Source organism: Prunus persica, chromosome G1, assembly GCF_000346465.2.
Source record: "Prunus persica cultivar Lovell chromosome G1, Prunus_persica_NCBIv2, whole genome shotgun sequence".
Taxonomy (NCBI): Eukaryota; Viridiplantae; Streptophyta; class Magnoliopsida; order Rosales; family Rosaceae; genus Prunus; species Prunus persica.
This window is the reverse complement of record NC_034009.1, coordinates 33587936-33724444: the sequence shown is the minus strand read 5'-3', so window position 1 is coordinate 33724444 and position 136509 is coordinate 33587936. Positions and strand designations below refer to the sequence as shown.

Below are 136509 nucleotides of genomic sequence, written 5' to 3'. Positions count from 1 at the left end.
ATCAGTGGTTTCTGTCATAATGGCTGTGGAAATGTTCTTTGAGACAACTTATTAGTGTTGTTACTTGTTCCTGATAAATCTTCCCAAACATTTTTCATGTTTCAGGAGAAGGAAAATTTGGTAGCCAAATCAAATATGACATACACTTCAATTGAAAAGCTACTTAGCAATAGGTTTGCTCGCCAGGTATACTAGACAACTTTCTGTCCTGTGTTCTGTAACTGCAGTGCAGTTTAATTTATCTTTCATTCGTATATCTGAACTAAACTGATCTTTTTTGAAATTAAAGTTGTTGGAATCATCACCGAAGACCAAACCTATTCATGTCAAGTGCGATTCTTCTAAGCCTGATTCTTCTTGGAAATGGCTGGAGAGGTGGTCGTCAGTCTCATCAGTTGATACTCCAGAGTCAAAAAAAGTAGTGCCAGAAATAGAGCAACAGGAAAGAGAAAAGGAAGAAAATTCTGAGTCCCCTCTGGAATCTAAAATTCAAGATGATGTTCTTTGTGAGATATCAGACTCAAAGGCTAGCATCAACGAATCGATTTTGCCCTCCGAAAGTGAAGAGAATCTGATTATCTACGATGCCGACAACTTCAACTTTCAGGCAAGCCATTCTACCTCTTATTCTGTTCGAGGTAATATTGAGCAGCCTCAGGTGGAGAACACCAGTACATCTGATGTGAAAGAGATCTCAGCAGAGATAAGTTTTCTCCCAAATCAAAGTATACAACCAGATGCAGATTCTCAAATGGAGCTCAAGTCTTTATCTGGGAAGCCTGGAATGGAATTTGAACAACCTAAACGTTCTATGAAAAGATTAGCCTCAGAACAACTAGAAACTGAAGGGAAGAAATCTGTATTTGGATCCAGGAAGGTGAGTAATCCTGCATTTGTTGCTGCTCAGTCGAAATTTGAAGTGCTGAGTACAACAACCAATCCAGGTAGATCGATCAGTCCATCCCATCAAGATGATGCTGCAGTTGAATTACAGAGGGACATATTCTCAGCTGGGGTGGATACTGAAGTCAGGGCAAAGGAACTCAGCGTGGCAGAAAATCCAGTCGTCCATGGATCAAAGGTTCAAGTTGGTGGATCTGAGTGTGGCACTGAAATCTCTATTTCTTCCACTCTTGATTCACCTGATAGATCCGATGTTGGAGCTATGGAGCATGAACATGAAGCCAAAGTTTCAGTTGATGGGATTTGCAATCCTAACACTGATGTAGATGTCCAAGCCAGAGATGTGTCCACAATCCCATTCTCCAACTTATCTGACCCAGCCTTGGATCAGCCAGAAAAACTTGATGTTGTTAATGGTGAGCCCATAGATTCTGTGGTTGCTATGGAGTCCCCAAAAATAGAGTCTGAGCCAGAGAGAACGTCTGATCTGCAGAGAGAACAGGACACTGATGCTGGTATTCAAACATATGGGACATCCCCAGAAGCTTCTCCAAGAAGTCATTTAACTGTCCCAGAGTCCCAAGGGACACCTTCTAGTCTGATATCAGTGAAAGCTAAAAGGAGTAAAGCTGATAAGAGTGGCTCCAACCAAAAACGTAGGTCTGGGTCTGCAGGAAAGAAATCTCCCTCTAATCCAAATCATGATTCTGGATCAAGTAAAGATCAGAAAAATGGGAAGAGACGGAATTCATTTGGTTCAGCACAACCTGCGGAACACGGTGATCAAGAACCAAGAGATAGCAGCAGTAATAGTTCTATCCCACATTTCATGCAAGCGACAGAATCTGCTAGAGCAAAGCTTCAAGCAAATACCTCCCCTAGATCAAGTCCAGATGTGCAAGACAGAGACATTTACATCAAGAAACGACATTCCTTACCTGGTGCAAATGGAAGGCAGGGGTCTCCGCGCATCCAGCGGTCAATGTCTCAAGCACAGCAGGGTGCAAAGGGAAATGGTATGCATGCTTTTCCTATGATAACAATTTGTGCATCCTTAGCATGCCTATTTTCTGTCAACAAAGTTGTCTGTAACATATAGAATTACTTTTGTCAGAGTAGTTGGCAATAATTCCATATTAGGTAGAGTCGTTTGCACTCTATCATGATTTCTTACCTTGAGTTCTGTTTCTTTCAGAGAGAAAATGGAACAGGTGAAGAGTTGAAGTAATCAGACATCTCAAAGACAACGGTGGCAGACGACCAGTTCTTAACAGGAAATTTGGAGTCTGTTGATTACATGACTGGTAGCTACTTAAGATTGTAACTAGCTTTTTTCCACTTCGATAGCAGCTTAGTTAACCCACTCTAGTTATTGGGTATTTTTTCCTTTCTATAAATATAAGAAAGTGAGTGACTTTTTCATGTACATTTTTTTTTTGCTGGTATAATTGTTTTCTGTAACTTGTTCCAAATGGTATAATCTGCGTGTGATATTATTTGGGTCTAGTACAGGGATGCTTTGGCTTGGTTATCCAAAGTTTGAGGCAAGTATAAGGTAAAAGCTTTTGAAAGCTTTTTGCCAGGTGTGGTGTTATTGTAATAAAACTGAATTTTCTTTATTTCTTTGTTTGCATTATTTCGTAATATTATTACGAGAAATATTTCTACAGAATTTCCATAGGCATATCCTAGGTGGAATTGAGAGAAATATTGTTAACGTCATGAAACCGTTAACTCAATAACAGTCTATCAAACTCATTGTAGATATTTTTCAAAATTAATCGCTTAAATCTATTAAATTGAGGTTACAAAAGTCAATAAGATTTTGTGAACTACGTAAGAACACAAAGCTTTACCAAGACCTATGAATTTCCTCATCCCACCCGATTTAATTGTTCTCCCAGAAATTTAATTTTACCCCCTAATTGCTGCTGCTGGCTGGTCGACCATTATGAAATTTATATTTGTTGGGGACCTGAGGATTGCATTTGCTTGAGAGAGCACAACTGTAAAGAAGCACTTGATGATATGATAGGGGTAGCTCCACTCGCCATCATCATTTTGCAGAGAGTAATCCAATGCGATTGAATTCTACTTTATAATCCAATCCAATTTAATTTTCAGTAAGAGAACACAAAGATTGATGAGAGTTAGAAGAATTTGCAATCATTCACCACCTAGTATATGCCTGCCTATATAAACAAACACATGTGCAAATTCTTCTAACTCTCATCAATCTCCGTGTGATGAAATTTGGATTGGGACCGTTTTGGGCCGAGCTAGCTTCCCTTGTTTCTTTTAGTTTCTGTCGTGCGGGGCGGGCTGTGCTTCTCCTTGTCGTACGAGTACAACACAAACACTGCAACTGCAAAGCATCATTCTCGTACTCAAAAGGCTGTGGTCAAAAAATCTTAGCCCACCCGAAACCTAGTTTAAAAGAAGATATAAAAAACCCCACTTCGCATTATCAGCGCGTTAGAGGCATGTTCCCAACAGACAGAAATATCCGTAACTCCACGCGCTCATTTAAATAACAAAAACCGAAAGGTGGTAAAATAACCCAAAAAAATAAAAATAAAATTAGGATAATAAAAGGAGAGATATATAGAAAAACGGCGAAGCCCAAAACCAGAGGGATTATAGGGTTTCATTTTGATTACTTTGTGGCATCGTAGAGATTGCAATCAGCGTTCGCGAACACAGAGTCGCTGCAATTGGGATCTCGTCGTAAAACCTGCAAATTAGGTTAGGTTAGGTTAGGGTTAAGTCATAAAAGGGCTTTGAGGCTGTGAACCACACAGTAAGACTAGGGTTTCGAATCTGAGAGCAGTAAGGGTTTACCTTTTGATCGGACCCAAATTGGTTGCTCAATTTGAACCCGTAACTAATACTGGGAATCGAAGCAGGAAAAGAAGGTTTCTTGGTATTTTATTTAATATGCGGGGATCGCACAAACTCAAAAGGGTTTCTTGGGCTTCAGATGTTAATCTTTGTCAGGTAAAAATTGCATTCAGTGACCAAATCTAATAATCCATTCAGTAGTTTGTGTTTGCTAAATGGAAAATGAACCCAACAAATCATCTATGTGAACTGAACTTCTAAAAATCGTGCCTTTTTGTTTAATATGTATTTATATTAATTGGTTTGCTATGATGTATTCTTCCCTTTTCCCCACTTTGGTTTATCATGTTACTCTGAAGCATAGATTTGAATTTATGATATGGGTCTGGCCTCTGATTTGAGGCTTTTCTGGAACACATTGCATCATTTCAAATGGTCCAGTCTATACTTTCATTCATTTGAAATTGTTCAGTCTATACTCTCAATGTCATATGACAAAGAAATATGAAAAAGGAAAGCCTTTTCTGAAATACTAGAACTGGAACTGGTAATGATATGCAGACTACAAATTTTAAATGAATTGTTCTAGTGGTCTTTTTTCCTTGAAGCAATTATTTTTGTGTTCAGTAGCCAATCAATATGAAGCAAAATAGATTAATGTTCGAATATGTAGCCTCTGTAACTCATTTAGTCCCATGTATCATTAAGAGTTAGTATATGCTTATTTTTTAAGCTTATAAATATATTCATAAAAAGGAGAACTTGAGGTGATGAAACAAGGTTAGCTCTTTTCACTTAATCTCCTTTCCATCCTTCCATAAAGCTTATTGTCTTAAATTTGGGGTTGTGCCGATGAATTAATCAATTGGCACAGTGCTAAAACGAATTGGATCACTTAACATATCTTTAGAGGAAGAATGAACATTGATCTCAGTCGCTAGATTATTGCAGCTATCAATCATTCTTTGAGAAAAAAGTGACTTAAAGGTTTGAAATTTTAGCAACTCTTGAAGAAGAATCTAACTATACGTGAGGTTGGATACAAATGCATTCTTATCTGCAAAATAACAGCAGTGGAACTATTTCTGAAGACTTCTTGAAGATAGTGGCCCTTTCTCCAATATAAAAAGAAGTGAATATGAAATGAGGATTAAAATCAATATACATGAATGCAAAAATCATACCATATAATAGCATATGATTTGTAGTTTCATAATGTTGGAGCTTAATGGCATGAAGGTTATCGTAAACCTGGTCATGGTGTGTACTTTTTTGCTGTACTTTGTTTTTTAACAGCCTTATTGATTCTATGGTTTAGTTTTTATTGGAAGTGGCATTAACCTGATTTTCTTGTGGGTATCCCGATGTCATACTTTTTGTCAAGCTCTTTGTGATTGGAATGCATTAGAATACTGTGAATTTCTCTTTCTGAATTATTTGCCTTGGTAGTCTGTGCTGTAGTCGTGTCCGTTAATGGATAATAGTCTTGGTTTACTTTTTATTCTGTGTTTTCTAGTTAGTTTTTATTTTTTTTATTTTACCGTTGCTGTTAAAATGCTTGTGAGTGTCATAATTTAGAAAAGGATCTTGTGTTTGGGAAAGGTTGAATCATTAGGTTATTTATGTTTAAAGTTTCTTTGGTTCTATTCTTACAAAAGTTTAATGTGCCTTTGCATCAGCATGGAGTTAAGCAACTCAGAATTGCGTGCTTTGTTATCTTTTTCCTTCTAAAGTTGCTCCATTTCTTTTTGTTTGAAGAGGAGAATAAGCCCAACACTTGAGCCACTTCCAACGTGGGAGGGCCAAATCATAAGGATTACTTCCACATTCTCTGCTGGGACAAGCAAAATTTCCAAAGCAAAACGTCGTTGGGGTCTTGGTTGGCCATCCATTTAGTATGAATATCACCTCCTAGAGTGTGTGATATGTATGCATCTGTAACCTTGAGAGGATACAAGTTTTTGTGTACAGCCCTTAGTTATGTGATGTTGTAATTGAGAGGTGCAGGGTCTGGCTTGAGACTTAAAAATAAATAGCTTGGACATAGGATATAATCTTCAGCATTGCCAATATGCAAAAAAGAGTCTCAAAAACCTGGTTTGAAAAGTGTCAATCCTCTCTCAGCATGTCCATTTCTCTTTTTCCTTAACTGGATCACCATCTAATATTTACCTGGTGGAAGAGACCTTTAGCTCATCTACTATTGTATTTATATCATGGAGGGGAGGTTTTCAAAAGTAGTCTGGTGTGAGCCCTATGCTTGGCCATGGAAGATCTGCATTATGTTGGCAAGGAACTGGGCATGCACTTCTTTGTTTTTGGATTCTGTTCAAAAAGACTAAATGTCATGAGAGAAATCAAGATGCAATGAACTGTCTTCTTTAGAAATGATGGCGATCTAAACCAATTGTCTAGAGATTGGGACGAAAAGATTGCTTGTTGCTCCTTTTCCTTTTTTTCCTTTTTGTCTTTTTTGGTAGTTGGGGTTGGGGTTCAACCTTCAAGTAAATGATTTAGTCAAACATCACTCACGAACCATCAAACTACATTCAGAGAGGATCCCTATCTCTTTGACACAGCATGAACAGTTTCTATTTGAAACTATCTAGATGGTTACTTTGACCTGTTCACCAGAGGGGCTTACGGCAATGTGTCTTCCACTTCTTTACTGTTAAGTTGTTGTTTGATTGTTTGGTAAACTTTCTTATATTAGAGTGCGTCAAAATTTGTTGCCCTTCTCTTATTTCCTAAATCTGAAATGGAGTGCGTATATCATTGGCCTAATATTAGTTTTGCAAAATTTTCCATCCTAAATCTGTGTTTGTTGAAATATATAAGATGGGAATGGGAGTAAGGAATGCACTGATCTGCACTCATGTTATTAGTCGATTTTCTCTGATATTTAAGATTTCAGTGCTATTATAAATTTAAAATAAATGAGACATTAGGCAAAAGATTTCTGAAGTTTCCCTGTGTATATATGCTCAGTATTCGGAAGGAGTTTGTAAAAAATGATGATCAAGCATGATGATATGTCACTATCAGCGTAAATGGTTATTGTACTGATGCTTCTCTGTTAAACAGGTTAAGCTGTTTCTGTTGGAGGAATCTCCTTCACAAGTTGGGTTGAGTGCTCAGGATCACCTCCAAGCAAAGGCATCGTGGTTGTCACATTCATCTGGCACAGGCTCGGATGACATTCTGCCCCCTGGATTTGAGGGAGCGTATTCGGCAAATCAGCTGCAGATTAACGTGTCTCAAATTCCCCTAATCAAATGGAGATGCCCCCCTAGGGTAAATTAATCTATTGGTTTAGATTTTAATCTTGACTAATTTACGTTGGGCTGAACTAATGGCATTGAAGATTCAGTTTGAAATTGTGGTGCATAAAATTTTGTTTTCAATAATACTAAATTTTCACAGGTTGTGCTGAACTTCACTTGGCAAGTGGTTTGTGGGGAAGAAAGCAAAGAGGTGGAGATTCAAAATCAGAGAGAGATAAGAGTACTGGAAGCAGTTTATCCACGCCCATCTGCCATTCCTCTAAAGTTCGACACTTACTTTGCTTTCTACAACTTTGCTCTTGGGTTTCACCCACTCCTGAACTGAACAATTTTACTTTTTTCTCCATACAGCCCCTCTGTTTTGGCAGATGTTGAAGACTCTGGTCATAATGACGTGCAACCTCCTGTGATACCTATCACTTCCATTGAAGATGAAGATGTAGGAGTCGACACATCATCTGCATCCATGGCACCGTTTAACATTCACACAAGCACACAGTCCTTTCTATCGGTTCAGGGAATTGCAGCTCCATCTCAGAGCGTTGTACCTAACAATAGAAACCACCCTACTTCAAATAAGCCAGTAGCTGGAATTCCTGTTGGTGTAGAACCGGATGTTGTAGCTGCTGCCTCTGCCGCCTTTGGTGCAATTGTGAATAGCAATGAGCATGGAAATATGATTGACCATGAATTGCTCATTAAGATTCTGAGCAACCCAAAAATGATTGAGAAATTGGTTAAAGATCCACAGCCAATGACAAGGCCACCTCAAATGTCCATAGCAGATCCACCTCCTGTTCACATTAACCGGACAGAGAGCAGCAGCACACCTTCATCGACTGCTCTATCAAGCGGACATTTCTACCCTCAACCAAATGTTGCTGGAATGGGACGTTTTCCTGATGCACGACCACCTCCCCATGCAGCAATTTCAGTTCCTTCTCCACCTGCTGTTGGACCTCCACCAGCAAAGGACATCAACTATTATAAAAGCTTGATTCAGCAACATGGAGGAGATAGGCATGACAGCTTTCCACCATTTGGTAACCGTCATAGCGACCATTCAGCTATAAACCAGGAATCCAATAATGGCTACAAATCCAGAGATTCAAAACCTAAGATAATGAAGCCATGCATATACTTCAATAGTTCAAGGGGATGCCGCCATGGAGCGAATTGTGCATACCAGCATGATGCGTCGTTCCAGCCTCGGGGTAGTAGTAGTGCGCCGGAGGTGCACAGTACAAAGAGAATGAAAATGGATAGGGAGATTAGCAGTTAACGTAGCTCCTTCCTGTATGTACATTTTTCAAATGGAGAGCCCCTTCTGTGTGGCTCAAAATTCTCTCTGAGCTTGGTTTTGTCAAAATTTGTTTAATTTTATTGTTATATTTACTCACCCTGATCTTGGAGCATAAAGAGTTTCTTCTGAGTGGAAGCCTACATCATGTCATAATCAATTGCGGCAACTTCTTTCTTCATATTGCGTTCCTATATCGAAATGGTTATATTTTTACGCCTGCCTTTTGATTTCGTTTTATAATAATATTTATATTCTTCTCTCTTCTTTGTTTTTGGCCCACTTTATCTATAAGTCTATATAAGTAAGTTTACCATATTTTTATACCGGAAAATGCTAGGTTTAATAAAATTTTATATCACATTCTCTAATAGAGGTGAATTCTATTGTATTGGTGGACTTCACCTCTCTAATAAAGGTAATACACAATGTGATAAGTCTATCATTTTCCATATATGTAAAGCACCACAAACGAATTCTATTTGTTATGATATGTTGAACAATACTTTGATTCGAGTCTCGGCTAACCTCGCTTGACTCGGACGAGTCAACCACGTGATGGATAATCTCTTTGGGTTGGGGGCACCCCAAAATTGAGCCAAACGGATCTATTTATTTATGGTCCGCCCAAATTACTAATACTGAGCCCAGACTCTTCTAGCTCAAGGCTTTAAGCCTCAAAATTACAGCATCAGACCCTAACTCGTCTTCAACCCCAGTATCGTCGAAACCTGTACTGAGTTAAGAGTGTCAGTATAAAAAACAAACACAATGTTGAAGTTCCTGTCGAGAGTGAGGATCGAGTTTAATGCCTTGGACCCGCGTACGGCGTCGTGTCTGGAGTTCTTGGCACAGTGCAACGCCCGCAAGGCCAAGGAGTCCAACCCCTCCTGCGCCGTCCAAGTCAAGCGCCGAACCGACGACGAGCCGCCCAAGATCACCGTCACCTTCGTCAACGGCGTCGAGGAGGTCTTCGACGCCACCGCCACTCCCGCCCAGGACATCAGGAACATGATCCTTGAAAAGGGTCAGAGCCTCGAGACCGAGCAGATGTTCCGCGACGCCGGCGAGCCCTGGCCCGTCATTATCCCCGCAGAGGAGCTCCACCAACCGGCCCCTGGTACCAAGGTGCGTAAAGGTTTTACATTTCTGTGATCTTTTTTGCCTTCGCTGGGTTTTTTTGGGGTGAATCGTCAGCGCGGCATTTCGTCGAGCATCTAACATGCAATGAATAAAAGGTGGTTGGATCCGATTTTATTGTTTTTCAGTACTTACTGGCACTGTTGAAACTTTCAGTCATACAATTTGTTATTGGTGTAATCACCCTTGTTGCGGTTGCTATATATTCATATCGATTTGTTCTAATCGAAATCCCCATGTCTGTCAAAATTTATGGCCATAGAATGTTTTGAAGATATCTTCAATTGTTTTGTTCATATCCTCTTGCTCTTTCTGGTTGAGGCCTAGAAGGATTTATTTGTTATATATTGTTTTTCTCACGTTGCCAATGTGTCGTTTCTTTCAGCCGAGGAAAGCAGACGAGAAAAAGCAGTAACCTGTCGTCGTTTGATCAAACATATTACTGGGGAGCGCTGCTTATATATTCATTCAGGTCTGTTAGACTTCCATTCGGTGTTTCATTTGGAAAAAAAGAGAATTCTTGTATTGGAGTTGCAATTTAGACAACTCTGTCTTGTTGTGTTTTTGCTTCACTGTAGAAGCTTTTGATATGAATGATTAGTTGATGTTGAATACTCGGAGTATGAATTGTGATGGAAGCTCTGATTGGTTCTTGCAGTCGTTATAACATCAACCAAAATAATTTCTTGTTTAATCTATCCAGCTCATGCATACAACCATAGACTGGATGGAATAAACTGGGATAGAAGCAGCAACCATACGTAAAGTAAATTTATTTTTCGATAAAACAGCATTAACCAAATGTATATCAAGGCGAATTTATGTAGCTCTCTTTTACATCATCGCCTACATGCAAATCAACATATATCCCCACTGATGACTGAGATGAACCTATTTCAAGTCTCGGTCAGATGATTCTTTATGAGTTTATTTACACCCATCATTTAGAAATACAGAGATATAGACGACATTTCTCCACAACTGACTTCTTTCTTCTAAATACAATCACAAGTTGACCAGCCAGGAAGCAAAATACAAAATTACAGCATAACATATGCAGTCTATTCAGCGATCTTCCCGTCGAACTGCATTAGGGTCTGAGACCATGTCCATCATCATCTTCTCTGGTGAATCCTCCCAATTTGCAAATGTTTTCAAGTCAACCTATGAGGACAAGGGCCCAAAAAAAAAAAAAAAATGCATTATTAACTTCAAAATGCAAATATTGCCCTTGTCTGATGTAAGATAGATTACCTTTCGTCTTTGATCAGTGAAAAGTTGTTCCCTCTTCTTATATGAATCTTGCACATCCTTGGCGCTTCTCCCACCAAGCCCCCAAACTTCAACTTCTGAAATCAAAGCTTCAACAGGTAGGAAGCCCTGATTGCACCAATTTAAGCTCAATTATTATTACATTAAATTAACCCAGCATACCCTATAAGTTATAATTTTCAGTCACAGTTGCTTAAAATTGAAAAAAATAAAAATTTGTATCGGAAGATTTAGATACTTAAGTTAAGTCCATACTTTTTCTTTTTCTTTTATAAAAATCGCAGTTAATAACTTTCAACTGCTTGCAACATAACTTTTATACCTGATCAGGAAAGAGGGAGCCAGGTTGATACGTTTTGTCAGCTGCATGGTGGCGGATAGTAACTTTGGAAAAATCTTCATCAATAAAAATTCTTTCATTTCCCAAACTTCCGCCAAATCCTATCCCCACAGGCTTTGGTTTCGGCTCATATGTCCTACCAGTGGGATGCAGATGGCTGTACACAAAGTTCTTTTCCTTTCCTGTCAATGATCATAGTTCATATACGGTTAGTTTCAGAGACATCTAGTCAGCAATTTTGAGAACGGAAAATATTCTGAGTATCTCTCCTTCCATTTTTCCTCTACGTTACATACCAGTAGGTGGATACACATGAAAGACTGGACTTATAGCATATAGATTTCCCGAACTTCCATAAAAGAGATCCTTATTTTCAAAACCCTGATTTGTGAGTGCACCTACAGTCCATTTTCTCTCGTTGGCTCTACCATCACTGGCATCTCCTGAAGTTGCAGAAAACAGCATAAGCAGTGGCCCTTGGTAACCTTCAATGTTAGACCAGAATCTATTCAACCCTCTGCCATGAAGAGATGACCTGCAAATTAGTATGCAATGAAACACATCAGACAAATAATAAAGAACTGCTGACAAAATTTAAGCCTCGATCCTACTGGAATTTGTCATCAAATAACAGTAAGGATGCAATGGAAGAAAAACTAGGTATGCGGGAAAGATTAATGTAAAACATTTCCATAAACATAACACGTCAACTAACTACCTTATCATCATTTACTGGACTCCGAGACCGTGAAAACAATAAAATAAATATTTCAGGATATTATGGTTGTATATATTGGTACTGAGGTTATATTCATGAAAGTACTAAAATTTAATAATACCAGAACAGAGACGAGCGACATGGAATGCGATTGCGCAGGAAAGAATTCAAACAACACGAGATCAAGGGGATAAAATGACACACCTGTAAAGTAGGTTCTTGTCTATTCCATCAGTCTCGCTGGGGAAGCATACTTTTGATATCTCTTCACTTATTGTGCCTCTCAATGCAAGGGAAATCGCCCATGCCATTCCACTAGACAAAAGATGAGAACTGTATGCCATGGTTGAAGCATTCTCTACCACTGATGAAGTTGAGCATTCTAGTCCATCCTGCCATCAAAATCCGTTTCATTCTGGTAATATAAATTTCCAAGTTCAAAAATAACTTGAGTGATCTAAAAAAGCAACTCGTTCTATAAGCAAGTGCCTCAATACATAAAAGGTTCTGACTGAGTGCACTTCCCATTATGTCTTAACGAGTCCTTAACCCATAAGCTCAAATACATGATATCGTATTGGCAAGGCAACAAGATAATGAAATATAAGAGAAATGGAAACATGAAGGCTTATGATTTTGTTCAATTGAAAAGATGTTAGATACCTTGTGAGAAACACAGTTTTTGAGAATTGCATACACAAACTGTGAAAAGCAATCTGGGAGACTAGGCACTGTTCTCACAACCCAAGAAAGAAACTTCCCCACAGGAAGTTCAACTTCCAAACCCGAGAGCTGGCAATCCCACACATTCAAGCCACTGCCAACGTCAGCGCATGAAACAATAGCCGACAAAACAATCTGATTAATATCCGGCAGAGGTAAATCTGTTTTCTCTTTGGAAATTTTCGAAGTCCTAGAATTCCAGGAAATGGCCCAACACATCCAAAGAAGCATAAGCACGTCCACGGGCTTAAGCGACCCGGTTATCTTACACTCAACATCATCAGATTCAAATTCCAAGTTCGAAGGCGAACCCGCCTTTTGAAGTGTCACAGCAAACACTCTGAGCAATATATTAAGCGACATAGACGCAGACATTCTTGCACAGCACTTATTATAGCCTCTAACGAACTCAACCCAGCTCACTCCGCCTTTCTCCGAGATGAAAATCAGGTCCAAAATTGACGAACCAAGATGATCCAACAGCATCGGAAAAGAATCAGGCACTGTAAGAGCTTCACATACTGGGTTCTTGTGAGTTAAAGAGAAGCATTGCTGAAAATTTGAAACGCAAAAGCTTCAATTTCTGGTTTATAGAGGCATAGTATGAAAATTGAATTCGAGGAGTTGAGTTGGCATTTTGAATCTACCTGAAGAGAGTTGAGGGGAATTGCATTAGAATCAGGATGGGCGAGGCTGGAGAAAGATTTCTGAAGCATAGAAAGAGCTCCAGTGGAGGCTGCTAGGGCTTCCGCCTCTCGTTGCTCGATCGAAACTTTCTGCTCCGTCGAAGTTGATGCACCCATTTTCGCTGGATTTTCTCCGCAACCGGTTCTTTTCTTTTCTCAAGATATTGCGCCAACTTACCGACCTATCTGCTGCGTTTCTTTAGTTAGAACGATCTCACAATACGGTGTCGTTTTAGGCCACGTGGCAGGAGCGATGCTTAAATCATGCCACGTTTCGGGTAACGGTTATTGACTGGATGTTAAGCGCATTTCCGAATCCAGCAACCCGACCTTTTTTCAGTTCGGATCCAAGATACAGATACATTATACATAGAAGAAACTAGTGGAGCGGAGTGGAGAGCAGACTGAACCACCGCTCAAGCTCAGGGGTTGCAATCTGATTAGGGTTTTGCTGCAAGCACTCGACGAGTTAAGCTGAGATTTTCATCACCGAATCCAATGGCACCACCTCCAGGCCCTTACTCTGGCACCAGCACCCTCGCATTGGTACACTGCTTTCCTTTCCCGCTCATCTCTTCTGCGGAGGAATGTGATCGTAAAGTTTCTTTCTTTAAATTTTGAATGTTTGATAGGTTGCTCGTGCATCGGCCTTCACTTTCGGTCTGGTTTATGGAAGCGTGAAGCTCAGGGTTCTCAAGGTGCTTCCTGATCTCCTTCGATTTGACTTCTTCTTATTTCATATTTATATTTGCTAAAAATTACGGATGTATAAGTATAGTTCGAACTGATTGGCGATCCTGTTTGCGCGTCTGCTTATTCATTCTTCTTAGCAATACAATGCTATGGGATTTAAAAATGATTCAACTTTTGTATACAGATTTGCATACAGAGCATTTTGTCCCAAACCCATGTTTTCTTGTTGAAAGCAATCTTTGTTCCCTTAGTCATTTCAACTTGTCTATTGTTTCTGTGGTTCTGTTACTGATATATATTATAATATATATGTGGTGTGGTTATTCTTACTGATTACATGCCATGTGATTATAACCAAGTCCCTCATTCGCAGATTTAATTTTATATGCTTCAGTTTGGTTGTTCTTGTTTGATTTTTAGGCCTTTTCATGTGAGTAGATTTCTAGGCAGCACTGCATTTGATCTTATGGCCCTTTAATTGCTTTTGCAAAGTAAAATAAGCTGGTGGTTGAGAACTGGCAATTGCTAATATGCCTCTGTTGCATAAATCAGTCTGTTTCATAGTAGTTAGGTCCCAAGGCCTGAGTGGGGTCTTTGAAACTACTTTCAGGATTTCAAATGTGCTTTTGATTTCGACTCCAAAATTTGTAGATTCCAAGATGCCAATTCAATTCCGAAGTTGCAGATTTTTCTGAAATCTAGGATTTTTAGTTTTGAAGAAGTGTTTTGGAATTTTCAGATGCTTTTGAAAGGAGAATTGTTGAACTTTTCCTCTCCTTCATTTGCTTTGCCTTGTGAAAAAATTAAGAAAGAGAACCTTAACTTGCTTTTGTACATCATACATATTTTTCGTGCATTGTATAGATGTTTATTTACTTTGTTCTTTTGATTATTAGATGAAGGCCAAGTCACATAAGAAAGCTGAAGCCAAGGCTAAACATTGACGGGCTGAAGTCGTTAGCAGGGCAAGATCATTAGAAATTTTTGCCAGAAGAACGTTTATTTTATGATTAGTTAGTAATATTACATTGACCAACTCCTACCCTTTAGAAGCTTCAACCATAGGCTGAGTGCCAGCCTTTTCGGATTGTTGTTTTGTAGTTGCATAACTAGTATCCTTGAAGAAGCTATGTGTAAGAGTGGTCTTTGCTCCTGTTTCACTCTTTTATTTTTAGTTCAATCGTTGGCATTTTTTGTGTAGTCTTGATTCTTGAAAGCAAATTTTTTATGTTTTATTACTTTTGTACCATAATCTCTTCTCATCTTTCAGCTCCAACGGGTATCGAAACAGAAAATTTGGGATTTATAATATTGGTGGTAGAGCATTTACCTTCGCAACTACAGCACAAAACGTAAAGTTTTGTTTACACTACATTATGCAACTGTAACACGACTTCTTTTACGACAGCAAAAAGGACAGGTTATAAGCAGTTGAGCTTTTATGTTCGATTTTGTTAAATCATTGGCCAATATTTTTTTTATAGGAAACGATATTCTACTTTAATCTAATCTAAACTACGGGGAGGGGGACTCGAACTCATATGCAGAGTGGAGAGCTTTATCAAGAAGAGGGAGTCAAGGACATCAAGAAGGAAATTGAGTTGGAGACCAAGGAAAAGTGAAACGGAAGAGAATAACAACACAAAGAGCAAGAAGAAGACAGGCGTAGAGTTAGGGATAGATATAGGGAAGGAGATAGAGATAGAGATAGACACAGAGGAGGTATAGATAGAGATGGGAGGGAGAGGCGAAGGGAAAGGTATGATAGAGATGAGAGGCGTAGAGATACACATTATAATGATGATGGTGATGACAGGGGAAGGCATACAGATCGATACAATAAGCATAAGAGAGATGGGTATGAAGACGATGGAGATGTTAAGGAAGATGGTGATGATAGGAGAGGTAATAGGGATCGGCAGAATGGCCAGAGCCATTCGGATGAACCCAAATTGTATCAGGTTTATAAGGGCAGGGTTTCCAGAGTGATGGACACCGGTTGCTTCGTTCAGTTGAATGATTTAAGAGGGAATGAGAGTCTGGTTCACGTTTCATAGATGGCAACTCGGCGAATTAGTAATGCTAAGGATGTGGTGAAGAGGGATCAGGAAGTTTATGTGAAGGTGATTTCAATTTCAGGTCAGAAGTTGAGCCTTTCGATTTGGGATGTTGATCAATATACAGGGAAGGATTTGCTACCCTTGAAGAAGAGCTCAGAGGATGATGCTCTCAGGACGAACCCATCTTTTTCAAAGGATGGACCTATGACTAGGACTGGTCTTTCCGGGATTAGGATTGTGGAAGAGGATGAGGTTGGCCCATCACGCCGGCCATTGAAGAGAATGAGTTCGCCAGAGAAGTGGGAAGCCAAACGGTTGATTGCCTCAGGTGTTTTGGGTGTTACAGAGTATCCTATGTATGATGAGTAAACATGTGGGATGCTTTATCAAGAAGAGGGAGCTGAGGACGAGCTTGAGATTGAGCTCACTGAGGACGAGCCAGCCTTTTTAAATGGACAGAGCAGGTATTCTGTTGATATGTCACCTGTGAAAATCTTTAAGAATCCAGAACTGTCACTGGGTCGTGCAGCTGCACTTCAGTCCACACTCATTAAGGAGCGTAGAGAAGTGCGTGAGCAGCAGCAAAGAACCATGTTGGATTCTATCCCAAAGGATCTAAATCGTCCCTCGGAAGATCCAATGCCAGAGACTGGTGAGAGGCATCTTGCACAAGAATTTAGAGGTGTTGGTTTGTCGGCATATGATATGCCTGAGTGGAAGAAGGATGCTTTTGGGAAAACCATCAGTTTTGGGCAGAAGCCAAAACTCTCAATCCAGGAACAGAGGCAGAGCTTGCCTATCTACAAGCTGAAGAAAGAATTGATTGTGGCGGTGCATGAGAACCAAGTGCTCGTCGTCATTGGTGAGACTGGTTCAGGTAAGACAACACAGGTAACGCAGTATCTTGCAGAAGTGGGTTACACGACAATGGGTAAGATTGGTTGTACACAACCACGTATGGTGGCTGCCATGTCTGTGGCCAAGAGGGTTGCTGAAGAGTTTGGTTGTCGTTTAGGAGAGGAAGTCGGCTATGCAATTTGATTTGAGGATTGCACTGGTCCAGATACTGTCATCAAGTACATGACTGATGGTATGCTTCTTAGGGAGATTTTGATTGACGAGAACCGTTCTCAATATTCTGTGGTCATGCTTGATGAAGCTCATGAGAGGACAATCCACACAGATGTTCTTTTTGGACTGCTGAAGAAGCTTGTGAAGCGGAGACCAGACCTTCGTTTGATTGTCACATCTGCTACTTTGGATGCTGAGAAGTTCTCTGGTTATTTTTTCAACTGTAACATCTTTACTATCCCTGGGAGAACTTTTCCTGTAGAGATACTCTACACTAAACAGCCCGAAAGTGACTACCTTGATGCATCTCTAATAACTGTTCTACAAATACATTTAACAGAACCTGAAGGTGACATCCTTCTTTTCTTGACTGGACAAGAAGAGATTGATTTTGCATGCCATTCTCTTTATGAGAGGATGAAAGGTCTTGGTAAAAATGTTCCTGAGTTGATTATCCTACCAGTGTATAGTGCCCTTCCTAGTGAAATGCAGTCAAGGATATTTGATCCTGCCCCACCAGGTAAGAGGAAAGTAGTTGTGGCTACTAATATTGCTGCATCACTGACCATTGATGGGATATTTTATGTCATTGATCCTGGTTTTGCAAAGCAAAATTTTTATAACCCAAAGCAGGGGCTAGATTCACTGGTCATAACTCCAATGTCCCAAGCATCAGCGAAGCAACGAGCTGGGCATGCTGGGCGTACAGGCCCCGGGAAATGTTACCGCCTCTACACTGAGAGTGCATACTGCAATGAGATGTCCCCTACTTCAATTCCAGAAATCCAGAGGATAAATCTTGGGACTACTACACTTACGATGAAAGCTATGGGGATAAATGATCTCTTGTCTTTTGATTTTATGTATCCTCCTTCACCCCAAGCACTCATTTCTGCCACGGAGCAATTGTACAGTTTAGGAGCACTGGATGAGGAGGGGCTGCTCACCAAATTGGGTATGCAAATGGCTGAGTTTCCTCTGGATCCACCCTTATCTAAGATGCTATTGGCCAGTGCGGACCTTGGATGCAGTGATGAGATCTTGACCATCATTGCAATGATTCAGACAGGCAATATTTTTTACAGGCCTAGGGAGATCAGAAGAGAGCCAAGTTTTTCCAGCCAGAGGGAGATCATCTGACTTTACTTGCAGTCTATGAGGCTTGGAAAGTTAAGAATTTTTCAGGGCCATGGTGATTTGAGAACTTTGTTCAGTCTCAATCCTTGAGGAGGGCACAGGATGTCAGAAAACAGCTTCTCAGCATCATGGACAAGTATGTTCTTCTAATTTATCTTGATGTGTATTCGTGGTTGCATGGATCTTTTTTTCTGGTTTCACATGTGCATGAACGGTTTTAAAAGATGTAGATTAATGTTCTAGGTTTGCTCATGTGTTGGTACATTGTATTTTTGCAGTAGTCGTGAATTAGGCATGTTTTTTTGCTGTCTGTACTTGACAGAAATGCTGAAATGTTGTTCAGGCCTAGTTTGTATTTTAAAATCTAGATATTTGGTACCTGAGCAGCGAATAGATCATTACAAATTGTCATGTTGATGTTACCTCATACACTGTTTTCAGAGCATTATAGCAGAAGTGCTTTTTTCCACCATTTTTTCAGGGGTTAAGTATAGTATCTTTATAACTACCCTTTTGTGTATAGCTAAATTGCCAGTTTATGCTCTTTAAATGTGCTCTCTTGTGTAGACATGTTAGTCATTTTGATACTGGAATTGTTTTTCTTGGTAAAGCGGTGTTTGTTCAAAAATATTGCAAAACTGTTTTAAAAGTTGATATGGAAATTCAGATGGCATATTAAACATCCTACCATTGCCATTAACAGATTTCATTGATTGACATAGCATTGTCATGTAAGCTCCAGGATAGATTATTAGAAAGATTGTGTATAAAAACCTAGCATAAGTTTGTCATGCCAATGTCTCTACTAGCACCCCCTTGGTTTAGTTTATAACAGTGGTCAACGATTTCTAAGTTGAGTATTCTGATTTGAAGATGAAATTGCATTCTGACTATAGATTGTGAATTTCAGGTATAAACTGGATGTTGTCAGTGCTGGAAAGAATTTTCCAAAGATCAGGAAGGCAATTACAGCAGGGTTTTTCTTCCACGTGCTAGAAAGGACCCGCAGGAGGGTTATAGAACCCTAGTGAAGAACCAACCAGTTTATATACACCCAAGCAGCGCCCTCTTCCAGAGACAACCAGATTGGGTGATCTACCATGAACTGGTTATGACTACAAAGGAGTACATGCGTGAGGTGACGGTCGTCGACCCCAAATGGCTCGTGGAACTGGCACCCAGGTTCTTCAAGGTGGCAGATCCCACCAAGATGAGCAAGCACAAGCGTCAAGAACGTATTGAACCGCTATATGATAGGTACCATGAACCTAACTCTTGGCGTCTTAGTAAGCGATGTGCTTGATATGAGTGTCATCTGGTGCTATCAGCATGAACTCGTCTTGGTCTTGTATTGGTTTTTCTGTCTTAATGTAATGTGAATATCTTGTAATTCCTTAAGCTAATTTTTTGACATTGAGGGCGGGAGATCCTGTATGGACTATGGAGAAACTTTTGCCAACAATTTTTGCTCAATGGTCGTTAGCTTTTCAAACTTTTGTCAAAGTCGTAAGACTCAAGTTGATTTTGGACTTTTTTGGAGTGATGGGTAATGATATTGGCCTTATGATATCCGCATCCTTTACCAAGGATCAAATGCAGACTTTTATTATGGTTTAACTCGCTAGGTCCATGATTCATAAAGTGTTTTCCACGACCGCCACCCCCAAATCTCTCCAAAACAAAAGAAAAGTGTCTCTAAGAATGCCATGCTATAATAATTAGGAAAGACATTAGATTTTATGGTTAAATCTGATCTCAAACTACTTCTCCTTGTACAATTCAATTAAAATTTCTCCCTTTTTTCCTGAAAAACTAAATTAAGTTGAACAAATCCGGAGATTTTGTTGAACTTGAACCACATATCATTCCCCTTTTCACTCTCTTTACACGTTACAATCGCAGCCGACAACAATGTCCTGACCCTTGACGAAGTTACGGTGTCTTAAATTCACAAATCACTCCAATCTTTTACTTAACAATTGTTTAATCATTTCTCGACCACTACACTCAACTTGTTCAGTGAAGTTGGTACACAATCTCACTCACTCAGAGAAGTCCCTCGTTTGGAGAAGAAGCAGAACCAAGATGGGCTCTGTTTCTCTGAAGATTGGTGATGGAACAGCCAGATTCAAAAGAGCAACGCTATGTTCATCAGCCGTCAATCTTCTCATGCTCTTCTCTGTCATCACGACTAATCTCTTCGCTCTCTACGCCTTCACATCCTCGCCAAAAGACCAACAAACCTACCATCTCCTTCACCACACCCAGAAGAACATCTCCCTCATCTCAGAGCAGGTCTCTCTGATCCTCAGAGAGATCGATTCCTCACAAAAAAAACTAGCTCAGATGGAAAAGGAGCTCCTTGGCTACGAAAGCATCGATCTTTCGAGATCCAACGTTGCACACGAGCTCAAACTCTTCCTTCAGCATCACCAGCTCCCTCTAGGCAAAGATTCGAGAACTGGGATCACTGAAATGGTGGCTTCCGTGGGTCATTCCTGCGAGAAATCTGCGGACTTGTTGTCTCAGTACATGAATTACAAGGTCTCCGGGCCTTGCCCTGACGATTGGAGTCTTGCCCAGAAGCTGATTTTGCGTGGATGTGAGCCTTTGCCCAGAAGGAGGTGCTTTGCCAAGACTCTTCCCAAGGTGGGTCTAAACCCTTTTCCCATTTCACTTTGGAAACCTGTTAGTGATAAGATCGTTACTTGGAGTGGTCTTGGGTGTAAGAGTTTTGAGTGCTTGAATAGTAAGAAATTGAGTAGAGACTGTGTTGGCTGCTTTGATTTGGTTAATGGGTTTGAGAATCAGAGATTTGTTAAGGCTAGAGGCAAGAATGATTTCCTTATTGATGATGTTTTAGCTCTGGGAAGTGGAGGAATCAGAATAGGGTTTGATATTGGAGGTGGGTCTGGTACCTTTGCTGCTAGAATGGCAGAGAGGAACATGACTGTGATCACTAACACTTTGAACATTGATGCCCCATTTAGCGAATTCATAGCTGCAAGGGGGCTTTTCCCTCTCTTTTTGAGTTTGGATCATAGATTTCCTTTCTACGATAATGTGTTCGATTTGGTTCATGCGGCCAGTGGATTGGATGTTGGTGGCAAACCCGAAAAATTCGAGTTCGTAATGTTTGACATAGACCGAATTTTGAGGCCTGGAGGTTTGTTTTGGTTAGACAACTTTTATTGCTCCAATGAGGAAAAGAAAAGGGATTTAACCAGGTTGATCGAGCGGTTTGGATATAAAAAGCTGAAATGGGTTGTTGGGGATAAGGTAGATGCAGCAGCGTCAGGAAAGTCTGAAGTTTATTTGTCTGCCGTTCTGCAAAAACCAGTTAGAGTATGATGATCGGGTACTTGATGCTCTATCTAGCTTCTTCTGCACAAAATTTGTTTGGGTTCATTGCTTTTTAACATCCTCGTGAAATTTCTTCCACGTCGCAATAAGGGCAGCATCAATTGCTAATTTTCCTTACTGCAAGCTGGGGGTAGAATCTGTTCTGTAATTTGAAAGCAATTTTATTTCTTGATTTGTACTTTAGGGGATATTAGTTGTTCTGTTCTCTGGACAATGAATTGTTAGGGAATGAAAGAATCATAGTGTATTCGTGAATGTATTTAGGGTTTAGTTAGCATTCAAATATGCATGCCCTTCTCTGATCCTAGTTAGTTAGCATGGTCTGGGTTTTCCCCCAAGAACCTGAAGAATCAGTTATTTAATATCTTTGTACTGGTAATTTCAATTCTGTGGTTTCAGGCTTTAACCCAAGAAAAGTACGATAAATTAACCATTTAGTTTTATAACCTCTTTCAGAGACCAGAGGTATCTATATCTTATGTCAATATTCTGCTTCAACTATATTAATGCTTCAATATATAAGTTTCAACTATGCCGTGTTTAGTAGATATAAAAAGCTACATCAAGCACAAATGTTCCAAGTACACTAGTACAGTTTCCTCATCTAGTTTCACTTCCTGCTAACTAATGTCAGCTATTAATGCATCAAATCCACCTAAAGCACAAAAGCTAAAGTACACTAGTAGCCACATCAACTGACCTAGCTTGAGTTTTCTGAATGCATAGTAAGATCAAATACATCAGGCACAATCAAGCTGGAAACAACTCAACAATGCACCCTAGTTGCAAACCTATCGTGCAATCTGGCACGGTCAGAGACAGCCATCTTAAGTACGGCCACCTTCGGACATGGTGCCATTAATCCCTTGCATTGCAGCACTATTCAGAAGCTTCATTCCCTCCTCGCTCATCTGCTGAACTTCTGTAGGTGAAAGGATCCTGATACAGCGAACACAACCAACGAATTCCCTGCAAAAATATCCACAAGTGAAAACCATCAAAATTCAGAATCTGGCAGTATAATCTAAATTAATAGCAGCAAGTTGGTTTACTTACTCCCAAGGATCATCCCCAACAAGTAGAACGTCATTCTCATAATCCACATAAACCAATTTCCACCCTGAACCTCTTGGGTCATTTAGCAGCCCTTCCAGTCCAAACATGCATTCAATTGCAGAACATAGTTCTTCATAGTTTTTGAAACTAGTAACATCAATTGACCTTCCAACAGATCCCGTCTTTTGTACCTGTCAGCCAAAACCAAATCCATTAAACTCCGTTGAAACAACAGATAACCTCAACAAAATCATAAATTTAAGGAATCGAAAAAATGCATACTTTTGTATAGGTTCGCACAGGTGGAACCACTTGATGCCATGAACCGTTGTTCTGCAGTAGACTGCTCTCATCAAGATCTATATTGCTTGAGGATGTACCGCCTGAGTTGTCTGCCAGGTCTTGCCTGGAGAAAGCCTGGGAGTCTCCTAGGCTTGCAGAGGTAATCTGAGACTGAAGATCCTGGCTCGAGCTCAAGTTACCAAGCAAGCAATCTGAGGGGTTGTGGAAATCTGCATTCTTTAATGTAGAAAACTCATCCAGTATGGTGCTTGAAACAGAAGGGTCAATAACAGCGCTTACACCACTACCAACATCAACGTTTGGACAACCATAAATCCCACTTTGATTGTTGCTCTCATCTGACAAATCTCTGAGACTGCTTGAGTTAGAAATACAATTAAGGCTACCAGGACCTTGATGGGATGAAGTGAGCTGATCCACTTGGGGTAAAAGCCTACAATTATTCAGGCTATTATCCCACATTTCCTGACCAATTGAAGTTAGGGAGGAATTATTTGCTTCAGTTAAAACAGCTGAAGAATCTTGCAAACCAAACACAGACAAAGGCCCCTGTGATCTAAGTGTCCCGGCAAAGGGTTGATAAGACTGGTAAAATATGCATTCATCATTGTCTAGGAATGGAAGCGAACCATTTGTGCTATTGAAATCTGAATTAGGCATATCAGTTTGTTGGGAGTGGTAAAGTAATGATTCCAAAGGCGGCTGCATAGGCCGTGGGCTAGTTTGTAGTTGCGCTGCACTTTGGTTTTGGTTGGCAAATGTCAGCTGGTTCACAAGGTTATAGGGACTAACAAACCCTGCAGCCAATTTATCTTCAATTCCCAGTCCTGTAGAATTCAACTGGCTTAACTGATCGGCAGAAAAATCAGTTTCTAATTTTGTCTTGTCAGTGCTATTTCCAACTGGTGCTTGACTTCCAAACTTTGTTAGGTTGTTCAGCTTTCCTGGTAGAATTGCATGAGATGTTGTATTCACGTCTATTGTAGCAGATTGATCCAGAGATGATTGGGGAGGGTTTTGACTCTGTAGAGATGTACCTTCTGAAAAGACACCCGGATTCTTTTGGATGAGTTTTGCCTGCATGGCCTTCATATCTGCTATTAGATCTCCATTAGCAGGTGATTGCTGTTGTAGAGCAGCTAAAGTTCCAGCATGATTAACAAGTTGAGGTTTCAGTAGCATATTGACTAGCTGTTCCGAACATAGATTTGAAATCGAGTACGGAAATGAGTTCCCATTTCCAATCTCAGGAACACGGATAAATGGTCTTTTAATCAAATTTCCCCACTCAGTTTCTGCTCCTGGTAGCACAAAAAACAGTCATAAAAAAACATCTAAGAGACTTTCTTGCATGAAAACAGAAAAAAAAAAACTTACCCAAGAATCCAGTGTGTGATGGCCGTTTAAGACTCGAAGTCAGAGAAGGAAATATGAAAATATTTTCAGGAGTCTCAATTTCCCATGAACTAACCCTGTTCTGTTTATCACAACACCCTGGCTCATCCCACTCTACCTGTTAATGAAGTGAATGTAGAAGAATCAACAGTTGAACATTCAAAGAAAACAGAAAAACACTTCATTATAATATTGATTAGGGAACATAAAAGCAAGATCACTTAGTAAAAGCTCAAAGTAGCTTAAGCCACCTGAAGATTCCGCCACTTTGAACCAGGCCATCTCAGTGGATCTAAATCACTAGTACTGACTATTGTACCCATATACCTGCAGAGAACATGCAAAAATGTTAACCTCTGGCCACGCATTAAAGCAATGAACATAACATTATCACATTGATAATGATGATGTTAATGTATCATGCAGAAAATATTGAAACCTGCTGCATTCTATCATCATTGAAAAGATTAAGAAAGACCAGACAGATATCTGGAACCATTAAAAGGGTTTACTACACCAATCACTGCTGTTTATTTCATCATGACATGTTGTGGCACATAATTAATATACAAAGCAATTCGGCCATTACCTGCGCTTACCCGACTCTTCTGTCTCGAACATCATTCCAAACCTCATTCCAACTGAGAGCTGGGTCCCATATATGGCCTTTTGGTATGTAGCCAAAGGTATGACAAATTCTGAAGGGCATGCCCTACGGGAGAGTAGAAATAGTAGCACAGTCAAGGAAAACTTCGCAAAATACACATATAGAGTAGAGTCCATATATATGTGCGAAATACAAATCAGTAAAAGAACACGCATTCATGCAAACCTTGGATTGTAGAATATAGTGAATGGACTTCGATTGGCTGCAGCATGAGCTGCAGCAGCAAGGACACCAATGTGCATGCTATCAGCAGATAGAACTGATGACGGCAATGTTGTTTGCTGACGATTTGCTCGTCTCACACCAATCATTAGCTGTGACTTCTCATCCCTTGTGATAGTGACGCAAATATAGAATCAGACAACAGTCAGTGGTAACTGACAACGTAATTCCAATATATGTGTGTGTGTTGTTTAACAGGCCTAACACAAAAATAGTAGAGATTTTAAACAAATTGGAAAACATTGTATCTGAAATTATTCGGTGAGCATAGCACCAAAGTTAATGGTTACTCATATTTGGAACTTTACAGCATGAAAACCTGGAACTCATTTCAACATCAATGTAGGCAACAATGTTTACCATAAGGACTGCGAGAAGTACAAGCAGGTAATTACTTTGTACCTGATAAACAGCACCGAATCACCCGCTCTAAGCCTCTTTGCACCAACAAACAAACTCCATCCAGTTGTGAGAAGGTGCCGCTTCGGCTGCCCTACATGGAAGGACAAAAATAGGATATACTCAACAAATATTTCAACAAGAAAAAATAGTATTTATGGGGAAAATATATCAAACAAGAATTTATCTTCTACAACCATAACCAACAAGTCGACTTCACATCACTTAACACAACATAGGATAGAAGCAACTACTTAAACACTCTCACCGCGATAAATATGGCGAAATGTCCAGCTATTATCATGCAAGTCTCGGACAACAAGTTCTTGGCTTGGTGGTTGCATTGTGAAATCCTGCAAGACATGACAAGAACAATGTGAATCCACATCATCCTGTTCCAATATAGCATGAAGAGGTTTCCCAAACACCAAAGAGACAGGAAATCAAGAAAGCCTCACTAGTGGAGGGAAGAGCTTTTCTGCTGCTCTGCGCGGCACAGAGAAGCCCCCATGTGTGCTTGTATCACTTGCAGTTAAAGTTTTGCAGAAAAATTCACTTGGATGTTTGCTAGGCTTTAGTCCAAAGTCTGGTACCGGGAAGACATCCTTTTCCTGATACAACAATAAATTATTTACCATAATTCACAACTTTACTGCTAAGAATAAATAAAAATTTGATAAATTTAAGGCATATGTAAATAGTAACTAAGCTTACAGAGTTCACTGGTTTAAGACTCATCTGTGCGTAGATTTCATCGGTTTCTTTGTCTGCCTATTAAAAACATAATACAAGAGTGAAAAAAACATAGACATTCTTGCAGAACTTTTTGATAGTATGTTCATATGTGAAGGGAACAAGTAATAGTCAGCCAAAACACATACATGCAGTGTAACATTTTGAACTTGACATAGCAACTGAGATGGGAGATTCGGATAGTTGGGAATCTGTGAGGTTGCCGTTCTTTTCGTGGAAACCGCCACCTACATTTACATAGGAAATGTTCATCAGCTGTCACATAGCGTTGGTATAAACAGAAACAGATCAACTTTGAAGCTGTGACATATCTTAAAATGTAGCATATTTATTTTATAAGCTTCTTAAAGCGAATGGTAAAACAGCCTAATCCCCTAATCCCCTACCCAGCAAATATCTTACTATAAAGCTGTCTGATATGTAAAGATGCTGGACTTATGAGTGAATCTTACTAAAGAGGGTGAGAAACTAATCCAAACCTGTTCGCTGTGTCCTTGAGGGAAGTAATATGAAAGACTTCCCACCTGAGGCAAACAAACAAGTGGGCCGGCGCAGGCATGCCATAACTCTGAATTTATAGCCTTCCGGGACCCTGAACGCAATTATCCCAGGAGCAAATGTAATAAGACACAACTTTTAATAGTTTCGCATAACAATTAACAAAGAGGACATTTAATTAAGAAGTATAAAAAGGGGTTATTAAGTGTGCTCAACGTGCTCCATTCTCAGCCCAGACGTTAAAGATTCAAACTTCTAAAATGAAATCAAAGAAGGCAGAGTTTTTATGAAGGGAACAAACCAGAATGATCCTGAAGCTCTTTCAATAGCTTCATCTCATCAAGTATGCTTGATTGTGCACCACTAAGCAAGCCCCCTGCTTTAATCTTCTCCTCAACTGAGCCCATTATCATGAGTTGCTGCGAGTCCCTCTCTATCTCAGCCAAAAGAAGCAAACTTTATCTTTAATACAAAACCGGGAACCGCAATACAAAAAGCCGTTACATCCCAGCAAGAAATCTCTCATTTTTTCATCTAAAAATCCAAGAATTGCTCTGTAGATGACCCAGCAGATCCGTTTGTCGCATATGATCTGTTCAAATTAAGAGTGACCCATTTCTGAGAATCCCATATTCTGAGAGAAAACAAACAATCCAATCCAATCCAATCCAATGTTTGGGCACAAAAGCAGAAGGCCCACACAAAACCTTTCAGAGTAGAACCAAAATCAAGGAACAAAAACTGAACAAAGGCACTGCAGTGATCTTTTTTAAGAAGTAGTGGGGCTTTAATTTGGAACAAACCAAGACCCATCAGTTTTCATCGAAGCACGCGGACCAAAGCATGAGTCTTGAGTACCCTCTCTCTCTGTCTCTCTCTGTCTCTCTCTTAATCGAGTGCTTGTTTTTACCCTCCAAAAGAAACCGACCTTTCGATGAGCCCACTTATCCTACTGATTGTATCTCTCTTTCACAATAAACAAAGGGAACAGAGGATCTCTATCACTATATCTTAGTAAAGTTTCTCTCTTTCCTTTGGTTTGCTTTGTTTTGCTTTGAAACTGGAAAGAGTGTGTGTGCATGGTCCAATCCTACGCACACACTTTCTGTATAGGGGTGATTCCGTTGCAGCTTTAAACTGTTGAGCAGAATGATAATATAATATATTTATTGTTATAATAGTAATGTTTTTAAGAGTTCTCTTCTTCTACAGCATTTGCGTCCAAGTGTGATAATAAAGAAAAGAGCAAAAAAAGCAGAGCAAGACTAGCTGAACACGAAAATAGTACAGTACTGATTCAGTACAGTAACCTCCTCTCTCTCACTCTAAGAGAGGGGGAGAGAGAGAGAGAGAGAGAGATTTTCGAAAAAGGAGGGACTAGGGAGAGCTATTTCAATGTGAAAAAAAAAACAAAGAATGTCAATATAGCGTATTTTAGCACGTGGATTACGAGGATTTGCAGGGTCCTATTCTCTGTCAGCTTTTGCATATATAGCTAAAGATACTACCCACTTTTCACTACTCTCTTGTAAGACTTGTATTCTATTTATTTATTTGTATATGAAGCTGTTCATATATAGATAAATAATTAATAATTAGGGTTTGTTTTTTCTTTCTTTTTTGTTGGTTTTGGAAAGAGGAAGAGAAGAAAAAAGAAATAAAAGAAAAGCTGCTTTCTGACTCGGCTCTTCTTCTTGCGTCTGGTGTTTTGACTGAACTGATGAACATCACGCGTGCCGTTCACGACAAAAAACAATCAACAGGGCGAGGCGCACGTTAATGTAGGTGCCACGTGTCAGATTCCTGTCTGATCCGTCGCGGCGCCGTTTCTGCGTTTCACACGTCTCGTTTGCACTTGACGTCTTTTCTTTCTTCTTTTAAATTCCGATCCGTGTCTCCCCGATTTTAATACACACCACTCCACTAGCTTACGTTCTCAATTCTCACACACTTTTACCATGATTAAATTATTAATAATAATAAATGCTGCTTCTTCTTTTTTTTTCATGTCCTATTTCTTTTTCTTTTTTAAGAATAGTTTTGTTGTGTTTTAGCAAAAGAAATCGTCAACTTACTTAAGATAGGAAAATATAATCTGGAACAGGCCATTGTTTAGTTGTGATTTGGTCCGAATGTCATATTTGATGATATTAATATTGATAGAGACTAGAGTTTGAATATTTATATCGATAAATAAGTCGGTGCGCATCATTTTAACTTGTGATTTATATTTAACGATGTGATCATGTGGGTCTCCAAAATGGGAAATTGGCAACCTTCTTCTTTTTCTTTTTTTTTTTTGGGTGGTAGGGAAAAGCTGCTGTCACGTTTCCACATTAACATGGCTCCATATTACGGTTTACATGATTACAAAATCATCCACTGCAGCACTGCCTATTGTTGCATTCCATGGTACCAGCATAAGCATGGGCAAAATCGTCACCCTATGCAATATTATAATTAACTAAATATTTCATAGGGAGTTGATTTTCTGACTTCTTTTTAGCCCATTTATACTCTTTTATTGACAATTATATACTCTCACTCACTCATTTTTTATCCATTTATATTTATTTTTTTGTTATAATAAAAAGTATGAGTGTAATGAGCCAAAAAGGGCAGGGGAAAATTAACCCCTATTTTATATTATTTTTCATGATTAAAAAAAAAACGTAAGCTTTTGAATATTTTGACCATGCAATATATCCAATCCTTTGGAATTGCGATACAGAGGCCCACCTCCGTTATTAATTTAAAACATTAAAAACAATTTGATTTAGAGTTGGTCGGTTGGTGGGATTGGATCGCGAATTCTACAATACGACATCGTATTCTCAAGATTGGTTGGGTTGTGGACTTGTGATCTATTCGGTGATTTTTTATCATGAAAATAGTCGACATCGGACGTTCTATCTTTGACGCTGAAATCGAGTGTGTGATAGTAGCTACTTTCTCTCTTGCACTCTGTTCAACAGCGCTTTGGAACTTAAACAAGCCGAATTCTGAGATAATCCAGCACTTAATTTCTAGTTTAACTTTGAAACGCTCAATAATTTATATATTCCAAACACCGCTCGATATGTGACGCGTGTCACACATGCATAAACCTTGCTTAACGACCTTCCTTTCTTCATTCATGAGACGAGATGATGAGATGAGATGAGGAAAAGAAATAATAATTCCCATCTCACTTACTAATTATATAAAGATTACTGTCATCGCGCCACCACCACCGCGGAGTCTTGATGGTCCTCCTACCCACTTGTTTCTTTTGGTCGAATCTCCTACGTACCCACTTCAGTCTCAACTCATCAAGCCATACAAGACAAGTTAATTAAGCTGTAAATAATAATAATAATAATAATAATATTATGCTGCTAATACAATTTACAAAGCCTGCACAACATATTCTCAATGGGAGTAAGAATGGTGTGTGGAACCCACTACGACTCTGAGCAATCATCCGATGGAATTGTTGACTGGCCGTGATGAGAGCTACTAATTAGAGGCTACGACCATTTTCATACCTACAACATAATGCAATAGCTCCCACTTAGAAAACCAGCTTCCCTATTTTCGTTTATTACTCTATATTCACTCTATTTTTCTTTTTATGTCACTTATCATAAGAATAGAGAAATCGAAAAATAAACAATAAAACGGACATGAAGATAACCAGTATCAAGAAATCTATCGTGGAAACATTGTATAACATAAGTACATGATATATATCTCACCCCCAACATTTTATAAGGTTGATTTTGCAAAACTAAAGATGGAGAAAGAATAATTATTTAAAAGAAATGATGATTTAAACACAGCACTTATGGCGCACATTAATGCAGTTGAGAGGGGGGATTAAGAGTGTCATCCAATGGGAATAGTATAAGTAAAAGATTGTAAGACGGGTCGGGAGAGTGCGTGAACTTTAGAGAACAAGCAAATGATTGAGATTGTAATTGAACATTATAATTAAGCCTTCCATTATGATTATGAGTTACGACCGAAACAAAAGCAAAATAAAAAGGGGATAGGATCAAAATCATAAATTTAATAAAGAGAATAAGACCAAATATATGATGTGGTGGGGGTGTGGGGTCCACACTCGAGTACAGTGATAATTGAGAGTGAAAGAAGCTAAAAAAATGAGGCGTGGTATGAGGGGAACATGGAAACAGTGTAGGTGTAGGGATGCAAGGAGACACTGGGTCTGAAATATTATCATGAGAGAGAGCTCCGTTTTGTCTTTACACTTATTTACAGTCTAGCCTCTCTTTTTCTCTTTTCTCTACCCTAATTTTAATTTTGTACCAATGTTCATTCATTCCTGTTCATCTCATTATCCTCTCCTCCTCTCTTTGGTGCTACTTTTGGGTATGTGGGCCGAGATTCTAGCCAGCTTTGAGGGCTTTTCTCTGAACCAAACCAGAAAAGGCCCTTTATATTGCTATAGGTCATCACTCTACTCTACTGATTGCTCTCCCTTTTTTCGGTCCTATTGCAAATGACCCACTATTGTAGTGGCTCAGAAAAGGTCCTCGGTTAGAGTCATAATATTCGTATAGAGTGTGTAAATTTAGTATGCTATTATTACCTCTCTCAATAAAAAAATACATTAAAAAAACATCAAATTGACATCTCTTACATAGAAAAAATTTAACAATCAAGTTACATTGTTTGATTTGTATTTAATTTAAAATATGGAAATATCAATTCACAGTAATTGTTGATGAGGTTTTTCAATATATAAAATTCCTTTTCTCAATGACATGAAGAATCTGTATGGACCACATTGCTGTTGTTTTTCTTTGGGGACATTATTATGGAAATCATTTCAGTAATACTACACATGGAGGCCGTATATAAATTTCATTCAATTTTTACCAACAATATTAAAAGAGCCGCGAGAAAAAGTGCAATGCATTCATGTTTTGGTAGAAGAGTTAATGTGACACTACAAATGCAATGCATCGGTACCCAGTTGCCAATATTGTGCTTTTGTTTTTATCAAAAATCGAATTTAGGGCTGGAAGGGATGTGAAGCCCGTCCTCAAAAATTTACAAAACATATAAAGCGTCGAAGCCCATGTACGTGATCCATTGGGACCGAAAGCCCATTATCTTCTCAAGCTGTTTTCCAGAAACAAGCAAGGGAAAAGGGAATGAGGGACAAACTTGTCAAGGCCATAGGTTGCGGAGCTTCAATTTCGTTTTCAACTCAAATATATGGAATTATTCGTTGCAAAGTGCCAATTGGGTTTGGGTGGAAGGATGATTATACTTGCATATAATTAATAAATAAATGTGTAAAGTTCAAATAGTTGTGTTTCTTATTTTAAAATTTTCAATTTTTATTTATTATATATTATATTATATGAATAGAAAGGGGTGGGAGAAAGATGGGGGCTTCCAGGTAGGTGAATGATTCTCAACTCCCCATGTGCGCCGTCGTTTTTGTAAATGAGAAAAATACACAAAGGGTCGTGACAAAGTCTTCCACATAATCCGGCATTGTAACATGCTTCCCCCAAAACCTCTAATTTATATCTTTGCTTCTCCACGGGCTTTACTTTACAGTACGCTTACAAGTTACACCATTCATGTGAAACCAAAAATAAACACATACATATATAAACTTGTTTTAATTAGAATCTTTGTTTTTCTCTACCTTTTATTATCTCACTGACCCATATTACATTCTCCGCACTCTTTTTATCATCTTTCATTCCATATTAAAACTGGATTATGTACAAATGCTTTTTCTACATCCGGATATATATATATGAAAAAAATATTTGTGTATCATCCGTTTTTAAGTTCTTAACATAAGAAATTATGTCTTGTAATAAGCTCTTAACGTAAGAAATTATGCCTTATAGAAAGCTCTTAACATAAAAAAATTAGGTGTTGTACAAGATTTAGAGAAAATAAAAATAAAAAGTGCAACCAGTGGGGCAGTGACAAAGTCCTGTACCTAGATAGAGATAGATTATGAACTCAAAATCAATATTAATTCTAGATAACAACTAACATGATCTCATTGATTGATTCGATTGCTAGATAACAACTAACCCCCGTAAACCTCTAACCACCAAATCCTATTGCTAAACAAGCCAATCATTTCCAATCATTTGTTGTAATTTCAAAGGATAAAATAAATAAACAGCTGAGGAAGATTATTGATTAGGGGTTTGAGTAATTATGTGCCAACCTCTCTCTCTCTCTCCCTCTCTCTCTCTCTCTCTCACCCACCACAATTTGCCCCTCACCACTACACACTACATTACATCCTAATATATATCTTATATAGTATAGTGGACTAATGAGGCCCTAATCTGTTGCTAGCTACAAGTGTGTACTTAATTCGTAATCTACGAGTCTACGTCTAAGACCATCCTCTCTAGAAAGGGAGAATATATATATATGTGTGTGTATTTTAAGGCAGTTAGAAGAATCAACGTCCGAAGACAGCTAGGACTTAATTGATGCTTTTAATATTATATATAGAAAAGTTATTCGACCTCTTTTAGTGAAGTAATGTATTATTATAGCTACATGTTAAATAAATGTCTGCGAAATACGAGATATAAATTTATCCCTGCTATTATATATGATCCAAGTTAAGACGGAATGAGTTCGTGATTGGAAGGCAAGAGTGCGGCGGTTAATGCATGAGAACTTGGAGGGATACGGCCTATCTTTTCGACAATGGATTTTCTCGGGAATGATCATTGTATATATGCACATGCATTATCCATATAAGTCTATAGATATAGATATAGATATAGAAATAAATAGCTGGCCATTTGCTTATTTGATTGGCGTTACGTTAAGTAGAGCCATGTCAAGAGTGAAGACATGTGGGTGTGTGGCATCACGGCATGTGAGGATCAGATTCAGATGGATAGAATTGAAGATTGCTCGTAATCTCTCTGGGTACGTAGAGGACTTGAGAATGATCGAGAAGAGAGAATCCATTTCGTACCAATGAGTGATGAGATGACAAACAACAATTGCAATGAGGGAGAGGGAGGGAGGAATAATATTAATTAATATTATCGATTGAAATTTGAAATGAATTGAGCCCAGGGTTAATTGATGAAGAATCTATGGCTCTCCATTCATTCCATATATCAGATTCTTTTCTTGTGTGTTCACCGTCCAAGAGATGGCGTGATCTGAAAAGCTGGAGCAACAAGAGAAGCTTTTTTTTGGTTTGGTTTGGAGCGTGGAGGTGGAGCGTGCGTTTGCATAATAATTATAGAAGAAGCTCCTCCTTTTAATGTTGTTACGTCGTAAGATGAGAATATGATAGATGGGCATGGGCGCATGGGGCACATAATATATTGCACGTACGCGCACCGCTGTTACGCTTTAGGTAGGGTGAGTGCACTTCTATCTGTACTGTCTTCTCCTTTCGGTTGCACAGTTGCACAGTTGCACAGTTGCACAGTTGCACTTTGCACAGAACCCAAATCACTCATCATCCCATCTTCTGCCTGACCATCTCTTATCTCAAAAAGTTGGGCTTCCCACCTGTATCCGCACTCTGCTGACTGGCGGCTGCAAACTTTTTTATTCTTTCTTTTGGGTCAATTGGGTCCTCAAGTCAAGCCCCATAACATGATGCAGGTTGAATATCGCAAGGTCAGGTCATAATTTACAGTATTTGTTATATGGTCCAAAATCAATTCCGGGTCAAACATCCAGAGAGAGAGAGAGAGAGAGAGAGAGAGAGGTGCTAAAATCCAGCTGGTTAGACTTCGATTGCCACATACTCCGCCATATGATATCAAATGTATTTGGAGAGAGATGAGTGTGTGAAAAATGTTAGTCACACACAAACACACGTCAATAAAAACAAAAGTATCTGACTTCTCTTATATATTTAACAGGACAGGAGATCAACATGAACCCCGTTTATGCATCACGCGGCGCCTATACAAATTACAATACAACTGTACATTCAGTGTACCTTTCAACCCTCCAGAATCCCAGATGCCATGCCACATTGTTTTCAAAATTAGCATTTTTCTTCATTTCATTTTTCAAAATTGCTGGAAACGTTTTTGTTGGTGATATATTTAAACTAAATGTACAACCAAGCTTGAGATGTTGACTTAGTTCCCCCTATATTCCGTTTTCATGTTTCATTGGTTAATATAAGATATATGATAACTTGCGTCAACAACAATCACATGAGCTGTTTATATATATATATATATATATATATATATCCTCACTGTATTTTTATATATACATCAAATAGACGATTCCTCTTTGTTCTCTTCTTTTTCTTTTTTTAATAAATGCGCCACTCAAATAGCCTTATGAAGGTGTTCTTGAATTGAAGAGATTTATATAATGCAAACTAGGAAACGCTGTTTTGAAAATGACGTTGTCAAACACCTGTTCGTGCTTCAAACTAATATCATGGATAACGACATTCTAATTCTAATCTAATACTTAATTAAAAAACTTCAAGACACCTTCGTAATGGGGGGAATTAGCAGCGGTGGGTGAAGTATATTTGATTTGACACACTGGTGATGACATGAGGTGAGTTAATTAATCACTTCAATTAGCATTACTTACAAGATAGACAACTGTCTGATTGGTATTTCTTTAATTAATCACAAACTGTGTTATTATGATTCATATATTCACGCTTTAATCACAACACTAAGTATACTATAATATATTATCCAATAACTTCAACATACTAGTCTATAAGAGGTTGACGATGGCTAAAACGTATCCCCCTAATTCATTTGAAAATGGTGAGATTATGAGAAATAAGTTTTAGTCATCGACTTCTTATAAATAGTTTTCTTTTATTTTCTAAGTTAGACGACAATATATATTCTTGTTTTATTTTAATTGCATATAAAATATAAGCACTTTACTAGCCTAGTCCTCATTAACAAACGAGGCATGTGCTTTTTGTCAACTAATTATATCCAAATCGGATGGATTGAAAAGTAAAGCATGGTGGTGGTGGTGCAGTGTTCTGACATTGGACGGTATAGCATGTCTTAATTAGTAAATGCTAATGAAGCGGTGACAAATGAAACTTCTATTCACTAATCACTATCTGTTGCATTGCGTGCCAGTCTCTGGACCATGTAAGAAGTTGCTTGCAGCTTGTTTCCAGTACGAGGCACACTATGTTGCAAAATCCTCCCTGATGTTTTGTATTAATCTGAATTACCTTTAATTAAACAAATAAGAAAACGACAAATTAATATCAAACAATTAAGCAAAACGTAACATCAAATTAAGATCCATTACGTGGCAGCCTATGACAACTGTACTGACTGTACCCTCACAAGAAAAAATAAACTTTACTGCGTACGTAGACCGAAAGTGGGTACAGTATAAATCCAAAGCATTTGAAAGATATAAAAAAGCATAAACCTAAAGCACAAGTCGACCAATTAAAGAGAGACTGCTAATTAACAATTAGTGATTACTAAGTACGTCACTAAACTAGCTTACATTTGTCACCCATCGTCCGACTCAATTGCCATGAAAAAAGCTTAGTTAAAAAAAAAAGACATTCCCCCCTAAACAAACTGTAATCTTCCCCCCTTCCAAATGCAAATACCAACAAAAGTTGTCAGTTTTGATCAGTTAAACAAACTTAACTGCGTGCATACTACAAAAGTGCCCGCGTCCGCATTCCACCGTCCTAAAGCTAGCCAGCTATTACTTTATTTTTCTTTTCTTTTCTTTTCTTTTTTGCATTTCTTGATGAGATGAGATGCCTAAAAATTATTACAAGCTTAATTTGTAGTTTCTGTTGCTAGGTGCTTTTTTAAACCTATTTTATACTTTATGTTATCAACAATGTCGCTCGGACTGGTGTCATGGTTTGCAATTTACAATTAGTTGCGTAAAGTGATTTTATGCGATTTTCATTTCACTTTTTATTTTAAAATTGTGACAGCCCGTACGAGAAGGAGAGGACAGGCTCTCTCTCTCTCTCTCTCTCTCTCTCTCTCGTATGTGAGGAGAGAAACTTCCGTATAATAGGAATAATACTTTTTACTATTCTCATTAATAATATAATGACACATAAAATAACTTTTTTGCATATCATCATGTTATTGACAGAGATAACAAATATGTAAGTTTTTTTAGTCCGTGAGGCCGGTAACAGAGTTGAGTGTACAGCTAAGCTAAGCTAAGCTTCCGAACCTGGACGCCCTTTTGAAAAGTACCACTAAGCCTTCCTCTCCAACTCCGACTTGCCTTGTCATTGGCTAATTTGGGAGGCAGAGGAGGTCCCACCACAAGGCTGGGTCCCATCCAATTGGTGGATCAAGGGGCCCGTTGTCATGCGTTCCAAAACTAGTGGCTGTGCCATGTCATCCCCTGACATTTACGTGGGATAACGATATTCATAGAGAACCGCGCACTCGGATATGGAACTTCGCCACGTCATCAGTTTATGGGACCCGAGACCGTCTCCCTTGATGGTAGTAATCGACATCATTTTAGCAGTCGTCCAATTCCAGTCCCAGTAGATAATTGACCCCATTTATTTTTAAAATAAAAAATAGAATATGTTGAAAAAAAAACCACAGCTGGTGGGTCTAATTTCAGAGTTACCCCTTTCCTTAAATCCTGCATATATTCCCCCAAATCTTTCTGAAATTGTGTCGTAATGAAAACAAAAGAGAGGGAGATATTAAAAAACAGAAAGAAAACAAACTTGGGGAAAATTATAAATGTGCAGCAAATATTATAGCACTAGTGTATGTTGACAGGATTTGATTGAAGATGTGTTTGTTAAAAACAACGAAAAATGATTTCAAAAGAAAGCCAAGCCATGATCCTCAAATCCTTACAAGCTAGCTAGTAGTGAGTGTGTGTGAGGGTACCAAGTACTAGCCATGCAAATGCAAATTAATGTGACGTTTTGGGGGGGATGCACCCTACCTCCCATAACATGCACGTGGACCCATTGGATCTCCATGGGCGCATATTAATTGACCCTATTTTTTTTGTTAGTGCATAGTTTAATAATGTCTTTTAGGCCTTTTAAATCTTTAGGGTGAGGTAATGGAAAATGATTGATGTTGATGATCACTTAAGTGCCAGATGTCGCGATCTCGCGCTCCTAATTAGAAAAATAAAACTGAAATTTTGTTTAGGTCGGATGCTCAAATATGGGCAAATAAGTGATTAGGAGGGGAACATTTTGGCTCTTTGTTTTTGGGGCTATAAAACAAAGGGAAAGATGGGGCATCCTTGCACATGGGGCAAGGTCAGATTTGGAGAATACAAAATCGTTGCCTTTAAGAAGAGGTTGCAGCAGAAATAATTTTATAAGTTTGGAGCAGCCAAAGGGCATCTTCCTGCGTAGGTAATCAATGAATGTTATGGTAATACTAATAGCTAGGTCCAAGTTCAACCAGTACCTCTTGAGTAGAAAAAAACAACTTTCTTCTTTCTTTTTTCTTCACAAGTATTATCAAGTATGCATGTGGTGGTGGGTTCTGAGTTTCAGTTGTCTTCAACTTCGATTTCGATCGTGTGCAAAAAGCATAATGCACGGACATCATCACAATTTCACAAAGACTCTTAAACGTTTCCTATTTTTATTATTTTCTTCTTTGGCCTCGGCGGCATTAAGATTGAAATAGTCAAAGTTGTACTATAACAACTTAGGAGGTATGTTGCTACTCATTAGACTAATGAAAATAATTGATCATTCCAAAGGACTAGGTAATGCAATTGTACAAACAAACCATGATTATATTCCCGTACTTTTATCTTTTACATTACTATTATATTTTATAGAAAATAAGTGAGAGAGTGGATACGATATTTACCATAAAGAGTAAGTGGAGTCCAATATACCTATTCATTTTGAAATAGGAAACATTATCTTATTGGAGGAAATATGTATATTTGAATACTTGGATGCCTACTCTATTGGAGGAAGAAAATGCTAACATGGCTACTCCTTGACATACTCTCTTGGAGATGCTCTTAGATATTATTTATGAACAATTTACTAGTTGTTTTACGCACAAAGAATTAAGATGCTTCCATGGTTTGCAAATCTATACATGACTTGTACTCTTCCGTATTGACCCCTCTTCTTCTACCTTGTGTTTTCATTGTTGGTGTTATATTTTTATTTTTCGCTTACTTGGGCTATACAATAGTTCATACTACAATCAACTTTTAACTTTCACATCTCCAAAGAAAGGTTAACTACCTTCCTTGTAGTTTCAATAGCAAATATCATATTTATTTACGCATTCAAATTATGAATGAGATATCAATATCTTATCAACTTATTATAATGTAATTTTCGGGTTAATAACCTTTATCCCTTATCATGAACCTATTAGGCAGCTTTGAAATCAAATCCCTATAACATAATGAGGTAGGGATGAAAATGCTACATATTGAGCCTTAACTAAGTTAACTTTCATATAGCGCGTAAATAAATGAAAATCCCGTAGGTTTTCATCGAAAGATGACATGACATCATGGTAATCTTGGTAAGAAATAAGAATTTAATCTGAATTACGCGTCAACTTTTGGACATTGTTATGGTACAATATCTGTATCCATCACTCAACAACAACGGCCTAAAAGCTACTTACAATCAACAAGTCACTGCCTTAAACAATTGTGCGAAAACAGCACACAGCAAGTACTGTGTTGTAATTATCTCAAAAAATAAGGGCATTTCCTAAACCGCGTCTCTATAAGATTCTCCTCCCTCCCAAAAGCACAAACCCCCAAATTTCCCACTCACCTCATATTTGCAGCAAACAGAACCCAAAAACCCAAAGCCGACCGAGTTCGCATTTTCCATCGCTTTCCAGCAAAATGTCAGCCGGACTGGGAAAATGTAGCAAGATCCGCCACATTGTGAGGCTCCGCCAACTGCTGCGGCGGTGGCGCAGCAAGGCCCGCATGTCAGCCAATCGCATACCGTCGGATGTTCCCGCAGGACACGTGGCCGTCAGCGTGGGCAGCAGTTGCACCCGATTTGTGGTGCGCGCGTCGTACCTGAACCACCCCGTCTTCAAGAAGCTCCTTGTAGAAGCCGAGGAGGAGTACGGCTTCTCCAACCAAGGCCCGCTCGCGATACCCTGCGACGAGTCACTCTTCGAAGAGGTGCTCCGATTCATTTCTCGGTCCGAGTCCGGTGGGTCGACCCGGTTCGTCAATCTAGACGACTTCCAAAGATACTGCCACGCGGGCATCCGGAGTAACCTCGATTTCTGGGCCGATTCTCGACCGTTGCTTCGTGGATTTTCAGATAAAACAATTTGGTAAGCAAAGCGGAAAACCAAGTGCGTTTAGTTGGTAATTTTATTTTGGTTTCTGAAAATAAAGGAGGATATATACAAAAACACGCTTCGGTTCTCTCACCCGGGTGGAGTCAGTCCGAGTTATATCGCTCTCCATGGCTAGCAGCCAGCCATCAGTTGATTGAAGAGAGTAAACTGTTAATGATATGACACAAAGAGTTCGAGCCTAAAATGGGGCTCGGATGGATTAACCCAGTTGGGTGTACTTAGTGATTGACGATGGGGCCTTTTTGTTTTTGTTTTTTTTCCTTGAAAGTTATATGATTATTGGGCACTGAGTAAGAGTGCATGAAACTCCGAAGAATGCTATGGAGATGGCAAATGGGTGGGGGAGTGATCCACCGCGTCGTCCCGGGTTTGAATCGGAGTGGAGGCAGAGAAGCGAGCTGCTCCTGCTGCTGCTGAGGAGAAAGATGAACAAACAAAACAAAATTACTGAATATTATTGGGTCTCGATTTTCCTTGTAAATTCTGTGATTTATTGATTAATTAAAGATAAATTGTAGAGAAATTTTATTATGATTGTTCACTATGGCTACATATAATATTGACAACTAACCGTTTGTTGGTTGTGTAGCTTTTGTTATGCCTTTTAGTTTTATATGAATTTCAATCATGGGAGTGGGAGACGAGGCGTTGTGGAAATTATAGTGGCGCCAATCCACGTGAAACCAAAGCCAGAGTGTCTCTGTTTCCTTCGCTTCACCTCCTGATTCAATCTTGTCTTTTTTTTTTTTAACCAACAAATTATTGTGTGTGTTATATACTTTTGCTGTAATTACCATGGGTATGGGTTCGTATTATAAACCAAATTATATGGTTAATTTAACGCTAATGATAGTATATCATACAAGTCATCAGTGGTCAAGAAACGTTGGCAGCCATCGCTGTCCTGTGAAGCCATGAAATAAAGCGCAAGGCTAAATTCTGTGCAGTGTAGACTTGTTCATGCGGTCATAGTTGAGCAAGCGTAGAGTTGCAGAGAGAGAGAGAGAGAGAGAGAGAGTTATTTTCGAATTAAGACATTGAGAATAATTAAGCTGGTAGGAAAGGCAACAACTTTTTGATGGGCCACAGAAGAAGGGAAGTCCTAGAGGGATCAACCACCTAATCATAGAGAATAATGAACCTTTGACTAATTATTATGAAGCCTGTGCATGCATAATTGCGTTCCATACTGTCCAAAGCTTTTAGACTCAGAAATTAGTAGGTTCATTCATTCACTCATGTTAATTCAGATTATAAATAAACAAACACTCAAGTCAAGACCCAGCAACAGATGCAAGCCACTACAATTGCCTTCTGATGCTGACTTTTGACCTCCTCTCCCTCTGCCACCAATGTGAATGAATGGGCCTGCCATAGCTCTAAACCAATTCTTTTGCATCCCCTTCCAAATGGGCAAAACCCAACATTCATTTTTTTTGGGTCTCCTTTTTTTTTTCCCCCCTAAAAATAAAGAGAAAAATAAAAGAAAGTAGCTAGTGTATGTGTATATCTGTCCGTCATCACCAGTACCTAGGATAGTTTGCTTGACTTTTGGGGGATGGTTGAAACTTGAAACCTCTCTAATTAATCTTTTCTTTATTGTCCGTCATCAGTGCCTAGGTCAAAGAAGTGTCCAGTTTTGAAGAGCAAGTCAATGTTTGACATGTTTGAGAACTGAGAGAATTATTTGTTATTGAAGCTGCATATGTGGTCATGCATATGAGTAACATCTTAGAAATTCCGAATTAGCGCATGTGAAATGTACAGTAGCCGTGCCACCAGGTACAATCTCATAATATGTATGTGTTGGAAAATGACATGATATGAGACGGTACAGCAAAGAATAAAGCACTGCTTCAACACAACAGCAGCATGTGAAACTGCTTTGGGAAATGGGTGTCTTAATCAGTAACCAGTCCATGCTTTAAAAGCCCCTATCTCAATCCTCAAGCTTTTTTGAGTCCAAGCAAGTACTAAATTCAAAACCACAGAATGGGGTGGGTGGTTCATACTGAACTGAAAGCACTAGAGCCAGTGGTAGTTGCCAACATCACTTTCTCTTGGGAGCCTTTAAAAACACAAACATAAACCCCAAAAACAAAAAATCATGTGAATTTTTAAAATTGAAGTCAATTCATGGGGTTGCAAAAAGAGGGTTGATTTTTGGTTTTGAATCCATTTTGGTGAATGAATGGAAATACAGATTCCAACTTATGGGGAATGAATAAAGGGCCAAATCTAGTCGGGGGTGGCCTCGCTTTCATTTGGATTCGAAAATATTTGGACGGTTGGATAAGGGTAGGGGATGTGTCTTGACTCTCTTTAGAGTCATCCTCCCACTAACACAAAAGCAATTGGTTCCACCTAACCTAAAGGGCTTTCTGGAAGCTATTTTGGTTGCCTTTTGGTTGCCTAATTAAGCCTGGGGTATGTTCACGATATAAATACCTACTTTGGTTTGGTTCATCAAGCAGAAAAAAAGTGTTGTTCTTTTCCTTTTTCAAATTATGTACGTCTTTGCAAGGCGTAGATATACGTCTTTTCAAGGCGTAGATAATATTTTGGTGGTGTATGAGATATTACATTCTTTGAAACAAAAGAGAGGGGTGAGTTTTGTGAGATGGCGCTGAAGCTTGACATGGCAAAAGCCTATGATAGAGTGGAGTGGTGTTTTGTAGGTGATATGTTACACACCCTTGGCTTTGCTGAGAATTTCTGTCATTGGATAATGGAATGTATCTCCACAATCACGTACAGTATAATGATCAATAGGGAGGCTACGAATAACATTGTGCCGTTGAGAGGGCTCCGTCAAGGATGTAGAACTGTAAGTAATGAGCATAAGTATAAGCCTAAAACTATAATAGTGAATGCACTTAGTCTCTTAGAATGGCAGGTGTAAGGCTCCAAAATGTAAGGCTCATTTAAGCCACGTGTAGAGATCTTAGAATAGCTGAATGCATGGCTGAGATACAATATGATGCTTGTGTGTATCCAGCTAAGGGAAACTATCATGTAGTACTCGCTGTGTGTGTTTATGTCAAGATAAGAATAATATACTTTCTCTCTCTGGATTCTCAACGAGAGAGAAACAGAGCATTTCTTCAATCTGCATTTTTTCTCATTTCTTCTATTCTTCTCATTTCGTCTTCAGCATTTCATAACCCAGCAAGAATACAAAAACACTAACATGGTATCAGAGCCAGGTTCGTTCTATTGAGTGGCGTTCTAAATCTGTGCAATCGAGCTACATCAGATGGTAACCATATTCAAGTCATATGGGTTGTGGAATCTAGTTGAAAAGGGAATTCCAATCCCTAATTCGAAGAAGAAGAAGACAACTGAGGAAGCTTCAGAAGATGACGATGATAGAAAAATGGCAGCCATCTTCATGAAGGATGCGAAGGCTCTGGGCATCATTCAAAATGCTGTTTCTGACCAAATCTTCCCCCGTATTGCTAATGCTGACTCTGCTAAGATGGCATGGGAGCTGCTGTATGGAGAATATCACGGCGGTGACCACGTGAGATCGGTAAAACTCCAAAACCTCATACGTGAATTTGAATACACTAGAATGCGTGACAATAAATCCTTATATGTTTATCTTACTCGGTTGAATGAGCTGATTAACCAGATGCAAACCTTTGGTGAGACTCTCTCTAATGAGAGGCTTGTCCAAAAGGTTCTGATCAGTCTGAGTAAGGTTTATGATCCTATCTGTCTGGTGATTGAGAATACAAAAAGTCTAGAAACTGTAGAACTGCAGGAGGTTATTGTAATATTGAAGAGTCAAGAACAACGTTTTGAGCTGCATAATGTTGATACAGATGAGAAGGCATTTGCCTCAAAGAACAACGTCTTACGATCTAATTATGTAATAACCTCAAAAATAATACTTGGTTTTATTATTTTTGTGAAAAATCTTATAAGTTGTATGACTTTATTGGGTGTTTTATGAATTTAGTTTGATGTGAAAATATTGGAATTAAGTGAGTTTAATCTCAAATTTGGATTGAAATGCCCTTATGATTAAGTTTATGATTTTTTTTAAATGAAGTAGGGCCCGTTTAGGCCCGACCCGATAGGCTTTCTTAAGCCCAGCTCATGGGTCGGGCTTGGGCTTTGAATTTTCTAAAAAAATCCGACCCGATCAGACCCGATATTTTCTCTCTCATCTTTAAAGCCCGGCCCGACCCAGCCCAAACCCATTAAATTTGGTTGACGAGCCCTAAATGCAACTGCTCATCTGGTCGCATCACATATATCTCGTGTGGGTGGGAAGTTTAAATGGAATCAACTTTGGCCTGAGTGGTTGTTTGACACTCTTGCTGCTGACGTAAACATTACAGTTCGGCTTTAATAAATTTCTTCCATCGTTTGACCCCAAAAAAAAGAAAAAAAAAAGGAAAAAAAAAAAGAAAAAGGCTTAGATTAGATAGATAAAGAAAAGAAGACGAGAAAAAGATGGAAATTGTTGGTCAGATGAGATTCAGATGAGATGGCCTGTGTTTAAGTAATAAAAACAGGCAGCTAGGCCTGTGTCCGTGGTCTAAATCGGCTTCTAAGCCCACACAGTATCTTGAGCCTCAATAGCTGGACCCATAACAAGTTTGCTGGTGATGAGCTATTTGGGCTTCAAACTAGGCCACACATTTCTGTTTAAAAATATATATAGTTGGGCTTTTATTTAATTTGTAGGGGGTTATTATAGGGAAAACATGTTGAGGAGATGATGAATGAGATTGGCGGTTGTTGGAGGCCTAAAATATCTACAAGTTTAGTACGGCAAACCAAACACTGCTCCCTCACCGGCACTGCTTAGTTAATGAGGAATTCGATAATTCATATGTTAGCTGTCAGCCCTTTAATACAGACACTTTGGTCGGCCAAAATGTCCCACTCTAGCTCTAGACTCTGCTCTATATATAGCCTATAGGAGGTGCATGCACAAAATCACTACCTAATAAAACTCTCCGTTTCTTTCTCAGTGCATGCCTGCCTGCCTCATGTGACAGAGAGAGAGAGAGAGAGAGAGAGAGAGAGACTTTGAAATTGAATGTGGACCGGGCGCATGTGAACCACAAACGTGCAATTACAGTAGCTATCAAGCCAAGATTACAAGGCTCATGTCTGACTCCATCATGATTCATGCCCATTTATCATCTCTTCAGACTCAGACTGAGGGCCATCCTCCAAAACGCAAAATAACAAGTGATGAGAGAGAAGCTGACAATTTATGAGGTTGAGAACATTGTGAATGAATGGGACGAGCTTTGGATCTCCACATCTAATAAATTGGACCACTTAGCTCTTTATTTTCATGCTTGCTTCTACTTTATAAATTGGACCACATTTGTTTATTTTTTTTAGTAAAGAAATAGTTCACACGCACAATAAGGACAATATTAGGGTTTTTACTTTTTACAGTCATCATCATCATCACAGCATTAGGCGTGGCAACAAACAAACAAACAACAAAACAGTAGTAGTGGAAAACAAGAATGAATTGAATACGTATAGAAGAAGAATATCAGTTTAACTTGTGTGTTTCCAAAACAGGAAGTTTAACGAACTCTGTAAGAATTCCCTCATGCTCGTGGATGCTCGTGGATGCTCATGGGTCACGTGCTCATTCTCCAAAACATTACACAAAAGAAGAAAAGTTGTTACTTCATTCACTCTCACTCCATCAAACAACCACATTTCCCAGAAGAAGAAAAAGCATCATACTATTACATTACTAATGCATTATATATTAATTCTTTTCGACATATATATTCAGAATTATATTTCTCTCTCTTTCTTCTTATTTTTTCTGTTTTGGGTTTGTCGTTACTTTACTTTTAGCATGTAGGATGGATGAATTAATGTAGCTATAGGAGGAAGGGACTCTGTAGAGGTAAAGATTGCCTCTCTTAATGATGGATTACCGAAAGCAAAGATAGCTATAATCATTCCCCATTATCACTAATATCTATTAGTGAAGAAAACAAGGAAATTTACTTGGCACTTTTCCGGCAAAAGTGATTTATTAAATATAATTTTAATAATGACTTATGCAGAAGCAGCCAAAACCCCATGAATTGTATGTTGTTGCTTTCAAATGATAAAATGAATGAATAATTGTTCTGAACAACAGCTAGCAAAATAATAAGTCATTCGTTCTCATTGATAAACATGAGTAAATTATGATTTGCATTGCTTAATTAATGGGTTTGGATAGATTCATTTACCTGAAAAAAAGAAAAGCGGAAAGAAGAGAGAGAGAGAGAGAGAGAGAGAGAGAGAGAGAGGGGGGGAAAGGAACAGTAGTAGCTAGTAGCTAAGCTAGCAGAGAAAGTTTGTAGGTTGGCTGACACACAGTCACTGCATAAAATGACTGATGACATGATGGTGTTGTTCTTGTGAAGCCTCAGACAGAGCCGCCGCCTCCTCCTCCTCCTGAGGCAGTATTCAGTAACTAACAGGCCAACAACTGTTATGTCATGATGGGCCCATTGATTCTTAATCTTCCCTAAGCCATGGCCCAGCTTGTATCCTATCAGGTTAGTTTTGGGTGTCAAATCGAAGATGCCCTAAACCAACCGCGACTTAGAATTCCCAACATATTATTTCTTTTGTTTTCTTTCTAGAAGGGTTTAAATTAAATAGATAAAATGCCATAGAAACAAACAGCCTAGTAGTCTACCTACTTTCGCCTTCATCCAAGTCTAGTAATGCATGATCAGTCAATTTTGTAGAGAGAAAATGGATGACACTGTTGTTGGCGTTACTCTCCTACGCACGCTAACTATATGCAAATTAAGACATAATAACAAGAAGCAATATGATCAGAACCCATAGAGATTTTCCTCTGACAAAAGAAAGAAAAAAGTAAATGTAAATGATGATGATGATTATGATGCTGATGATCACTCTGGGGAAAAGCTACAAAAGAAAAGAAAAGCAGTGCGGATAGGTGACTTGTAGAAGTACCAAAGGCAAATCGAATCCAAGGAAAGAAAAACTCAATTACTTTGGCATAGGAATTGAAAAGTGTGGGTATATGGTAATGGGAAGGTGGTCTAAAGCTGTCTGTCTCTGTCTGTCTTGTGCATTCTATTCTATTCTATTCTTACTAGTTACTATTACAGCTACTACGTATGCACCCAAATGCCATTCCTACTCTACTACTAACCTATTCACAAAATTCTTTCGTACCAACAAAGCAAAGGTAGCAAAATTCTCTATTCCCACAAAGCATTCAATTATAAATATTAAATATATTATGAATGATCAAAAAACACCACCATGTTAGCAATCATTCTCGTCACCTCAAACACCACTATAACCCAACCCAACCCAACCCAACGTTTTTTTCAATATGAATTTAAAAAAAAACCCTCTATTTTATGGAATTTGAAGGCTGTAAAACACCACAACATTGGTAATACAAATGAATGATGATGATATGTATAATGCTTACGTACGTGCGAGGTGTGCATTGCGTTGCAACTTTTATAAAATAAAATTTTAATACCTAATTAAGATATTCCCCGTATTATGAAGATAGAGTTTTTGTAACTTTTTATGATGTGGTTCATTTATTTAAAAATCTCGAAATGGTTGAAGAGACTATTAAAGATACTCTAATAATAATAATAATAATAATAATAATAATAATAATAATAATAATAATAATAATAATAATACTGTTGTATTGGCAATTCAATACCTCTTATATTAATATATTCATGCGTGTGTGTGAGCTTGAGCCATGTAAAGAATAACATTTCACCCTTTCTCACTTCCAACTCGCAAGACCCATTGGTTGGTGGATGCCTCTTTTTAAAATTTCCCTCCTTCCCAAATCTGGGATTGCAATGCAATGCAAGCCTGTTTAAACTTTGACTGCTTCAGAAGAAAGATAAATTAAATTAATTGAACAAGGGACGAATATATATACATTATTCTGTTTGTTTAATAAATAATATGGCAGGCAGGCAGGTGATATGAAGTATCTCTTTGACATGCAAAGTCACCATCGCACCAATATTTGGTATAAAGCGAGTATTCTAATTGGGGATGCATGCGCCTGTTCCTATCGTTTGTAGCTGGCAATGGAATTTATTTCACAATTCCATATATAGTTAATAGTTGGCACCTGGCACCGTGGAAGCATCTGTTTTTCTACTTTATCCTCCTCCTCCTCCTCTCTTCCCTTTACCCCCACCATGCCACCACCTACAAATCATATAACATCTTAGTTAGGGGTGGCAATTTCGGATACGATCCGATACACGACTCGAAACCCGCACGAGAAATTAGCGACGATAAAAAAACAGGTCAATTTCGGGTCAACCCGTTCTGACCCGTTTAATAAACGGGTGGGTTTCGGGTCAACCCGCTAACCCGCTATAATACCTATCTAACCCGTTTATTAAACGGGTCGTGTCAACCCGTGTACAACCCGTCAACCCGTCTCTTCTCCTCTTTGTTTTTTTTTTCCTTCTTTCTTCTCCTCTTTTTTTTTTCCTCTCTTTTCCTTTCCTCTTCTCTCTTTTTTTTTTCCTTCTCTTCAGTTTTCTCTCATCTCTCTTTTTTCTTTCTTACTTTCCTTCAATCTTCTCTCCTCTCTCTCTCTCTCTCTCTCTATTTTTTTCTTTCTTTAGCTTCTCTCTTCTCTCCTCTCTCTATCTTTTTTTTTTCTTTCTTTTCCTTATATTTTCTCTACTCTCTCTGTTTTTTTTTAATTAAAATTTTTTCGGTTGTGAGTTTTGTAACATGCATGTTATTCTTTATAAACCCGTTACACGACTCGAAACCCGCACGATAAAAGACGACCCGAACCCGACACGACACGTTTATTAAATGGGTTGGGTTCGAGTTGAGCATTCTTGACACGTTTATTATCCCGACACGACACGAACCCGACACGACACGACCCATTGCCAGCCCTAATCTTAGTCGAGTTTTGTGTCAAAATGACAGCTAAACCACTGCTGTTATAAATTATTTACACCAAACACACCCATTTTTTCCCATTTATAGATGTAGATTTGGAGTGCATCAATCAAGTACTTCGGCAAAAGTCAATTGCCCAAATATTCTATTTGTGTACATAATCATATTTTAATTAACATAAACCTGAATAAAATTGTCAGTGGCTTGGGGACAAACGAAGGAAGGGTCAGGCTGTTGACAAATGCGCAGGCATGACATGACTTGGAATGGATTGTTCTGGTCTGGTATTAGCAAAACTCTGGTTGTCTTGTAAGTCTTTGTATTGTATATCATCCCGCTAATGACTCTTATTAATTGTTGGTGTCGTTGATTAATTAACCGTGGATATGTTCCTTTAATTTGGATTGGTCGACCAAATGGACTTCTTAATTAGAGAGACTTCTTAATTTCCAATGCATGCATTTTATAAAATCTAATCTAATGCCTCATTGGTGTTTTCAGTAATCTGCATCTCATCTATATCAAATATCACTTAAAAGGAATATAAACTGCACAATAAAATATATCTAACTTCAAATACTCAAAAGTCAAAACCTTCCAATTTCCAATATATATACACTAGGGTAGTTCGGTTTCGTTACCATATATAATATTATTATACAACTAAATGCACACATAAACAAACAACTCCCACCTTCATATGTCACGTACTCATATTTGAAGGGAGTTGAGGTTTCATTCTAAAGTCAATTAGCAATGGAGGGAGTAGCTCAACTCCTTATAAATCCTTATAAGGTTTTAAAACTTTTCAATATGAGATTTTTTACTTTCACATTCTCACAATACTATCGTAGGTATTCTATAATTTCTCAATGTTTGGTTGATAGGTATTGTTAAAGTGATAAATTTTCAATAAAATTACTATTTTTCGAATGTTGGATCTTGAGTCCTAACATATTCCCATTATATAGTGTTTGGAATAACAACATTGAAATCGAGATAATAAGGAAATAGTTTTGAACATTTCAATATCAAACTATGTTTTGAGCATTTTACCTATAACATAATGATGATGTAGGAAAACAACGAACGCATGTGAAAAAAACAGAAAAAAGGTACTGGAAAGTTTTATCTCCTTTTCTTTTTCCTTATTTAGAAAACTATAAGTAGGAACAATTTTGAAACCATATCCAGTGGACTACCAACCAAAATTAAAAAAAAAAAACTCATATTCTTCAATACGTATTTTTCCCATAAAAAGAAAAGAATACTACTTTAGATTCTCCATCCTCTAATCACAAACTTGACTGGTTCAAATGTATCCATAACCACCTTAGATTCTTATACAGTTATTTTAGTTATCCATATTTAAAAAGGAAAAAAAAAAAAAAACAGAAACAGTATATACATTGAGTACATTGTGATGGCTGTTCATGATTCGTGATCTTTAGTTAATTGTATTTTCTCCAACTACAAGAAAAAATGATATCGGATTAAACCCTGTCCTGTGTGATGATTTAAGGGAAAGGAACAGAAGCTGTTACTCTACTCTGTGTCTGTACTTTGACCGTTGAAAATTAGCCAAAGAGGCAAACAGAAAACAACCCTCCTAAATTTTCTTACAGATATATTATATATACTTGGGTTTTTACTTGCTGAGTTGCTACAGAAAGAAAACAACTGCAGAAATTTTATAAAAAAGGAAAAAACAAAAACATGTGAAGAAGTAGTTGGTAGGTAGGTATTCGTGGAGTCCACAAGAGAACGGAGAGGATAATCTTGGTTTTAATTTTGGGTTTGTCGTTTTAATAATCTTGTTGGGATGTTTTGTTTTTGTATTGTAGGAAGCTTGGACTTGGGTTTGGTAAGTTTTGTGTATTACAGAATATTGACTGTCGTCATTGGAAGCTAAAATTAATAATTTAATTAAGGGCTGCCGACGCTGTCAATTTCGGCAATTAAGGCCTAAGTAGTCGGGTTATATGAAACGCGGTCGCTCTCTATCAACACGTGTCCTAGCCTATCTGAGGTGGGAGAGAGAGAGAGAGAGAGAGTCAGTGGTCCTTACCTGATAAAAAGCCTAAAGCTTGTCTACGACAATGGAAGGCTGAAACGTGTGGTGCGTGGGGACCACGTGTCTTTTTCCGCCTCGTTTTCATTGGATGCTGCTGCTCCACCATGCACTGTAGAGACGCTCTCGGCCTCTTTATGGGCCTTATCTCTACGCGCTTCGGTGTGCTTGTAGACCCACTCGCTCAATTTTGGGGTCCATATTAAGTAAGCAGCGAGTTTGGGCGGTTGAGTTTGGATAAATTTCACTTGCAAATTGTAATTAAATTAACAAGTCATTAAACGGTGTGATTTGGCTACAAAATTATTCATTAGTATACAATATCACTGGTCATATGATACGTATGTTGTAGAGTACGAGTATGCCTTTTTATTTGAGAGAGAGAGGGAAGAAAAGAAAGACTAAGAGCATGGGAGGCCCTAGGCACAAGCACATAAGGCGGTCGCCTAGGGCCCTCCTACCCCAATTTATATAATACCATATATACATATCAATATTATTTAAAAAAACTATAATATATAAATATTATGTTAGTTCCAAATCAATTATTGTAAATATAAAAAAATTTACCTAATCATTCAATTCAAAACTAAAAGAGGAAATTCAATAAAGGCCCACTAATTGTAAAAATAAAAAACTTGCCCAATTACTTTCAAAATTAAAAAGAGGAAACTCAATAAAAACCCAATTATTTTTTAAAACTTATAGCTGAAATGAATTAACCTAGTTGAATCAATTAGGAAATTGAAAAAGATATGGTAGAAAAACTTGATTATGTAAAATTAATTGAAACTTTTGAATGGAAAATGCAATACGAGTGATATTTAATGATGTTTTGATGCATTTTTTAAAGTTATTGTGTAAATTACATATTAATTATTTCTTTTTTTAACTTACTAAAGAAAAAAAAATCATATAAATATACATATAGAGTAGAAGGTCCTATTTAGGAAGTTCACCTAGGGCCTCGAAAACGTAGGACCGCCGTTGACTAGGAGAAATCATTTTCAGTTTATTATTGCAAAAGATTCTATAACAGTTTATGCCTGCTACTATAAAAGTTTATACAAAACAATTTGTTGAAGGGTGAATTTTAATTGAAAAAAAACCAATAGTAGGTAAACTTATTAAAGGTTTATACAAGAATGTGGGGTTGGCTAAGAGTTAGAGAACAATTTTGTTTAGCATGCTTCGCTTCGCTTCCCTTTGGTAAAGTTGAAACCATGGAAAAGTAACAAGCTGCATCTAAAATTTTGTTTTTACTTTCCTCTAAAAATAGTTGGTGTTTGTAGTTTGAATTGGACTGTGTGATTGACCCATATTAACTAAAACAGGTTGACTTTTTAGGAAGTTGGGCGCTGGTGGGTTTTGCGGTACGGACGAACCATATATTTAAAAATACCATCTCATCAACACACTGTAATTGTCACTGTTGATGTTTCACGTTCATAGTCGACGTTGTGTAACAGTGCCATGGCGTGGATACCCTTTTTTGGTTATAGTTATAGCCTGACTGTGCCACTGCCACTTCCCCCACTCTCTAAAATCCCCGCGCTAAATCATTAATGTAAAAGTTAAATAATTTATTTGTCATTTTTCAGGTGTGTATTAGGTTTGGGTGGGTGAATGCGTCATTTTCGTTTTGATTAGGGGTAAATGCGTCATTGGATTCTGTGATGGCTGCTTAATTAGAGAGAAACTCTCATGTAAGAGTACTCACAATAATGTTCTCTATTTCTTAGCTAAAATTTAGCTAAAAAGATAAGAACACTATTTTAGAAGCTCTCTAAAAAATTTCATCTCCAACCATACTCTATAATTTGGAGAGTCATAAATGCTATAACTCTTTTTTGATTGGTCCATCTCTATTTAAAAAAATAAAATAAAAAATAGTTAAAATTAAATAAAAGTTTGAAATACTCATTAAATAAAGCAGAATTAAATTATATGGAGCTATTAAGAGTTATTTCTCTCTCATCAGATTTAGGAGCTTCTAGAGAACTCTCTATTTTATGAGGTGGATATGGAACATGGTTGGAGTTGCATTTTTACAATTCTTGCATAACATTTGTCTAAGGAAGTGGTTTAGGGAGCCCATTGTGAATGCTGAAATATTACTTTTTGCTATCCCGACCAATAACATAGTGATACATAAAATAACTTTTCCACATGTCATTGTGTTATTGGATGAAGATAACAAAATTCTGCATCTGTCCAAAATTACAATTGGTCTTCGTTACAAACACTAAGTTAACTCATTTGTTTAACACTCTATCGATGTTTTGATTGTTGTTATCCCTCACAAGTTCACAAATTAATCCATAATCAATGCTTATCTTCCATGAAAAGGTGTTCTTCATTGTCGGCATAAAATAAAAGCCATTCATTTCAGTTTTCCTCGTATCGGGTTTTGTACAATAAATAAATAAATAAAATTCCTCCGTCATTTACGGTTAAAAATACAAGAAAAAAAGAAGAATCGCATTTCCTTTTCTTGTGATGATTGTGCTATGCGAGATATTGAAGTCAGCCTGTGTGTGTATTTGCGTGGTGATGAAAGAAACGCACCACAGCACTCGTCTCACTCAGTCTCAACATTTGTAGTAAAAAAAGAGACCCGACGCCTGTGGAAAACGACAGGAGCGCCTTACACTCTGCAATCTAACGTCAAAATTCATTTGCCCAAAATATAACACCACTCCAAAACTTACTTTTGTTTGCTTTGGTTCAAAGTATTGTATTAATCATGTCGTAGACTATTTTCTACGAGGTCCTTTGTTTAATGATTGATTGGGCTATGAATCACTGAAATCATCCATAAACAGAAAATTAACAGCATCTGGCCTGCTTTTGTGTTTAATTTGTACAATGCAATCACCCAATAAATTATAAAATACTACAATAATATAGTCATACTATACATTTTGTACGCTAGTTATAATATGAGTGGAAAATAGTATTCTATAATCGGTGTTGGCCTTAAGTTTTTAAATTTAAATTTTTACATTAAACGAGTTTGGATCAATTTGAGGTGCACATTAGGTGGTCAAAGATTAAGCAAATCTTAAAAATGAATTTTAACTTTAATGCAGGGAGATTTTGTTCCTTTAATTAGGGCCTAAAAACCTATCAAACAGATTAAGGGGTAAAAGTCAAAATAAAGATCCACAACAAAAATATTTGTTGAGCTTGGCCTAAATTATGGGGATAGAAAATAATATCCTAAATTAAATTATACTCTAATTAAAAGAGAAAAACCCAAAAACAAATAATAAGGTGGGTCCAATTGACGACCCTGATGTTCCAATCTTATATTTATAAAAATTTAAAAAATTAAAAAAAAAAATAAAACCTAACCATGCTGTGACGGTCCACGTAGTGCCTAGTAGCCGCACTGCATTCAACACAAGACATTATAGTGGTGAGCTGGAATCACTGACCATTATAGGAGCGGTGGTCCAAACCCCAAACCCCAAACCCCGTAAAGTTAACAACACAATGTAAACATAACATACGCCAAACAGCCTTTTATCAAAAAACAAAAAAACAAAAAAACAAAAAAACAAAAAAACAAAAAAACAAAACAGAAAAGAAGAAAAGAAGAAAAAATGAAAATACGCCAACAGCCTAACAGAAGTTTCTAAATATCGCGTTACAGCTCACCTCTTGCTTCCCGCACAAGCGTAGAGGAGGTGGGACTCCCCGGCCATTCTCTTTGCTCTCAGGGGTAGATTCGTCATATGGTCAACCAACTTGGCTGCCAGATTCTTAATTAAGTTAAGAAGAAGGAAAAGAAAAGAACCATTCCCCGATGCTTTAATTAATTTGTTTTTGTTGTTTTCTTCTCCTTTTATTTCTTTTTCTTTTTCAAAAATTTATTACTAAATTGAAGGTGATGGTTTTTGGAGCTTTTTTCTAACGTCTTGCCTTTTAAGTGACACCTAAGTCCGAATATTTCACTCTTCTCGCACGGTCACACCCACCACCACCACACCACCATTTTCTTCTTCGTCTTCTCCTTCATCTCTCTCTCTCTGCTCTTCTGTTCCGAAACCTCCACCTCCACCTCCGTCGCACTCTTTCTCTTTCTCTCTCCAAAACCGAGACTTACCGAATAAGTAAATCCGAATTTCGGATCTCCATTTCGGAATATCGGAAAACTCTGTGGTCTCCATCTCGGAGTCTCATACTCTCTCTATATCGGAGTGTTTCCGAAGCTGCATTTGTTCCGGTAAGCCGATTCCCTAGCCATTTCGTCACCATCGACTTCTTTCTTTGTCTGTTCATCACTGGCATCTACCAGAAGGTTCTCAGGAAAGAGCGAAAAATAAATTTATATATAAAAATAAGAAATAACAAATACGGTTTTGTGTTTCTGATTCCTCCTTCTTATGTTTTCTGAAAACATGCTCTGGTTTTATGCGAGTTTTTACTCTATCAAATTGGACATGTAGTTTTTTTTTTCTTCTATTTTTGTCGGTGAGGCTTCTATGCTGGTTTCGACCGATTTCCTGTTCATCTTTTTGTGTTGAATAATTTTGTTCGAGCTCGGTTTCTCAACTATGGCCATTTATTTCCGTTTTGAATCAGATTTTGAGCTTTTTCAGTGTCAGTCTTTTACTGTTGCTCATCATATTAATTTTGGGTTAAATTACAAATATCACTCGTCTTTCACATTAACAGTCTACAGTTGGACATATATTGTCTTTCTTCAAACTGGATCGAATATATCAGTTTCTTCATCATTATAGTTTTTTATATTTAATTTATATACCTTCAATTTTTAAGGTACGGTTGTTCTTCAAATCTGTAGGATCTCCAGCTCAAAATAGCTCCGTGTCGAGATCTCGGCATATTCTCTTCTGCATTAGTTGGTATGTCCTTTTTTATGATATGTATCTGCATTTCTGTCCTCCCAATGCTCTTGCAGGTTCTCTTACCATTGTTTGATTTAGTTGACATTAATTTTTTGTTTTACAAACAGATCATCATGAATATCATTCATTAAAAGATTATAACAGTAGAAATGTAGATTCCTATTATCAAACATTTCGGCTCATTATATCGTTACAAGTAATGAAGTTTCCTTGTTTTTCCTAATCAGTCATTTTTGTTAATCACTTCTTTTGTTTTTCCTTTTTCTCTCAACTAACAATTGTCAGTTTAACTCGTAATTTTTGCAGACCTCACAGTCTAATATGGACCGACGCAGTTGGCCGTGGAAGAAAAAATCTTCTGACAAGGCTGCAGCTGAGAAAGCCGCAGCTGCAGCGGACTCTTTTGCAACCGAGGCAGAGCAAGTAAGTTCTGTCATGATATCTTTTTCTGCTTCCCTTTCTATTGATCAGGATTCAGGAATACCTTTGCCTTTCGAACATTTTGCATATTTGCAACATTGACCCTGAAAGTGGGCACTTCTCATGGGTTTTTGTTACGCCACAACTTCTGCCTCAGTTTGATGGAATTATTTAGGTCTGTTGTATACTAGTTAATTGGGGCAATATTTATTCATTAAATGTTGTGGGAGACAACCCACATTTGTCACTTGCTACAGCCCTGCCTGATGCATGTATGTATGTATACACAGCCTGGGACACAAACATGCTGCTGTTGAGTTTGTTATTTCTTTTATTTCGATAAATACTGTGCTCACCAGCTTATCTTCTTAGTTTCTTTCGAATTTTGGTGCAACATGTTAATTATTCTCTTTTCTGGTTTGCTTATTACAATCAGGATAAATACAAGAAACCAAACTATGTTCAAATTTCTGTCGAGCAATATTCACATCTGACTGGTTTGGAAGATCAAGTGAAGACTTATGAGGATCAAGTGAAGACATATGAGGACCAAGTTCAGTCATTGGAGGATGAAATTACAGATTTGAATGAAAAGCTCTCCGCAGCCAATACAGAGATGACTAACAAGGAGAGCCTGGTTAAACAGCATACTAAAGTTGCCGAAGAAGCTGTCTCAGGTATGATATTGATATAACCCGACTACAGAAAAATTGAGTTCTTGATCAAATTCTGGTAAAGGATTTCTTGACTTGAGAGAAGTTGGTATATTTAAGCACCTACTTCCTGCAGGTTGGGAAAAGGCTGAAGCAGAAGCTCTCGCGTTAAAAACTCATCTAGAATCTGTGACTCTTTTAAAGCTCACTGCTGAAGATCGGGCCTCACATTTGGATGGTGCTCTTAAAGAGTGCATGCGGCAGATACGAAATCTGAAGGAAGATCATGAACAGAAATTACAAGAAGTTGTTTTCAGCAAAACCAAGCAATGCGAAAAAATCAAGCTTGAGCTTGAAGCAAAGATATCTAATTTGGACCAAGAACTCCTAAGGTCGGCTGCTGAAAACGCTGCTATTTCCAGGTCTTTACAAGAGCGTTCAAATATGCTATTCAAGATAAATGAAGAGAAGTCACAAGCTGAGGCTGAAATTGAGCTTTTCAAGAGCAACATTGAGTCTTGTGAAAGGGAAATAAATTCTCTGAAATATGAACTCCATTTAGCTTCCAAGGAACTAGAAATTCGTAATGAGGAAAAGGACATGAGTATGAGGTCTGCAGAAGCAGCCAACAAGCAGCATATGGAGGGTGTAAAAAAAATAGCTAAGCTAGAAGCAGAGTGCCAAAGATTACGTGGTCTTGTGCGGAAGAAGTTACCTGGTCCTGCTGCACTTGCCCAAATGAAGTTAGAGGTTGAGAGTTTAGGCCGAGATTATGGAGAAACTCGACTAAGGAGGTCTCCTGTTAAGCCTTCTAGTCCACACATGTCCCCAGTGACTGAGTTTTCTCTTGACAACGTACAGAAATTTCACAAGGAGAATGAATTTCTCACAGAACGTTTATTAGCAATGGAAGAAGAGACAAAGATGCTGAAAGAAGCTTTGACAAAGCGCAACAGCGAATTGCAGACTTCAAGGGGTATGTGTGCTCAGACAGTCAGCAAGCTTCAAACATTAGAAGCACAACTTCAAATCAACAATCAACAGAAAGGTTCCCCAAAATCCGTTGTACAAATCACCACTGAAGGTTCCTCAAGTCAGAATGCAAGTAATCCGCCAAGCTTGACCTCCTTGTCCGAAGATGGAAATGATGATGACAGAAGCTGTGCTGAGTCTTGGGCTACAACATTGGGGTCTGATCTCTCTCACATCAGGAAGGAGAAGAGCAATCAAAAGTCAAACAAAGCTGAAAATCAAAACCATTTGAATCTTATGGATGACTTTCTGGAGATGGAGAAGTTGGCTTGTTTGCCAAATGACTCTAATGGAGCCGTCTCCATTTCATCTGGTCCAAACAATAAGACATCAGAAAGAGAGAATCATGATGCTTCAGGAGATGTCACTGCCGAAAAAGATATCCAATCGGAGCAGCAGCAGGATTTAAGTCCTTTGGAAGGTGATCAGGCATCTTCTAATGTGAAACTGTCCGGATTAAGTCCTGAATCTGATGAAAACCAGCTGCCCCTGGTGAAGCTCCGATCAAAAATCTCTATGCTATTGGAGCTCTTATCTAAGGACACTGATTTTGGGAAAGTTATTGAGGATATCAAACATGTCGTCCAGGAAGCACAAGATACTCTGCACCCGCACACTGTAAACTGCATTTCTGAGGAAGTTCACAGCTCAGATGCCATATGTGACAGGCAGGCAAATCCTGAGGATTCTCGCTTAACTACAGAAAAGGAAATCACTTTGTCCCAGCCAGCCAGGGGGACCATGGAACTAATGAGCGAAGATCTGGCATCTGCCATTTCTTTGATTAATGACTTTGTGCTATTCTTGGGCAAAGAAGTGATGGGAGTGCATGACACGTTTCCTGATGGCAATGAATTAAGCCATAAGATTGAAGAATTCTCTGGCGCATTTAATAAAGCTATTCATGGAAACTTAAGTTTGGCTGATTTTGTTCTTGGCCTTTCTCATGTTTTAGCAAACGTCGGTGAGCTGAAATTTAATGTTCTAGGCTACAAGGGTGTTGAAACAGAAACTAATAGTCCTGATTGTATTGACAAGGTAGCATTACCGGAGAATAAGGTAGTTGAGAAGGATTCATCAGAAAGATATCAAAATGTTTGTGTCCACATTTCTAATCATTCTAACCCTGAAGTTCCTGATGATGGAAATCTAGTCTCTGGGTATGAATCAAATGCGGCACCATGCAAAATCTCACTGGAGGAGTTCGAACAAATAAAATCACAGAAAGATAACCTTGCAATGGATTTGGAAAGATGTAATGAAACTCTGGAGATGACAAAGTCTCAGTTGCAGGAAACTGAACAGCTTCTCGCAGAAGCTAAATCACAATTTGCTTCTGCTCAAAATTCAAATAGCTTAGCTGAAACGCAGCTAAGATGTATGGCAGAATCATACAGGTCACTAGAGGCACGGGCTGAGGAATTAGAAGCTGAACTGAAGCTTCTGCAAGTCAGAACTGAGACTCTGGAAAGTGAGCTTCAAGAAGAAAAAAGAAATCATCAAGATGCTTTGGCCAGATGCACGGAACTTCAAGAGCAGTTGAAAAGGTTAGTTGCAATCTTTGTTCCATGAGGTGGCATCTGCCATATATGTACTTTCAGAACTGAAGCACCAGTCTACTTACTTAGTTGCATTATATCCGCATTTTAAAAGTAGCTATTTATATGTTCCAGAAACTAGTGTCTTCAGTCCTTGGACTTGCATGACACTGTTGGTTGAAATTGAGTGAAAAAAATTAAACTATTTACTTGGTCTCAGGTTTTGTGATTGTCTCTAACTTCTGCATCTCTTAATCTTCTTTAGGAATGAGCTCTTGGCAGCTGAGACTGAATTCAAGACCAAACAGGTGAGGCTACGTTCACTTTGTGCTTCTAAAATTGGAGTTGGAGGGTGGCTTTTTAACAACTTGAAATGTCGTAGGAAAAAAAAAACACCAGATATTTTCAATCATATCAAAAGAAGTATTGATCAGTCACTCAAGAATTTGTCCTTAGGATCTCTTATCCCGAATATATTTTTATTCAAAGCTCAGTTCAACAGAATTCTAGAACTAATTGGGGTTAGCTAGTTGTTTTATTTTCTGTCAGTTAGCCCTTGTGCATGCTTTTGTATTTTCAAGATGCTAATAGTTTGAACTTGATATTTTGTCGTTACAGGACAGGGAGTTGGCTGATGCAGCAGAGAAGCTTGCCGAGTGTCAAGAAACCATATTTCTTCTAGGCAAGCAGTTGAAATCTTTGCATCCGCAAACAGAGCACATGGGATCTCCATTCAGTGAGAGGAGTCAAAAGGGTGAAGGGTACACTGAGGACGTACCCACTACCACGGTGCGAGACTCAGATCAAGCCGAGATGGAAGGCACTGCTTTTGCCAATGTAAACAGAGTGGGCAGCGAGTCACCGGTGAATCTGTATAACACCCCATGTAGCCCCTCCGATACAGAGGCGAACACTCTCTTGAAATCACCAGTCAATTCCAAATATCCAAAACACAGGCCTACCAAGTCAACTTCCTCATCTGCCTCTTCTACCCCAACACCAGAGAAACATCAACGCGGCTTCAGCAGATTCTTTTCCTCCAAAGCAAAGAATGGTTATTAGACTTTGCAGCTCGAGAGCCTGAATAATATATATTGGTGGTTGGAAAGACCGTTAAAAAGTAATAATTAGAAGCAGCACCAAAGATGGAGACCTCCATTCGTGTCGTGTGATAGAAAAATCATTTGTTGGGAATTCCTAGGTGTTTGAAGCTTTAATCTGAGGGGAATACTTGTGAAGGTCAGGTAATTTTGTAACTAATGGCTCTGTATATGATATCCATCTGTTAATTTGTTTCTCTCTCTTGCACACCTTCTGTATTTTGGTTAATTCAACCATGACATAGTTTATGGACTGCTTCAAAGTATTTGAATATAATGTATGTCACAGCTTTCATATGAAGAGCTCTTCTTCGGAATTTTGCTTCGGCCATGGGCTTTTAATTTATCTGGTCTTTGTATCTAGGTCTACTGGATTGAAACGTCTAATGGATATGGGTTCTTGTGATAACCCATCGGGGTTTATGGGTTTGGAAAGAATAATGACATGGGCTAAGTAGTTGGTCGAATAGATATAGGGTAGGTAGCTCTACCGTCACATGGTGGTCATTCCCGACTCATATGAAATGTTTTTGGTGTCACTACCCATAAGTTTATTGCTCTCTCATTATATACGACTAAGACATTTTCGATCTCCCGGAATTTGAGTACAATCCATCATACACGAATTTTTTCTCTTGTATAAGCCCAAAAGATTATGTTTTTTCTTTTGATTTATTAACATTTTTTAATTGATGTGACTGTTCACCTCATCTGTCACATAAGGTGTTATGAAAATGAGATATACAAATGTGATAAGAATAATATTATTTAAAAAGAAGAGTTCATGAATCATCATGAGGTTTTTGGTGTCGCAAATGTTGGGGAAATGTTCCGCTTCAATTAAGGCTAAAGTTTTGGCCTCGATCATGTTCTGCGTTCGTCAGGCTGTATCACAAGAATCGTTCTTGTTGCACGACGTCCTTTTTACATTTATAAATTGAATGGTTTGAGGGAGCTTTCTGTTTTGTGCACAAAATGTTGTGAAATAATGGTTAATTGTTGTTGTAACTTTCAACAAAGCTGTTAGTTGCATTAAGTAATTCCCTTGAAACAATTACTGTCGATTTAATGAAAGACCATCCACAGTTTCAGCAAAAAAAAAAAGTTACAAAGATTTTGTCAGTCAAGTGATTAATAATATCACTTGTTTGTACCACTGCATCTTTCTTTGAATTTCTTTTTTGTTGTCCCTTTGGTTTCGTGTAGGACTCTTTCAAAGTTGGGTTGAAATATCTAAGGGTTGGTTGAAGAACAGTTTGCTGCTCAATCGCTTAAAAAGTTGAAGATGAAGATATAGGAAAAGGAAGGAAATGTGGTAGCCCACGATTTGCCAGAGGAGAAACACAGAAATGTGATATATATGAACCAAGTTGAAAATCCAACATGCCTACCCTACACACCTCCCAACATACATGGCTCTCCTTGTCCAAAACCCAACTCTCTGACTCTCTCCTCTCCAAGAGGAAAAGAATCAAAGTAGATAGCAAAAGCATTATGGTCAAGCTCAGATTTCAAACAAACCCACTTCAAAATACATGATCATGATTCATACATAATATGAATACAACAACAGCAAACTTGTAGAGTCTAAACTAAAGATGAATAATATCATCCATGCAGCATTTAATATGAGCGCACCGTGCACGTACTTCTTGTTCACCTCTCCTCTGCTTTTTCGTGTTGACATTTGTTTTTCGGTGCTGTCAATTCAAGATGTACAAGGCTTGACTTGATTGATGAGTTTGCTTGCACATCATTCCCCTTTTTTTTATTTTTGAGTTGAAAAAACACCAATGGAAAGGAAAGTGGTTTACCTCATTTTATTTACTACTTTTCCCTTTCATCAGTAGATAGATTCATGCGAAAGTTATTGCCTTTTTCAATCAAGAGACATAAGATTTTTTTTATATATAAATATTTTAGCAAGACGTTTCTTTCAATCCATCTGGATGGAAATTATAATATTCATGATCTGAAAAGAAATCAATGAGAATTAAAGGAGGTTAGGTTAGGTCTCTTCCAAACAAGAAGCCCTTTCCTTAATTATTCAATTATGCCATGCTTGTTGTTGCCTGCTGGCTGCTGATAATAATGGTGACTTGAGAACTACTTGATTTGATACTTGCATTGCATCATTGAGTACTAGTGTACTAGTGCTGCTGCTCTTCATCTATCCCTTTCTGAGTTGTATTATTAGTCTTCAGTTTTCCATGTTATTATAATCACTAGTTATTTCCCTCTTCTTGTTGGAGTGGGGAGGGGAGCATATTAATATTATCTGAGTGTTAATTTTACACTGTTGATTATATGTAAATAAATATAAAGAGTTTCCTTCCTTGCTCATCCTCCTACTAATACGATAGGCTATAGGGCTATAGGGCTATAATACATGTGAAATTTGTCTCTTTTTCAACAGAGTGGTCCCGGACTCTCCTCCATCCATCTTCTTTTGGCTTTATTTCAATATTTGATTAATTAAACCCGCCATTCATGGTTAACTGTATCAAAATCAACTACCCACTAAATGCTTGATGAGGGCTAAGGTTCATGGCTTCTTTTGCTAATTCCTTAATTAGTAGGGACTAGGGAGGGAGGGTGATACATGAACATGCACAAAATGGCAGATGCTGCTGCTGCCCGAAAGCTTTGCTTTTCGAGTCAGTGGTAGCTTCTAAACTTATTAAAGTTAAATATTTAATTAATTTGTGTGTAATTGGAATTGGATACAGCAGAAAGCTTTGCTTGCTTGCTTGCCTGCCTGCCTGGTTCGCTGAATATATATCTCTCTCTTTTTCTAATTTCATGCTTTCCTAGTAAACGGCCTACTTCTGAAAAGACTCTCCTCCACTACCACTAGCCCAAGTAGCCATGTTCTGTTTCAAACTTCCTGCTCAACAGTAGACTGATGACCTCCCCAAGTCAAAGATTTTAAGCAGATCTTGGGGCTTCCTGCCTTACCATTAAGTACGACTTATATATCAACAAAGTGAAATAATAATATTTCCGTGCCTTTTCGGGGGTTTGGTTGCAATTTTTTTTTTAAATTTATAACTAACTATAGATGTTCGGCTCATTTTAGCCCAGACAAATTATGTTAGAGAAAAAGAAAGCGAGAATCTTTTTCAAGGCATGGCATGGGCAATTTCTTTGTATATTCTAATTTACGTTGTACAATTTTGTCATCGTTTTTGCCCTTGTGTTGTGTCATATATCTGGATTGTTTTGTCATCGTCTTTCGTCCATCCATCAAATGTTTTCCCTATAATTTCCATGTGCAGGTGGGATATGATCTTCTTATCTTTTCCGTTTTCAATCGTATATCCCATAATTCCTTTGATCCATCCAACCAACAACCTAAGGAATTATAAGAGTATCCTTAGAAAAACTTTAATTTAATTTAATTTAATTTAATTTTTTTAAAAAAAAGCATCATGTGAAGGGAAGTTCGTCATTATTTTAAGTTTTACAAGAACAAAGCAATTACTTTTTCAGTTTTCAACTCAACAACCGGAAAAAGTGAGTTGGTTCAAAGGGCACAAAAAGTCCAGACATCGATGCGATGCGAGAGAGCATGTACGGTATTTGAGTACACTGCAAATGCCAATGTGTTGAAATTACCATTCTACCCCACAATAACGCTGTGTCTGGAGGACTCGCTGCAGCAACGGATGGGAGAAAGCTGATATAATCTTTTAATTCCTTCCTGGTCCAAGCTCCAACAGTGCTTTTTGCTATAAAACCAAAGATTTATATGGAGGAGGAGAAGGTCAAGTGGGTCTGAAATCTGAACCATCCATTTGGTGGTACAGCAATTAAAGGTTGCTATAATGCAACTTTTGGACCAAATTCAGCAGAATATTCCATGTTATTGTTACCCCCACCCCACGCCCAAACCAAACTATAGAAAATGAAGTGCAGAAACAGATTTTCATTGGTCAACAACCCTAAAGACATACATGATACATGGATGCAGATTCAGGGTGGTACTAGTGGTGTTTTGAAATTTGTAGACTGACTGACACAACACAACATTGTGCAATACTTGATCACCCTCAAATCTAACACAACATGCATGATCGTATCGATCTGCTCCATATTTTATGTTGCTTGCTTGCAAAATATTTCTCAACAGAACAATCCGTTAAGAATCTCTGTTGCTGTTTAACAGTTTTAACTGCTAAACTGTTGAGTAAAGTTAACCAGAGAGAGACAGAGCAGCATAAAATATGGGTATGCACGCACATCAGACAAAACCCAGAAAAGAAAACAAGAGCAGGTGAAACAAGAAAAAGGGTGACAACCCCAATTATAATATTATTAATATTCCTTCTCCCACAGGGTACATTGGTGTACGTACAACCCCACACCACCACCGTGAGGAAAGTTTCAAACTTGATCAGATTTACAAATTCCAAACCCCGATAATATAATTTCAATGGGTTTTTCTTGAATTTCTTTTTGGGTCAGACAGAGAGAGTTGTTGTAATATCAAATTTGTAAGAGAACAATCCCATAACAGAGGGGGGAAAAAAAAGAGAGGAGAAAATTAAAAACAGAGAAGCAGTAAAGCAGCTTCATCTTGAATCTTCAGCCATTTTCTCCCAAAGCAACTAACAAGCAAGGCTAGGCTAGGCTAGTGGTGACTTGAAAATCTTGTCTTTTTTCACCTGAGCATGGATGTTAATGACTGAAAAGCAACTTCTTCACAAGGAATTGTGAGACCCATGTCGTGGTCAAATCCAAATTCTTCTTCTGCTTGATGAAGCAAGCTTTGGAACTCAGGGCGAGTCAAGAAGGAGATTGGGATAATGTATCTGCTTCTGTTTTCTCCGACATAAACCACAAAATGGCCCTTGGGGACATCCAAAGGGAGGCCTTGTTCGTCATAGTGTTGCTGTTTCTTCCCCAAGCTTGAGCACCTCTTGAGAATTTGCTTCAGCACAGCTGTTTGTGGAAGTCTGTTTGATTTTCTGATAGCCATTTGATCTGTTTTTCTTTTTGAGTAGCTTGTGTCTGTTTCCTCAAATCAAAATCAAATTGAGGATTTGGAGTTTTGAGTAAAAGGTGAAGAAGGTAGAGGGGGTGCGTAGGGGTATTTATGGTGAGACACTGAGGCTCGAGTTGAGAGGGGAGAGAGTAGAGAGAGAAACAGTCATGTGGGGTTGTAGGGATATAAGACAGAGAGAGGGTGTTTATAGGTGTTTGTGTGAGCTCAGAGACATGCAGGGAGCCAACCCCATTGGGTTTACATCCCCTTGTTGCCCTCCCAAAGGACAACTTGGTCCCTCTTTCCTCTCTGACTTCCTCACATTTCAATTTTCATGTAACTCTCTCCTCTCCGGTAATATTTTTGTTTTCATTAATGTCCTTTCACTTTGAGAAACATCCCACCAATTTCCTACTATTGCTCCTTTTCAACTTATTTACTTTATTTAGTCCTCTTCCATTCAAAATTTTGTCCCAGGATAAAAGGGAAATAGGGCAATTTCCTGGAAATTGATATTAAAAAGTAGTAAACTCTAATGCAATGTCCAGTCCAGTGTGTACTAGTCTAGCAGCCTATAGCTACAACTTTTTCCAATTTTCATGCTCTCTGTTTAGGATGCTATTTATTTCAAGTTTCAACTAAGGTTCCCAGTTGGGTTTGTCTCCTCTTTTTGTGTTGTTTGACACATTCTTCCATAATTTATTATTATTTTTGTTTCAGCTTTGAAATCCCCCAGAGCCCATTGGTAACTTTTCCCACATCCCTCCCTCTCTCGCTTTCTAAACAAGTCACAAGGACCTAAGCATTGTTGTTCTGATTCTGAGTTAATTATTCCACGCCCTGGCCCATGAACAATTCCGCTTGCTAATTGTCAATAGTTATAAGTTATAACCTAAAACTGGTAATTTCCTAATCCTAGACCCAGTCATAAACCATGATTTCCATTCAAAATGAGTCAATTGAAAACTGCATGTGCATGCATGTAAGCGTACGACCAGTTGTAGGGCTTAGTCATCTTAAATGCCGCTGGGTTCATCATTTTGTGTTTGTTTCTACTGTATATAAATCATTGGCAGATGAGATGAGAGGTGCAGTTTTTCACATGCATATAGCTAGCTATTGATGCATTGCTTGCAGGATTTCAATGGCTTAATAATCCCGAGCCCCACCACCCCAACCCGTGACAGCAACGTACATTACACCAAAATAACAATGAATCAATTGACCAGTTTCAAGGATTATTATTCTTAAACCTTTCTGGTGGTATCAGTAAGCATTTCCTTGAGAGACTTTTCTGGTAGACACACTCAAGAAGAACATGAAACACGATACCTTTTTTTTTTTTTTCTTGAGCTAGAAAGCTAGGCATTGAAGGTGCTTGTACTGCCTTAAGTAGGAAAACAAGAAACAGAGACCTTCGCAAACAGAGGGAGGATATAAACATAGACGACCTACCGGTTCCAGCCACATTAATGTTCAATTTGAACACCAGTAGAAAGAAACTCAACCACTAAATAAAACCATTAAAATTTGAGCCAATTACGCAAGCAAAAAACATGTATCCAAAATTCATGAAAAGGGCTTCTTAAAGCGAAAGTAAGTAAGAAAAGCTAAAGTAACAGAATTAAAAGGGCTGGCAAGCTAGGAAATGTGGGGTCTTTTTCTTGAAGATATTCTTCTTCTAGCTCCTTAATCTAATATAATGAATTAGCTTGAGGATTACATGACAAAGAATTGATGATAGACGTGTGTAATGTGTTGTGGTCCTTGTGCTAGTACTAGCATCAGTACATCCAATACCAAGACAGACAGGAGCCTAGTCATAATCAGTTCTGCCTCTGGCTGGCTCTATGCATAATTAATTAATTGGTATGAGGTGGATTCATTCAAGAGAGATGCCATTGCTGATTGCTGATTGCTGATTGCACCCCCACCCCCATGTTCTGAGGCCCAGAAAAAAGCTTCTGTTTCTCAACTATAACAATGCCCTTTTAAATGCTGATATACGGCTATGTCCTGCAATGTCCTCTCTTTTTTTTTTTTTTTCTTTTTTTTTCCCAAGCTGCAATGTCCTCTCTTCAGTCTTTACTAAAAGTTTCTCCCTTTTACATTTACCAACCATCTTAATATCTTCAGACCAAAAAAAAAAAACCATCTTAATATCTTTTTATTATAGTATAAGTGAATAAAAGATGAGTAAAAAAATCAGTTCATTTTATTTATAATACTTGGGTTTCGACGGCTATGATTGCATTGCATGCGCCTACTACATCACGTGTAAGGCTGCAAATCACGATACTTGTCTGTCCTTTACACCTTCCCGTTTACAGAATTAACAGACTCATCATCATGATTCATGAGTGGTTAGCCCAAGACTTGACAGTTGATTGATTGCATTTGGAGCTCTTCATTGCAAAGCGTGTTCATATATGTCAAATTTATATATCGATTGTTAATGTCTATAAATTATAATTTGCCCCCAAAAACAAAACCAAGGAAAATATTATTAATCACCGTCACTCTGATATTTTCAAAACTGAGAATAATGAAGTACGTGAGAAAATTGACTTGATGACTAAAAATAATGGTGAGAAGCTAATTGAGCTGGTATGAAATTGGAGGCTATAAATGCAGAGTTTTGACTGGGCCATAGGCTTTGCAATGTTCAAAAGAAACTACCCCCCATGTTCTGCGGTTTAGATTGTATGGTAAATGGAGGATTAAAACAGCGAAACACGAGGATATGGACCCGCCATTGTAATCCAAGCACACTCACTGACTCAGACGACTGTACTGGGCTCTTTCTCTCAATTACCAACCGCTTCTTTTTTGATTTAATTCTAGGTCTAGACTCCAGGGTAGAAATTAGAAAATGACCCAACTGTCACATGTCTTTGCCCCCAACATCTCTCTTCTTCTTTGTAAAGAAGAATGGACAACACAATATTAAGGCACTTGTTACACTTGAAGCTGAAAATAAAATCGCCCAAATGTTGTTGCTTTGTTGATAGGAATAGGATCCCCTCATAATATTTGGTAGGGAATGGTTCTCATGACTCATGCCTCATGATGCAGAGTGAATAGAAAACGATCCTTCATGTTCATGAAATGCCAATCAGACACAAAAACATGTTCCACAGTCCACACTGAGACTTAAGAAAAGTTTGAGTTCGACTACACTTAGGTGCCAAATGGCATAAAGCTGCATATTGTACCATATGCCTCTCTACCTACACTCGACCTACATCTACATATAATCTGTACCCTACATCGTCTCATCTATACCATAATCGATCTATATCAAACCCATTAATCTTGCTTACACTAATATGCAAACGTCTCTCTTCAAATTCAAAGAGAAAATTCAAATTTGATGATAATAGAATTTATGGAATGGCCCCATTACAGCTCACCTTGGAACTCAGAGCACCAAAGGACTTTGCAAGGTTGTACCTCAACCATATGTATGTGCACATGTAATGTATTACAGATAGGGGGAAATTTTATATGTCAAGTTCAAATTAGTCTATATGGTACATAACTGACCCACCATATATATATATATATATATATATATATATATATATATGTAGCAGGGACACCATTCTAGTTAGAGGGTCCAAAGCCAGGTTGGATAGTTTGTTGCATGGTCACCATTATAGCCCAACTACAGCAGTGAGGAGGCATAAATGGAGCAATAAAATATAGGAACCAATGAGTTTTGACATAACTTGCTAGCTAAAGTAAATTGGATAGCCAAAAAGCAACTACCCATATAAGTTGATTAAAACTTTACTGTTAAAGAGATGGAATTTGAGAGAGATCGAACTTGAGACCTCTTTTAATTTTAATAAGAGAAATATTACTAAATTAATAACGAGTTTGTTTAAACTTTAAGGAGAAATTTCAAGTTTTCAACCACCTCTCAAGTGAAGCAAGAAAAAAAGAAAAGAAAAGAAAAAGGAGATTTCAAACCTCTAACTATTGCTCACCAACATTGTATGAAAGTAACAGTGATAACTAGGGGTGGGCACTCAAACCGGCGAACCGGAAATTCAAACCAAACCGCACCGAACCAAACCGGAAAAAAACCGAGTTGACCAAAAAGTCAAAAACCGGTCAAAAACCGAACCGGACCGGTTTGGACCGGTTCCGGATCCGGTTCCATGTCTTCAAAAACGGAACCGGTGAAACTAAAAAAATATATAATTTCAATATATATATTTATATTTAATGCTATATTTTTAATTTCACTAAAAAAAACATAATATTTATCCAAGTTCAATGTCAAAATATCTCTATTTTCTCACTTTAATATTTATTTTTTATATGAAATTGAATAATTTGTTAATTTTCAAGTAAAAAAATAATATTTCAGTTGAGAATTGTATTAAAAAGTAATTTAAAAAAATAATTTTTATAATCCGGTTCAAAACCGAACCGAACCGGAACCGGACCGAAACCGGTTCAAACCGAACCGGACAGTTTTTGAAATTTTTTTTATTAAAACCGAACCGAACCAAACCGGATGAATAGTATTGGATCGGTTCTAATTTGAGACAAAAACCGGTCCAAACTGAACCGTGCCCACCCCTAGTGATAACAAACATATGAGTTTCTGTTGACTTCACGATGAGGTCAACGCACTCAATAATCGTAACGAATAATAATGCAGGTAATGAATAATGTTGTGCGATTTGAAAACCACATGTGTACGTATACATACACACAGACACAGGATCATAAATGAACTGTTGGAATGATTATTTGCAAATTAAGACAATTAAATTAGTTTCACGTGCCAAATAATAAGTTTCATGGCTGGTACTGGTAGTACTGATCCTTGTTCCGTTCGAACAGACGTTTTCAATATGAAAGGCAAGCCAAGCATTTTCAATATGAAATCGAATGTGACCGCCCCAACCCAAATTATATCAGCTACGTTGAGGTTAAAAAAGCAGCAGGAGCAGCACAAAATAAGAATGCATAAATTGTAGAAAAAATAAGTACTTACCCATTATATAAATATAACCTCATAAACAAAAAAAATTGGGTGACAAAGGGAAAAAGAAAATCAATATTTTACAGGCATTCGTTAGCAAACACGATGGGTCGGTTATAAACTGGCTAGCGGCTACGTTCTTCTCCTGCTAGACTGGAATTTACTTAGCTGACTGAAACTCTGGTATTAATTTTATCATTGATTTGAGATCTAAGTAGACAAAACGGCTTGTTGCTGTGATGCCTCTTCTGTTTGCAAGCTCTCATAATAGTTGACGAGAACCTTCCATCCCCCGGGACACATAAAACCATCAGGAGGGTTTTCTCCGCTCTTTGCAAAAGCTCTCATCTGAAACAACAAGTGTTTACCAAATTCACGTTGAAGATATGAAGACATATGATTTTCCTAATTAATATGGCATTTACCATGAAGCCTTAGCCACAGATACACCATTGACAGCAAACAAAAGGACTTATGTCCCTACCTTGGTTCCAGAGATGAAGAGGAAATCTTTAGCACGCGAAGGATCAAAAAAAGCCATCTTTTTCTCCACATTGTCATAAGCTGCCACCTGCCATATATAATTCAAAAGAAGAGTAGTTGGCAGGCACACACAAAGGAGCAAATTATCATCTGTCATTACAAGTGTTGTATCCAGCAACCACTACTACAATCTCAAGGGCCAAGTGAAATAAACAATTGTGTTGCAGGATATACTACCAAGTAAGAATTCATCAAATTTGAACTAGTATAACTCTGATGTAAGAAATCCGTCAGTCAAGACTAAAAGCAGCGTGTAATTTCACCTACCCTGAAAGGCAAAATATTGAGCTTCTCGAGCCCAGGAGCCATGCTTAACACCTTTTTCCCATGGTCAGGGTCATATAAATCCCTCTTCTCTGTTGGGTGTCCCATACCGGCAGGATCACGGCCCACAATGTAGAAATTTGCGCCTGCATTTATCCGTGCTTTGGCATGCCACTGTACCTCAGTTGGGCCTGCATAGTGCATAGGTGATGGGAATATACCCACAATGGTTGTTTCAGGGTCAAGAACTCCATCTTCAAGGACCTGAGCAGAATTAAAACATTTAAAAATTACCCATTGCAAGAATCACAATGCATCTATGGCACTTGAATGCATATGCGAAAAACATGGCCAATCAACAAAATGGTGAAACACCAAAATGTAAATAGATGATTTGCAGGTTATACGCAACAGAATGCTATCATTTCTGGTGGCAGGTCAAATGCTTAGCGTATCCTAGATCGAAATTATATAAAGGAAATGCATGGTGGTGACCTTGCTATGTTGCTCCATCCGAACATCCAAGGGCACATCATCAGGCTTTGTGAAACCTCCTAAAGGATGAAGCAAAAGAATTGGATTCTTGTAGCCCATTTCCAAGAGTCGCCTGCGTGTATCGTTCATCAACAAAGCATGGCCATTATGCACAGGATTTCTCAGCTGAAAAGCAAAAACGGCATCAGCCTGACGCCTATCAAATTCTTTGCGGAGCTGTTGAGGAGAGAGTCTGTAGTGATCAAGCCCATCGTTATATTTGATATGCTCTAATACTTCCAAATCGCCACCAATAAGCCAGTTTCCAGCTGGTGTGATGGCCTCCTCAACATATGGCAATCCCGGAGCGGTTGACCCCCAAGTTCTAGCAATCCTTTCTTCTTTGTTATGCTTGTAAATCTCAATGCTACAACAAATACAAATATAAACGAAAGCTAAGGGATAAGACTAGATAAACTCGGTAAGGCATGCATTTATAGATAAACTCGGTAAGGCATGCATTTATATTTGTAGTTTATGAAATTTAACAAGATTTTATGTCAATTACACAGGATTTGTGAGAGTCTCTCAATGAATTAGTAAGAAATGCACCTGTTTAATTGTGTTGCATGTGTGTACAGTTCAGTGAATTTCTAAAGGGTAAAATAGTGGATGCCGTATCAGATGTGTAATTACAATAAAGAAATATGCAAATTGACTTTTTAAAATCAGAAACAAGTCCCCATCTTTCACTGGGAACTTGATGCTTGCTTACGCTGTCTGTCACCATACATAAAGAAATACATAATATGACATTTCTTCTGCACGAATTTAGGTGATTATCACTGAATAATATATACAATTAAAATATTAAAAAAAAAACCCAGACGGCATAAATTTCCATGTGCAAACAATCTACGGCTATTTAGAAGATGAACTAGATTTCTTAACTATCACTATCACTGTACAGACGGAAAAAAAGAGAAAGAAGAAGACGGAATCAAATCATCAAACACTAAACAAGGATTAAAGAAAATTATCGTGCTTGACCAGGGTCTGACCTGCTTAATATACCAATTAAATCTCCATTAGGTCCAAGCAACCCCACATTAGGCGACGACCCAATTCTCTCCTTAGTCTCGTCGTCAATAGCCAACACAATGGGAAGCGACATATTGACCAGAGAACCATCTTGGGTTCTCAAGGAATTGAAGTGCAAGCTCTGCAAGTACTGGTCCTCTCTCATGAACCCTCTCAATGGGCTGGCCCATCCCTCGCTGATGACGTGGACCCACTCAAGATCAACCTTTGTAAGATTCACCTTGGGCAGTGACTCTGCCTCCAAGGCCTTGGAGGCTTTCTTGCTCTCCGGCACCACAAGATCAACCAGAGCCCCGCCGTCCGGGTCAATCAGCGAGCTCCTGATGGCGGGTTGACCCGGTAGAGCAGAAGCATGCATTGCGGAAGTGTTGGAGACGACGGAGAGTAACGGGTCGCAATGGTAAATGGGTTTGGTTCGAAGCTTAACCTTAAAGTTTGCGACTTTGGTAGTGTTTTTGGAAGTGTTGAGGTTGAGATTGAGGTAGGAGGTGGTAACGTGGAGTTTAATGGTCAGAGACATGGTTGTTGGGATTTGGGAGAATAGTGCTGCTGATGGAGTGGTTGTAGTACAGAAGAGATCCGGTTAATCTGGGAAATTGTAAAATGGCCTCTCAATTTGGCGAACATCTTGGTCTGGTGGGAGAGAAGAGCAGGGAATAACAAGTGATCTACGGACCGAAACAGACCACGCGTTTGCGCTGAGCCTTTGATTGATGCCTGCAGCTGCTGCTTGGTTTTTTTGGTGGTCTCAAACTTAAGTACGTTGGGGACCAGAAGAACCTTTTGTCAATTGTGAGGTTTTCATATGGGCCTCTGCTTTGAAAGCAATAGAATGTGATTATTATAAAGCAAATCAAAGCCCAGCCTTCCATCCACACTCAGTGGGTTTTTATTTGATGTATTTTTGCTTTTGGTGGGGTTGGTGGGAATATTTGTGGAGTGACTGTGAGTGTAGTTTAGTATATCCAAATAGTGGACATCACTTTCTATTCCATCATATATTATAAAGTTTTGACTCGAATTACATTGGTCAAAATCCTATTTATTGAACTTTAATCCTCGTTTGTTTTCCCCTCCACTTGAACAGCTTCAAATCAGAATGCCAACGAATTCAGCCTACAATTTTGAGTACATACATTCCTTTTCTCTATTATACATGAAGATGAAGCAATCTCCACAAGTCTTCCACAAACAAAAGATTGTCATATGTAGCCCATGACTGGGGGACATCATTGCTTTGGTAGTGCCTTTTCAACAAGCTTTATGGGTTTACCAATTACTATAAATAAAATAGTTAAATAATCTAGTGTTTTGAGTTTGACCAATAAAATGTGTATTTTAGTTTGCGAAAAATAACAAATTTAATCCAACATATAAAAAATAGAGTCTTATCAAGTAAATAAGGCCCTCACGTAAATTGGAGGTGATCGTTGGCATATGGGCCATGTTTGATCGGCCGGTTATAGCAGGCCTTCTTTTTTTATGACTCTGGGCTTTCGGCTTTCGTTTTTGGAAACTTTACGGAAATTGTCGGTCGTCTCTAGCTCAGATAGGATAGACAACCGACCTAGGAGGCTACGACTCATTAAAATCCCACTGTTGAAGACATAAAAAAACCCCAGTCTGTGTTTCTTTCCTTTCAACCAAAAATAACCTCGAAGCATCTGCTTATTTTGTCCAATTGGTAGGGGTATAACCGTCCCGTCACTTGGTTTCGTACCCTAATTCGCCCCCAGCGAAGCAATTTCATATCAAAGAAAGACTAGCGCACGGTTTCTGCCTTCGCAACATTCACATATAGTCTTCCTCCGAGAGCTTCAGTTAGGGTTAGGGTTGCGGTTTTCTTTAACTTTCTCGCGCCTTCTTTTTTGTTGATTTGCGAGAGAGGCCTGCTAGGCTGCGAGCTGCGAGCAATTGACAATGGGAGTTCCAGCATTCTATAGATGGTTGGCGGAGAAGTATCCGCTCGTGGTGGTCGACGTGGTGGAAGAAGAACCCGTTGTAATCGATAACATATCGATTCCGGTTGACACCAGTAAACCAAACCCTAATGGTCTTGAATACGACAATCTTTACCTCGACATGAACGGGATTATTCACCCCTGTTTTCACCCCGAAGATAGGGTACGGTTTGATAGATTGATTTCCTTGCTTTGTTTTTTCTACAATGTGATTATGAATATATATATATATACACACACGTGGTTTATTTTCTTGTGTTGATTGTTCAACTACAATGCCTCATGTGTAAAGTATTTCCCCCTTTTATTGGAGTGAAAATTTACTTTGAATTTGCTTGTCTATGAAATTCTTTATGTATTTTCTGTTAGAGCTGTATGTCTTAACGGTGTTATTTTAACTGATGCAGCCTTCTCCATCAACCTTTGATGAGGTATTTCAGTGCATGTTTGACTACATAGATAGACTCTTTGTGATGGTGCGACCTCGAAAGCTATTATACATGGCTATTGGTGAGTGCTCGAATGGGAACTGAAATTTCCTTTTGTACAAGCGAATGCTATATGGTGTGCAATTTTTAAAATACTGATTATTGTAAACTATTGATAGATGGCGTTGCCCCCAGGGCAAAAATGAATCAACAGCGGTCTCGCCGATTTAGAGCTGCTAAAGATGCAGCAGATGCGGTACGTCCTCTTGTGGATGCTATAGGTGGGTCCTCCATGTGTTTGCACGTGAAGGGCTTGTATTTTTCTTGTAACTTCTCATTCTTCTATAAAGTAAGGTTTGTTCATCACAAACAACTGAGAGATGAATAAATCTGCCCATATATCTTGCCTTTACTAGTAACTGAACAAACAAAAGCAGTTTGTTCCCTTGGCACTACAAAATTTCCTCTGTAGCTTATAGTGGAGTATCTGTAGGAGTTGAAAAAATTGCATCTTATAACTATTTCTAGTGTTATCATCAATTGTGATTATATGCATATTCTTCGCTTTATTAGTTATGTTTGTTTAGTTATTAGTGTTGCAGTTTGTGTTATTTTTAGACGACCCAACAACCTGTTCCTTCTTTGCTCATAACTCTTGTGGTGCTTGTTTCTTGAGTGGCCCATGGACGTTTCGATTGCTTGGCAGATATTCTCCCATGATTCTCTTTTCAACCTTAATCAAAGATACCTTTTGTTTTGGAATGTGTATTTGCCATAAGAAATTATATTTGGGGGATACAGAGTCTTGAACCATTTATACGATGCCGGGGCATGTTAATCTCTATTCCTCTCTCTCCTCTCCTTCTGTGAATATGTTTTATTGATTTCTTGAATTCTTGCTTGTAACATTTTTTTTTCAGTTAGGTTTTCCAACCTCCATTGGAAGGGGGGAAGAAAGTAAGAGAACAAAAGCTAAGCATATCCATTTTAAAATTTTTGGTTTCTCTTTTATAGGCAGCTGAAGAAGAACGGCTACGTGAGGAGTTTGAAACGGAGGGGAGAAAACTTCCACCCAAACAGCAGTCACAAGTTGTTGATTCTAATGTTATCACTCCTGGGACTCAATTTATGGCTGTTTTGTCAGTTGCATTGCAATACTATGTCCATCTTAGACTAAACAATGACCCTGGATGGAAAAATGTTAAGGTATTTTCCTTGTCTTGTTCCCTTGTCTTCCTATAATTGTGTGGTTGTTCCTTTGCAATTAATATCATGGACATCTTTTTTATTGACATTTTAATTGCGATGAATGTTCTACTTTTAACAAATCTTTTTTTTATTTTTGAAGGTTATTCTTTCTGATGCAAATGTCCCAGGTGAAGGGGAACACAAAGTTATGTCATATATTCGCCTTCAAAGAAATCTTCCTGGTTATGATCCAAATACACGCCATTGCCTGTATGGTTTGGTATATTTCTTCCTTAAGCATTTGCTTGTACCCCTTATTCATTTATGCATTACTTTATAAATTGCCCTGATTATGGTTTTAAAAAGTTCCATACTCTATTAATGGGTGGTCAATTACAGGATGCCGATTTGATTATGCTTGCTTTGGCTACTCATGAAGTTCATTTTTCAATTCTTCGAGAGGTTTGCATTTATGATTTTGCAATTTTCATTCTAAAAATCAAATCAGTTTGTATTTCTGTATGGTTACTTTTGTTTAGTAGATGGTTACCTTTATTTTCATCTGGATTCCATCTAATGCTTGTGGCCTTTGGCAATGCTACATTTTAGGTTGTTTTCACTCCTGGACAGCAAGACAAATGCTTCCTATGCGGTCAGATGGGTCATTTAGCGGCAAATTGCGAAGGAAAGGCGAAACGGAAGGCCGGAGAGTTTGATGAGAAAGCTGATGGCGAGGCTGTGGCCAAGAAGCCATACCAGGTTAGGGTTTTTGCAATGCACTTACCGTAGAGTATACGGATACCATAAAATAAATGTTTAAATCTCAAAAAGTCCTTTAAGTTATTATTTTGCCTGAAAGCCCCGACTCCCACAGATTTACCCTTTGCAAAGGTGAAAAATACCAAAGTGTATCTTTTCCCCCCCCAGCCTATCTACTAAAAACTATAAAAGATAGTAATAGTCATCGTCAGATTTCTCTTGTGTGGTATGGTACCCAAATCATTGGTATGAAAGAAAAAGAGGGAGGCTGTCTGTGTCTAGCATTATACCTTGAAATTGAATATTGGGGGTTGTGATTTTGGGATTGAGAATTTTCAGTTTAGAGCACTTGTGAATGTAGGTTTTGTTGGATAGAACTTGTGGCACATGTTTTGCATATTTATGAATAATGCGTGACAATATATTTAAGCTCTTATCTCTGTTTTGGCAGTTTCTCAACATCTGGACTCTTAGAGAATATTTGGAGCTTGAGATGCAAATTCCCAATTCCCCAATTGAGATTGATTCTGAGCGCATCGTAGATGATTTTATATTCATTTGTTTCTTTGTTGGCAACGATTTCTTACCACACATGCCGACACTGGAGATTCGTGAGGTATGTAACGTTTTATTAAGCCTAATAAATTGGACTATATTGATATTTCTTTCCCCTATCATATTGACAGAGGTATATATGAAAGTTTAAAATTAAAAAAATCTTGTCCATGTAGTAACTTAATAGGGTGGTAAAATAACATAAAAAAAGATTCTTCTTGTGGCCTTTTCTTGGTGATGAGGTAAATAAGAGGAGAATATTATCCTGTTATAATTTTCTCGTTGTTGATTTTTCAGGGTGCGATCAACTTGCTTTTCGCTGTATACAAAAAGGAATTTAGGGCATTGGGTGGATATTTGACTGATGGAAGCAAGGTATGTAACCGACTGTACTGCAGGCTATTTAAGTAAATAATTTTCATTTGGCTTTACCATGTCCTCTATAGTTTTCTTATTTATTTGTATTTTTTTCCTCAGCCGAATTTGAGTAGAGTAGAGCATTTCATTCAGGCAGTTGGTTCTTATGAAGATAAAATATTTCAGAAAAGAGCTCGATTGCATCAGGTTTGTTCTTTAGTTGCCACAAGAAGCTAACTTGAGGGGAACTCCATCTAGTTACCATATTTGTCGTTCATTGAGTGAAGCTAGGCAAGATCTTGGTTACTGGCCCTAGCTGCTGCAGTCTTCTTATCTTGTTACCACCGTGTTTGATGTGATTGTATAACTGCTTTGATGTTACATCATGGATTAGCCCATGATTTTGTGTACGAGGGGAAGAGACTTATTGATTGACATAATTGGTTAGTTTGGTACATTTATTTAGGCTGTTTAGGTTAACCTCTAAGGTCCAGAAAGAAGTGAAATAGTGCTTATTGATTGACATAATTGAAAAGGTAGGATTCTAATTATGATGGTAGCATCTTACTGTCAAGGGTTTTAATGGTGACGAGACTGCTTTTTGTGCATCCTATCATTTTCTGAGGTGATCAAATTTTATTTATATATTTTTAAATTCAAGCCACATTTGTTCAACACAATCCTCCCCTCCCCTCCCCTTTCCAGCGGCAGGCAGATAGAATAAAGCGTGAGAAGGGGCAATTGAGAAGAGGAGATGATGCAAGGCCCGAAGTGCAACCAGATTCATTAGTTGCAGTTTCTCGTTTTCATGGTTCTCGTCTTGCTTCAGGTCATTCGCCTTCCCCCTATCAACAATCTGGAAAATTTAATGGTCAAGCGAATCCTCGAAAGGTAGCACGTTTGTCTTTAGAGGGGTCAACCATCGGTGCTGCTATTGTTGAAGCTGAGAACAGTCTTGAAGGAGATGTATGTTGTTTATCTTAAAAAATCAGTTTTATGCAAAACATCTATCATCTAACATATACAGGCTGATTTTTTATACTGGCCAGGATGTAAATGTAAATCTTTATCGTGTTATTTCGTAATAATTATATTACAAATAGGATTTAATGTCTAATGAATTCTGCTGGTATGCATTAATAATTATTTGGTCCCTAAGCTGCCACCTCTTTTTGGTTATAGGTAGATGGAAACAAAGAAGAATTAAAAGCAAAGTTAAAGGAGGTTCTTCGCGAGAAATCTGACCTTTTTAACTCGGGAAATGGTGATGAAGACAAGGTTTGGTTACTTGTTTTTAACTTGCGAGAAATCTTATATTGTGTACTTGGGTATTGCTGTAGATGTTGATTGGTACACATTTTTTGTATATCGAAGTTGAAAATGTGTATGTTTATAAATCATTTGAAAGCTGTTTTGAGATATTGAACATTTATGGAGTGTGCCTGTAATTTGCAACCACAGTAGCATGTGTACCTGCAAGCATCACTTGTGGACAAGGTTTTATTTTTGTTATTTTTCATAGAGTTTGATGTTTATGTTTCAAAAGTATGGTAGTTTGACTAATAAATGTTTAGCTGTTGTTATGCATATGGGTCTTGTTGCATTGCCATGTTTATCTGTATAATTCTATGCTAAGTGAAAACTGAAGAATTATCAATTTCAATCTCATTATATTATCTCAATACTATTCAGTTTCATAATACCGGTTAAGTTGATAATTGATATGCATGAATTATACAATAGTTGAGAAGCTTGCATTATTAATGGGATTCTTTGTCTTATTTCATTAGGTTAAATTGGGAGAACCTGGGTGGAAAGATAGGTATTATGAAGAAAAGTTTTCTGCAAAAACTCCTGAAGAACGTGAAGCAATTCGAAAAGATGTTGTACGTATATGAGTTCTTGTATTGCTTATGTCAAATGTTTATTTGTAAAACCCATTTGTAGTTTTCTCATGTTTGTGCTTATTGGGTAGGTTTTGCGATACACGGAAGGTCTATGTTGGGTGATGCACTATTATTATGAAGGGGTTTGTTCATGGCAGTGGTGAGTAGTTTGTGATCTCTACCTTCCTTGTTCTTGCATGTTGCTATAGTAGCTCAAGTTTCACATTTCCACTATGATGTGTTTTTGTTCTTTAGAATTGATGCCTTGATGTTACTGAGAATATTCCTCACAAGAGGGTGGGTCATACTCTCATCATTCTGTAATTGAGGGTTTCGAATTATGTATTCTTTTACTACTCTAGCATTTGTTTTTTTGGCTGAAATGATCATCTGGATGTGGTTGTTAGTGCTGTATAAGGATTGGTTTAAGCACATGCAGGGTTAGATTATCACACAAAAACAGTAATAACATATTGAAATAATGTTTGTTTTACCATTGAAAGCAGGACTAAGCAATGTAGTTCTAAGATGTGAAATGCCAATAGATTGACTTTGGTCATTTCTTTTCAGATTCAATTGCTTAAACTCGAGGGTGATGTGGTGTTTTATATTTACACGCTGATGTGGTTAAAAAATAAATCATATTAGCTATATATTATTTTTTAGGGGAAGTTACATACATGATTAATTTGAACAGAAATAAATATCTGCATCAATGATGTTAGTTAAATATCTTTATCATGCTGATGAATGTCCCTTTTCAGGTTTTATCCCTATCATTATGCACCATTTGCATCTGATCTCAAGGACCTTGACCAGCTAAATATAAGTTTTGATTTGGGCTCTCCCTTTAAACCATTCAATCAGCTGTTGGGGGTTTTTCCTGCTGCAAGGTGGGCTGTTGATTTTTTCCTTTTATGTGTAAAAGATTTTCCATCAAGCAATGCACTAATGATAATCCATTTGCAGCTCCCATGCCCTTCCTGAGCAGTATAGGAAGCTGATGACTGATCCAAACTCACCTATCATTGATTTTTACCCTGTTGGTATGTTTTCTGTCTAAAGATTGGCGGTTTAGATCTTATTTGGGGTTGACTTGCTTATTAAGACACTTCTCTGAACCTTTGTTTGGAACCAGATTTTGAAGTGGATATGAATGGGAAGCGGTTTGCTTGGCAGGTGTGTGTCTCTTATTGTAACTTATTTTGGTTTTATGCATGATGGGAATTATGTATTTTGGACGACTGTCAAGTGTAGTCTCTGACATCTTTTTGCTTTTCTGAAGGGTATTGCGAAGTTGCCTTTTATTGATGAAGCCCGTCTTCTTGCTGAGGTTGAAAAACTCGAACATACATTAACGGTACGTAATCTTTTGAGTTTGCATTACAGGCTCTAACTTCCTCTCTTTGTGCTCCCAGTAGTTTTTGTTTTTCAACTCCGCTTTCATTTGTTGAGTGCAGGAAGAGGAGACCCGTAGAAACAGTGTGATGTTTGAGATGCTTTTTGTTACATCGTCTCATCCTCTCTCTGTATGCATATATTCTCTTGACAATCGCTGTAAACAGTTGACAGACAAAGAGCGAGTTGAAGTTAAGGAGCAGATCGATCCCAAGTACAGGTTTGTGCAGCAAAGCTATACATTAAATTGACTTTATGCTTTGGCGAACAACTTTTCAATACCATTGGGCATTGATTGGTTGTTTCTCTTGATTTGGCAAAGCTCATGCTATTAGATCATATGACTAGTATTCCATATTGTATGTGTGGAAGATTCAAGTTGATTTATTTAGTGATTATATATAATATTATTCTTGAGGATCATGCTCTTTTTTGGTATATTTTGTTTGAATAAGGATATTTCTATCCAGAAAAATCCGATGTTTTAGTAGTCAAATTTTGGTATGTATAGATGGAAATCATTTTCTCCGCCAGCTGTTATGTACCAATCTGCTACATGATTATCAAGTTTTATTTTGTTATCTGTTTTTCATGTTGACCGTATATTTAAGAACTGCTTGGATTATTTTCTGATTTTATTTAGGGATGCATGCAGTGAAGGTATGAACGGTTATATATCTCCTTGTACTGGAGAGCCTTGTCCTCCGGTGTTTCGGTCTCCTGTTGAAAGCATGGAGGATATTATGGACAACCAAGTAATGTATGTTTTTAAAATGGAAAGCCTATTTGCTATATTTTATGGACTTGCCTATAAAGATTTCCCTAGATTTCTCATCACACTCTCCTTATTCTCTAAGCTCCATGTATTAATATAAAAAAAGTGGCTTCATTAATAGATGTGTTTTTTTATTGAAGTGATCGTGCATTTCCGAAATGTAATGTTTTCCCTTTATGTTCAGATGTGCGATATACAGACTACCAGATGGGCATAAGCATATAACTCGACCACCTGCAGGTGTTATATTTCCTAAGAAGGTAAATCTTGTTTATATTTATCTTAAGATGCTTTTCAATCAGAATTTTGTTATATGATATACATATGAGTGGTGATTGTTGCTTTGTGTGTTTGGTAATGTGTTTACATGACTTGGCTATTACTGTAATCTCAAGTAACAATAAAGTAATCAAAGTAACAATACAAATGTAGCTGATGACAAACCGACTTGAACAATACTGCTTCTCGCATTTTAGGATTCTCTTTTAAGCGTTTCACTTTGTTACTTATGGTCGGATTTAGGATAATAATCATATGATCATATACATCAATATTTAGTGAGTTTGAGAGTACAGTGATTTGCAATGAAAAGAACAAGGGTTATAGGTGTTGACTTTTCTTTCTTTATGGAGAATGTAGCTGCACTAGTTTGATGATGGTTCTCGTTCTAGCATATCAATTTACATCAAGTTAATTTCAGATTGTGTCAGTGGGGGATTTGAAGCCTGCACCTGTTTTGTGGCATGAAGAGTCTGGGCGAAAGCCATTTGAAAATGCCAGAAGGCCATTTGAAAATGCCAGAAGGCCATTTGACAATGCCAGGTTAGACCCTGCTCCATTATCCCGTTTGATAAAAGGCAACACCCTTCCTCCTACCCAGCAATTTATCTTCTACAATTATGGATTTTGCTTTCGTTTTCAGGCAGAACCCTCCTGGAAGCATTTCTGGAAGACATCTCGAGGAAGCGGCACATCGCCTTATTGTTAATAGCTTACAGCCTAAGGTAGACTCCAATGGGTATGGCAATCAGATGCATGCCCTTCGACCATCTTATGTCGGGCCTCCGAATTACCCACCACACCATTCCTACACCAATAACGGAAGCTATGCACAGGGACACAGTAGAATGCCACCACCTAGAACAATCCACCATCCTCAAGCTCAACACCGAGCTTCCAATGTTAATGCCATCCCAAGACATGGTGACCCTGCATATAATGATCGACATTCTTCATCAGCTGCCCACCATCATCAGAATAGCTCTCATACTCAACATTATGAAAGGAGTTCTGGGCAAGGATACCACCATTCAGGAAATCACCAGAGCGGAGGACCAATCTACCCTCAGAGACCTATTCCACAAGCTCCACCAGGAGTCACTCCTGTTCCTTATCAAGGTGGGTATAACAACTATCAGAATTACCAACCATCTGGACCGCCTGCTCAAGGTTTTGATGGCTGGGTTCCACAGGTTAGCCAGAACCCGGGCAGAGGGTATGGCCGCCCTCAACAGTCTGGAAACCAGTACTCCGGATTGGACAGAAGAGGCCATAGGAGGCCACCTCCACCCCAGCCTGGGTATGGCCACAAGTAGAGTGAGTTTCTTCTGCTTGTGCTGAAATTGTTGTACTATATACTCGGATGTCAAAATGGCAGCATAAATTATTTTTCGATTAGTTGTGTTTCTGTTACACTATAAGCGCTATCCATGGAGTGGCGACTCGGCAAAGTATTGGTCGGTGGAGAGCAGATTGTATAAGTGGGACAACCCCAAATTGTCGTAACAGGTGAGATTCGAGTATTGAGTGCATGAGTAATTTATTTTTTCAAATTGTAATCGCGATAGTGTACTGAGTTAAATTTTTTCTAATTGTACTAGCTGGTTGCCATGATAAAAGCTTTGGTTGGTCTGTTTATTTTTTTTTTCATAAAATTGGGTTGAGTCAATTTTGTTTAGTGCTTTTTTCTTAATGGGCCGTGTTTATGCCACCCTACAACATGTATGTGCTAGGCCCATAATCATCTCATGTGCTTCTTTTTGTGGTTACAATTTCTGTTGGCAGCAGAAGACCAATAGGCCCATTATAACATTAGGGCAGTGATGCTCACCCTATCTCGTACATTCTCGCCATTAGCGTCGTTACCCTACGCAAGTACACATCCTCTTGCGATCTAAATACAAAACCCTAGAATTAACACAGGAAAAATGTGTGAACAAAAAAGTTGGGTAACAGTGCTCGTCCCCATTAATGACGTCGCGGAGACCTCATGCATTGTCGCCATTGACGGTGTCCTACGAAAGCCGCTTTGTTCTCCTCTGCCATCGAAAAGCCCTAAACCCAAACGATGCTGGTAACTATCAGGAAGCTAGCAAAGATATAGTTGCTGTATTTCTGAGAAATACTAATCATCGATCTGTCTCTCGAGAAAATCAGATCGCGCAAATGTAGAATTGAATTCCTGGAAAATTACAGAAGCAAAATTTTCCCTAGGAAATCATAAACCCGGGCCTTAGTTTTCTATTGAAACCCTAGCCCTGGGCCTCAAGGAGTCGGCGTTATGAATGGCCCAAGGCGGGTCCCGATAGTCATAGTCCTTTTACCGTATCAAAAGACCTTTTTGTCCTTGATGTTGTAAACTGAAATTGTTTGAGGAGAGAATCGAAAAGACCTTTTTCTCCTCTGCCATCAAAAGACGTGTCATGAGTGTCAAGTGTTTTCTTTCTTTTATTATTGAAATGAAAATACACAAGACACCCAATTCTTTATTATTTTATTTTCATTTTCTTTTGCTAACTATTCACCCCGTCCCTAGATATGGCGACAAAATTAACTTTATAAATAAATAAAAAAGTACCCCTTCCCAACATGTTTGTCATGAGTCATGATTATTGGCCAAAAATTAAAACATGTTTGTCATGACTTGTTAACCTCTTGTTATGTATGCATGCGTCTCATTATTTTATTGGTAATATCATCTTCCATTAAGTATTGTCCCTGTGCTGTGTAGGCGGATGATGAACAACAAAACAAAGTGTGCAAAAAGAATTAATAATAGCATTAAAATTGAGTGTGGTAGTAAATCTCACCCTTTGAATTGAATTTCTATAAAGTTAGCACGAAAAACTCGTACACATTTGAAGTCATAAATGTCCTGCGAAGAAGATATGCGCGATAAAATTGAGAGTAATCAGATTCAGAACAAACCAAGCGCACGAGTGCACCGCAATCACAGCTTGTAATGGTCGGGTGGTGGGGAATTTGGGGACCCATTATTGCTCCTCTTCTTTCACAAAATTGAAAATTGAAATCCAATCTCTCTCTTACTTTTTATAATTTGGAGATAAAACAGGATTAGTTTTGGAAATTGGAATGTTTGATATCCACGTATTGAGTTGAGTTCATAGTCATACCTCCATTTCTCACTCAAACATTTATCCGAAATATGATATTTTCCAAATATATATTTATCCGGTCCACAAAAAGAGCTGCTGCGATTGAATGTATATATATAATTGAGGTGGGGTTAGTTTTTTTTCAGAAAATTTATACGTACTACGGTTGAGCATGACCTAATCCAGTAAAGATTTGGATTGATGGATGATGATGATGGGGCCGTTGCTTTGATTATTAAATACAAGTATTTTCCGTGAAGAATATTATTTTTATTAGAAGAAGGAACGCATTAAACAAATTTAGAACTGGGCAAGAAATCCTCCTATTATTTATATATATGAAGGAATTTGAGCAGCAAAGCAAACCCCAGGAAGGAAGGAAGGAAGGAAGGAAGGAATATATAATTGATAAATATAGGTCATCATGTAGTCATCTATGACGCATGTTGGTGTAGTGAATGTCAACAGTACTGATTCATCATGGCGATTATATTATTCCAATTCTATATATCTAACCCTTCACACTTTTCTTTACAAATCTATAAATTAACAATCGACCCCTACTTCCAGCGTGCATCGCATATCTTGTATGGAGGAAGAAAGAAGAAGAAGAAGAAGAAGAAGAAGAACAAGTAGGGTTTTCATTGGCAATGGCATGCCACGTGGTCTCGTTTACTTAGTCCTAGAATTCGGCGGTGGACAACTCATCATCAACATGCATTGGTCTCTCCGATCTGACTTGCCAACTAAAAGAAGCCATGAAACGAAACAGATTAGACTCAAAAAGGTCATGAGTCATGACTGGTTTCGTTTTATTTTATTTTTTATATTGGATTATATTGGAGGAGTCGTTTTATTCTTTGTCACGCTAGCTATACTAGGGCTAGTTTCCCAGATGAGTCGTCAGTTGGTTGGGGATGTGTTCAATTCTAAACGACATTATAAAAAGTAATAAACCAGTCAAATTCTTCAACCCACTTGTTAAGTTGTTAGTGAAGGACAAAACTTCCCTTTATGGAAACAAATTAAAAAACCATATAGAAATGAACAAATCAAACCTGACTCGTTTAGTCAATTAATTTTTACAAGGGACAGGTAGATATATAATGGTGACATGACATATATGCCAAGAAGGCAGGTGAGGTTGAGAACGAAATGAATATTTTAATGGGTTTGATCGGAGAAACCAGCACCCCACCCTTGAAGTTAGAATAGAATGGAATTTTAATATGCTTTTTAGACCTGCAACTAAAACACGTGGTTATGAGGCAGATTAGATGAGCTTGTGGTTGTGGGAAAGGAAATTAGAGCTCTTGACTCTTTGAGTAGTGTGTACCAAGTTTCGTATGATATACAAAGCTTATGCATAATTACATTTTGGTTTGTGAATGAATGAAACCCATTAATTCCTCCTCTTTAGGCAAAAGATAATCGAATGCAATAGAAAGTAGGTAGTCGATAAAGGAGCCATTCACGGCCCAAAAGGTAAGCAAACCATCTCCTCCTCTTTATTGCATGTATCATGTATGTAAACACAAATCAATATACCCCACCAACACTCAGAAAGACAAAAATAAAGGAATATATATACTTTTTAATTTCATCAAAAGAACAAAAACATCAAAAGATAAGTTACTTTGGAACATTCTAAACTATTAGAAAATAACGTCTGTCATTCCTCAGCATTGAACTTTGATTGGAAGGGAATATTCTCCATCTGAATCCTTGCACTGGATAAATAAGTCCCGTGCTTGGTTTGAATTTCCATGTGAAAATGTATCTGAAACATGCAAAAAATTCTCCAAAAAAAGTTTGGGATAAGGTCGGCTTTACTTCATTTCAACCATCTTTTGTCTAAAACAACTTTATATGTTGTCGGAATTTCCAACTATACAATACAACTTCTCGAATATTACATGACTTTTTTCTCTTTTCCTGAAAAAAAAAATAAAAAATAAAGAAAAAAGAAAAAAGAAGAAAGAAACTGAAAATCTTAATCTAGAGACGTGTGTCACGTGATAGCACAGTGATATATACACACACGCAAGATATACTAACAGGATGAATCAATTTATTTAAGATTAATTATGAAAAAGTCAAATTAGACTTGATGAAATTAAAATAACTGGTTCAAGTGCAGAATTCTACTTATGGTGATATATAAATATATATAATTACTTTGAATAGGCTTTCATGTAAATAAGATTTAATAAATAGATCTACATATGATTTAATATTTATGAGTAGCTAGGTACCACCTGGATATTTAATTTGCAAGTTGAAGAATATGGGAGAAGAACATGGCACGATAAACCATCTGGCTACTATATCTGCCATTTCCATTTGTATTTTAAATTACATGATTAACAAATGGATGTATCATAATAAGTAATTGTACTTTCAGAATCTTCCAAGCATATATTGCATGTCCTCGTCACTATATAACTACACCATATAAGTTGCTGTACGCTTCATGTGTCCCAATACTGCTCTCAAGTTTACAGTTCAACTATTCCCAAGTGGATTTTATTATAATTATTATCACCCCTTTATTATTAGAACCAGCTTTAATTAGCAAAATAATCCAATAAGCATGCGAATATGTTAATTAGCTATTAATTAATCTAGAAATCGAGTATGTGATGGACTCTTGATTTTTTATATAGAGATAAAAATGATAGATTGTGCACAAAATGCCGATACAAATATATATAACTACACAAGATTATTATAAATACATAAGTGCAAGCATAACACCTGCAACAACCTGAATAGCACAAAATGTACCTCCACTTATAAATCATAAAAAGACAAAGAAATTCTGAAATAAAAGTCGCAAGTTTTCAAAAGTAAGGGAGAGAAGGGGTATTTGTGCATCAAAGCATATAGAAGAGGGGAGGACGAGAGAACAGAACAGTGACCTCCTCCCTCTCAAAGTCTGTGCGGCACTCGAGACGTCTTTTCATGAGAGGGAAACTGTGGGAATATGTTTTTTTTAGAACGAAGGAATTAAAAATTCTTTTTGTGGTTCGTATTTTAATTTCACGTTAAAGGTTAAAAACTCCATTATTTGTTTCAGGGATTGGGATTTAAAGGCAAAATTCCTCTGTTAAACTCGTTCGTTTATTTGTTTGCATTTTACTTTTGAATTATTTTCATCCTTTCGATTCAGCAAGTGCTAAACAAAGCAGGCATTAAAGCAAAAAATTTAAAAGAATATCCCATACCGTCATTCTGTTCCCAAAATTAAGGAGCGTACAATAACTCAGCGTCAATATCAACGTGAAATTCATTCTCACGAGACGAGAAATTGAGAGATGAGATGTGATGTGTGGGGCATTCGTTTTTTTCCCCTTCCTTTCCTTTTTTCCTATATAAAAAAGAACCAATAGAACCAATTTCATTCCCTCTACTTTTGGCAATGGCTTTCAATTCATAGCGATGGCTGGCTGACTGTTGAACACAACAAACTCATTCACGTTAAGGGCCTCTCTCTGTCTCTGTCTCTCTCTCTGCAAAGAAAACCATATTGGTTTCAGGCCTTCCCTCCCTCTAATGGAGAATCAACAACAACAGGCTCCAATGAAATCAAGATTCAAGCGTCTCTGTGTTTTCTGCGGTAGCAGTCCTGGGAAGAACCCGAGCTACCAGCTTGCTGCTATCCAACTTGGCAAACAACTGGTACTGTTGCTTCTTACTCTTTCTAAAGCTTATAGCTTTATTGTTGTTTCCCCTTTCACATATTGAATGAAGCTCATAACTTCATAAGCAGAACCCGTAATCTGTAAGAATAATTGATATTTATGTGTCATTTTTGAAGTTAATCGAAGATTCAGGTACCCAGAAGGCATTTTCAATTGGGTCTGAGGGGGTTTTGAACTTTGAGCCATTGATTTGGCTTTGAATTCAATCTTTCTAGTCCGAATTCATAAAAAGTAGTAATCTTTCTAGTATCTTCTGATTGGGTTGTTTTGTGTTGGGTTGGGTTGGAACAGTGCATGATGAATTATTGAGAAAAGTGATGACTGGATATTTCCTCAAGGAATTAAGGAATAAACAATCATAAAGTGATATATGAATGATGGCGTAAATGTTGGGTCTCTTGTAATTATATATGTTTGAACTGAGGCACGTCTGTTTACTAATATAAAAAGAAACATTGCAGGTTGAAAGAAACATTGACTTGGTTTATGGAGGAGGAAGCATTGGATTGATGGGTCAGGTCTCCCAAGCTGTCTATGATGGTGGTCGCCACGTGTTGGGGTAACTTATCCCATTTGCCATCTCTCTCTCTCTCTCTCTCTCTCTCTCTCTCTCTCTCTCTGTCTCTCAGCTGCGCTGCCCTGCCCTGCCCTGCCTATAAGATTTTCTTTATAGTTAATATCTTTAGCTCTGTTTTCTTTTGCAGAGTAATTCCCAGGACTCTCATGCCAAGAGAGGTAATAGTTCAATTTCTTACTGGTATAAGTTAGTTAACTGGTCGAGTGATTAAGTAAGATCAAGTTTATAATTCAAATCAAATCCCAAAACTCAATGTATATATGTAATCTCAGATCACAGGAGAGCCTGTGGGAGAAGTAAGAGCTGTATCGGGCATGCACCAACGCAAAGCAGAAATGGCCCGCCAAGCTGATGCATTTATTGCCTTACCAGGTATCCAAAAACCTCATAATATATTTAATTTAATTTAATTTAATTTAATGTTCTACATGGACGCGCGCGCGCACACACATCATTTAGTTTCAGATTATATATTAATCATCCATATTCCATATGTTGATGTCGGTTAACAGGTGGTTATGGAACCTTAGAAGAACTATTGGAAGTCATCACTTGGGCTCAGTTGGGAATTCATGATAAACCAGTAAGATACAAGAAATTCAGCTATCCTCCTTGTACTCAAGTAAATTAGATAATTAGGGGCTGATTAAGAAAGTTAATTATTTTTAATGCAGGTGGGGCTGTTGAACGTGGATGGCTACTACAATTCACTGCTATCGTTCATAGACAAGGCTGTGGATGAAGGTTTCATTGACCCTGCTGCCCGTCACATTATTGTCTCTGCCCAAACTGCCCAGGAACTCATGTGCAAGCTAGAGGTGCATTTTAATATCTTAATTGTCATCCCTTAACACGTGGCTAGCTACTGTTAACGGAAAATGATGATTGATGGGATCTGGCCCGTCCATTTTTATTTCTTCTGACGGGTTTGATTTGTCCAACCAGGAATATATTCCTAAGCATTCTGGGCTAAGTTGGGAGATGGAGCAACAACTGGAATTCACTGCAAAGTCAGACATTGCTCGTTGACAAGTTTCCCTTCAATTATATTATACAGGCCATGAGTATGTCGTGGAGGATTTATGACCCTTAGATTACAGCAGATTTCTTCTAAGATACACACAAGCAAAGCAGTCTCCCCCCAACCCCGTATGTAGATGTGCAGCTCCATTAGGAAAAGAAAAAAGAAAAAAGAAAAAAAAAAAAAAAAGTGCCCACAACACAGTTGTTTTAATTTGCTGTGGATCATCATGCTTTGAATTTCTTTTTTCTTCGGAATTTTTGATTTAATTTGTCAATTAGAATCTGACCTGGATCACAATACCTGTGATTTGATTTCTAGTTCCTCATGTCGGTGATTTATGATATTTTGTATATTTTATTAATTTAATTTATATTATAGTTTCAAGAGTTTATGGGCTGTTGCAAGTTGACGAAAAAAAAAAAGCGAGTGATAGTGACGGAGAGAAATTGCATAAAGATCAGATCAACAAGCAGAAAAGAAGGGGAGGATGCCCTTTTAAATTCTTTTAAGTATTGGAAATTGATTGTCACCTAATAAGTTCACCATTATTTTGGTTGGTTCTTACAATTTATGAGTGTACTAGAGACATAGCATTACAATATTTATTTGTCTATATTTGAGCTCAAGTGACTAAAACTCGATGTATATAATCGATTCTTTTCAATAATTAAGAATTCATTTATATAAGTTTATGTGTTCGATTCTTTCCTTCAGTATAGTTTTCATTATAATTTGTATAAAGAAAAATGACAACGGAGACGGGGAAATATAAGGAAAAATTACTTTTACTTGTTGGGTGAAGATGGAAAGGTTACGCATGAACCAAGCTGTTGATATTTTGTGAACTTTATCCTTTTGTTGTGAGTGAGTGGTCTGAAGAGTCTTCGAAGGTGGAGATTATTTTTGGGTGGTGGACTCTGGTGGGTTGGTTGGTGTCTAGGCTGGGATGATTCATTATGTAGAATAGTGGACAGGACACCTGTCCTCGACCGTACCATGTACAAAAGGAATGAGAAAAGCTATGGTGATGCTGGAAGGAAGAAACTAGGTGGCCTGGCACTGGCCCCTCTCTCTTTCTTTCCATGATGGTGCTGCTGCTATATTGGCCATAGATGTTCTAATCGCTTAAGGACAGTGAACTTGTGAGAACCCACGTGGTCATTGGACCCTGGTCCTTGCTGTGGGGGAGCCTAATTGTGCAGAAAAACTTATATAAAATAGGGATAATATTATTTTATTATTTTCAATCAATCACATATTATCATATAGAAAAGTTATCACACGTGATATATCATGATTGACTGGAATTAGTAAAATAGTGCTATCCTCGTTTCATGCAAGTGTTTCTATTATGAGAATGTGAAAGTTGAGAAACTTAGGAAGGGCTTATAAGGAATTGGACTACTTCTCTTTATTACCAATTGGTTTTGGGGTGAAACCTCAACTTTTTTCATAGTATCATAGCCATAATTCAAGTGTTGGGCCCAACGGCTACACGTGCTCTCACATCACCCAATATATATGTTATCCAAATGTTAAGCTTGAAAGTTCGCCACATGTGCGAGAGCGTGTTAAGAGTGTTTGTTCCATATTGAAAAGTTAAATGACCTAGCCTGGGATTATAAGGAGTTGGGTTGTCCACGTGTGAAAGCCCAATAGCTACACGTGCTCCACGTAACCCAATATGTGTTGCTTATGTGTTAAGTTTAAAAATTCACCACACGTGTGTGAACGTGTGAGAATGTGAATGTTAAATTGTCCTAAAGGAGCTCATAAGAGCAAGCCCAATGGAGGCTCTAAATGGGGCTGCACCACCTTTAGGCTTAGCACCTGGGGTCAAAAAGTCATCCCTAATAGAAGAAAGTTAGGTCTTTAAAAACCCAAGTATCGACGGAGGGTTGCATCCACCTCTATATATATAGGGCTCTGGTTGAAGACACTGAAACCAAGCGGGGCCCATTACGTGGAAGGTTGAAGCCTACTTTAGGTACTGCCATTTACTCGCTTGCGCACCTCCTCATGGTTACTCACCCGGATATGCTTTCCTTGGCTGACCTTGTGTGTTTTTTGTTTCCTTGGCAGCCCCTTTTTGCTTATATTTCTTTTTGTTCTTATAGGCTGCCGAGGATGCTGTTACTTTTTGTATTTTGTATTTTCTGTTTGTTATTTTCTTGTGTTTGCTTTCAATTTATATTATTTTTCAGAATCTCATTCAAATTTTACTTTTTTTAAAATTGAAATGTTCATTAAAAAAAATTTAAAAAAACAAAAAAAAAACATAACATAAACATTCATGAACACACAATAAGTTTACAAAAAAAAAAAAAATTTAACATGTAAATAAAAATAAAAATATATAGCTCCAAATATAGAGCCTCCATTGTAGAAAAGATTCTTTTAAAGCCCGAAAGATTCTATTAGAGCTCTAAATAGGAAGAAAAACTTCTCTGTCACAGTGATTCCACTGTCAGCATCCACATCAGTATCCCAAACCAATCCAATTATGATAGCTGGCCACAGACTTAAAAATATTTTATGAATATTTTCTTTCTCCTCTCGTCGGCATCTCTCTTTCTCCTCTCCATTCGCAGTTCTCTCTCCAATCACTCATGAAGGAAATATTGTGGGAATGGTATTGTGTAGAGATTTCTAAAAACTCTACAACCAAACTTTGAGAGTATAAATCACCTAGAAAGCCATATCTAATATGAAATCAAAGTAAGAGCGGAAGCATTAAATAAACTAAGGATTCATGCAAGTCTCATTTAGTCTAAATCTTTATAAGTCTATGAAAGTGTACACCAGAGACTTTCTAAATCCTATTTGAGAGAAAGATAAGATGTTCATACCCTTGGAGCGAATCTTGAAACCAAGAATGGTGTTCAAGTAAAGGGAGTGGTCCCTTTGTTGTTATCTCTCCCTTTGATGTTGATTCTTCACCTTGTACCTCTCCAAATAGGTACAAAGATATGCACCTCCTCAAAGCTCTTCACCAAGGATTGAATGGGATGAGAGAATGAGTAGACAATAAGTGAAGAGTGGTGCTAGCACCCTCACCTGATGTAATAGATTGAAGGGGTTAGGGAAAGAGAGCTTGATGTTTTCTCTCTTCCAATTTCACCAACTTGAAAATCCTAGGATGATAGGATTCCATAGCTACACACTTATAGGATCAAAAATGTCACAAGGGTGACAAAAATGCCCCAAACCCTAGTGTAGCCACACACCCCCCTTTGTGTATCATTTTTTACTATTTTGGTCCAACACATTAATTCTATAATGTGCCACATATGTGCCTAAGTCCATATGGTCAAATCCCTTTTAAATTTCCAAGTCATATGGGACATTTAATTAAAGTTTCATAACTTTAATTGAATAATTAAATTAATCTAATCAATGTAATTACTCTAGTGACTTCCTTATTCAATCACTCACTTGTCTAACGAGTGTTGGTCTCGATCATCCTTAGTGGACCGTGTCAAGTATTGGGTCAACCGTTTGACCTTAGACTTTCACATTGACTTTGACCAAGTCACAAAATCATTCATTCTCTTCATAATTTCCCAATCGATTCCTTTTCGGTGTGCAATCTTATAGGTTCTAATTAGCGAGGCAATGAATATGAATGATTCACTTTGAATTAAGTGTGAATTATATCCCTCCATACAATTCTCCTTATTAGCGAAGGCTAATTATAATTAGTCCTTACAGGGCTTCCACAAGTCATGAGTGACACCTAGTCAGTTTGTGATTACAATTTAATTCAATCATTCTCTAATTCAATACTCTATGTTATATTCTCGGGATATAGTAAACTTGTGTCAAAATTCATAATATGACATCTTTAAATTATATGATTCAATTTGATGAAATTGCAAATGTTCTGGTTTCAATTTCCATCCAATACTTTGGCCAAAGATTCACGAATCATATCTTTAGAGTATTCTCTCTACTTACTAAGAGCAGAGATTCCTTGTTGTACATTCACATGTCTCTGCGTACTCGCAGAGAATCCTTAGGAACACCTTTAAGTCGCATCATTTTGATATGACCGTATAGTGCTATCAAAGAGAAACAACATATACACAAGACAATTGTGATGTCTCAGGTCTCAGGACTAATTTGCATTATCACAACTTAGAATTCTTTATTTGACACTTGTGAGTAAGACTTCCATACAAGAATTCTAGAGTTGATCGCGTTCAATGGACTCCATCTTCTATAGAGCACCTACGCATCTGTCTTAGTTTCTCTACACGAATGACTTGAGACTAGTCATCCTTCCAATTGGGCAGACATAATGTGTACCAGTCTTTACGGGTCACCATTGTCCAATTAGTGATCCTATGACCAGGAATATTTAAGGATACAATATTTATATGTATGGAAAGGTCTCGTGCATCTAACTTCTTTAGACCACTTTCCATTTATATTTTAATCCATGGACCTGTTACTTTGTGTACGTTATGTATCTAAAGCAACGTTCTTGCCCTTTTGATTATTATATATTATTTTCTTTAGAATTATGTATTTTATATTGGCTTCTAGGGCATATATCTAACAACTACCCATCCCCATCATCATCAACCACACACCCCTGATTCATCTTTTCCTATCCAATCACTCATCCTTCATCATCAACATACTAGGTATTGATCTTTCTACTTTTTTAATTATTAATTTAGTGAGTTATTTATTAGGAAATCTTGTAAAAATTGGAAATGGACTTGAGAAAGATTCGGTTGGCTTCGAATCTGTGGAAGAACTGGGTATGATTTTGGGGAGAAAAAATTTATCCAGTGTCACTGTCTCTCCTCCAATATAAGGAATCTCTTTCCTTTTTTTTTTTCTTCAAATTTATTATTGGAAAATTATTCATGGTGGAGCTGAGAGAGACTGTGTTGTTTCGATTTTGTCAAGAAACATTGAAGGTGTGGTTTAGGGGAAAGCTTTTCGGCATCGTTCTCTCCCCTTCAGATATGAGGAATCCATCTCCTTATTTAGCCTTTTATTTTGGGTTAACTAGTGATTTGCCTCCTGAATTTGTACTTAACTTTCGATTTACCCCTATCCTTTTTTTTTTAGAAAATTAAGGATATGAACCTTTTTTTTTAGCCAATTTCCCCCCTGCCGTCTAAATCCTCAACATTTCATCCAAGTTGCAATTAAATATGAGGACAAATTGGTCATTTCCATATTAAAATAAAATAAAACAATTTGAAATTTGAAATAATAATGATAGAAATAAAGTTTTTTTTTTATTTAAAAAAGGCCACCTGCCAACTCTCTCTCTCCTTAAGCCCTACAGATCCGCCCCTTTCCAGCCCACTCTCTCATTCTCTTCCTCTCTTCCTCTCTCACTCTCCCACAAACCCTCTAATGAACCTCCATTGTTGCCTTTGACTGAGACAATAGAAAAACTGAGAAAAGAGTTGGATACTGAATTTCAGAGGTAGTTAAAGCCCTTGGCTTGAAAGATAGGTTTGAGACATTGCACAAGGAATTTTTAAAAGTAAATGCACAGAACCAACTCATGCATCTAGCTCTAAAAGAAAAGCTTGAAAAGCTTAGGGAGGAATTCTGTCACGACCCGATCCGAGAATAAAGAATATTCCCAAACCAGGGTGCGTGAATTGAAATAAATAAATAAAAGGACTGAAAAATTGGTTAAAATACATTACCATTATATATATGAAAAAAATATATAATAATAATCTTACAAGTATACAAGATATAAATAAAAGTTTATCACTCTAAACTAATCCAATTTCTCTGGTTTTGGCTTTGTACTGTCCCCTAATTGATCTGAAAAAACAAAATAGGTGAGGGATGAGCAAACCACCGCTCAGTGAGTAGATTATGTAATATGCCAGTCAAGCAATGCCATTTTACACACTCTAAAAAAATATAATAAAAAGATACACAATCCAAATCATATCTCATCATTACTTCATATCTTGGTTATCCTTCACAAATTGTACCCAGCCTGTGACCCCTATTGGCCTCACTGCCCTATGTTCAATTCTAGTACATTTATCCTTTGGATACCCCGTCACTGAAGTTCTCATGCTCCATGAATAATACATACTTCACAAAAGCTCCAAATAATATATATTGTGAGAAATATTGCACAAATTAGACATGCTTGACTTGAAAATAGAGAGAGATTTGTAAAGAAAATATACCCATGATTTTCACATATATCACAAAATAAGAACTTTTAGAACATATTACATAACCCACTCACTATGATAAGTATGAAATATTGCAAGACAAACACACATGGTCTTCATTTTGTTTCTTTTTCTTCCTTCTCTCTCTCTCTCTCTCTCTCTCTCTCTCTCTCATGGTAGAAATCTATCTTAAAGGATTGGAATGAATGATTGAAGTAAGGAAGTATGATACTTATAGGAGAGGATATGCATGCACCCAAATAATATTTATATAAACAATATTTTAAACCACCAAAAAGATAAGATAAAAATGTAAGGGAATAATGTGACTCATCCCCCTTTGGCCAATGATATCACAACACCACCACCAAAAGATAAGATAGAAAGATAGGGAATAATGTGAGTCATACCCTTTGGCCAATGATATCACAACATCACTTGTTACTAGCATGAAAATGTGGCATGGAAATGATGATTTGATTAAAACCAATTCTAAGTTTCTACACATGGATAACAAAAAATGGTGTCATCTTTCAATCAAAAGGATAATCTCATACTAGGGTTAAGATTTAATAACATATAAATCTTCAAATAAATATTTAAATAAGAAAATTTTATATTAATAAATAATTAATATGTAGTATGCATAATTTTATATATATATATATATATATATATATATATTTTATAGGTTCTCACAAATTCAACCAGGGGCTGTCGTCAACTCCTAATTATGAAAACCTAAAATATAAACTTGGCATGTTGAAGGAATTATGTCCCATCTCCTAGATTTCAACCATCGCCATAAAACTCCTAAAAAACCCAGATCTATGTCCCACCTTCAAGATTTCATCATTCCCCTTCGTCTTATCTCTCAGCTAAGCTCAAGGAACAAAAAAAGCAACAGATATCTGATACACAAATCCCAGTTTTATTTATTTTGCTTTCTGATTGTTTTTGCTGTAAGCAATGAGGGTTTCAACTTCCACAGTTGAAAAATATTGAAGCAGAAGAGAAATAGGGTGGAGATAAAGATTTGTTTGTTGTTGAAGAAAGAGGGGAAAGAGGAGAGAGAGAGGAAGGGTGGGTTTTGTTATTGTTATCTCTCTCTTTAATTTTTTCTAAAATATAAATTTATTTTTAATGATTTAACAGAAAATTGGGTGAAATGTTGATGATTTAGATGGTAAGGGGAAATTGGCGAAAAAAAGAAGTTCATATCCTTAATTTTCTTTTAAAAAAAAGGATATGGGGTAAATCCACTGACGGACCCAGAAATTTTTTAGCGGAGGTGCAATATAGACTAAGTATGAAAAATAGTTTTTCGGAATAATCATTTTCTCAACATAATTTTTGGCGGCTTTTATTCCTTACACATCAAATAAGAAAACTTGATTTAAGTATATATTGACTTAATAGGCCATCATTTTTAGCTTAAATCATATTTTGCACTAAAACCGATTTTTCATATTTTGATTTGGTGGAAATTTAATTTTCTAATATTTTTATTTAAATCCAAATAGGGGGTACTTCCTTATTTACATTGTAAACTTAAGTAAATGGAGTAATATAAAAATAAATGAAAGTAAAAGGACAAAGACATTTACTTAAATGTTGAAAATAGAAATAAGATAATATGTATACTAGTTGAGTAATGGGGCAATTGGAAGCACTTACAGAATGGAGAGAGAGAGAGAGAGAGAGAGAGGAATGTTGATGAGAGGAGGAAGAAAATAGGTGCATAAAATATTTTTTTAAGTCTGTGGCCAGCTGTTAGAACTGAATTGGTTTGGGATACTGAGGTGGATGCTGACAATGAAATTACTGTGACAGAAAAGTTTTTCTCCTAAATAGGACTCCATCCACCATTTTCAGAGCCTATTTTAGAGCATACCATTGAGCTTGCCCTAAGGAGTTGGGCTGATTGAGACCCAGACAAAGAAGTAGGGAACTTGCTTTCGCGTCTTTGCATGGTTAATTCCAAATTTGGATAAACATCAACTCGGTGGTGTCATGTGACTGGCAAATATAAGAATTCCTGTTCGTGGGGATAATGTCCCGGTCACTCTCCTGATTAGTCAACGAGTTACTTATTCTATTTGGATGAAGGCAATATTGATTGGGTCATTCACTCACTCCCGCTTAGGCGTCCAACTTTACCTTTTCCTTGGGCAAAAACTAGGAATCGAAATTATGTCACACTTGAGGCTTGACCCCATGTGCTTCTAATTCAAAACTTTTCATAATTATTGGCCCCATTTGATGTTCCAGTTTGAATTAGATTGAAATTGTCTCTAAGTCAATTTTTATGAGTCTCATCCTGTAAGATACAATATGTTGAGTTATTATCCAATTTAATAAGTCCAATCTCAATATCCGAAAAAACCATAACTTTTACCTATTTTAATTGAAATAATCCAGTTCAGTTCCACCCAAAAAAAAAAAAAAACAAACACGAATGAATTCAACAAAGTCAAGCCTGGGTTACAAGTGAAAGTGAAGCTTGACGTTTACGCATGCAACCAAAAAGCTGAGATCATGCGCGGATAACCCACATAATTCATCATTGTTTGTACAACAAACTAATACAGGCTACAGCACTAAATTTTTTACACAAACGATTCAAACAGGTCATGCATACAGAGAGAACAATATATAATACAAACACACAGGTGTAGATGGTGTCGTACAAATCTAGTCTCTAGGTGAAGGATTGAACTGCTGAAGAGGTGGTGACCAATCCTGATAGAAGGCCAACGATGAGAGCACTATTGTATGTGCTTGGCTCCCCTTGCCTCGAGTTGTTTCGGGCGTCCACGTAAGTTTCATTTAGGAATGGCCCACCAACAAGTGCTCCAACGGCTACATTAGGGTTGGGATCTTTTGTATTTAGATACTTGAAGCCTTCACGGCAGTTGGGCTTCTTATTGGCTGGGATCGAAGCTCCTCTATGGTGAACGTATTTTGGATATTTATCCCCATATCCAACAAGATAGCTCATTTTCAAAGGATTCTCTCCCAACACATAATTTGCCTACAAACAAAGTTTAGGAACACTTTAGTAAAGGAATAGCAGTTTCCCAAGGGTTTACGCACAGAATAATACTAGTCTTATCACATTTCTATACCACATGATGTGGCAGCTGGTGTGTACATACCACATCAGCTAATTAATGTGATTAACACCTTTTTTTTTTTCTTTATTAAAATATACTTCATTGATTTAATTGATGTGGCATATGATATGGACATGCTACATCATGTGATTTAGAAATGTGGGATAAAAATGTGGTAAGTATAGCATTACTCTTAGGCACACTATACTTCGCCGCCGAATCAGATAGCATACCTGAGATCTAGCAAATTTCCGAATATCTGATGCCTTATAGGAATCTCCATCACACTCTATTTTTGAAGTCCGAGATGTAAGCATGTAGTCACTATAAAGAGCAGCCAGGAAAGCAGAAGAAACCGGATGCTGCAGAGCATTCCATTCACTCACCCATATCAGACCATCTGCAACCATGATGGTAAGGTAAAATCAAGGAGAATGAGAGATGCCAGAAATAGAACTGAATAATTCTAACTCAAAATGATTCAGATCCTTAGGAGCATACGCAAACTAGCCTAGGATAGATTGAAAATAAAATAATGTTTCCAACCGTGGATATGCACTTCATAGCTTGCAAAATGTTCACACATCTTTGCTGTTTAGAGCTTCATCTTTGTCTAAGAGAAATATCACTATCTTTTGCATAATAGGACGCAATTGTGTTACTCACTCCCTATTTGATTTAAAGCCGCAAGTCAGCTACTATTTAAAAGGTAAGGGAATTTGTCTGGAGGGGAGGCTATTGAATTGGAATGTTGAAGAAGAGTTGATATATTTATGGATAACTAATCTTGAAGCTGGGCAGCAGGTGGAAGTCTCTTACTCTAAAAACCAACAAGGGAAAGATATGCACGATAATCCAAGTAATATGACAATAAAGAAAAAAAATTACTCTCTGTTCTGCTGTTTGTGGCTGTTGGAGAGTTTGGCAGGAGGCCACACATAACAGCCTCAGCTGTTTTCCTGTACTTCTGAAGGCCAGAATTGCCCGAGGTATCTTTCCCACCAAAGAAGCTCAACCTGGATAGCAAAACCTGCATGAAAATTGCAGAGTGCTCACACGACTGAGATAAATTTTTTACTTACAGAATAATGGTACAGCATCTTGCAAATGGACATCCTAAGAATATAGCTATTAAAAACAATTCAGGAAGAGCAACACATTGTCAAATCATACGTTTAGCCCGTTACAAGAGTTAAGGACAAGCCAGCACACAGTATCCTAATTGAATGGAAGGTTTCTCGGGTGAGTTGCATTTTACTGTGGCATATAACAGTTTAAATCACAGCATGCAGATATCTTAATTCAGGAACCCCAGTCATGACTCATGAGAAGACAAAACACAACCACAAAAAATAAAAAGGAAAAAATAAAAAATAAAAAAGAAAGAAAGGATAGTTCTCAACATACCTGGGTTCCTGCAAGCTTGTTATCCCAACTGAACCATGTCGGTTTACCAAATTGAGCAAACTCATCTCCATTGTCCCCTGTGACATAATCTAGGTATGACTGATCCCCTGTTGCATGGTAAAGCCAGGCAGCTGCCCACAGAAGCTCATCTCCATATCCTGTTGAGTTGTAAAATTCCTGGACCTCGGGGATGCTTTGACTGTAAGAGCCTCTGTTTTTGTCGGCAAAAGTAAATAATTGTTTGGCATGCTTAAGAAGTGCGGCTGAATATGTGGCATCACTTTTCTTAAAGACCAGAGATGCTGAAGCCATAGCAGCTGCAGTTTCAGCTGCAACCTCTGTCCCTGGAGAAGATGAGTTGATCTGTGTGAGTGGTCGCTTCCCGGTCATGTCTTCTGGCCTATTCCAACAATCATGGTCCTTTTTAGGGTCACCCACCTGCCCCATAGTATAAATTGGTAAAGAAGACACACTTCAGAAGCATTACTTGTAATGAAAATGGTTCAACATTAAGCACAGTAGTTTATCAGAATCATTACACAATTGTAGGTTCAAAAAGGAACATTCCTCAATTTATTCCACAATAAACACTAATATTCGTCACTAAATTTGGAAAATGATCAAGCAAATGACCCTTTTAAAAATCCTACTGTTAGCCTGGAATGCAGTATCACAATACAATGCTGAATATAAAATGGGAATGGGCAAGCATAAGGAAGAAACAGAAATGGGAACGGGCAGAATGGTTGGAAAGGTGTTTGAAGAGTGGTAGACGAAACCTGAATATAGAGCACATTGTCTTTAGGATGAGCATTAACAAGGAAGTCAGTGATCCACTTGAGGGAGCCTTGAGCAGTTTGTAACTGATTCACCGCATCCATTTGATCCCCATACTCAAGAATCGACCACGACAACACCGTGGCAGTAAATGCCATTGGAAAACCAAACTTCATGTGATCCCCAGCATCATACATTCCTTTGGACAAATCCAATTTCTCATCGCTTCCATCTTTCAGACCCGAATCCCCTCTCCATGATATCTTATTATCTACCAACTTACCCGCTATAACAATCACCCACAAATAAAATTTAGTTAGAAAAAACAAAATAAAGATCAAGGACTACAGTCTATACCAACTTTAGCAATTGGGTATTGGTTAATAGTAATAATTTGAATCAACTCAACAGTTACTAAGGAGGTTAATGCATTGCAAATTAGAGAAGAGATCAAACACTAAACCAATTTGAGCAATTGGGTATTGGTAATGTAATAATGTGAATTAACAGAAAGGTAAAGAAATTTAACACATTGCAAAATTTCAAAATGTAAAAGAAGAAAGAGAGCAATACAAATATCAAACACTAACTATACCAATTTTAGCAATTGGGTATTGGGTGATACTACAACAATGTGAATCAAGTGGACAGTTAGTAAAGCAATTGAACACATTGTAAATTCGAAATAAAAAAAGAAGAAAGAGAGAGCCTAGCGTACATTTCTGAACGTCGAAGAATTGCACAGCGAGTTTGAGAGCGTCAGAGTATTTCTGGGTAATGGCGCCTGGAGGGCCGGGGACGGGACCGTCGTCGTCGTCGGAGCTGTTAGATTTTTTCTTTACGATTGCGACGACAATGGCAGTGACAACGAGAGCCAGGACCACCAGCACCAGCAGCCATGCCCAACACCCCTTGGACCTTGATTTAGCTCCCATTGATTTTTGAGCTACAAACAATTAACCAAACCAACCAAAACACTAAGTAGAGAAGAGATCTATCTAGCACATTGTGACATACAATAATCGAGGTTTTGGTAGAAAATGTGGTTAATTAGAAACACAGAGTCTAATTAAGCATCGATTGGCGCTCCCTCGGATCGGAAACGCAGATATTTGTTTTTCTTTATTGTTTGTTGGACTGGGCGTTGCACCGACAACGCTACAAGGTTAATTTCACCGGCTTTTTCTGGGTTTTTTTGGAGTGTGGATTGAGTTTCTCCCGTACAATGACGGAAATGCCCCTCCAGGCAGGCTGGCAAACGAAGCTTGGGTTTGGCATTTGTGGCAAGCTGAGAGAGATGCCTAGATCTGTGTTAGACTAAGTCAAAGGTGAAGAAGACTCGTGACCGCCGTTGATATATCACCAAAGGAAAGGACCAGATGATTTTAACTGGCCACCGACAGGACGGTGAAACAAATTGACAGCGGATCCTAACCCCTGGCCCGGTAGTTGGGTTGGGTTTAAGGCCTTTTTTGGTGGGATATCACGTGTCTGCCATCCGCATGACGTGGCTAAAGTGGGCCAAATTCTGGTGCAATTGTGCAATCGGTTAGAGCGTTGTGGCAGGTCAAAATATTGCTTCATTGGACCAGCAGTCCAGTCCAATCATTTTCTTTTTTTTCTTTTTGTTGGAAAATATTTTCTAACACTAGTTTGCATTCTTCCGAAGAGTGCATGTAATATTTTGTTGACTCGAAGAACAAAAGAATGCATGTAATAATTATTTTAGGAGGGGATTATGTTTTCTTCTTTATTTTTTTTCTTTATAAACTCAAATATTTATAATTTAATTGGATTTAATCTTGATTTCTTACATTGGTGAAGAGCCGAAAGACGATGGATCCCTCCCACCCTCCCTGTGTTGCAACTTGCAAATTACAATCAATGAAGAAAATAATATAAAAAGATAAAAATTAAAACCAAAAGTTATGCGTTTTGCGTAAAGAAACCCGCTGCTTTCAAAAACCGTTCGTTTATTTCATAAACGCATCAAAAAATTAACCCTCTTATCCTCATCGCGTTTTTAGTTTCCCAGTGTCTTGTCTTGTACTAGTGTTTTCTTTTTGCCGATGAAGTCTTCTACTACAGTATCGGGTGTTCTGTTTGGAATTAATGTTCATCATCAGTTGTTTTTTTCCTACACCATATATCTAATTCGACGGCCGACATTTGAAGGCAGAGACAGCTCCCGATCATCAAGAACCTCTTTGATTCTTTTCAGGTATGTTGTTTCCGAAAATTCTCTGCCTTTGATCAATGCAACATTTCGATTGCTGAGCGAACGATTCAAACAATAATATTCTGTTCCACCCTATTTCAAGATTTAGTTTCTTGGGGTGACTGGAGTTTTCTTTTCATTTTTGATCAACCCAAGTGCAGAACAATTTCTAGTTCTTTTTAATAAATAAATAAATAAATTTTAGGTATGTATTGGTGAATCTTATAATTAAGTCAATGTAATCAGTTTTGCACCGTCGGACTGTTTATATCTTGGTCTCAGTGGTTGTGCATAGTAAAGCTCTAAGCTTCCAAAGCAATATTATATCATATATAAGCTGTTACCAACTTGATACTGAGTGAGTATTTACAGTTGAAGTAATTAACTAGTTCAATGACAATGTGAAGAAGCTTGGAAGATTAAGTTCATCGTCATTGCCGTCTATCTTCTTTGTTTAATGGGTAGTGATAAAAAAAAAAATTGGTCTTGCTCTGGTTCTGAAGTTTCTTTTGATATATCACAGTGATAGGGGTGTGTTTACCGAATAAATGGTTGTGTGTCAGTCGGATCAAGACCAATCGAGGGCCAAATGGACAACATTTTGCACCAAAATATTTGCAGATTTGCTGGTTGAGCAAATACGGAAAGGAAATAGGAGTAGCGGTGCTTTTTCAAAGTTAGCATGGAAGATTATCCGAGATGAATTCAATAGGCAGACTGGTCTCAAGTTTGATAAACAACAATTGAAGAACCATCTCGATGTTCTGAGGAAGAGATACAATTCTGTGAAGGCAATTCTTGATCACCCTGGCTTTACTTGGGATGCTTCTCAGTCTATGCTCCTAGCTCAGGATGATGTATGGCAAAAGTACATTGAGGTAGATTTTCTTCCCCCGTATAACTTCAATGTTTCATAAATACTATAAGGCTTGTAATGCCATCATATAAATATATATATGCATAGGCACATCCTGAGGCTGACACTGTCAGAAAGAGGGGCTGTGATATATATGAACAGCTATGCATTATCTTCTCATCAGACTCCGGAACCAATGTAAATCATGCCTTCATCGTTTTAGGAACAGCCGTGCATCAGGTACTTTTGTTCGTTTTCATGGGTTTTCTATGTCAACGTCATACATCATTTCCTTCCTCCTGCCTCCTTAGAAGTAATTAATACTCCCCTCATTTTAGATAGATGAAGACCCGCCCAGGGCCAAGTGGACTATGCCTCTTGAGAAGATATTTGTAGATTTGATGCTTCAGCAGGTTTTTCAAGAGAATAGGTCGAACAATGCTTTTAGCAACAAAGCGTGGAAGTACATATACCATGAATTTAACAGACAAACAAAGTTAAATTATGATAAGCAGCAGTTGAAAAATCATCATGGTGTTTTGAGAAGGTGGTACCACAGTGTAAAGTCACTTCTTAATCAGGATGGCTTTAGTTGGGACAAGTCTCGATGCATGGTAATTGCTGAGAATGATGTGTGGGCAAAATGCATCGAGGTTAGTTTCACTCTACATGAATCATACTTACATGAATTGCCTCTTCATTTTCCATAGTATGTTTCTCATCTAGTTGGATTTACAGAAGCATCCTGAAGTTGAGGCAATAAGAGTCAAAGGATGTCCGCATTATGAACAGTTAGACAGGATATTTTCAGAGTCAGGCAGTTCTGGAAATTATGCTTTCCCTGAATCACAGACAGCTGCTTCAAAGGTACTTGTTCTGTTCATTTCATTCTTAATCGTTGATGCAATGAAATTATTTACCAGATCTTTTAACTTGCACGGGTTTTGTTTCTTGGAATATATTGTAGATGGATAGTCCGCCTAGTGAAGATCAATTCAAGCAAGATCAATCAAGAGCAAAGTGGTCAGCACCACTGGATAAGATACTTTTAGACTTGTTGATTGAGCAAACTGGGCAAAATAAAATGTCCAACAAGAAAGCATGGAAACATATACGGGAAGAATTCAATTACAAAACAGGTTTGCAGTTTGATGGTGAACAGTTGAGGAATCACCAAAATGTTCTTAAAAGGTTGTACAACAACATAAAGTCGGTTCTTGATCAAAGTGGTTTTAGTTGGGACAATTCTCGAAATATGGTAATGGCTGATGATGAATTGTGGGAAAAGTACACCACGGTATGCCCTCTGCATATCTCATCTCAAGTTAATTTCCATGACATTGTCATTGCAATGACGAACATTGCTTGCGTTATTCTACTTGCAGGCACATCCTGAGGCTGAAACAATTAGAAACAAGGAGTGCCCAATTTTCAAACAGTTATGCACATTATTTTCAGAGTCAAAAGCTGAAGAGACATACGTCCTCTCAAGTCATGATGTGAAGCTGAATCAACAAACAGTCAATGTGGTGGGCACTCCAGAAACTGCTAGTGTTTCTGCTGAACCTGAACCTGCAGTCGATGAGGCATCATCGCGACTATCTGAAGAAGTGAATATGTCTAGTGGAAGAAATAAGCGGCGGATTAAGACACAAACGCTCAGCTCAAGTCGTCAGAGGAGAGTGTGTAGGGAAACTAGTAACACAAACGTGGATGCTGTTTCCCAACATGAGGAGGTTCCCTCAACAAACAAGAGAGCAGCAGGAGCAGCTGCTGTAGCACATAGTGGTGATCGATTCTCGATATCCAGTTGCATTGAAGTATTGAATGAGATGGCAGGGGTTGATGAAGAGCTTTATCTGGCTGCTTCAGATTTGTTCCAGGACCCTGACCGGAGGGAAACATTTATATGCATCAAAAATGAGATCAAATTGGCATGGCTTAAGGCCAAGTGTAAACATCTTTTGTAGTTGTAGATTATCAATCATAATCAATGATACTTTGATAGTTATATGTTGCAGCAATGCTTGTGTTATTCAGTTTGCATATCCTCTACAAGTATTGTAAGCTACCACATATAATAAAGATTTTAATTAAAAAGAAAAAACTGTCAGTTTGGTGTTTTTCCGATTATTAATCCTCCGGCAAATTGTTATTATTATTTACGAAATATGTATCACATCACATCTCTGGAAATATCAAATATTCATTGCCAGAACGCACCGTTTAGTGCAACGCGTCTCTTAGAGTAACTGATGCACGAGCGCCAACCGAACCAATCACGTCCTGCCATGTCCTCCGTCTCAATACACCTTGAAAGTTGACGAGAAGCATAAACCCCTCCCACATTTTTCTCCGATAGAACCAAAAAAAAAAAAGAAAAAAAAAGAAAAAGAAAAGAAAGGGGACTGGGAAGCAGAGGCTACTCTTTCAGGCAATTTCACGGCGATATCCCGGAGACAGGTAACCTCTTTCTTCCACTATTGGTTTCGTCGTCATTGTTTATTACATAGTCTTCCTCTACAGTCTCCGCCCCATTTTGTATTTTGATTTTTCTCTCGGAACGTAGGATTCTGTTACTGAATTCTCCAATTTGTTTAGCGTTTTGTATATAACATGCATAATATGTATAATCTGATTGTCTGGGAAAAACTTGTCTTTAGATATTATTAATTGGGATGTTTTATTCTTGGGGCATTGTAATTATTGTTTTTAGGGTTTTAATCTGCCTACATTCTGGTTGAATCAAGGGAATTTTACCCAATTTCAAATGAAGAGAAAGAAAAGGTTTTAGTTTTCATTCAAGGCATGTAAGTTCACACATTTCAATGCTGATTGGGAAATTTCTATGATACAATAATAAATTTATGATCTCTAGAGTCTGTATTTTCTAGTGTTTAGGATGATCATAGCATACTAATAAGTGGAATGTTATTGATTTCAGATGCACTTTTTGCAGTTGTAGATGGACAATGAAGGCAGTCATCAACCCAAGCAAGAACGTTCAAGGACTAGGTGGACAGCTTCCCTCGATAAGACATTCGCAGACTTGGTTGTTAAGCAGATTCAACTGGGAAACAGACCCAACAATGTCTTCGACAAGAAAACATGGAACATTATTCGTGACGAGTTTAACAGGCAAACAGATCTCAACTTCAACAACAATCAATTGAGGAAGCACTTGGATGTTCTAAGGACGCGCTTCTACGGTCTCAAGTCAGCTTATGATCAAACTAATGACTTCACTCTGGATGATTCTTGTTGTATCGAGTTTGCTCACCTGTGGGAAGACCTTGGGGTACAGCCTAGGCCTGAAACAATTAAAGTCAAGGACTGTCCCATATATGATCAGCTCTGCACAATATTCGCAGACTCAACCGCAGATGGGAAGTATGCCCAATCTAGTCACTATGGGGGGTTGGACAAGTCCGCCGGAATAGACAATGCAGGTTTGAGTTCTTATCCTGACTGTGAAGCCCCTCCTCATTCTGAAATCCCACCATCCTCAAAGCCTGTGCAAGGAAATGCATTATCAGCAGAAAAGGTGCCCAAGGTTATAGCAGAGAGAAAAAGGAAACGTCCATCTGAGACACACTCTTCTGAGGATCAAAGAAGCAGAAGGGATCAAGAAATATGTGATACCATGGCACAAGCCATGCGAGAGATGATTGCTGCCTCAAAGTTGAGGAGAGCCACGGCAATGCCTAGTGACAAATTTTCGATAACAAATTGTATTAGAGCACTGGATGAGATAGAAGGCATTGGCGGACAGCTCTACTTTCGGGCACTGGACCTGTTTGAGGACCCCAATTTAAGGGAGACCTTCCTCTCTTTAAAAGGCAATCAAATACGGTTGACTTGGTTGCAAGCCAAGTGCAGTAAAACTGCCTATGGTTAGAGGTTAGGAGATGAACTTTTTGGCTAAAGGATAGAGGTTAGAGGTTAGGGGTTAGGGTGACTTTTCCTTTTAGTGAAAACTTATAAAAATGGCACCTCATCTTCAATGACATAGCTAGGTTTTTATTATGATATATGGTTTCAGGATTGTTGGAAATTTGTTCACCCCTTGGAACTTGCAAGCAGCAGAATTGGGCATATATTTAACAATATAAGGAGTGAGTTTATCTTCAAAAAGACCTCCTCGGACCGCAAGTTCTTGGGACGAGAACCATTTGGGTACGGTGGCCTTAAGATAAACAAAAAGTCCCATATTTTTCAGATACCAAGTAGTTGAACTTGAGGCTCAACCATATCAACGAATTGAAAGAAGCATTCGCATGAGCTTGTACACCACATAAAATCTGGTTTGGTTTTACCATTAATGGGTTCCAAATTAGCAAGTCTCATTTTTATCTCTTAATAAGTAGGGTATTTTTTGTAACAATCGTTCCTCAACTATACTCGGAGTTACATTTTGGTCATTCAACTCCAAAAATAGTTACAGAGGTCACTTAATTAGGTGTTGTGTTGCACCATTAGTCCCTACCGTTAGAGAGACTTGACGGTAGGAACTAATGGTGCAACACAACACCTAATTGAGTGATCTTTGTAACTATTTTTTGGAGTTGAGTGACCAAAATGTAATTCCGAGTATAGTTGAGAGACCATTGCTACAAAAACACCCTTATTTATTTATTTTTTGTTATTTCATTTTTATAAATATTTAGAATGAATTTCCAAGTTTACCCATGGATTTAACGCAAAATAGACAGACTTGACGAAAGGGACTAGTAATGCAACACCATACATAATTGGGGGACACCCTTGTAGCTATTTTTGGGGTTGAGTGACCAAAATATAACTACGGATATAATTCAAGGACCATGGCACATGAAATGTGTATTACAGCAACTTGACTAAACTCATTACAAAACTAATCGGATTGTGCAGCATGACTTGGACGCTGGTAACAGAACCAAAGAAATACGGCAAGTGGCATTTGCAACCATTTATCTTCTGTACTCTCTTTGACGCCAATTAAGAATAAACTCCTCCTCTCTGCTACAAACAGTACACGCAGTACTGTCGAAAGATAGATCAGGTAAAGTCCATTTAGTTCTTGAATAAGCGTTTTAGAACCAGAAAGGGCAAACGAATGGTCAAATCATAAATCCAAAACACTAACTTGCAAGTACAACTGCACCTTCCAAAGATACAATCATACAGTGCCATGATCGTTCTCTTCCACATTCTGTTTTTTAAGTCTGTAAAAATCCAGCATTTCTTCCTCCACCGGATGGGTCTTGCCTACTATGACAAGACAATGAAGAGGTGCTCCAAAATCAACCGACTGCAGTTCCTTCATTGTACCAGAAACTATCTTCTGATCCTCACTTCCCAGCCGAGCAAGCCCAACACACATGGTGTTTTCATCATATGCTGCAAGATAATGCAAAAATCAAAACTACAGCAACTGGAAGTTGTCTTAAGTTGTGCACAAGCCAGACAATAGATAACATTTATGTTTGAAAAATTTGGGACCCTTACCAGATTCTCCTCGATTGTCCTCAACCTCCAAAAGCTGCTCAAGTGCAGTGTTTATTGACATATATCTAGGTGGTTCATACTGCTTCCTTCCTCTAAAAGATTCAAGGGGGGCAGAAAAAAGTAACTAAGCTTATTCAACAGCAGAAGCAAAACACATAAAAATAAAACACAGTAAATCCTTCCAAGCGAAAATCAAAGAGAAGGCAGGCAATCATTTGAACACAGACCTGCACAATGATTCCAGAGTAGGTTCCTTCACTCGTATATCTACAGTGAAAAATAATTTGTGATGAAAGTTTCTAGCAAGATAAGCATTGGCCGTGTCACACTTTAAACGAGGAAGTATGAAGAACTCAACCTAACAAGCAGAGAGTATGCAGTCCAAGCCCACGATTTTTTTGAATCTTCTCGTAAAAGCTATCTGGTCTCCAAGTTTCAGTGAAGAACGGAATTGAAACTGTCTCTCCATAGTGGTAGAGTTGCAAGCCACAGATTCCAACTGCATTCATCACTGATGCATTATGTACCACTTTGACATCAATCCCCAACTTCTTGGCTCGAACAACAAGATCAGTGTGAGTTGTAGCTCTGTGTTCCAGATCAAATTATGCAAGAAATGAGTGCAGTAATTAGCGTACAAAGATATTCCTTATTGCTTTTGGATTGTATTATCATAAGTCCTATATTCTACTTCTTTAAGTGATCAAATAACTCAATTAAAATATAAAGTTGTTGGGAACCAAATTTTAATTACTTCTCAAAAACAATTCTTTGGAAAGAAATATATAACATAAGAAGATGCCATTCAAAAGATAACCAAATTGAAAAGCCAAAACAAGGAGAATGCTCCACTTGTACACGTAGGAAGGAAAGAGGACATACCCAAAAGGATCTCCAACTACAAGGAAAGCCACGTCAGAAGCAGCAGCTGCACTTAGAATTTGGTCGGCCTTCTCCTCCACCGTTTCTCTATCTGCAAGTGTGACTGGTTTTCCATACAAGTTTTCCTGTCCATTGAAATTTCTTCAGAAATCGAACACGTTTTGCAAACAAATAGAGCAAGAGAGAGAGAGAGAGTGCGGCGAAAAGTGATACCAAAGTGGAAAGGCCGTCGGAAGAGAGACCAAAAGAGAGGAGGGATGTGTAGGCTTCTATGAAAATCTGGTCACATTTCTTCACTGCTTCTAAGCCTCTCAAAGTGATGTCTTTCTCGTCCCCCAATCCCAATCCTACGATGTACAACATCCCTCTCTTCCCAAACCCTCGCCTTGCAAAAACCCTAGTTGGAAAGCCAGGTACCACCACCCACACCAACGTTTCAAACTCTCACTAGTACTCAGAGGCGGCCAGAGGAAGACGAGTTAGCTGTCCAACACAATACGCATGGGCTGGGCTGTCCAAGTTCGGGCCTCGCCAACAAAATTTATTTAAACGTGGACGAGTTGGCTTAAGCCCAACCTATTTTCTTGTTTATTATTGTTGTATTTCTTTTAGTTAAATAGCAAGTCAAAGTGGGATGGCAATTTTCCCGTCTTCGTGAGATTTCAATCTTAATGGGAAATCGGCTATGGAGATGGGTTTGGGAAAATTTTTCCTCGTCTGATGTTAGAGGCGAGGCAGGGATGGTATTCTAATCTCCAACTCAAACACACCATGTTAGAATATATATTATTATTTTTTAAATATAAATATATCGTTAAGTGACTTCTAGTAGTCTACTACAGCTCCTCCAAAATTTTATATTGCACATATTATATTATATATTCAATTAATATATATATATATATATATGTCTAAAACAAAATTTACCCTAAATATGCTCTAACCTTTTTTTTTTCTCATTCAAAAATTATTTTTTGCAAGGAGATGGAACGAGGAACCTGATCCCCAATAAAGACAAGGATGGGAGTCTCCAATTTGAATATTATGCATATAAAAGCGAGAATGGAGGAAAAAATTAAGGACATGTTTACATATCAGTAACGTGTATAGAAAGAAAGGGAATGATTTCCCTCGCGTTTAATTGCAATCATGAATGAAAAAAATGTGAGGGCCCCACTTAAAAATCCGTAGTCACATCCCCTCAAAATCAGAAATCAGATTAACTAGGAAAGGGTAGTTCCCTCCAAAGTAAATTTAGGTTTTAACCATAAAAAAACTTTCACTTTTGAAAAAAGCCAAAACATTTTCAAAAAAGACATAAAAACCTCTCAACTTTCAAACTAAAAACATGCAAATGTAAAGGATTCTTTAGGAAATCCAAAAATAAATAAGAGCAATTTTGTCAATTTTAACTTCTTTTAAAAAATTTCTCTCTCCTTTGATCCAATTCTCATTCATTTTTTCCCTTACTACTTTAAACCCTAAAAGTAAAAACTCACGTTACTTTAATATTATCAAGATTATGCTTAGGTTATTATTATTTGATTTCGTTCAAATATTATTTGAAATTGGTTAGTTTACCACCACAATCTAGAGGAATATGGACATAAAACAAAAACTATTGACACTAGTTAGTTTAGCACCAGCTTTCGCTGATTGGTGTAAATTAAGCAGAGCATAACAAAACTAATTCTTGTTTCATCTTATTCAGAAATAAAACAAAAAGGAAGAGAATCAATCATGCGTGGATCAGATGAAGGTATGAAAGCAATTGGACACATCAATGTAGAAAAGGTGAGTAGAGAAAAGAACCAAAAACACTCGAGATTTCTTCTCAATATATATAATTCCTCTTTTTAAGTTAAGCATCCCTCAACTTGGAAGAGAATCCAATATCCCAGTTCTTCTTCTTCGCAGACTTCAGTCATCGTCTTTGAATTCTCTGTTCAAAACAGAACACAAGAACACAAAACATAAGTTAGTTGCCATTTTTTAAGAATCATATGCACAACAAAACCTAAAAACAAAAATTGCACTTGAAATGATCCCATAATAATAATAATAATAATAATATTAATACCTGCGATCAAGGTAGCGAGGTTGAATCCCAGAACCTTGGCATGTGGTGCAAGTAAACGAACCCACCCCGTCACAATTAATGCAGTTAGACACTTCTTTCTCATCCCCACCAAGCTCCACTACGACTGTGCCAGTTCCCGTACAAAACCTGCATTTTTCTGAGACAGAGAGGACCAAAACTACAACTTGTTTACAAACAAACTCACCATTCATTTCTATTTTCACAACATTCGATGAATTAAAAACACAGCTACTACAAGGAAGGTAAAATGGTTTACTTACTTGCACATATATAACTCTATATATTTAAACAAAAATTAAAGATAGAAAAAAACAGTTTCTTTATTACTTACGTGCGCCAGTTCCACTGCAAGGGAAGCATGGCTGAGTGTTGTCTCGCTTTGCCTGCAATTAACATTAACCTTAATTAGAAGCTGCTACTAGTATCTATTAAGTTTTATTAACACACCATTTTACTACAAACTTCATTAATTAATTATAATTTGATACATAGAGTAGAGGGGAAATTGCAATTACTCACAGCACTGTCAATTTGGGTTTCATAGAAAACCGGAATGCCAATCCCAACTGCAACACTCACCAACCCAACTGAGATTGCCACAACCTGAGATTCATGCTAATTTCAAATTCCATAGAAAACTCTTCCCGAATTTAAAAGAAATGTGTTCAAAATTGGAAAAGTAGTAGAAACATGATTTCGAAAGGAAAAGAGTGGAGGAAAGAACCGTGTTTTGATCAAGATCCAGAGCTCTAATGCATGGATAGGACCTGGGCGACCGTTGATTTCCTGCAAATTTGTGGGATATACATAAAGAAGAAGGAGACGTGGAGAGCTTGAGGGGGCAGCAGAGGAAGGGAGAGTGAAGGCGGGGAATTGAGGGCGCTAGTGACATTTCCAGGTCAATTTTCTGGTATACAAACTACAAAAAAAATTAGTAAGACCTGGAAGTCCACGAGAAATATGGCAGCATTTTACTTGAAACTCAAAACTGAACAAGACAGAAAGAGAAACACAACGCAATGGTATGATGGTAGAAACGAAACCAAGGACCAAGCGCTGGTGGATTTGGATATGTGGGGTTCACAGTTGGCTCTCATATCAACCACCAGACAGCCGAGTGGAGAGCTTTGTCTATCACAAGTTCACAACACAAGCTCAATGTTTTCCTCTACGTGGCTCCATCCTCGGCTATGAAATTGTATTCTTTGGAATTTAGATGGGTTAAACGAAGCCCAATAGTCTGGCCCATCTCAATCTTGATGGGCATATAACCAGCAAATGTATGGGCTTTCAACATTGTCAACAATACATACCACGTCAAAAGTTAAATAAAATACCACCTCCTGCCCTTGGTTAGATGTTCGTTATATATATCAGAAATGACAATGGCTGAAATCTACCTGGAAAATCAGACCTGAGAAGACACAGCCAACAATAAGAGTATGTCACTTTCAGTTAGGTATATCTTAAACTACGCTTACAACCCAAGTTTACATACATCAATCAACACCAACCGGATTCACCTTTCTACTCAACTCCAACTCTGATATCAGATGCGACTTCAACACGTTATTTCTGAGAATTGTTAAATCAGAACCCTTTATCTGCTGAATCGCGTTTTGAAAGAACAAATGAAACAAATGGAATAGAAACTAGAGGGCCACAAATTTACATCAGTCTACTACAACCATTCAAGAACCATCCCTTGGTCCCACCTACTGTTTATAAGCTGGCTTCCCAAGCTAAAAATTTGAAAAAGGAGCTGCTTCAGCGGCCTGCAGAACGAGCTTTCCTCAACCTTGCACGTGTAACCCGAATGCTTTCCTCCATGACTGTCTCTTTTTGGGGAGGGTTTGTATCTTCAGTCGATGAAGAGGATGCCACTGCTTCAGTCTGCATTGGTTCAACCTCCTCAGCTGGGACAGATTGGCTAGCGGATTCAGATGCAGCTGCTGTCGCTTTTTGAGTATTTGAAACTGCTGCTTGGGGGGCGGCTTTAGGCTTTGTTGAAGGAGCTAATGCTTCGGCTATCTCCCTTTGGTCCTTACTTGAAGTAGTACTAGAAGTGGGAGATGGCGGTTCTTCAGGTTGCAATTGTGTTTTAGCAGCCGGTTGTTGATTTGGAGATGGAGGGGGTTGGCGAGCAGCAGGGGGTTGACGAGCCCTAACACCTTGTTGTGGCTGCGATGTCAAGAGTAACAACTTTGTCAGCAGAGGCAGTTGAATAATATAATGCAGTACAGCCAATATAGTAACTATAACCAATAAATATCATGCAATGAAGGTGCCCAATGCAGGGTATTAAAGAGATCCAACATACAATCCAGTACAGCATGGAGTAGTCAAAACTTGAGGAAAAAGCAATTTATCTAAGGTAGGATTACTCTGAATCCAGTACCCCTCTAACCAAGGCAGGAACAGGAACAGTCCACTGTAATTACATGGAAGAAATATATAAACGATATCCCAAAGTTCAAACCAAAATAGCTTTTAGGAAAAGAGCAACATAAAAGTTGGAAATACATTCATAAAATAGCTATTGAACAGGGGCAGCATAAAAATACAGAACTAAGAAATTGTATTCAACACTGCCTTAATAATTCAAGGTGCACTAAAAATCAATAGCCTGGATGAAAACAAAAAACAATAATTTTATAATAACTTGTTCCAATTGATTGGATGACCAGAACGGTTATGTTGCATTTCAATAGTGACAGGAGTTAACAGTAAAATTGAACATTCCAGGTCAGAACCATGTCATCATACCTGAGCAGGGCGAGGCCTTGGTGTCGACTGTGCAGCAACATACTGCAAAATATCAAATATTCTCGTCTGACCATAGCTTGCAGCTCTTTGCCAATACACAACTGCAATGTCACCCGCTCTGGTTCTTAATTCCAGCAAGTTCCTATCAATTTCATTCTCATGCTTTGCAAGATATGGTCTAAAGAAGGAATCGTACACATAGGTCGTTCCCTGCAACACATAGACAGTTGTGAGGATGAGAAAAGGAGTACTAATAATAATAAGGGAGACAAGCAATTAAATAAGCTGATAGCCCCTTATAGAATCCTATACCTTTGTTTTAGGAAACCACAGATATATAATGAAGAGCAACTTAGCTTCACTATACATTGGAACCCTTCAATAAAAAGAAAAGCCAGAATGAGACAAAGAAGTGGCACAACAGACGCATATTTAAAATCCCTCAATACAAATCCCTACCATGAAACAAAAGCATCGCCAATTCTCTCACATACAGTCAAAACAGCCACCAAAATCCTGAAATTCAAAGGGGAAAAGAGAGTTATCACTAAGAATGATTAGGAAATGTAAAAGACTAGTTCAGACACAAAAAGCAATTTATACCAATACTGGCACCAAAAACGAAGTTGTTCAATCTCTGGCTTGTTCTTTTCAACAGTTTTGTAGCACTCGTAAGCTGGATAAGCATAGCCAAGAACCATCCTGACAACGCATTAAAAGGGGAAAGTTAAAATTTGACAATAATCATAAGTCCCTTCAAAAGAAACCAGAAAGTGAGGGTCAATTGATGACATACACAAGTCCTCTGGTAAGAAAGGATCCTATCATCTTGTAGACCTGTCATACACAGAAAATAAAAGCTGGGTCACACAAACAAGTCTGGCAAAATAATAATAGAGGTGTGAAAGTAAAGAAACACAAATAGCTCAATTCAATAAGAAGCAGCTGCAAATTTTTCAAAGCCAACATAACTAGCAAACGAAACATCCTTCAAGAACTTTCATAGCAGAGAAAATGAAATTGCTTACTTTTTTTTCTTTTTTCTTTTTTTGTAAAAATTACCATTAATAAAAATTAAAAGCAAAATAAATTCACAATAGATATGAACCATAGAAATGGCTCTTGTTGTTTTCCTAAATCAGAAAGATGCTGATACTCGGATACATTTTCGTTTTGGTTTACTGGAATTTAGCAAATACCAGACATAGATTTACCACGAATCGGAGGAGAAACGAAGTATTTGGACTGACTATAATTTAAAATCGTTTAATTGCTATCCTCCACAAACAAAATCCCCATTCAAATTCAACTGAGTGCAACAACAGATTTGTACAAAGCAACACGCTCAAGCAGATGATCGCACCGTACGGAAATTAATTTGAAAATTTTTGGAGTCAGCATAGAAATTACCAGCATTCATTACCCCACAAAAATGAAAAATAAAAACCATTTAAATTTCCGAAACAAAAAAAACAACGGAATGTAATAATCCGATGCTGAAAAGAGCCGAAACATTACCCAATCTCATTTTTCATGAAATAAAATAATACGCTGTTAAAGAAAAGAAATAGTACCAATTAGAGTCTTAGAGGGAGAGAGAGAGAGTGTGTGTGAGAAATAAATGAGTACCTCTTGACGACTATTTTGAAATTGTTACAGATTGAAAAGAAAAATACTATAGAATGAGAGTTATTCGACGAAGTTGAAAGAGAACGAATCGGCGAACTGTTCGGGGATCGCCGTCGGACGAAAACTGCGCCGCCGAAAGGCGTCGACGAACCGTAACGATGTCGGCGGCGGAAGAGACTGTGAGAGAGAGAGAGTAGCAGTGTTTGTGCCGTTTAAATTGCCATTTGTTTGTTTGGTTTGCTCCTTTGGCCTCGGATGAGATTGGATTTGATTCGGTGAGTTTTAATAAACACGCTCTCTCTCTCTCTCTCTCTCTCTCTAGTCTTTAGAGAGTAAACATTTTGCTTTTGGGTTCCGTATCGGTATCACCGTATCATCACGGAGAGCGAGTTTGGTGTTTGCGTGTGCATATAGGTTGAAGGCCATGCCATGTACATTAGGGCTTTGATCACCGTTAAAGTTGAATCGCACGGGTCACGTTTTCCTTGGCCTTTAAATCTTGACACCTCGGCTGCCGGGCCCGCATCTCTGCTCCATGAAAATTCCATTTAAAGCATTTTTGGCTTTACGCCCTTTTCACCATTTGAAGCCTAAACAACATGTTATAATAATAAGCATCATTTTTCTAACTATCCAGTGGCAATGCGTGATTGAGTGGCCAGGCAATTTCACCACGGGGTAAGAAAATGTGTGTTAGAGAAAATTAGATAAAGTGTTTGATCAAACAGAAAAAAGAACAAAAAGAAAATTAGATAAAGTGGAGTTGAGATTCTTGTCGAGTGTAAAGTATCCGATGAAATGAATTATGAATAATAATTAACTAGTAAAAGATTAAAATAATTAAATTTAGATATGGTGGGGTGGGGTCTACGGATGTAACGGTAACATATAACATCCCTGGTGTTTTTGAAAATAAGACTGGACTGAACTGACCCAGTCATTGTCCAGCTCCAGTCTTTTTTATCTACAGTATTTATTTTGCTATTTCCGTAGTCCCATCCCATTTGTCATTGAAGATGCTTTACCGTTATTTCAAATCTGATATTCAAGTTCTCTCCCGTATGAAAGAATTGAAGATAATACAACATTATTATAAAATTAAAACATGTGAATTAGTTTAGGTGTCAATGGGCTAAGTGGTGTGGGCTCAAGATTGGTTAGGAGCAAGAGGGCATAATGAGGTGTGTCGTAGGGCCCACTGTGGCTGAGAATCTGAGATGGAGGGGTTGGTTTGGGCTATACCTATATGATATGTGATGAGAAAGGTCATCATCCTTTCCTCCTTTCCTCCCTTGCTCCTTTTGGCTGTTCCCTCCAGTAAAGAAGAAGCAAGCAAGCAAGCAAAACATCCGACCAATAAATTAAAGTTAAAAAAAGTGTACGATAAATGAGATTCTCCCCGCTCTTTCTTTATTAATGTGGCCACACCACATGAGAAAAAGAGACTACATTTACACGTTAAGCCCTAATAAAATCAAATAAAATGAAGAGGAGGATAGAAAGAGAGGATTATTGTAATTGTAATGTATCCTTTCCTTTGGTTAGAGGATCTTGTTCTTGTGTGTGAACTTTGTGAGCAATGAGCATTGATGATAAGTATACATTATGGTGACCTACACAGCGCACACTACACTTACATAGATTTGTAATTTGTAGCCCTAGCCCACGCCCACCCCTAACGTGATATATGATAAATAAAGCATGCTGAGTAAACTGTAAATGTGTAAGAGGAGAGGACATCGTATTCATATATAGGTCTGTCTTTGTCTTTCCTGTGTGTTTGTGTTTTTGTCAACCACAAGCCTTGGATTGGATGAATAAAATTTACATAAAGGCGAGGACGAATCATGTGGAAGTGGGGAAGGTTCTCAAAGTTACTCACTACTGGAGACTTCCAATGCATATGGCTTCATCATATTCAGCTCTTTCCCCTCATCTCATGTCCTGCATGTGTTTCTCATTATTTCAGTTTGTTGCCCTGTCACTCTCAACTCAATGCCCGACCCCCACCCATTTTTCACTCACAAAACTCAATGCCCTGTTTCAGTCTCAGCTCAAGCATGTCTTGGATCCTTCCTTGGACTCACTCATCTCAAATTATGATGATGATGATGCATGCATGTTTTCGTAATGCGTTGGTTATAATTTCTAATGATCTTACATTACTATATTCGTATGGTATGTATTCTTCCTTAACCCAAACGTAACGTTTCTCTTTAATTTATTAAACCAAATTACTCTTTTTATAATAAAGTGTAACTGGAATTACTGGTACTGAACCAAATTACTCTTTTTGATAATAAAGTGCAACTGGAATTATTGGTTCTTTACCATTCACATGTCCTAATCCTAATCCTAATTCTCTATTTGTGTGTGTTTTTATTTATATATTATTTATTTATTTTTAATTTGAAGACCTTTCCTATTGAGAGGGGTGATAACATACCAAATTCATACACACTATACGGATACTAGGACTTGAACCCATAAAACCTTTCATAGGGAAGCAATTATTCTAAACCACTAGATTAGTGAGTCCTTTGCCTAATCCTATGTATTTAATTTGACTAAACACGACTAGACTACCTACCTATCCGATCCAATTCAAGTATTCTATGTGTTACTTAATTTTATGGGACTCGTCCCACCAAACCTGATTCTTTCTAATCCATTCCATATATAGGGAGCCCATTGTGAATTTTAAATTTAGCTAAATAAGTAGTTTAAGAAGTTGATTGTGGATATTCTAAGTTGCCAATTTAAATCCTACCTTATGGTATTTAAATTCCATCGTGAATAACAAGTCATGTGAAAGAAATTATGGCGACGCTGCAAGTGAGTGTTTGTGTGTAAGTTCACATTGCATTGTTAGTGGAGTGGAGGAGCTTTGTTCTACATTTGCATCACAATACAATCTTTTTAATTAATGATGCCAACTGGTGGTTGAATTATAGATAGATAGATCGACTCATTGAATAATGCGCCCACTAATACATGCACCTCAATTATGGAAGGCACAGCCAAGCCACCCCACCTACTACTTCTAATTACTAAATGCCTTGGTGACAAATGCCAATCATCCACCCACTAATACTATTATTAATCAACGTAGCAGGAACAAAGAAACGTCTCCTTTCATTTTAGAGTTTTGTTCTAATATTCTTCTGCTGAACGCCACAAATGCGATAACCGTGTGGTCGAAATTGGGTGGACCGGACATACTAACTAACTAACTACAGTGGTAGGTAGCAGTGTCTGCCATATCTGGGCCGTCAATTCTGAAGCTCCCGTCCACCTACGGGCTTAGATCGACTATTGCTTACAAGTTGCAACCCAACCCAGGACGTTGACAGTTGACAGTGCAAGGGGCCAATATACTCCATTTCTCATTGACTTGATTATGCAGAAGAACGCAATTTTCAGAGAAAGCACTAATGCAAAATCCTTGAACTGAAAATGATGTTGCCAATTGACTTGGGAATTTTTATTCAATGTGTATGGTCAGGTCAGGTACGGGGTTTTTACCTCAAAAATTAAGACAGAACCCTTGACCTTATTTTCAAGGCTTGGTTGACAAATAATCTCCAACAAAGCAAAACTCAAAACACGTATTTAGAATAGCAGTTACTTGCATGCACCCCCCACCAGACTCCCCCATATATCTGCCTCTCCGCACGTTGCTTGCAGGGCCTAAAATTGCCAAATGAGGGTCTGGTTTGACTGAAACCGGTTATTCGTCTGCCTTCACATGACCCATATAGGTTGCATAGATTAGATGGTTATAGGCAGCCATCTAAATGGCATCCTCGCCGTACATTGTAACAAATTTCCAGCAGCAACTATGGATTTTACTATAAAAAGGATATATAAAATAAAAAGGTCTAGCTACACAATTTCATATCAAAACACGAACAGAATATAGCACCCTTCATGCCATCTGGAGCAATCAACTACCTGATTCCCATTTACACTACGGTCAATGTCCATTGGCCAATGCTACACCACTCTTCCCAGAATTGTCTTGAAGGAGAGGTTATTTGCTCTGGGTCCAGTCCTAATTCGCTGTAAGTTGCAGCAAAGAAAGCCGTTAGTTAATTTAATCACATACAGGTTTCTTGATTGTGAAATAGGTAGGTCTCTAAACAAATTGTTTTGTAGTTTTTAAAGGAACAACTTCCAGGAACATCCTTTGTTGCTGTTACACAAATGCTCCATTCCCTTTTTGCATCAAGGAATAATTGTGTAAGATTCGGAACAAAACAGAGAAACTCGAATGGAGTTAGCAGAAATGGAGAAAGGATGTATGCTAACCCCATAGATCTGTCAGGCTGACTTCATGCTCTGATCTAAACCAATAATCGTCATTGACCTGCAAACAGAATTAGTATACACAAATCAGTTAGTAAGGTTAATTATGACCAATGACAGAAAAGTAAATACATTAATAAGTAAAATGCTGGAAGAAAAAGAATACTAACATTGACGTGTGAAGGAATAATCTTCTGAATCCCAGAAGATGCCTCTGAGCCTGGTAAGCTTAGAATTTCAGAACTGTCCTTTTTATTACCCTGATGGTATGAAGAAAGCCCTCCGCCTTCCACTCTGGAATAATCACTACTATTCCAAGAAGATGAACCCATTGATTTAGCCTGCTTAACAGCAATATTCTCACGTTGCCCTTGGTATTTGCTACAGCATTGAAAATATAAAGTGTCACACCAAAGTAAGAAATCGTAATCCGCACATGAGAGAGAGAGAGAGAGAGAGAGAGAGAGAGAGAGAGAGAGAGAGGAGGGGGGAGGTAAGGATGGGTCAGATAGCCTAGCCTATGCATGTATACAGAAAAAATTACCTCAAGAGGTACAAATGTATAGGTCCTATAGTGCTTCTGACGATCATTCTAAACTGCTTTTGGGGAAAACAAGTATCCTCCTGATCAATTAAAAACCAGGTTAGATATTATGCGATTTACAATACGAAGTCTCAAACCACATCCATCCAATGTACCCACCTCATCATCAGGATCAATAACTTCAATACAACTAGCTTGGGGAGCTTTTATTGCAATAAGTGTTTGATTCTGTAACAACAATAGCAGTAAGAAAACACTGGGATTGATCAATAGTTATAAAGCACAAAGTAATGGAAGTTTCAAAGATCTAAAGTCAAAAAATGACCTGGAAGCAACAAGGGCTCAAAATATCTTCCTCCGTCAAAAATAGGAACCTAAACAGTTGATTTTAGCAGATTATAACGTTAAAAATGGGAAAAGAGAAAGGGAAAAAAACACCAGGGCTTAGAATATACTTTTTATTCTTTTCATCTTCCTCCAAGGCCCTCAGAAGCTCTAGCTTTTCCCTGAAAAAATAATCCCTTTATAGCTCAACATACCAGACAGAAAAACATCTCAATGCGTCTAATTCTAAACAACCAACCTTATAGCATCATCAAGCCTGCATTCTTCAGCATATAAACTTTCAACTTCATCCTGAAAGAAAACAAAATGTTCTTTGTGGTTAGAGAGAGTACAAATACTTTAAGTTTGCAACATGATTATAGCAGCAGAGTAGAAGGCCTGACTTTTGCTTGAAACCAGGAATGGCATTACAATATGTCACCACTCACGACCAATTTCAATCATCCAAACCTCAGTTAAGATTTGAAATTGCTTGTCCACCCAAACAAATAGTGCATTAAATTTAGGATAAGATAGCAACTCATTTTACAAAATAGTTGGATGCATTGATAACCTTGAAAACCAACAGATCAGCATCACTATTTGAAAGGATGTAATAAGTCTCGGTAATGTTTCAATAGTCTTTCAAAGTTGGCATACAAGACACAAGCACACATGCAATGAGCAAGATGTTGATTTATGAACAAGATCCAAATGATTAATATTCTACATGCACCTGTATTCTAGAAACTTGATCATCTAGCTCCCCTGGTGTCGACCCATCATAACACCTGCCATTAGAGTGCTCTGATCATATCATATCATACATAAAGTACCAAATAAAGGAAAGTGAAGATTTATATAATTACTTCCAGCGTATATGATTCTTTGAAGTTTTCTCTATCAAATTTATTCCTTCAAGAACATTCGTAATATCATATATCCTCCGCTTTTGAACCTGCAACAACCAATATGTAATAAATTCAATAGGTTACAGTTCAGACATAACAGCAAGTGCATGCTACAGTCTGACTATGGACTCTGATATCAAAGACATTTGATATACCTCCAACACCTCTGCCGTTTTGTTCAAATCAAGGGTTCTATCCTTGGCCTCCTGAATTAAACTAACAAACTTCTTGGTTAACAAGCCTGCAAACAACATATTACACCCCTTATTAATGTTGATATGCCACATCCATGAATGCCTGTAACAAAGTGAGTGCTCTAAAGTGTGTGCAAAGTTAGATAGAAGGAGAGGGACAACTCCCAATGATTTTCTTTTTCTTTTTTTGATCCTCAACTTACCTAAAGAGCTGTCATAGCGGCAACCAATAGCTGGATTCAGACCATTATGAGAATCCGCAGTTGATCTTTGAGTCCCAGCTTTCGTATGCTTAGGAACCTTTGACTTAGGGTTATGTTTTCTACCCGTGCAGGACTGTGGTACAGATAACGACGGATCCTGAAGTGCCTTGCTCGGTCCAGCAGCAGCTTCATGCCCACCAATCTGAGCCACATCATCTATTTCCTTCTTTGGTCTCAACTGCAGCAATTATTGCTTATAATAAATATGAGAGATGTGCAAAAAGAAAACATATCAAGCATGCTAAAATCTGTAGTGTAATTAATTTCTAGGAATTACACCATTCCTGGGTACCGTAATTTTTATATTAAAAAAAAAAAGGAGAGGAAAAAAAAAATCATGTGGCACAATTCAAATTGTGCTGATGAAACACATTTACAACAGCATAAAACTAATAAAACCGCATTCAGACACACCAGCAAGTGTAATCAACTCTGATGATCCCAATTGTAAAACAACCTGACTTCTGCCATCATTGTTGGTAGTCTTGAATAATTTAACTAATAGCGAATTAGTAAGACAATAAATTAAAGAGAAACAATGCCAACTTTGCATAACTCTAAAATGTAATTCTCTTGGACTACAACTGATTTTTATTCTCTGTCATTTCTTCTTTTTCTTCTGAATAAGTTGTGAAATTCTTTAGTTTGTATCATCCATGAGCGTGTACGGAAAATTATTACTAAAGAAAAATTTAAATTTTAAAAACCCGTGTAAATTGTAATAAAGACGCAGATTGTGCAGTTAATGTGGGAAGATAGTATGACCATTTGTTAAGAGAAATTATTGCAAAGAAATCACGAATTGACCACTATAAGCAGGATGCGAAGTTAATGCCAAACATACGACTCAATAAATTATAAGGAAACATCAAAGCCACCTGCCAATAAAATCCACAACTAATTATCAACAACAGAGAAGTAAAGAAATCATTAAAGCAGGTAAAGCCTCTAAACTTTTGAAATCCTATCAATCAGAAACTGAATGTTTTATAACGAAATAGAAGAAGAAGAAGAAGAAGATAATGACGATGATGATGGATTGCGGTGATCGTACTTGAAAAAATCAATACCTAACACGAAATTAATTCCGAAACGAAAATTGAAATCGAAAAAAATACGATGATGAGGAGCAAAAACTCACCGCCAGCTTAGCAAAAGCATAATGGGCGTCCGCGTGAGAAGCAAAAGCGCTATCGGAGAGGCAGTGGTGGCCGGAGTCGATGGAAGGAGCGAAAGCAGGAAATGAGTGGGGAAGAAGACGTTGAGAGGAAGGCAAAGACGGAAGCAGATAGCTCGGATGGTTCTGATGATTCTGAGTCTGTGAATGAGAGTGCAGCAGCTGGAACTCGAATTGAGACGGTCGAAGAAGGCGATTCGGATCCTCCATCTCCATGGGTAAGCGGGAGAGAAGCAGAATTGAAGAATGTGAGACAATGAGGTAGGTTTTTGAGTGTTGGAGGGAAAGGGGAAAATCGACTGGGATGGATTTTGAGAGATTATTATATATATATTTACGTGTTTTCAATTACTCTCTAATTTTGTGTTTGTGTTTTAATGGCATTTCAGAAATGGAGAAGGAAACCAAAGACAAATCAAACTCGAAGCGCAAAGCGAGAGCGAGAGAGAGAGTAAGCGCCGTCAATCAAGTGACGCAACAGCGGGAAACGTATGCGGATGAGTTCGAATCCCCTCGACCCGCCTTTCGCCTGTCACCGTCACTTCGGTTTTTATTGTAATTATAATTTGCATCGCCTAAAACTCCGGCTCGGCCTTCTTCTTCATCTTGGGCTTGGGCTTCGTAATGGGCCGATGGCCCAACGTTCCAAATTTACCAAGACCGCTCAAACATAGTAGGCTCTAATTAATTTTTTCTGGCTTTGATTCTTTATGATGTACGAATGTGAAAGTTAGCTCACATTTTTATTTTAATTTAACCATGAACGATATTTTAAACTATTTCAATGGATAAGGAGGGGGTTCAAACTCGGTTGAAAGGAGGCGAGCACATTGCACGTCAAATATGATGAAAAGTCTACAACAGAAATAGGTTTCTGGTAGAAACTTTAAAATCTAAATTCGCAAGAAAAATAGAGCACCATCATTATTCTCATTAGGCCCAAAAAATAGCCGTAGAAATACACAAGGGCCACAGCCCACAGATTGCAAACCCTGCAAGAGGAAAAAAAAAAAGCAGCAGCAGTATTTGCAGGTTTACAGATGAGTCAAAAATGAATAGCTAGTGTACATTTTGGACGCTGTGGGTTTTGCTCACGAACATCCATATAACAGCAATTCACGCCTTGTGATTTAGTTCTTTAATCAGTTGGGACTTATCTTGGTCCCGCTGAGAATGTAACCACCGAATGCATTCATCTGCATGCATGGATGGGTTCTTGAGGGAAGTACCTGCATCAATTTATTCAAAAAGAAAGGAACATCAGTCGATCTTTTCGTCATAAGAATCATCATACAAACACTAAAACAACCAAACAGATGCATTAAGAAGACCAAACCAACCTGATATTCGCGTAGCCAAGGTTCTGAAATTTGCATGCCAATTGCCATTTTTCCCAGTTGTAAATTGTGCATGCATGTTGCAAGAGGCTGCATTTTAAAGACAATAGTTGTTTTAATTTAATCTTCCACCAACAAGTGAAGAAACCGTATACACAAATAATTAATTTGGTATGATAAAGCATTTGAAGCTAACAACCTGAAGATACTGATGATAAATAGCAAAAGGAGCTGAACTTGACATAAGTGGAAAGATCTCCTTAACTAAGCTCCAAGTATCCAGCTCTGGTGCTGCTATTATTAAACTGCAAAGAGAATGTTGACCTTATCAACCAGATGCTTCTTTCAACTAGTAAACTAAACATGCAACAACAATATTTACCAAGAGAAACCATGCTCTTTCCACGAGCTGATGATTTCCTGTGGTGCTTTTTCTCCCAGTTTTGCAGGTTTGGACATTTTGATTACTGGAGAACTGGTAGACTCAGGAATAAGATCCGATATCACATTTTCAGATGCAAGAGAGACTTCTTCCATGCTGACTGGTGAAGAAATTCGGTCCTGTTAAAAAAAGGATATCTGACACAATTAAGAAACTGCAAGCCCACAATTGTGCAGACAAAAAATGAGGAGTTGCTTACATTTGACTGACTTTCCATGTTACAAGAGTCCGAATCTTGACTTACTGGTTTTTGCAGACCATTTTGCACAGAGAAGAGATCAGTCAGAGGAGACCTCACAATCCTGGAACAAAAACATACATATAAAGATATCTCAAAAATTGGTCAAGTACGAAAAATTAATGCAAACCGAAGTGCACATGGAGTAGGTGGGGTGGGATCCATGATAATTTTGGCAAATCGACTGGAGAATAAAGAATTTTCACCCTGGTTATCTAGGCATAACAATCAACACCATAACCTAGGTTTATGATGCACTAGTATGAAATCCATGTGATGCACAGGTTCTTTGGAAAAAGCGTAAAATAAAGCAATTACCAGAAATTAAGATTCCAGGAAGAGACGATCAGTAATAACATTAACATCTGTCGATAGACTAATACAATTGGAAAATATTGTTTCAATTTTCAATTATTTTTTTTAACTAAGAAAAGAAAAAATAGTTTATTTTCTTTAATTTCATGAAATTGAAGATTTGCCTCCAATTTCTTAATTCAAGTTGCAGTCCTCCAATTTCTTCAGGTTCTTTTATGGCACAATGCCTGCATACATAAAGAGTAGCGGGATTTCATCTAACTGTATACCCTATAATAGTGCAACTCATAGGCAGATGTACCTCTTGCAAATTTCATCTCCGAAGTTGAATATCCTTGCTATATCCATAGGATAAGGCGAGCCACCAATGTATGTGTTGCAGACATAGCCCGTCCCTGTCAAACATACAGAAGCATTCAACATCCAAAATGTCATAAACAAATAGTCGCATTTGCACAAAGTGGCCACAACAAACAGATTTCCTTTTTTACTCTGGATATGGTTATACTTCATTTCACTACTTCAACACCCATAGATCTTGTTTACATACTTTAATTATAAATTGAAACCAACACATAGTAAAGGACACTTGGGGAAAAAAGAAACATATAGCAAACCTCCTAAACGCTCTGCCACAGAACCAGTAAGAAGTCCTCCAACCATATCGACTACGAGGACATCAGAATTTGCAGAGACATTAGCCATGGAAAGCAGAAGAGATAATGTATCCATTCGCAAGAATCTGAATCAAAGGCAAACATGTAATTCATAAATTCTGAGCAAAAAATATGAGGAAGTCATTTCCAAAAGTAAAGGAAAATTCATAAGTGGCTATGTCGTTACCCAATTCTAGTCGGATACTTCTTTAAGTACGCCTCACATATACTGAGAGAAACAAGGAAAAAGACAAGTCAGTAAAAAGAATTTCAGATTCTGCAATTACAGATGCACATCCAGAACCCACCCAAACCAATGTTAATGCAGATAGTATGGCTCTTCATAACTCTTTTAGCTTCAACTGCTTGTGGCGATGTGTCCTGTTTATTTTCTAATTCCACTTATTTGGAAATTCCACATCATCTTATATGGACCTCTGAATCATATAGCTTTAAATCCGAAACAACTTCATCCTTAGATGATAAAATAACCAATTAAATAATAAACACCCAACAAGAGTTACAGGAAGAACGCTCCTGTCTTACATTAACCAATATCCCAAATTTCAATAGAAGTGTCTCTCAAATTGTAACTATGACATATTTCGGAGAAGCTACTGATTCAAAAGTAAGAGGTAACCTTCTAGTGAAAGGGCGCCTCAGAAGTACAATGGGAGCATATTTCTTTTGCTTCTTAAGCCTATATTTCTCCTGCAGACAACAGACAGACAGGAAATTAGCTTATCTCAAATAAAGACGAAAGTAGCACTCACATAGTCTAATTTTACCTGTGAGAACACAGTCTTTTTCTCAAATGTCGCACTGTTTGCAATAAGAGCTTCAACAATTTCATCACCAGTTGCACCCAGTCTGCATCAAAAAATTGTCAGCCTCGGTCAGCATTTCTCGGAAGAAAGATAATATGCCAGGATAGTGAACACAGATAGAAGCAGGATAACATATGTATTTTATCCCAAAAATTATAAGGCAGGTGGTGCACAAGTTTTAAGAGATCTGCATCAGAAGTGTGCAAAGACACAAATTAAATCCTTGAACAGTTTGTTCTCACCGTCGCATCTCGTTTATGTCTTCACCAGTTAGGCTTTGCGCTTTATTGTTATCAACTAATGCTCGATTATCTCTCAACTCATCTATTGACTGGCCATCACCTTTTTCTAGAACATTGTTACCTGGAACATGAAATTTAAGATGAAACTAAATTTTACGGTAGAACACACTGCCATAAACATGCAAAATAAACAAATAAAATCATCTGAAAATTTTGAAATGAAAAACAAAACCTTCTGTGGACGGAGTATAGCGAGACAAATACGGCCCTTGCGTTCCGTTTTCAACGCGAAAGAAAGAACCAAAGGGGCAGCCAAGCAAGGGTTGCAGAGAACAATTCTTATTCCCAATCTTCAATGTCCTGCACATTCATTACACATTTAGCTGTGCTTATTTTAACTGAGCATGCGAGTGAATTTCCAAGACTGAGAGCAAAAATTGAGAGCGAAAGACTTACGCTCCTGAGGAGAGACGAGCGAAAACCAAACGGTCGCCGTCGTTGATGTCAAGCAAGACACTGCAACCTTCCCAGGTCGATCTAGGGCTTTCAAATAAATCGCTTTGGGCCTTATTTTCCGACATATCCAGTCTTTTACGTTATATTGAATAAATACTCCCCTTATTATAGTCTTACCGCGGATCCCTTTCTCAATAAATTGAAGAACAGACTAGGAAGAATTTTAGTTGAAAACACAAATTATTAATATACAGGCATCAGAGATGCATCGCTGGGACTAGAAGAGTGTCTGAGTGACTGACGGGCTCAGATATTTCAGAAGGACAATTTGAAACGAAGCCATCAATAAAACCTTAAAAACCCAACTCGACTCGACAGTTAGCTAGGGTTTAGTGGAGAGTATGCCTTGAGGAAGATTTTAAGTTTAACAAGTGGTTTTTATCGAAATCCCTACAAAATTTCGTCGCGACACATGTTTGCCTGGATCGTGGGATGGAAAACGTTCGTTGGGTAATAAAAGGCGTGGTTGTGTCATACTAACCTAAAATTTATGTTGAAACCTTAATCGCGAGTTACGTGAGTATCTAAACTTGATTGAGTTATAAGTGTCATAGAGTAAGTATATGGTTAGGGTTCGACACTTGAGAATGGTTTTGGAACAAGTTTGAAAGCTAGGGTTTTTGTTCAAGACTTGGATTTAGTATCAAAGCTAGGTTCTCTTGTGACACGTACTTGCATATCCCCATTACCTTGACGTATAAAGATTTTGTACATTTCTTGGCTCCGACGACCCATTCTCTTTAGGGGGAGAGGGGGAATGAAAAGAGAAGTTTTCACTGAATTAGGAGGAATTCTCCTTTGTCATTGTCGATGTTGTTGATGTGTTTTGATCCGTCTGTACAACATAAAAAAACCATAACCTTAAACACTACCTATTTCTACTTCATTATATACCAAGCCTATAATCTTGTCTATCTTGTCATCGTTGTGGGAGCAAATTTCCCCACGAGAATATTCAGTTCGAAAGATTCCCCTTTCTTCTTTGCCGCCTCTTTCTCCCTGCAAAATAGAACAAATACGGAGACCACACCCGGGGGGTGTTGGCCAAAGACCCTCCGATGCCTAAATTAGTTCAATTGAATCGTATAGGAAATAATAGCTAATAGGATACGAAGATATGTTTATAATATAAACCGAGCGGTCAGAGCCTTATGTAAAAGAGAGAGAGAGAGGAGGTAGCTAGGCTCTGTGAGGGAAGATCGTGGGGTTGGTGGGGTTGGTGAGGTTGGTGTATTTATGGATTATGGATTTAACCGAATCCCTAAGTAAGGCGAGGATCAAGTAACCCCCAATTTGATTAGGTAATTCCCAATTAGGTTAGGTAACTCCCAATTAGATTAGGTAACTCTTAATTAGGTCAAATAATTCCCAAATTGATTGGCCTAATTATTTGACTTAGGGTTCAGGTTTAATTTGGTTCACACAATCGTCGCCACTGTCTACCTTGTTACTGCCGCCGTTGCCTCCATCCCGTCATCCATCACCATGTCGAATGTTGATGCATTTATTTATGTTTCTATTTCATATACTACTTCTCTTACCCATATTGTGACGGTTCATACTGAATCGAATTATATGCTACTTCACAAGGATAATTGGGTTACCTAACTAGTGACTTTGATGCCCCATATTCTAAAGATCCACAAGTTGGAAAGTGGAAAATTGTTGATGTTATCGTAAAAATTTGGATGTTGCGCACTATAAAACCTAGTTTGTTGAATATGTTTCATACTTACCTACTGTCATGCTCACATGGTTTATGTGTTCAGCTTTTATGTGTTGTGCTATGTGCCATATTTGTTAAGGTTTGCTCTTATGTTTATGTTGCGAATTTCGATTTGGTTTGTCAGTTGTTTTTACTCATGGTTTGCAACAAGACATTCTCTTGTGACATTCTCTACATTTGTTTGATTAGGTTGATGTTGAGTATGATGTTCTATGACTCGCTTGTGGGCATGCAAAACATCTTTGTGCCAACAGTGACATAAGAGTAATTTCATGTTACTGTTGAACTTCAATGTTACTGTGAGACAGTGGCATGATAGTAATTTCATGTCACTGTCAGATTAGACCTCTCCCAATGAATATAAGTCTATGCTGACGAAATTTCGTCGAGAGAGATTTTTTTTTCCTTTTTTTTAAATATAAAATTAATTTATTTGCTTTCTTTTTTTGCAACTTCTTTAGTTTAATATATGAAATTAAATAATATCTTATCCTTCTTTAGTCCACAAAATAATTTAAAATAATTAATTACTACTTATAAACTAATTTATGAAATTAATTAAAATATTTAAATACTAATTATTCACTAAATATCAAGTATTTCAATTGTTGTTTGATATTAAATTATATTAATATTATTTATGTTTTAATTATTATTATTTAATGAATAATTAGTATTTAATTATTTTAATTAATTTAATAAATTACTTAATAAATACTAATTAATTATATTTAGTTATCTTAAACAATTTTGTGGACTTTAAAATTATTTTAAATGCCTGAATATATATTTGAAATATTTTCAATTATTTTCAATTATTTTAGTATTTCAAAAATGATTTTAAAATAGTGCCCTAGAGTAGGCTTATAGTTAGGGTTCGACTCTTGAGAACGATTTTGGAACAAGTTCATAAGCTAGGGTTTCTAGTTTGAGATTTGGATTTAATGTTTAGAATCTAAAATTAATTTTAGGGATACTAAAATAATTTTCTATGATTTTTAGATAAATGAAACTATTTTCTAAAATGATATCGGAAATTAAAAATAATTTTAAAGTCCACAAGCTGGATGGGAGAAATGTTATTAACCACTTGAGGTATAAGCCTGTTGTTTTTTTTAAAAACAAATTTAAGTACGATAGTTTGGATGAAGGAAAATAACATTCTCAACATTTGTTTGGATGAAGGAAAATAACTGGGGATTTAGTTAAAAGTTAGGAATTGAAGAGGAAAAATTGATATTTCCATTGGTTGGCAACTTAAGTAGGGAAATTATTAAATGATGTGAGGAAAAAATCATGGAAATTGGGGATCAAAATTGTTGAGTTTATTTCCGCCAAAAAATGCCTCATTTCACAATTTCTATTGAGCATATGAATTTGTTTTTCCTTGTAATTTCTGTTATTTACAAAATTTGACATATGTAAATCTAAATACTGAAATTGTTTATTTTCAGGAATTTAAATGTTGGAGATCTAAATTCCGTCATTTAAGAATTCTATGCAATTTTCATCTCATTCATCCAAGGTTATAGGTTCGGTTTCCCTCACTCAATATCAATTGTTTAAAAAAAAAAAAGAAAAAAAAATGTGTCCTTTGGCCCTAAAATATTGTTAATGGAGGCAAAATTACTTTCAAAATAAAACTCTCAATTGAAAGACCGGCCCAATATTAAGTTGGAGTATTTTTCCAGAATGTCTACCTGTCTTAGGGAATCTACCATGTCTTAGTGATTTCTTGGAGGATGGGGTATGGGATCTACCCTGTCTTAGGGAATGTCTACCAGAAACTATTGTTCAAATGATTTTATGTGTGCATGCTGGCCTCCCTAGCAGTGGCAATGACAAATGTATTTGGAGGCACACAGGAAATGGTTCTTTCACTGTTAAAACTGCGTATTGCTCCTTTCTTCTTGAGGACGCTGAAATGAAGTGGAAGTGACAGTTTATTTGGAACCTTCCTGTCCCACCAAAGATTAAGACCTTTCTCTGGACTGTCTGTCATGGGAAGCTGCTGACTAATGTCCAAAGACAAAGAAGGGGGTTAACTCAGGTTCCTGCTTGTTCGAGATGTAATTACCCCATGGAAACAATTGCTCACCTTTTCATGTATTGTCCTTACTCCCTTAGTATTTGGGATAACTTACCTACCGGTGATGGAAGTAACCGCTCCTCTATCGACTTTGAAGAATGGCTTTTAAAAAATTTACAATCCAAAAAGAAAGTGTACCATGGTTTGCCTTGGCATCTGGTTTTCACAAATTTTATGTGGTTTATCTGGAAATGGAGGTGCAAAAGTATTTTTGATGAAGAGTTTGTGATGCTTGTTGAATCACATCAAATTATCCTCCAATATGCTTTGGAGTGGTATACTACTATGCAGCCTAACTCTATCATCTCTACTCAATCTTTGATTCTCTTGCATTGGAACTCCTTAGAACTGGAACCTGCAAGATTAATACTGATGGGAGTAGAAGCCCTTCTTCTGGTTCTATTGGTGCTGGTGGGCTCCTAAGAGATACTACTGGGGAGTGGAGCAAGGGCTTCTCTGTGAACTTAGGTATTGGCTCTGTCCTTGAGGCTGAATTATGGGGTATCCTATGGGGGCTTACTCTGGCTTGGGACTCTAGCTATCGTAATGTTGAGGTGGAAAGTGACTCTTGTGATGCTGTTTCCATGCTTAATAGCCCAACCATTCCCACTCATCCACTTTTAAGCATCATATGTTGTTGCAAGTTAATGATCAAGAAGGATTGGCGTTGCTCTATTAATCATATCTACTGTGAGTAGAATATTGCTGCTGATGCTTTGTCTGCTAGAAACATCGATTTTGGTCTTGGGATTCATCTCCTTGAGACGGCTCCTGACTTCCTGAAGGATATTTTGTATGCTGATGCCATGGGTGTGTCCAGGCATCGTTTTTTTGTTGCTTAGGTGTTGCTGTGCTGGGCTTTTAGCCCCCCATGTTACCAAAAAAAAAAAGACCAGCCCAATATTGACCATAAAAAAGAAGAAGGGAGTTTTAGTAATATACCCAAAATAGGACTTGAAATTATAAAAAAACAACTCTATATGGAATAGACTTTAGAAACATACCCAAAAATCATTTACTATCTAAAAAATGAGTGTTGAAGTTCCTATAAATTATATCTCTGCCATTTATTAACTTAAAACAAGCTCAATACAAAAAAACTCAAAAAACACCCAAAAGAAGCTCAGCAAACCCGAAATACATTATTAATACCATGTCATAGAAGTGTATTGTTAATACCATATCATAGAAGTGTATTGTTAATACCATATCATATAAATACATTGTTAATATCATGTCATAGAAGTACAATGTTAATATCATTTCATAGAAAAACATTGTTAATACCATTTCATACAAAAAACTCAAAAAAAACCCAAAAAAGTGTTATAAAAAATAATAGTTTTCCTCTTTCCATAAAGCCAAATACAAAATATTTATATTATAAATAACATATAAACAAATTGGAAAGCTTTGAAGGTATAATAAAATTGAAGAAAATAAAATAATAGGTAAGTAAAAGGAAAATAAATAATAAGTAAGAAGGTGAGTTTGGTACGGTGAAGCACGTCAAAGACGCTGTCCTAAAGCCTTTGTAGCCTCCCTACATGCAGGTACTGACGGTCTACAAGACTCCAAGATACGACCCCTTGTACACAAACTCAAGATCCGATATGAGCACGTTCACAGACAGATATAGGTATCCAAGTCACGTAACCATTGCCCAAAATAATAATAATAAAGTAGAGAATATATGTAAAAGTAGAAAAGAAGAGAATTAGAATGTTATGTGATATTCTGATAGTGTATTGTGTATTATTGTGTGTTATTATGTGTCATTGTGTGTTTTTGTATGTTTTTGTGTAAAGGAGGAGTGGCCTT

At 37.7% G+C, this 136509-nt stretch overlaps 21 protein-coding genes and 1 pseudogene across 35 annotated transcripts in view; 12 read left to right on the top strand and 10 right to left on the bottom strand.

The window, feature by feature from the left end:
- Window positions 1-2572, top strand: part of LOC18788729 (protein IQ-DOMAIN 32) — a 4934-nt gene extending 2362 nt beyond the window's left edge. Inside the window, exons 4-6 of the mRNA XM_007221881.2 lie at window positions 106-186; window positions 290-1919; window positions 2099-2572. Of these exons, the coding sequence (XP_007221943.1) occupies window positions 106-186; window positions 290-1919; window positions 2099-2118 (1731 nt within the window). The 3' untranslated portion in view covers window positions 2119-2572. The remainder of the gene's footprint in view (window positions 1-105; window positions 187-289; window positions 1920-2098) is intronic.
- LOC18792161 (zinc finger CCCH domain-containing protein 6) lies at window positions 3462-8509 on the top strand. The gene is made up of 4 exons (XM_007222157.2): window positions 3462-3900; window positions 6829-7038; window positions 7168-7292; window positions 7380-8509. Exons 1-4 carry the CDS (start codon window positions 3841-3843, stop codon window positions 8308-8310), a joined length of 1326 nt encoding a protein of 441 aa, XP_007222219.1. The 5' UTR covers window positions 3462-3840; the 3' UTR covers window positions 8311-8509.
- LOC18788812 lies at window positions 8952-10125 on the top strand. Its single transcript, XM_007225729.2, has 2 exons — window positions 8952-9456; window positions 9854-10125. Exons 1-2 carry the CDS (start codon window positions 9100-9102, stop codon window positions 9881-9883), a joined length of 387 nt encoding a protein of 128 aa, XP_007225791.1. The 5' UTR covers window positions 8952-9099; the 3' UTR covers window positions 9884-10125.
- Window positions 10227-13394, bottom strand: LOC18793714. Its single transcript, XM_007222247.2, has 7 exons — window positions 13169-13394; window positions 12462-13073; window positions 12003-12190; window positions 11377-11615; window positions 11063-11262; window positions 10723-10848; window positions 10227-10632 (listed from the first exon to the last, which is right to left on the bottom strand). The coding sequence occupies exons 1-7, from the start codon at window positions 13322-13324 to the stop codon at window positions 10534-10536; spliced, it is 1620 nt and encodes a 539-aa protein (XP_007222309.1). The 5' UTR covers window positions 13325-13394; the 3' UTR covers window positions 10227-10533.
- Window positions 13500-15135, top strand: LOC109949443. The gene is made up of 3 exons (XM_020564984.1): window positions 13500-13753; window positions 13840-13905; window positions 14797-15135. The coding sequence occupies exons 1-3, from the start codon at window positions 13706-13708 to the stop codon at window positions 14842-14844; spliced, it is 162 nt and encodes a 53-aa protein (XP_020420573.1). The 5' UTR covers window positions 13500-13705; the 3' UTR covers window positions 14845-15135.
- Window positions 15187-19762, top strand: LOC18791745 (annotated as a pseudogene).
- On the top strand, window positions 19919-21974 carry LOC109947884. Its single transcript, XM_020559249.1, has one exon. It carries the CDS (start codon window positions 20254-20256, stop codon window positions 21517-21519), a length of 1266 nt encoding a protein of 421 aa, XP_020414838.1. The 5' UTR covers window positions 19919-20253; the 3' UTR covers window positions 21520-21974.
- LOC18788208 (auxin response factor 5) lies at window positions 22031-28228 on the bottom strand. 3 transcript variants are annotated; one of them, XM_020559243.1, is made up of 15 exons: window positions 27126-28228; window positions 26806-26918; window positions 26455-26553; window positions 26288-26344; window positions 26032-26184; window positions 25842-25926; window positions 25577-25667; window positions 25118-25282; window positions 24875-24997; window positions 24537-24612; window positions 24268-24403; window positions 23928-24191; window positions 22870-23834; window positions 22588-22778; window positions 22031-22500 (listed from the first exon to the last, which is right to left on the bottom strand). In XM_020559243.1, exons 1-15 carry the CDS (start codon window positions 27235-27237, stop codon window positions 22359-22361), a joined length of 2772 nt encoding a protein of 923 aa, XP_020414832.1. In that variant the 5' UTR covers window positions 27238-28228; the 3' UTR covers window positions 22031-22358. The 3 variants fall into 3 exon arrangements, with proteins under 3 accessions (XP_020414832.1, XP_020414821.1, XP_020414825.1); XM_020559232.1 differs by having other exon boundaries at window positions 22870-24191; XM_020559236.1 differs by having other exon boundaries at window positions 22870-24185.
- LOC18792758 (auxin-induced protein 6B) lies at window positions 39574-40812 on the top strand. Its single transcript, XM_007223615.2, has one exon. It carries the CDS (start codon window positions 39680-39682, stop codon window positions 40130-40132), a length of 453 nt encoding a protein of 150 aa, XP_007223677.1. The 5' UTR covers window positions 39574-39679; the 3' UTR covers window positions 40133-40812.
- LOC18792234 (filament-like plant protein 4) lies at window positions 54970-61106 on the top strand. Of its 3 annotated transcripts, none has more exons than XM_020565743.1 (7): window positions 54970-55400; window positions 55958-56043; window positions 56353-56469; window positions 56903-57143; window positions 57256-59698; window positions 59955-59997; window positions 60308-61106. In XM_020565743.1, exons 3-7 carry the CDS (start codon window positions 56368-56370, stop codon window positions 60749-60751), a joined length of 3273 nt encoding a protein of 1090 aa, XP_020421332.1. In that variant the 5' UTR covers window positions 54970-55400; window positions 55958-56043; window positions 56353-56367; the 3' UTR covers window positions 60752-61106. The 3 variants fall into 3 exon arrangements, with proteins under 3 accessions (XP_020421332.1, XP_020421327.1, XP_020421338.1); XM_020565738.1 differs by having other exon boundaries at window positions 55024-55400; window positions 55983-56043; XM_020565749.1 differs by lacking the exons at window positions 54970-55400; window positions 55958-56043 and adding an exon at window positions 56159-56242.
- Window positions 65365-66091, bottom strand: LOC18789144 (auxin-responsive protein SAUR50). Its single transcript, XM_007223976.2, has one exon. The coding sequence runs from the start codon at window positions 65768-65770 to the stop codon at window positions 65453-65455; it is 318 nt and encodes a 105-aa protein (XP_007224038.1). The 5' UTR covers window positions 65771-66091; the 3' UTR covers window positions 65365-65452.
- Window positions 70745-73970, bottom strand: LOC18791800 (ATP sulfurylase 2). Its single transcript, XM_007222597.2, has 5 exons — window positions 73121-73970; window positions 72081-72486; window positions 71589-71849; window positions 71263-71349; window positions 70745-71126 (listed from the first exon to the last, which is right to left on the bottom strand). The coding sequence occupies exons 1-5, from the start codon at window positions 73678-73680 to the stop codon at window positions 70989-70991; spliced, it is 1452 nt and encodes a 483-aa protein (XP_007222659.1). The 5' UTR covers window positions 73681-73970; the 3' UTR covers window positions 70745-70988.
- On the top strand, window positions 74793-84401 carry LOC18792164 (5'-3' exoribonuclease 3). Of its 5 annotated transcripts, XM_020568783.1 has the most exons (24): window positions 74793-75284; window positions 75529-75631; window positions 75729-75805; window positions 76564-76755; window positions 76898-77017; window positions 77137-77199; window positions 77347-77496; window positions 77948-78112; window positions 78349-78426; window positions 78529-78615; window positions 79114-79374; window positions 79591-79686; window positions 80199-80294; window positions 80384-80454; window positions 81059-81187; window positions 81264-81340; window positions 81433-81473; window positions 81580-81654; window positions 81755-81912; window positions 82336-82452; window positions 82652-82727; window positions 83168-83289; window positions 83390-83865; window positions 83940-84055. In XM_020568783.1, exons 1-24 carry the CDS (start codon window positions 75081-75083, stop codon window positions 83942-83944), a joined length of 3039 nt encoding a protein of 1012 aa, XP_020424372.1. In that variant the 5' UTR covers window positions 74793-75080; the 3' UTR covers window positions 83945-84055. The 5 variants fall into 5 exon arrangements, with proteins under 5 accessions (XP_020424372.1, XP_020424366.1, XP_020424370.1 ...); XM_020568777.1 differs by having other exon boundaries at window positions 74794-75284; window positions 82348-82452; window positions 83390-84401; XM_020568781.1 differs by having other exon boundaries at window positions 74794-75284; window positions 83168-83265; window positions 83387-84401.
- Window positions 89264-91558, top strand: LOC18790713 (cytokinin riboside 5'-monophosphate phosphoribohydrolase LOG1). Its single transcript, XM_007225732.2, has 7 exons — window positions 89264-89543; window positions 90028-90125; window positions 90271-90301; window positions 90416-90515; window positions 90656-90726; window positions 90818-90961; window positions 91089-91558. Exons 1-7 carry the CDS (start codon window positions 89418-89420, stop codon window positions 91170-91172), a joined length of 654 nt encoding a protein of 217 aa, XP_007225794.1. The 5' UTR covers window positions 89264-89417; the 3' UTR covers window positions 91173-91558.
- Window positions 99786-103928, bottom strand: LOC109946619 (endoglucanase 10). Its single transcript, XM_020555005.1, has 6 exons — window positions 103359-103928; window positions 102643-102926; window positions 101864-102301; window positions 101345-101486; window positions 100690-100856; window positions 99786-100374 (listed from the first exon to the last, which is right to left on the bottom strand). Exons 1-6 carry the CDS (start codon window positions 103573-103575, stop codon window positions 100042-100044), a joined length of 1581 nt encoding a protein of 526 aa, XP_020410594.1. The 5' UTR covers window positions 103576-103928; the 3' UTR covers window positions 99786-100041.
- Window positions 104103-107738, top strand: LOC18788619 (L10-interacting MYB domain-containing protein). 2 transcript variants are annotated; one of them, XM_020555000.1, is made up of 7 exons: window positions 104103-104861; window positions 105422-105736; window positions 105823-105954; window positions 106053-106367; window positions 106453-106581; window positions 106682-107011; window positions 107100-107738. In XM_020555000.1, exons 2-7 carry the CDS (start codon window positions 105695-105697, stop codon window positions 107682-107684), a joined length of 1533 nt encoding a protein of 510 aa, XP_020410589.1. In that variant the 5' UTR covers window positions 104103-104861; window positions 105422-105694; the 3' UTR covers window positions 107685-107738. The 2 variants fall into 2 exon arrangements, with proteins under 2 accessions (XP_020410589.1, XP_020410588.1); XM_020554999.1 differs by having other exon boundaries at window positions 105382-105736.
- On the top strand, window positions 107928-110074 carry LOC18788622 (L10-interacting MYB domain-containing protein). 2 transcript variants are annotated; one of them, XM_020555002.1, is made up of 2 exons: window positions 107928-108177; window positions 108674-110074. In XM_020555002.1, the coding sequence occupies exon 2, from the start codon at window positions 108680-108682 to the stop codon at window positions 109610-109612; it is 933 nt and encodes a 310-aa protein (XP_020410591.1). In that variant the 5' UTR covers window positions 107928-108177; window positions 108674-108679; the 3' UTR covers window positions 109613-110074. The 2 variants fall into 2 exon arrangements, with proteins under 2 accessions (XP_020410591.1, XP_020410590.1); XM_020555001.1 differs by having other exon boundaries at window positions 108659-110074.
- LOC18792326 (probable diphthine methyl ester synthase) lies at window positions 110438-112549 on the bottom strand. 3 transcript variants are annotated; one of them, XM_020555004.1, is made up of 7 exons: window positions 112297-112549; window positions 112084-112208; window positions 111560-111789; window positions 111429-111468; window positions 111202-111293; window positions 110840-111093; window positions 110438-110736 (listed from the first exon to the last, which is right to left on the bottom strand). In XM_020555004.1, the coding sequence occupies exons 1-6, from the start codon at window positions 112444-112446 to the stop codon at window positions 110873-110875; spliced, it is 858 nt and encodes a 285-aa protein (XP_020410593.1). In that variant the 5' UTR covers window positions 112447-112549; the 3' UTR covers window positions 110438-110736; window positions 110840-110872. The 3 variants fall into 3 exon arrangements, with proteins under 3 accessions (XP_020410593.1, XP_020410592.1, XP_007222108.1); XM_020555003.1 differs by having other exon boundaries at window positions 110858-111093; XM_007222046.2 differs by having other exon boundaries at window positions 110438-111093.
- LOC18789715 (protein SPA, chloroplastic) lies at window positions 113753-115455 on the bottom strand. The gene is made up of 5 exons (XM_007225907.2): window positions 114909-115455; window positions 114704-114787; window positions 114516-114567; window positions 114164-114320; window positions 113753-114025 (listed from the first exon to the last, which is right to left on the bottom strand). The coding sequence occupies exons 1-5, from the start codon at window positions 115074-115076 to the stop codon at window positions 114004-114006; spliced, it is 483 nt and encodes a 160-aa protein (XP_007225969.1). The 5' UTR covers window positions 115077-115455; the 3' UTR covers window positions 113753-114003.
- LOC18793950 (putative HVA22-like protein g) lies at window positions 115534-118989 on the bottom strand. The gene is made up of 7 exons (XM_020554022.1): window positions 118580-118989; window positions 117747-117787; window positions 117554-117652; window positions 117410-117466; window positions 117263-117326; window positions 116951-117160; window positions 115534-116365 (listed from the first exon to the last, which is right to left on the bottom strand). The coding sequence occupies exons 2-7, from the start codon at window positions 117776-117778 to the stop codon at window positions 115952-115954; spliced, it is 876 nt and encodes a 291-aa protein (XP_020409611.1). The 5' UTR covers window positions 117779-117787; window positions 118580-118989; the 3' UTR covers window positions 115534-115951.
- On the bottom strand, window positions 122406-126783 carry LOC18788614 (transcription factor E2FC). 2 transcript variants are annotated; one of them, XM_020561148.1, is made up of 13 exons: window positions 126265-126783; window positions 125064-125301; window positions 124822-124907; window positions 124625-124713; window positions 124492-124546; window positions 124015-124067; window positions 123887-123937; window positions 123757-123805; window positions 123591-123659; window positions 123432-123511; window positions 123058-123268; window positions 122891-122948; window positions 122406-122797 (listed from the first exon to the last, which is right to left on the bottom strand). In XM_020561148.1, the coding sequence occupies exons 1-13, from the start codon at window positions 126514-126516 to the stop codon at window positions 122778-122780; spliced, it is 1311 nt and encodes a 436-aa protein (XP_020416737.1). In that variant the 5' UTR covers window positions 126517-126783; the 3' UTR covers window positions 122406-122777. The 2 variants fall into 2 exon arrangements, with proteins under 2 accessions (XP_020416737.1, XP_020416739.1); XM_020561150.1 differs by having other exon boundaries at window positions 122406-122641; window positions 126265-126782.
- Window positions 127130-131366, bottom strand: LOC18790815 (tRNA (adenine(58)-N(1))-methyltransferase non-catalytic subunit trm6). 2 transcript variants are annotated; one of them, XM_007222038.2, is made up of 13 exons: window positions 130814-131366; window positions 130590-130717; window positions 130358-130478; window positions 130077-130158; window positions 129929-129999; window positions 129476-129517; window positions 129250-129374; window positions 128934-129027; window positions 128279-128381; window positions 128020-128198; window positions 127837-127942; window positions 127641-127727; window positions 127130-127529 (listed from the first exon to the last, which is right to left on the bottom strand). In XM_007222038.2, the coding sequence occupies exons 1-13, from the start codon at window positions 130936-130938 to the stop codon at window positions 127443-127445; spliced, it is 1350 nt and encodes a 449-aa protein (XP_007222100.1). In that variant the 5' UTR covers window positions 130939-131366; the 3' UTR covers window positions 127130-127442. The 2 variants fall into 2 exon arrangements, with proteins under 2 accessions (XP_007222100.1, XP_020411394.1); XM_020555805.1 differs by having other exon boundaries at window positions 128324-128381.

Coding starts and splice junctions, on each gene's coding strand:
- LOC18792161 (XM_007222157.2), top strand. CDS start 3,841: ATGCGGGGATCGCACAAACTCAAAAGGGTTTCTTGGGCTTCAGATGTT. Junction 3,901..6,828: donor CAGATGTTAATCTTTGTCAG/GTAAAAATTGCA, acceptor TCTGTTAAACAG/GTTAAGCTGTTTCTGTTGGA. Junction 7,293..7,379: donor CCATCTGCCATTCCTCTAAA/GTTCGACACTTA, acceptor TTCTCCATACAG/CCCCTCTGTTTTGGCAGATG.
- LOC18788812 (XM_007225729.2), top strand. CDS start 9,100: ATGTTGAAGTTCCTGTCGAGAGTGAGGATCGAGTTTAATGCCTTGGAC. Junction 9,457..9,853: donor AACCGGCCCCTGGTACCAAG/GTGCGTAAAGGT, acceptor CGTTTCTTTCAG/CCGAGGAAAGCAGACGAGAA.
- LOC18793714 (XM_007222247.2), bottom strand. CDS start 13,324: ATGGGTGCATCAACTTCGACGGAGCAGAAAGTTTCGATCGAGCAACGA. Junction 13,074..13,168: donor TTCCCCTCAACTCTCTTCAG/GTAGATTCAAAA, acceptor TCAAATTTTCAG/CAATGCTTCTCTTTAACTCA. Junction 12,191..12,461: donor AAAACTGTGTTTCTCACAAG/GTATCTAACATC, acceptor TTTTGATGGCAG/GATGGACTAGAATGCTCAAC.
- LOC109949443 (XM_020564984.1), top strand. CDS start 13,706: ATGGCACCACCTCCAGGCCCTTACTCTGGCACCAGCACCCTCGCATTG. Junction 13,754..13,839: donor GCACCAGCACCCTCGCATTG/GTACACTGCTTT, acceptor AATGTTTGATAG/GTTGCTCGTGCATCGGCCTT. Junction 13,906..14,796: donor TGAAGCTCAGGGTTCTCAAG/GTGCTTCCTGAT, acceptor TTTGATTATTAG/ATGAAGGCCAAGTCACATAA.
- LOC109947884 (XM_020559249.1), top strand. CDS start 20,254: ATGGGCTCTGTTTCTCTGAAGATTGGTGATGGAACAGCCAGATTCAAA.
- LOC18788208 (XM_020559232.1), bottom strand. CDS start 27,237: ATGATAATGGGCTCAGTTGAGGAGAAGATTAAAGCAGGGGGCTTGCTT. Junction 24,998..25,117: donor ACTATATTCTACAATCCAAG/GTTTGCATGAAT, acceptor ACTCTCCCGTAG/GGCATGCCCTTCAGAATTTG. Junction 24,613..24,874: donor GAAGAGTCGGGTAAGCGCAG/GTAATGGCCGAA, acceptor TGTTCTCTGCAG/GTATATGGGTACAATAGTCA.
- LOC18792758 (XM_007223615.2), top strand. CDS start 39,680: ATGTCAGCCGGACTGGGAAAATGTAGCAAGATCCGCCACATTGTGAGG.
- LOC18792234 (XM_020565743.1), top strand. CDS start 56,368: ATGGACCGACGCAGTTGGCCGTGGAAGAAAAAATCTTCTGACAAGGCT. Junction 57,144..57,255: donor TGCCGAAGAAGCTGTCTCAG/GTATGATATTGA, acceptor TACTTCCTGCAG/GTTGGGAAAAGGCTGAAGCA. Junction 59,699..59,954: donor CTTCAAGAGCAGTTGAAAAG/GTTAGTTGCAAT, acceptor AATCTTCTTTAG/GAATGAGCTCTTGGCAGCTG.
- LOC18789144 (XM_007223976.2), bottom strand. CDS start 65,770: ATGGCTATCAGAAAATCAAACAGACTTCCACAAACAGCTGTGCTGAAG.
- LOC18791800 (XM_007222597.2), bottom strand. CDS start 73,680: ATGTCTCTGACCATTAAACTCCACGTTACCACCTCCTACCTCAATCTC. Junction 71,850..72,080: donor GGATGGAGCAACATAGCAAG/GTCACCACCATG, acceptor AATTCTGCTCAG/GTCCTTGAAGATGGAGTTCT. Junction 71,350..71,588: donor TCAATATTTTGCCTTTCAGG/GTAGGTGAAATT, acceptor TATATATGGCAG/GTGGCAGCTTATGACAATGT.
- LOC18792164 (XM_007225345.2), top strand. CDS start 75,081: ATGGGAGTTCCAGCATTCTATAGATGGTTGGCGGAGAAGTATCCGCTC. Junction 78,113..78,348: donor CGACACTGGAGATTCGTGAG/GTATGTAACGTT, acceptor TTGATTTTTCAG/GGTGCGATCAACTTGCTTTT. Junction 78,616..79,113: donor AAAGAGCTCGATTGCATCAG/GTTTGTTCTTTA, acceptor TCCCCTTTCCAG/CGGCAGGCAGATAGAATAAA.
- LOC18790713 (XM_007225732.2), top strand. CDS start 89,418: ATGGAGAATCAACAACAACAGGCTCCAATGAAATCAAGATTCAAGCGT. Junction 90,126..90,270: donor GGTGGTCGCCACGTGTTGGG/GTAACTTATCCC, acceptor TTTCTTTTGCAG/AGTAATTCCCAGGACTCTCA. Junction 90,516..90,655: donor TGCATTTATTGCCTTACCAG/GTATCCAAAAAC, acceptor GTCGGTTAACAG/GTGGTTATGGAACCTTAGAA.
- LOC109946619 (XM_020555005.1), bottom strand. CDS start 103,575: ATGGGAGCTAAATCAAGGTCCAAGGGGTGTTGGGCATGGCTGCTGGTG. Junction 102,302..102,642: donor ACAATGTGCTCTATATTCAG/GTTTCGTCTACC, acceptor ACTATGGGGCAG/GTGGGTGACCCTAAAAAGGA. Junction 100,857..101,344: donor CACAAACAGCAGAACAGAGA/GTAATTTTTTTT, acceptor TCATGGTTGCAG/ATGGTCTGATATGGGTGAGT.
- LOC18788619 (XM_020554999.1), top strand. CDS start 105,407: ATGGTTGTGTGTCAGTCGGATCAAGACCAATCGAGGGCCAAATGGACA. Junction 105,737..105,822: donor TATGGCAAAAGTACATTGAG/GTAGATTTTCTT, acceptor ATATATGCATAG/GCACATCCTGAGGCTGACAC. Junction 106,582..106,681: donor CACAGACAGCTGCTTCAAAG/GTACTTGTTCTG, acceptor AATATATTGTAG/ATGGATAGTCCGCCTAGTGA.
- LOC18788622 (XM_020555002.1), top strand. CDS start 108,680: ATGGACAATGAAGGCAGTCATCAACCCAAGCAAGAACGTTCAAGGACT.
- LOC18792326 (XM_007222046.2), bottom strand. CDS start 112,446: ATGTTGTACATCGTAGGATTGGGATTGGGGGACGAGAAAGACATCACT. Junction 112,209..112,296: donor CCGACGGCCTTTCCACTTTG/GTATCACTTTTC, acceptor TTCAATGGACAG/GAAAACTTGTATGGAAAACC. Junction 111,469..111,559: donor GCATACTCTCTGCTTGTTAG/GTTGAGTTCTTC, acceptor TTTTCACTGTAG/ATATACGAGTGAAGGAACCT.
- LOC18789715 (XM_007225907.2), bottom strand. CDS start 115,076: ATGTCACTAGCGCCCTCAATTCCCCGCCTTCACTCTCCCTTCCTCTGC. Junction 114,568..114,703: donor AAACCCAAATTGACAGTGCT/GTGAGTAATTGC, acceptor TGTTAATTGCAG/GCAAAGCGAGACAACACTCA. Junction 114,026..114,163: donor CCTCGCTACCTTGATCGCAG/GTATTAATATTA, acceptor TGTTTTGAACAG/AGAATTCAAAGACGATGACT.
- LOC18793950 (XM_020554022.1), bottom strand. CDS start 117,778: ATGATAGGATCCTTTCTTACCAGAGGACTTGT. Junction 117,653..117,746: donor TTTCTTACCAGAGGACTTGT/GTATGTCATCAA, acceptor ATGCGTTGTCAG/GATGGTTCTTGGCTATGCTT. Junction 116,366..116,950: donor CAAGGCCTCGCCCTGCTCAG/GTATGATGACAT, acceptor TTGACATCGCAG/CCACAACAAGGTGTTAGGGC.
- LOC18788614 (XM_020561148.1), bottom strand. CDS start 126,516: ATGGAGATGGAGGATCCGAATCGCCTTCTTCGACCGTCTCAATTCGAG. Junction 124,547..124,624: donor AAGAATCATATACGCTGGAA/GTAATTATATAA, acceptor CTCTAATGGCAG/GTGTTATGATGGGTCGACAC. Junction 122,949..123,057: donor TTATTCCTTCACACGTCAAT/GTTAGTATTCTT, acceptor TTCTGTTTGCAG/GTCAATGACGATTATTGGTT.
- LOC18790815 (XM_007222038.2), bottom strand. CDS start 130,938: ATGTCGGAAAATAAGGCCCAAAGCGATTTATTTGAAAGCCCTAGATCG. Junction 130,479..130,589: donor CTATACTCCGTCCACAGAAG/GTTTTGTTTTTC, acceptor TTCATGTTCCAG/GTAACAATGTTCTAGAAAAA. Junction 127,728..127,836: donor TTTATCATCAGTATCTTCAG/GTTGTTAGCTTC, acceptor TTTAAAATGCAG/CCTCTTGCAACATGCATGCA.